The sequence below is a fragment of the Cupressus sempervirens genome, chromosome 5 (genome assembly GCF_028749045.1).
Source record: "Cupressus sempervirens isolate cs-2001-9-10 chromosome 5, ASM2874904v1, whole genome shotgun sequence".
Lineage (NCBI taxonomy): Eukaryota > Viridiplantae > Streptophyta > Pinopsida > Cupressales > Cupressaceae > Cupressus > Cupressus sempervirens.
In genome coordinates this window covers 976,868,555-977,012,733 of record NC_143122.1, presented here as the reverse complement: position 1 = coordinate 977,012,733, position 144,179 = coordinate 976,868,555, and positions in this window count along the sequence as shown.

Here is a 144,179-nt window from a genome sequence, read left to right as displayed (position 1 = left end):
CAAGTGTTGACCAACTTTGAAAATCCTCAAGAAATAAAAGTAAAATTGATTGTAAATTTTGGATTTGATACACATTTATGATCTATTTCTCTTCCAGCTGAAGCAATTTGACTAGTACCTAGTCCAACATGGTTCAAAGTCTACTACAATCCTATAGATCTAATTTGTTTCCTTACAAAAAATATTATTAGCAATTCTTATAGGAATCCATCATTCAAAACATTTTTCCCATTACTACAGCAACAATATCAAATTTATAAAAGTTCTTACTTAATTCATTGAGCTAATAGTAGTGATGAAAAGATATACAACCTAAAGGATTGCATTCAATTGCACACATTTTACTCACACAACATCAAGATGGCTAAGTAACAAAGAGGAGACAAAATTTAGAAAGAACTGGTATGGGCATAGCTCATAATTTAGATTCATTTTCTTTGAAAATTGTATACACTTGCAGTGAACTTAGAATGACCTTAGGAAGAAACATAGAGACCATTCTATATTAATGTATTCCCAGAAACTTACAGAGAAAATACATCATAAAGCTTGCTCAAATTACGTGGACCCAAAACAAACTAAGCATATGACTAAAAGCCTTAGAAATTAGACCATCACATTGCCTTGAAAACTCATTTATATAGGTATGAGTTGCAACAAGAAAAGGGAAAATGTGATTGATAGGTGTCCTTCAAAAATATTCTTACATAAACCTATCACAAGTAAACAAAACTATGAATAATAGAAAGACTGATACATTGAAAATTATTTTGTGGGTCCCTTTTTGTTATTCCACTTGCAAAGACATAAACACTATGATCGGATTCCTTCATCATTCTACCTCCTGGGGGTAGGTGGCCATCAAAGTTGAAAGTGATGAGTCATCTCCAGCTACCTGAGGATTCTCTTTGTCTTTATCATCAACTGCATAGGTGACTTCTATTTTTGCACCTTCTTCTTCCTCACCATCTTCTACATCATCATCTCCTACCATTTACTTTGTAGACATAAATTTATCTTTCCACTCATTATAGGTAGTGTCATCAGGTCAATAAAAACTCAGGACCTCTCTTTGCATAGTTATTAAGGAATTTGCAATTGCCTCTATATCCATAAGATCTTTTTTGATGGTGTTGTAGGACAAATGTACCTTTACCAGCTCTTCATTTTTCATTTCCCATAATAGATGGCCTATTTCATTTATAACTTTATTCATTCTTTCACATAATATCTCATCTAGCTCCTTCTTCCATTCTTCCTTTTCCTTCACTGTCTCAATTGTCTTTAAAGCACAAGGGAATAAATAATTATTTTTTTGCAAAATACTTCAAAAAAAATAGTTAATCTTCTTTCTAAATAATCTTTTTTATCATCAAAACCTTGTAATTTATTTAACAAATCAAAGATCTTTTCTATCTGATGACAGGTCAGCTGGATAATAGATATACACATAGCAATGATATGTTCATTTCTTTTCATCCGCTTTTGTACAATGGGTCTGAATACAGCTTCATTTCCTTTTAACTCATCCCTGATAGCTGCAATCCCTACTAGAAAATCAACAAATTATGGCCATTCAATTCTATCTACTAAATACATGATACCCTACCTCAATTTTTCTTCATATTGATTATCAAGTTCTACATGCAATGCATATAACTTATTTTTCTCCTCTTCAAAATCCTCTATGGTATAGAACTAAGGCCTTTCAAGGGTATCTGGTATCTCAATAATTGGTGTTGACTTAAAAGGCTCAACAAGTGGCTGCGGGGGGTGTGCAATCCTAGGTTTACTAGATTCTCCTAATTTTCTTTTCTCAAGAATCTTCTCCATTTGAGTCACTTTATTTTCCAATAACTGTATTTGCATACCCCTCTCCTCATATGCTCTTAGAACTTCCTCAAACCTAGCATTGAGATGAGAAAATCTATCTTCTTCTTGGCTAGACACCACACTACCAAATTTTAGCATTTATGAGGCCATTCCCATTATTTGTTTACTACCTACCTCACCAGCCCTGAACATTTTCAATGTACTAGTGTGTTCTAGAGTAGAAATCTCATGCATTCTTGTATTGTTCCTTTTTTCCATAGATAAAATAACAAGGGCTTGGTGATCATCACTAAACTTGACTCCTCTGTGAATCTGTAATATCTCTTCCTTAGTCCTTAATTGAACATCCTTTTGTTTTCTTCCTGAATAAAAAACAATGGCATTCACTATATCCCATTCTAGTAGAAGGAGGATTCCTGACTATTTAACTATCTACCTCCTATCCTCAAGTGTAAATTGAGAAAAGTCATCCAAAAATTTAGACTTTACCTCTTCCTTAATAGCAGATTCAAGTTTGTCTAGCCACTTTGCCTTTATATTCTCACAAGTTTTCTCAAAATTTCCCATGTTTAATCTCCACAAAAATTAAGCAAAAGCCTTAGATTTTACAAAATTCTCATCATTAATAAATTTTTCTGAGCCTTGGGAAACTATGGGATCAATCTCCTTACCTTGATAATCAACCACAGTGAGATCTAATGAAGGTGCAGTTAGTTCTTGAGTCTCTCCAATCTCAAAATCTATGGAAGTAACAATTACATCTCCCTCTCCACCAATTTGTCTAAGTTGCTCCCTTAGAGATGTTTCATCATCAATTCTAATTAGGGATTGTCTTAGGGAATATTTCTCCATTTGGGGAGAAGACCCTTGCCCTAATTTTTGTATTTTTGGAGCACTGGCTGCAGATGGGCTTCCTTTGCTTAGTCTCTTCTGAAGAGGAACCTGTTGCACATTGTAGATCATTACATATACCACCCTTTTCTACAAGATGTATTGGCTAGGGGTCACTCCATTTCTACTATTGATCCTCCTTTGCATGTCTACAACCTTGTTTTGATATGTCTCAACATATATGGCTTTCTTCTCATTCATAGTTTCGATAATCACAAAAAAATTATTCATTAATGCTTGCATCTTGGCTCCCCAATATTTTTTATCTTTTAGTGGATCATAATGGGGGTCAAAAGAATTAATAAATTCTAGGGTCTTGTTGAATACTATCTAGTTCTCCTTTCTTAATTCTTGCTCTTGCAAAGTAAAACCATTCCTAATCACTTCCTCTAGATAGTAAACTTGTTGCACCATGCAGGAAGCTTTCACCCTCTCTCTTAAGAGGTCATAAAATCTTTTAGGATCAATAAATCGGGCATGAGATTCTGCCATGTTATACCTATCTAAGAACAAATTTAGGTGCTTAAATCCTTTCCTCACAAAGACAAAATCATGCACCACAGTAACAATTGGAAAAAAGGTACCCTTCTTAGGCAACTCCCTCTCATCTATAGTGCCTATTTTCCATAACAGCTCAGCTATTCCTATCTTCAAGGGCACAAGAAATGGTAGCACATGTGGCTTTCCCAAAAAACCATATACTCTTATTACTATTGAAACATTATAATGGAGTATATTCCCCCAATTATGACTAACCAATAACCCTTGTGCATGGTGTTTAGGTCTAACCAACTCTAACAGTGCTTATGGAATTCTAGGGTTGTCCCCTCTCAAAAGTAATCTAGGATTTGATGAAAAGTATCTATCAAACCTCACATATCTGGCATTTGTAGCCTCTGAAGCCATATCCACACTCCATAATTGCACTAGATTCTTCTCTCCATCCCTAGTTATTTCCAACTCCATACCCTTAGAGAAAAAGGTAAATCCCTTGTACAAGCATACATACATAAGCAATGAGTACCAAAAAAATAGTTTGTCCACTTTTCCCATGCTATCCCCACAAAATGATTATGAATTTCCTTCGCAAGAAAAGTAGCAAAATCTAGAATAGTGCTCATCCTAAATTGAAGAGTTTGAGCCATAACAAGGAAAATTGAGCCTAGGATTTGATCAGCTTCATCCATCCCAAAAATTTTGCAAAGAGAAAAATATAATGCTTGAACCCTAAGGTTAAAATGTCTTCTCAGTAATGGCTCTGGGGTGCTGGCAGTAATCACAAACAAAGTACCAGTTTTAGTAACATGTTCTTTTAGTAATCATACTTTTCTTGAAGGTAATATATATCAATGATTTCATGCAAGGTGTGGTTAGGGTTGACGTTGAAAACCTCATTAATCAATTCAAGGCAAACCCAAAAAAGATTCACTCTAGCATGAGTCTTTACCCACCCTGTAATTGGATCATGTTTTTTGGCTAAATCCATCAATAAATCACTATCAAAGAAAATTGTGGGGACTGTTAATTTCCCAATATCAAACTCCTAGACATTGCTCATAGGGGTATCTAGTTTTCATTCTAAAAACCATTTCTTTAACAACTCAAACCCCCCTATGGAAACCTAGTCATCTCTTACCCAATTTTTTTTGTCTTAGAAACCATTTGCTATAGTTACCCTAGGGTATTTGGAATGAGTTCCCTTCCCTTAGTCATTTCATGTACTGATAAAGGGAATTGTTTAAGAAAATCATCATGTGCAGAACATTTTAGATAATCTATTTGTCTAGTACATTCTTTCTGGGGAGGCATTTTGAATAAATCCTAGAATTTTTATAACAACAGATAATTTATTTTCAAGGAGTCTCAGAGTACTTACCCACTAAAATTTTCAGTTCTGCACTGTGTGATTTCCTCTACAACTTAGTGGATCACTAGATAAGGTTTTTGTGCCCTGGCTCTAAAAATTTTGTATGCTCTGAGATTCTTTCTGCACTTTGTTGATTCATTAATGGTGAGATCATAGTTTTATTCATCCATTGAAATCACATGAATGAGCTCTACACCATATTTACTCTTAGTAATGGTTACCTCCAAATTGCTCCTTAATTTGAATCCTATCCATAGATTTTCACTAGATTGGTCGACTTTAATTTAAAAATCAATGAGCTTTATGTCTTTAAAAACATGTCCACATGTCACATTGTCACTTACCTACATTCCTTAAGTTTCTTGCACCTTAGAATTCTGGGGAAGAGCCACTCATTGATTAAGATAAGATAAAAAATCATATAGGTTTACAATTGAACAAACTCCAGTTAGCTACATTGACCAATAAGAAGCCTTTATATGAGTTTTTTGCCTCCTCACAACTTCCACGCTAGCAATTCTTGTATCTTTTTTGAGTTAGTAGGTTCTTGATGTCATTCTTTCCATGTGTCAAGCTATCACATTCTTGCTTTCCTTATTGGATGAGCATCTTCAAATTGTTGGCTTGTGCTAGTCGTCAATATTTAAAGATCAACAGTGACACTGCTTGGATCCTACAAGCTTTCTGAGATAGGGATAGTGACATCATCATGGACATGTTCTTGCATTGTGCATATGTACATTCCTTAAGTTTCTTTTAGGTTCTTAATATGAGTTTGGGCCCATTGTTGATCAAGATAACTTCAATGGTGTGAAAAACTCTACACTTTATGATCATAGCATCCACTTGGGCCAATGGAATGAATCTTCTCAACCCTCATGCTCTGACCTATTTGACTACTACATTAATTGCTAATATTTCCTAGATAACATGGTGTGACTTAGTGTTCTTCCATAATTTTGGTCCCACTATGACATGTGGCACAAAGGTGCATACCTGCATTCCTTATTGAACAAGTAGTTTCATAATGTGGGCTTGCACTAACCCTCAATCTTTTCAAGATCTATGGTTGATAAAGCTTTGATCTCGTCTGGCTACAAACTTCTTCAGTGGCACAACTTGTAGTACATATCAGCAATCATCTTATAGCTTGGCACACCATAGCATACATTAGAGATTTTTGACCCCACCTTTCTATGTGTCAAGAAACTACTTGCCCACACTCCTTATTGAATGAGTAGAGTAGCTTGAAAATGCGGGCTTGCGCTAGCATTTGATCTCACATAGATCAATGGGTATAGAATCATGTGTCTCATAATACCACATCAACTAAACTAGAGAATAAAATACTACCCCCCAATCCAACTCATTTGACAACTACCATAGAAGACACCTCAATAGCATTCTAAGGAAAGGAGAGGTCATGATGTCAGATCCTGCTATGTGTCCACTTTATGCTTGCTTACTTTACTTATCTCTCATGCATCTTCTTAATGTAGGAAATCAATAGCCCTTGATCTAACCAAGATCAATGGTCAATAAATCTTAGCCATAAAGTGAGACCTTTGTTAATATATTAACCAATCACATTGCAAGAATTCTAGAATGTACATGAAAGGTACTGACAATTCTGTAAAGGTTCTAGCAATTTATGACAAAATACAATCTTTGTAGCACACTAAGACTTAAAAGGGCAAGGGCTTCATGCCATCAAAGAATGGGCCTACATTATTTAAAAACCTTGCATCTCAAAATTGTGGGAATGTGATACCCGTTGATCTGAACAAGATCAACGATCATATAAAATTTGTATCACAAGGGGTTTTTCTTAATAAAGTGATCGAGCAATTTGCAGGCAAAGCATGACCACCTAAGGTTTAAACAAGACTTTAATGAAGTCATGCTTATGCAAGCCCCTCCTTAGGAAAAGTAATATGCCTTAAAAGAATTTTTTGAAATATTATTTTTGAGAGTTTTCAAGACTAAGGTAAAATGTACTAAGGCATTAGGTTTTTCACATTTAGGGTTTTTCAACTGATTTCTCTGATGAAAAACCTTAAGAAATTGATAAAATTCCAATGACACAGAGACCAAGACATGAACTAGGGCAATCTAAGAATTTTGAAAAATACAATGAGAAAACCCTAAATTGCATGATATAATGACCACAAATGATTTTTCACTAATTTTTTCAAAATTTTCTCTTTACTATGAAAAATCAGACCAACACCACCTTTCAATGCACCATGAATTCCTCATTTTCTAATCTAAAGGATAATATCATCATCATCTACTTGGATGATCTAATAGTATTCTCTAAGAAAAGAGAAAATCATTTAAGGAACATGGAGAAGATGTTGAAAAGATGTAGGGAACATGTAATTTTACTCAATCCCAAGAAATTAGTATTGTATGTTATAGAAGGTAAACTATTGGGTCACATATTGTCCTAGGAAGGAATTTGGATTGTCCCAAACCATCTTAGATCCATCCAATAACTGAATTTTCTGGGAAGAAAATTTGGATTCAAATCCTTCATCAAACATGTGAACTTTCTAAGATTCTTCATCCCTGATTTCTCCAAAATCACCAAGTACAGTGTTGATATGATAAAAGGAAGTTAGAGGTTCATGTGGAATGACTCCATAAGAGTTTCTTTTAATTAAATTAAGGACTCCATGGCAAAAGAAAACTTGTTGGTTCATCTAAATTACACCAAGGAGTTCATATTATACTGTTATGCCTCAACTCATATGTTGTCTGCAATACTCATGCAAGAGAACAAGGAAGGTATCCAAGAAACAATTTCCTTCATGAGTACCCCCTTTAATAAGAATAATATGATATATTATAAAATGGAAAAGCATGCACATGTAGTGGTAAGAGCTCTCAAAAACTTTAGATTCTATGTACTGCACTCTCGCTCTATTTTCTTTGTAACTGATTTAGTTGTCAAGAGCATATTGACTTAACAAGAGATAGGCTACAAAATTAGAGGTTCATGCATAGCTAAGGTTCAATAATATGACATCAACCTAGAACCTACCAATTTGGTGAGAGGAAATGGCTTGTGCAAGATGATAGCATAAAATCAAGACTCTAGCCAAGAGGATGAATTAGCATGGGCACTAATGGTTAGTCTTCAAGATCCCTAGTTCTCAAACATTGCCTACTTTCTAACTTATGGAGATTTCCCTAGAGTAGTAACATACAAGAAAAGTTGAGACCTAAAAATCAAATCAACTAAGTGTGTCATATATGATGATCAATAGTACAAAAGGGAAATAGATGGAACTTTTTTGAGGTGTGTGGATACACCCCAACAAGAAATGTTGCTTCATAGCTTCCAATATGAGGCGTATAGTGGCTATTTTTCATCAACAATCACAACATATGAGATTTTGAGGCAATGAAACTACTAGCTTGGCATGTTCAAGGATGCTTACAAGTGGGTGGCCAAGTGCAAAAGGTGCAAAATGTTCTGTAGGAAGCCTCGATTAGTTTCTCTACCTCTAAAGCTAGTTGTAATTGAAGGCCCATTTCAACAGTGGGAAATTGATTTTATTGGACTAATCAGTCCACACTCATCTATTGGTCACTTATATGTCATCATTTCTATAGAATACTTCACCAAATGGGTGGAAGCCAAGCCAACTAAGAAGACTACTTCTAAGGTATTCTATGAATTCATTAAAGAGAACATCTTGATAAGGTTTGGAGTTCCAAAAAAACTTGTCATGGAGAATGCTTCCTATTTTCCTTCTACAAAAATTATAGAATTATTCTATTACAATAGTATTCACCTAAGTAATTCATTAAATTACTTTCCTCAAGGAAATGGTCAAGTGGAATCAAGAAATAAGAACTTTATCAATATCATGAAGAAATCGGTCTCTAAGAACTAGTATAACTCACACAAGATATTATACAATGTGCTCTTAGCAGAAAAAGTTACATCCAAGAAGGCAATTGAGATTTCCCCATTTGAGCTAGTTTATGAAGTTGAAGCTAGTCTTTCTCTTTCACTTGAGCTGTCCATTTGCATACTTCAGCAAGTCATCAAGGATCCAATATTCCAAGATGAATTAGAGAAGCACATTATTTTTCTGACTAAGTTGGAAGAAGAATGCAAAAGCATGACTGATCATATCATAAAACATCAAAAGTGTGTGAAAATACTCTTCAATAATAAGGAAAGACCAAGGAAGTTCATGGAAGGTGACCTTGTTCTGCTATGGGATAGAAGACACAATCCCAAAGGCATGCATAACGAGTTTGAAAGGGCCCTTTCAAGATTATGCAAGAAAATCAGAACAATTTCTTCATTTTGGCATATCCTTTCATAGAGTTACTTCAATTTTATTACAATGGCTAGAATCTAAAGTTATATCAAGTTCAAAATTGAAAGTAGGTATCTGCTACAGTTAGTGTTAGTTTAAGTAGGCTTGTTTGCATCTTTTCATGCTTTGTTTTTCTCCTTTCCTGGATTAGTTTTCTTTTTATTGTTGTTGCATGCTTAGTTTAGTTTCCCACTATAGTTTATCACTCTAGCTAAGTGAAACCAAAGATTTTGGGTCCCTTCTCATACATTTTTCAATGCCTAAGTCTCTAGTTAGAGATAGTTATTGCCAAGTTTTAGTCTTCCCTTTTTAAATATTAAGGCTGTTGGTTAAAGTGAGTGTGTTTTGAGTGAGATGTGTCTAAGTTTGGTTTAGGTCACTTACTTCTCATCTTTCTTGAAGTACTCTATTGTCTTTTTTTTGTAGATATCCCTTTGCATTACCTTTACCTAATCTTTCTAAGAGGATTTCATGTTTTTTTGATGTGCATGGGGATTAGGTGATTTAGGTATGGTTGGGGTGTGATATTGCATGCTCCTGATTAGAAGTAAGTGTTCTACATTTTATTCTCTAATATCTTTCCTAATATTTCATATCCTTCAGATTTTGAGTTGTCAAGCTAACTTTCCCCTTGTGCAAACTACATCAAGTGTGAATCTAAAGTGTAAAGCCATGATAGTGAGTAATAAGATGAGAATATGATTTTTTCTATACCCAAAGGCCTATGAAGCTGTCTATAGATGCTAGGGTGAGTCTCATTCATATTTGTGGAGTTAAGATCAAGTATTACTAGGGAAAATGGGTTCATGGTTTTTCTGCTATGAGTTCATGGAAATGATGTAATTTCATTCTATTTCTAAGGTAGTATAAACTTGAGCTTAATATCATTTCAAATGATCAAATAAATGTGAACACAATGTTGAATGAAATATTTAAAGGCTCATAACCAAAAATCAACATTTAACTGTGAGACCATTAGATTGAAGTATAAGGTTGAATGTTGTTTTCTATGCTTCACTTTGGGAAATGATGCTGAGAAAGGAGTTTTATTCCCCAAGGAAACATAAGTGGATACTTTTATGGGGGCTTTGAGAATAGAAAGTTAAGTTACTCTAAAATGAAAATATCTTTTAGAGATTCCCAAAAGATACTTTTAGAGAAGTAAGTGTTGGAGATGTGAACTTGTTATGAAGGAAATACAGTATTAAGCCCTCAGGTAGAAAGTGGGAGAACAAAATGTGCAATATTGTAAAAGGATTACTCCTTGTGCTCAAATTTCAAATAAAAGTTAAATGGCTTTGCAGAAAGGATAAGTATGTCTTTCTCTCTTGTATATGTTAAATATCATCATGTGTATCTACATTCCAAATTTTGAAGAAAAGTAAGGCACTTCATGTAAAGATAATTATTTTTTGTGTTTAATGACTTTATTTGTATCACTTTACTTTAAGTAAAGTAAGAGTGCTTATAGGAACTTAATATTTTATGTGAAAATGAATGGAAAGTTTAAATAGTCATTACTCATTGAGTTAAATGTAAATCTAGCCATTATAATCATTGGATGAACTTAATGTCATTCATTTGGTTCCAATCTTATAATTCCTAAAGCTATTTCATTAGAATTGAAAGAAATTGGTTTCTACAAGTATATTTAATGATTATTTATCTAGAATTGCATCTTGAGCAATCGTAGTGAATGTCAATCACAGCTACTAGTTATGATAGATTAATTTCCTTGGAGAGTGAGTTAAAATATTATATAGATACATCCTTCAAGTTCTATGAGTTGTGTGATCTACATAGGTGGCTGAATTCCCAATGCTACACCCAATTACTCTGTAACTCAAGGAGAGCATATTGGTAGAAGTAATTGGCTTTGCAATAGTAGTTCATGCACTTGAGATAGTGAAGGAATGCATAAAGAGATACAACCTAGAAATGAAGTAAGTTTTACTTCTAGACTAGTCCACTCTCTTATCAATTAACAAGGTGTTGATGCAGTCAGCAACTGGTTCTAGACTTCCCATTCAAAGAAGAGAAAAATGTTGAAGACTTTGTTTGGCACAAATCTGAAGTGAGAGATTGTTTATATCCTTGCACTTCTCTTTAGACTAAAAGGAAGAGAGGATATTTTGAAGTTCATCAAGCACCACTTTTTCATAGTATAAGTAATATGTGCTAAAATATGAAGATCAATTACACATAGATCATCTATGATGAGCTTGTCTTATGGTTTCAGTTGTCCAAAGGATTCAAGTAGTTGTACATGTCCTCTTATTTGATATATGTTTTGGCAACCCACTTCTTGTGGCCTAGACTTCCTAGCATTCCAAATTATGATGAGCACACCAAATATCTAGAGTACAAGGTAGGTCCATTCATGATGTGTAAAAAATTCCTAGAGGTGAACATCATATGCTCAAATGTGAAGAAGATTATAGCAATTCCATCTCCTATAGTGGTAGCCTCATATTCATGTACCTCTAGATCAAATTCTTGCAATCTTGTGAAGAGTTTTGATGACAGGATAAAATTGCTAGATTATGAGGTGCTCAAGACTCAATATGATCCAATGACTTTTTTTAGGGTTCATCTAAAGTTGGGATATGCTTATAGGCATGTCCTAGATATTGAATATTTTTGGGTTAGGTGCCTCAATGAATACCAAAATCAAGAGAGACTTTGGTCAAGACTAACTATTGATGAAATAAATTTTTATAACAAATCTATTGATGTCTCTAACCTTGCAGATGATGGAGCCTACATACACTCCACATCTTATGAGAAGATCAAGAATAAACTATTTTTCTCTATCCCACTAGTGGATCCAATCATTGACACCATGAAGGTTCTCATGTAGGGTATAATCAAAAGAATAGACAAATGGGCAGAGTGTACTTGAGAGAGAAAGAAGATGACTGGGAGCACTAGTTCTATAGTTGGAGTATTAGTTGGAACCACCCATTTAGCTTTAGCTATAATCACAATAGCCACTACAACAACATCTATAGGGCTATCACAATCTATTGGCCAAGGAGGAGACCAACCTCTAGAAAAGAATCTGCCACTCACCCATACCTACAAAACTAGCCCTCTTCCAAACATTAGGAAGACTATATAGAAGGAAGATGACAAGGATAAGGGGAATGAACAAGAAAAGTTAGTGGCTAAGACATCATCCCCTATTCAAGTCATCAACTTGGATGGTAATAATAGGAAGCATCTTAGCAAGAGGATAATCTTGCCCTTTTGGTAACCAAAGTTTATGCCTTCTCTCTTGCATCTCAAAGAAAGCCAACTCTATTAATCCCAAGGAAACTTTTGATCTCATAGCACTACAATTTTCTATCAATGTGGTCTCTATAGAGTCTTAGCTCAAGGAGACCATTGATAGGAAGAAGAGGAGATAGAAGGATGTAACCCAATCAAAGGACTTGATCACACAAGTCACCTCCTCACAGCCATCAAAGAAAACAAAGAATAAAAAGACCATTATAGAACTCACTACAAAATTAATGATTTTCCACATGCTAGTTGAGACTTCTGAGCCTTAGAAAGAAGGAGATTTTCACGAGCTCTCAAAATATGAATTTCAAATCACAACATTGGATATTGGTATTCTAGCTCATGACTCCATGGTTAACATGTCAAAGTCAATTGATGAGAATACTAAGGACAAGCTAGAAGAGCTAAGAGAATACAAGGATATATTGAAGGCCTCAAAGATAAAGCTAATGGATTACATAAAGTTTTCACTCAAAAGTAATTATTCAAATCAACTTGACCCAAATGTAGAGGAGAACAAGAACTTACTACTCAAACTATAGAAAGAGAGACAATTCAAGTAAGTAGGTCAAGCATGGGTGGATTAGATAAAGTCTCAGGATCCCCTACTAGTTGAGAATCTAGGAAGCATGGTATTGGATTCTCACAAGCTTAGAGAGGCAGCTTCAAATCATCAAATAGCCATACAAAAGGTAGCAGACAAGATGACAAAGAAATTGGCTCTTCTATAGGAAGTGATTGACATGAATACTAATGTAGCCATTGCTCATGGGATTCTAAAGACTAGCCAAGAGTCACTATTCCATTGGAATAAATCCTTGGAGTTTTTTATAGAAAGCTCTATGAGATCTACAAGTGAGCTCAATGATGTGCACAACCTAGTGCAAAAGACCATTGAAAGTTGTTTCGGTATCTAAAGATCTTGCACATATAGTCCTTCATTTCAACTAATGGAAAGCTTGTGGAAATTGAGAGAATGAAGTCCAAGTTCCTAACATTTTTTTATGAAGCATTGGATCCCTCAACTTCCAAGTGTCCAAGATTCAAGAACTCTTAGTAGAAGATGTATTCATACAAAGAGAAAGGTAGAAGTTCTAATCAAGGGTGGCTAGAATTGATGAATTGACAAAAATGCATGACTATTGGATGATCCAAGCTAACAATAACCTCATTCCAGGTGTTGAGGAGCTAGATGAAGTAACCAAAGCCATGAAATATTATAGAGATAAGTTACTTCTAAGAAGGCATGATGTTCTTATTCTTTTTCTTCCACCCCTCTTTATTTTGTCTCCATTCATGCAATTTTTTTGGTCTTTGTAATAGAAAATGATTCATGCTTGTCCTATTCTTAGATTATGCCATTCAAAGATGCTCTACAAAGGTAATCATACAATGTAACCAACTATTTTGAGAAGAGCTATAAAAGTAATCTCTGATGAATTTAATAATATTGGAAAAATTTACTTTAGGCATACCCTTTTAGCTAGGACTGCTTTTTGTGACTCTAAGTTCATTTTAAGTTTTTTTGCTCATTTAGTTTATACTAGAGTATATGGAATGAATGTGTTAATATTGAAAGTTGACTAAAATTGAATGAAATTGGATTTGTTTTCTTTGTTTCAATTAGTATTTACTCAAATGCATACAAGAGAAAATTATTGAAATTGTGATACATTTCTATGATAATACAAGTGCTATAAACATATCTAAGAACCTTGTGATGCATACAAAGACAAAGCACATTTTAATCAAGTATCATTACTTGGGAGATTTGGTTCAAGAAAAAGAAGTGAAAATAGAATATTTGAATATAAATGAATAGAGAACTGATATGTTCATAGAGGCTTTACCTATGGGTGCTCATGATTATATAAGAGGTAAACTAGGGGTGATACCTCTATCAAAGCTACTTAAGAAGAAAGAATAGTACCTTGCATCAATTGAGTTGAATGCCATATTTTAAAAATTGATGTAGTGGATCTTACTTTAGGAGATGCCTAAAGTAATTAAGGAGGTGGAACATAAGATTAATCATAGGCATGGTGATGGAGGGAGAACCTAAATTGATAATATTTGCATGTTGAGATGACAAGTCTTTGGCATTATTGTCAAAGAGGGAGATAGACAAAGAGATATACATATGTGGGGAGATAGATAGATATATCTACATGGATAATCTTAACCAAAAGAAAGAAGTCAGATATATGGAGATATAAGATATCCTGATAAGGGAGATATAAGAGAGATACATTGAAGGAGATTGACAAAGCTCATATTACCCTATACAAAGGAAGGAAACATACTGATAGAAGGAGAAATTTCAATGTGAGGAATTACTTTTCATTTTGGTATTGTTTTTGGTATTGGTTTTTCATCAATACTAAAGAGGGAGATTATTGAAAAGAGATTGTTTGATGTGTGGAATCTAGAACAATTATTATTTTTTCAATGATGTCAAACTTGCTACTTGCTAGTAAGATAATTGCTTTTTGGTCTAAATGCTATCATTTTTTTGATTGATGAAGAAGATTTTAAAAGAGAGGATAACAATAGTACCTAGAGAAAGGTTGAGTTATATGGTGTATAAAAGGAGAACTAAGACCAAGTAGGACATGGATGATATGATTTATTGTTTATCTAGTTAAGGCTGAAATAGAAGGATACACTAGCTAAGTCTAGAAGAAGGAAAACAAAATGTGTCTACTAAGCTTGACAAAGTGATCAATAGGAGATAAGCAATGTTAGTTCAAGCCAAATAGAAAATTAGTTAGTGAAAGAAAAGTGAAGAAGCAATATGTAATAAGTAAATTTAGTATGTGTTGAGTAATAGTAAAAAGATAGTATGCGTTGAGTAAATTGGAGTGGATTTTAAGTAACCCAGTGTGTGTCAAGCATCAGAAGCAATTTATTGTCAAGTTACATCAATAAGATTTTGATCGAAGATTATCTGAATTAGAGCTAAAAAAATTAATTCCTTGAATTTTGCAAAGCGTGTGGAAGATAAGTATGATGAGTAGGAGACACAAAATTCAAGATAAACTATTTTGAGGAAAATTCAAAGAGGATTGTAGAAGAAGTTTCTAGAGGGAACATAATGGAAAGAGGAAGGATTCGATAAATCTAACTTGACCCTATAATGAATGATTGTGGTTAAATGAAAAGATTCCTAAAATTTATTTATAATAGGATAAAAGGAAAGAAGTAACAATTTCCATGTGCAAGAACCTAAGGAAGACAAGTAGTCTAGGGTGTTACTTCATATTGTGGCTAGATAGAAGAGTTTGCAATTAGCATACAAAGCAAGAAGGCTTAAGGGGATGAATTCTTGAAGGGTGAACAAGTTGAAAGAGATGAAGAGTATGAATGCTAAGTAGAATGGAGGACTGAACCAAAGATCTGTAATCTAAAAGTGAGTTGTGATTTTTTATCAAATCAAATCCTATTGTTACTTTCTAAAAATTGTATTAGTTTAGATAAATCATTTGGATTAAGGTTGACCTAACATTTATTTGTAAATCATTTAATCAGTGGAATTCTAATGGAATTTTCTAAAGTCCTCTAACAAGGCTCACTCCTAATAGGGTGATTCAAATCCTTTAACCAAGTCACATTTAATAGTGTCTATTGTAACCTTTAATAGGTTTGGCCTTTCACTAAGCATCACTTAAGAAGAGTAAAAATTGGTAGCTTGTTACTAGTGCTTTTTCCCAAATTGGGTTTCCACATAAAATCCTTATGTAAAAATGTGTGATTGATTTTGTGATGTTTAATGTTTACATTTTTGCAAAGTTATTTTGACCTATGATAGTCACCTACTAAGTTATGGAATTATTGGATGCATGTATCATAAGGATATATGGATATGAATTCATTAAGTGTTGAAAAGTTTTGTCTAGACATTTGGAATTTGGATAACTTCTTCATCTCCCTCCCCGCCGCCACCCCCGCCGCCCCCGCCCCCCCCTCCACCCACCCCACCCAAGTTATTCTAAAGTATTCCAACATTAAGTTGCATTAATTTCCATTTGCATATTTCATTTAATTTCACTTAGTTTCATAAGATTTAACCCATTTAATTTTTTATCAAATTACATAAACATCATTTCATTGAATTGCATCCAATTCATTGTATTTCATTCTATTGCATTACATATATTACATTCATTGACTTAACTTTCATATCATTCATTCAAATGATTAAATTATACTTGTGTTTAAGGTTCCTTTAGTTGCATTTTACATTAATTGAATCTTAATTGAATCTAGTTGCATTAAAATCATTTTTATCTCATTTTTAAGCCACATTTAGGTACATATTATTGCACACTCATTTCCTTAGTCAAATTATTTGTCATTAACATTCCTACTATGCTTAGTTCATTAGAATTTATTAATTAGGTTCATTCTTAACCATCTCTTAGGTAAATAAATAACATGTAATAAATACATCATCATAACATCTCAAATGGACATCTTATAATCAGGTAATAATACATGATCTATATCACATATCATATACATAGAAAACCATTATATGGACCACATTTCACATCATAACTAAACATCACATAATATATCCCTTCATAACACATCACACATAATGAATATATCACATAGAGCCATCAAGGCATCATATCCTATAGGAACACATAAAAAACATTCATCTCAAATCATATAGAAAGCATCACATCTTGCGGTCACACATGTTAGTACTATATATATCATTTAAGAATCACATAACAATCATTAACATCATAAAAATAAAGCACCATATTATCCATAAAAAATACATCATATCCCACCCAATCAATGCACATCATATATAATGAATATCTTGTAGTGAATAAAAGAATACATCCAACCCATGAAAGGATAAGTGTCCATCAATGTCCATAAGTGCATATAAATACATCATTCATGAATCAAATATACATATAATACATAAATCTACTCATCTATCTCTTTGATGGTTTTCTGATAGGGACCTGTAGGTAGTGTTGATGCTGCAACTAGATCTATCCCTAGGGAAACCTATGTGGGACCTAGTGGTTGTAATAGAATCATTTATACCCTGATGACCCTTTCATATGGCCTCTCCAAAATAGTCCAACCCCCACCTAGCATAATGAATATCTTGGATTCTCTAGGCTTGATCACTCATGTCTCATCCCTTCCCCCTGAGCTCCCTCTTGTCCTCCTATGGAACTTGATCTCTCTACCTCTTCTATCTGCACTAACCCATCTATCAAGATTTTCCTACCCTAAAATGGCTACTATTAGCAACCTCCATCCATATCCCTATGATAGAAACTCTTGATCAAGAGGATCTCCTATAGTGTTATATCTAATCTATTTGGACAATAACATAATATCAAACTTGTTAAATTTTAATCCTCTCTCATAGATCTGACACCTTATGTTGTAAGGGTGTAATCTCATCAATGTCTTCCTCAGACCTACCACCTTGAACTATTACCTAAGACCTCATCATAGCTACCTCCACAAGAATATCCTCTCTCTCCATCTATAACCCATCCTTATTTTCTTGCATTCGATCAATTCCTCCCTATAATCAATCTCACTCTAACTTAAACTAGTCATGTTCTATCATCATCCAATCTATGTCCACCTAAATTTTGTCCCTCTCTACCTATATATCTTGTAATAATCAACTCATAGAATCATGAGTTAGATGTGGAGATGCCATTCATGCTTCCATCTCACTATCCTGGCCAACATTTAATGATCCTCCACCACCTAATCATTCACATGAATATATGTATTAGGTGGTTCCTATAAACCATAATCTTTATCCAACTCTATGTAATCCCCTTTCCCTTTCCCTTACCTCTATTCTCCTCACCCCTCATTTATCAATGAGCCTTTCCTAGGTGGCTCATGGACCAAAGAATCCCTTTGCCTCACTACCTACATGACATATCTACCCTACCTCACTAGTACCACTACCTCTCTAATCCTCTTTACTACCCATAATACCTATACCCTTCGCATCACTTAAGGTTTCTAATGTAGCAACAACCACCCCTCCTCTTCCTCTCCTATCCCAATTCACAAGTTGTAGATCCTTCCATACTGCTATTAGCTCATCCCTTTGTAATTGTGGTCCAAATTGTGGAGTCCTCTCTAAAGTAACTCATTGATACCAAACCTTCACAACAAGAGCATCATGAGGCTACCTAAATCAATGCATGACCTAATCTAGGAAGTATTAATATACTATATACTCTTATAGCCCAAATATAAACCCATATTTGGTCCTTTATGGAATTTCTTTTTGCTCGTTTTCCAAGGCCTAAGCCCCATGTACAACCTCCAGGTAATGCCAACTAAATTTACCCTCAAATACTCAATATCCTCTTTATGATGATATGTCAAGGGTTCTGCCCACCTATACACTGCATGCTCCTCTATGTGCCTCTCTTTTCTCTCTACCAACCTAAGAACAAAAATGTACTCCTACGCCCACACCTATAGAAATGAGGAAAATCCTATGCTTATCCATTGATCTCCCCATCAATGGTACATAATCTAATGCATGTATCTATTAATTAAGCCAACATAAGAGTGACCCATGTTGTTAGGATTCTAGCATCTATAGTTTGAACTATCATAGGAATCAAAGCCAAGGTGACACTGATACCTCCTATATCTAGGGAAATATACCCTAATACCAAGTGGCATACATAGAAATAGACTCACCTCTAAGTTGCACCATCTAAGTGTTGATCTAACACAAACTACCCCTACTAAATTAGATATAGAACAACTAGTCCCACTAACATCTATACCACCTATTATGATGTCACATCTGTAGTATCCATTATTGATGTCCCTATGAATGATAATTGAAAGACCCTATAAATATCCCTCAATGCCACTATCCTCTCCCTTATCGAGGGATGGAATATAGACATCTAATTGTAGCACTACTTGTACAAAATTGTCACCATCACCATATATTTCCACCTATAGGGAATCTACATCAAGTACTATAACTTGACCATGTTGATTTTCCCAATCTACATCCCCAAAAAGGTCAACTTCTCTCAAAACCATAGTATGCCACTCCCATAATGATGGCAAATCTATAGACTTCTGCATCCAAAAAACTAAAAAATGTTAGCCTTAGATTTAGTTGTTAATTATCCTTACTAAATACCCCCAAACCTTATAGTTACCTATTCCACCTATCTCCAATCCATCCTACCCTTGTTAATCCCCTTACCCTGACTAAAAATTTGTGTTTAGCCTCCCTGTCTGTGATTCCACTAGTTAGGGACTATGAACCTACTAACATTCCTAAACCCTATATTAATATCATTATAGGATTGCATTTCTAATCCTACTCCATATCATCTATTGACCCTTCGTTTATTTTTAACTTGCCCCTTTATCTTGTTAGCTCTATGTGATTGTGTTCCCACATTTTGGAAACACATTCTCACTGAGTGGATTAGCAACCCCATGCTGCAATATCACTTTCCAACCAAAGATTCTTATCAATCAAGGATGATTCATTATCCCTAAAATCATCCTTGACCCTACCCATTTACCCCCTACACATGTCTTTTTTTGTGGAATTACAATCTTCCTGATCTCATTGGAATTCTTGCCAGACTCAAGCTTAGAGAGAGACACTTTTTCAAGACAATAAATGAAATAAAACAAAAAGTAGAAACAAAATATCAAAAAATTTAGGTTTATCACTTTTTACACCACATTTCATACCTATACATGGTTCACCATGTCTTCCTGATACTCTGGTCACTTTTGTCCAACTATCTTTGTGGTAAAATCCAAAGCTTAAAATAGAAATAACTTATTAAGTAGTATGAAATCATTTCCCCCTCTTCTAGCCCTCATGACCCTTACATAAGACCCCTTTTGAGACTATCCTTTTCTCCCTTCCCCTTTCTATTTTTTTATCCTAGTTTCAATTTTAACCCTCTTTTAGCTTCTATACAAATTTTCCTTTTCACCTTAGTTTTCTTACTTTTTGAGATTTCATTGGGTCATGGTTTCTCTCCTTATCACCTTCTTAAGATGGCATCACCAAATCTAGTCTCTCTTCTCTCCTTTTAAATCTAGGAATACTTTATTTCTTTCAAATTATTTTTCACATCATCTATCTTCAAACTTCTTAAAAATAATGTTGTCCCAATACTATATCAAAGAGGGGCAAAATGAAGACACCATAATTTGATTACATAATTATGTAAACTAGTTTAGTCATTTTCTAAGATATTATTAATTAAGTATTTAATATTTTATTATTTTATGTTATCCTCTAGTTAATCAATTTAATTAATTGATTATAGTCCAATTAATAATCAAATGAAAACTAATAGTTTGATTTATTAATTAAATCCTTATTTTCTATTAAATTGAATAATTGCAAAATCCTATTTTATTTAAGTCCGTTTTCTTCCTTTTGATTAAATAATTCAATTAATCAAGTCCTCAAACCTTAGCATAAACCTTAATCTACTCACCCATTTGCCCATACTAACTCATCTTAATTAACTAATTAAACCTAATTAACTAAGAAATCCACTTGCATTCTTCTAACAAGCCCACTTGTGATGAAGGAATAATCCAAGACAAAAATGAACAAAATAGGAAAGGAAGAGTATTATTATTATAAATGATATGCTATTATGTTTAGTACAACAAAAGTACACTCTAGGACATGCTCTATGGGATTACAATATTATCAAATTCTAGAGAAAACCCTTCTCATTGTACCTTCTCCCAAACTCCACCAAAAACTACCTTTACAATACCAAAATGTCCTTAAGTAAACCAAATTAGGTTTAGGGTTAAGAATTCATATTAAAATATTCCATTTGACATCCACTACCAAAACATAAGGCTCTGGAAAATACATCAAAAGTTAGTGTAAAATTAGAAGAATCCATAAATGGTAGTCCAACTTTTGAGAGGCATAACTTTTGATTTGGGACTCTAAATGATTTATCGTTTACATTTCTAGAAATCTCTCCAAGCTCTCTATAGTCCTATAGACCAGCTTAGCTTATCCCACAAATTTCAGGCCCATATGAGTTCATTTAGTGCCTCAAATTTGACTTTGAAGCACTCTTAAGAGGTCTCCAGGAAACTTAAAACTACAATAACTTTCATGCTGTAAATCCTTTTGACCTGATTCTTTTTCTAGAGTGCTTTAAATTACAATTATAATCATCCCTCCAACTTACACCCTCTAACTCATCATAATTATGGTTCAATTACAAAATAACCTATTTCCTACATTGGCACATATTCCAAGGTTCTCAAAAACTCCAACTTAGAAAACTAGTAGTGGAATTATAAGAGTTGGAAATTTTTAATCGACCCAAATGGGCATCTAGAAATGAAAAAACATTAAATAGAAACTAACTCTAAACATATTTTTACGTGACACAGAATTGCCCTTACACCACTGGATGCTCCTGCATCAACTTGCATCCTAATGAGCCACTTATTTATACCTAATAACCCTTTAATCACTATTAGAAATAAGAAATAATGAGAGGGGGGAAGGGGTGAATTAGTATTCACAAACTCTTTCCCAATTATAGTTATCATTATCAATCTTATAACTTGCATAAATGAATAAAATTAATGTGCTAAACAAAAAACACAACCATAAGGGAATGAAACACATAACACCATATTTTGTTAACTAGGGAAACCCTAGCCAAGGCAAAAATTAGTGGTGATGACACCTAGAAAATTATCCACTAAACAAAAGTACCTTGTGAAAGATATTTACCATGTTATGAGTTGGTAATACAATTATGGAAATTATGCAAGTTGAGCTTGCTTCCCAAACATGCATTATACAATGATATACATTATACAGAATAGTAGATACAAAAACCTCTTTACAATTGTTGATATCTTCAATATTTGATATGACCTTTGTATTTTGTTGTATCAACTTCACATATTTTTCCTTTTACCACTAGTAGAATTATAGTAAATAAATGAATACATGACTAGAACATTTAGTCACAAGACTAAAAGTTGTAGTCACATGACTAAAAATGATCGAATTCCAGTAATGTTTTACAATTTATAAGTATAAGGGACTAAATAAATGACTAATTCCATAATTGGTTAAAATCACAAGGTTAGACAAAGATATGTAGCTAAATAAATATTGAAATAATTGGTCACTAATAATTAGTCAAGCAAAAGAATGACTAATTGAATAATCAATTATATTTTTGTATCATAATTATACATTATTCTCACTTTTTGATAAATTTGATCAATTGTTGATAAAGTTTTTGTTCTATCTATACATCATTATTAGTTAACTTCCTTGAATTTCCTCTTGACTGATATTAAACTAGAAGTGAACTCAAAATCACCCCAATCTACACTCAAACTTTTCAAAATCTACTATGAACCCTTGAAGAAAATAAAAACCCTCTATACACTCAAATGAGAACTCCAAGTCTATCTTTTCATATCAAGAAGATTAATTATCAATTAAATATTCTATAATTTGAACATATAATTTCTATTAATTACATTACTTTCATGCAACAATAGTCTTAAAATATAGTATTATTTTATTATCATTATATTTAATATATTGTATCATTGGTAAGTAGTGAGAATCACTACTTAATAAATACTAAAACTTGAAATAGAATGATTTAATGATAAAAATAATAGATATTTATGAATACAATTACATTTATTAGTAATATAAATAATATTTCCAAAAAAATAAGTTAAACATAAATTCATTTAAAAATTTGTTCATATTATATATATGACCTATGAGGATTCACTTGTTAAAATATATCAAAACTTGTAAGGGAGATGGTGCATTTCATCTCTAACTATATTTGGAGGAGATGATGTATATTGGCATTTGTATCTATGTTTTCAAGCTAGCCTTAACAATCACCTCAACCTCACCAATTCCCTTGCCCTTTATTATTTCTACAAGATAGAAGAGAACTCTTAGATTATCATTATTAAGGCCTTACACAACTTTATTATAAAAATTAACATTTACATTCTTTAATTTTTTTTAATGCCTTAGTATCATCTCCATGGGACAAATATTTTAGAGATTTTCTTCTGTTTTCATTCATGCTAGACTAAAATAGGAACCCATCTTCTATTTGATAAGAGTAAATTGATGTGTACTTAGAAAAAGTAAAATAATTTCCTTCAAAATCTTAATTGTTTGATCACCATCTTCCTTGAAACCAAGATACACCCACCTACCTATCCATGATCTATCTACATCTCTAGTTCTAATCAAAATTTAACATAAAAACTAGCACTTGCACCAAAAGGAGGTGCAATGGTTACACCAACAATAATATATACTTTATGATATGTTATAGAAAAAAAAAACAAGAAAAATGATATCTAAACAAAACATTGAGGTCTCATACTACAAAAGTAACTTTCTAGTAGTTGGTAAAAGTTACAATTGATTTTTTTTTATGAAGGGTACACAATACACATATTGACTGGGTCATGGCATTACTAAAGTGGGCTATGATACCTACACCATCATTAAATTATTATTTCCCTTGTCATTAAATTTGTAAATTTTGTTAAATTATGAAACTTGAAATGTTAATTTGAATTTATATACAAACTCATATATTATTAACATTTTTAACAAAATAAAAATATATATTTTATTATTTATAAAAATTAAAAACATTAATAAATATTTATATACTTTATCAAGATAATTGTCAAAAACATTTACAATTAAAGTTCATATATAATAAAATTTATCTTTTCTATTTTATATTTGTTGATCATGAGCTAGAAAAACTTGAGATATACATTATATCATCTCACAAATAACAATATACAACCAAAGATAAACAAAATACACTAATAAACATCAATATTAATAATAACAGTTATAAACATTATAATCTTAAATATAATCAGATCCAAAACATAAATATAATCAATTGATCCTTACAAATATAAATAATCATAATATGTAATATAAAATAATAATGATTAGGATAATGCCTTGTTATTTTTGGCATCAAGATTTAAACTTCTTGAGCAACTATTACCAAATATTAATCATTATGATTTTAAGAATTTTCTTAGGGCAGAATTCACGTAGGACCAAGGAACTCAAACACAAGCACAACTGTAGACAAGAAAGAGAGAGTATGATCAGAATGATGATATATTCATTCAATATGCCATATGAAAGTAAACTAAGAGTGCCTATATATAAAGGCCTCTGGAGAGCTTCTAGAATGCATAGAAGTTAGCAACATGATAAGTCATACAACCAAGCACATGTCCACTAGATATGGGTTATCCTCCATTGAGCACAGAAGTAAGTATGATGATGAGAGGATAAGTCTAAAATGGTGTATCATGCAAATTGGTGTTGTAGACAACATGTGCTAAAAAGGGAGTGCGAATAACTATGTTGTTAACATGACAACTCATGAGAGTACACAAACTTCTAAGTGTCTCAAAAAATAAAATAATAAAATAATGGATTATATAATAAAATAATGCATGAACCTAAGTAAACTTAAGTAAAGTGTAAACAATAAATATTTATTTACACCAACACCCCACCTTAAGTACAACTTAGGGGAATGTCCTTAAGATTACAAAATCTAGGATGTAATGCATGATGGGTCCCAACTACTAGGCCATGTTAGGTACCCATGTACATAATGAAATGCAATCTCTCATAAAGCGGAGAAAGAGGGAAAACCTCATGGGAAAAACCCTCCCCCAAAAAGAGAGATGAAAAGAAACATGATGTATGGATGGATGGAGTAATCAAGATCCCCCCATTACAACATACATCTAGTATATAAATAAGAGAAAAATGAGAAGAGGAAGAGAGACAAGATAGGATCCACCACCACCCTCCCCCTCGCCCCACCAAAGAAGAATGCCTACCAGTGACTGCTTCGGTGAAGAAGTTGATCCATGACTGTAGAATGGTGTTCCTCCCCTTAGGAAGAAACAAGGCCAAGGGTACAAATGAGATGCTTCTAATGTGCATGGAAAGAATCCCATTTATAAGTGATGTCTCTAAAACCTGCTTAATTGGCTAAAGAACCTATCTCAAAGAACTATATGTCTCCTTAGCTGATCAAGAACCCTTCTACAACAACTTATCATAAGTATCCACAATCACTTTGACATGTAACGATCAATCATGTAGATAATGAACAAGAGGGTCAAATAGAGCCCTTATGACAATTGAAGAAGGTGTTGTTGCATCAAGAAGAAGAGGCAAATTATCAATACTATCCCCCAAATCTGTCATTGATGCTAGACCTGGAAGATTGGATGTACCTTGTTGTGTTGGACCTATAACTATGGCTATATATGCATGTGGACTGGACTAATGTCATGACCTCTTGCTACAACCATCCATAGAACCCCACATGTCTAAATCTATTGAAGCACTATCACTGGTGTCACTATCAGCTTCCACATAGTATGATGTGCAAAGAGGATTAGAGGACATGCTTGGTGAACTTTCCTCAAAGTGTACATCATTCTCCACAAAGATCTGATCGGTCTTTGGATCCAATAGTCTGTATGCCTTCACACTATCTTTATAACCAATAAAAGTACAAGGCTAAGGTGACTATGCCTTGCATTCACTGGAAGATATGTTTGCCCATGCAGGACAATCGAAGACTCTAAAGTGTGTCACAATAGGTTTTATGCCACACCATGCCTCAAAAGGAGTCTTTCCATCTAAGGCTAGATGAGGAGACATATTAAGAATGTGAGTGGCACTACAAATTGCTTCAACTTCAAGTGATGGATCTAGAGACTTGGCTTGTATCATGCAACTTGCTATAGACTTAAGAGTGTGGATCCTTAGTGTTGTGACATCTTTCTTATGCAAAGTAAATGCTGGCAGATTCTGAAGATCAATTCCCTCAAGTTTTCAAAAGTCTATAAGTCTTCTATTCACATATCTTCTTTCATTATCCATCCATAGAACTTTGATGTCTTTCCTTCATTTCTATTAGACATGAGTCTTGAAGGCTAGAAAATTGTCCAACACTTCATTCTTATGATGAAGAAAGTAGACCCAAGTGTACCTTGAAAAGTCATCAATGAAGGCAAGTATGTAGTGACCCCAGTTGACTATTATTACCACAAAAGAACCAACTAATACCATGTGAACTATTTGAAGAACAACTAGTGCTCTTGAAGACTTCTCTTTATGTAACTTCTCCTCTAGATGCATATTCAATTAACTTGTTGAACATTCACCTATGAAAAAGTTGATTTTGGGTAGACCTTTGACCATTCTATGTGTACAAATTTGTTGAAGGTAGGAGAAGGCAAGATGACCAAACCACTCATGCCATAGTTTGATGTTTGAATTTGATTGAGATAACAAGACCTATGAAGGAGACTTGGGAACAAAATGGGAGAAAGAGTATAACCTTTTGTCATGACTAACTTTCCCCATTGAAACCAATGAGTCATCTTTAAGACTATACACCTGTAATAAGTCTAGAAAGAACTCAACTGTATGTCCATCTTTGTGGTGAGTGATTTGGTATATTGAAAGGAGATTCAAACTTAGGTTTGGAACATAGAGAATATCTTAAAACTCTCCATTTTCCATATCCACATTTCCTTTCCCTTAAACTTTCATTTTAATATCATCTCCCATGAAGATGTGTGGTACCTTTGGCTGCTTCATTGAAGAAAAAACCTCCTTTGAGGAACCCATATGATATGAGGCAACTGAGTCAAGAATGCATTCCTTTGAAGAATTTGAATTTACCATGAGTGCATTCCCTTTGCCCTTTGAATATGAAGAAGACCATTTTTCCTTGTAAGCATTAGGTAATGGAACATTCTATTTCTTAATGATGTTGGTTAACTCATCAATCTTTTTATGATAACACTCATGTTCTTCATGACCCATTTTCTTGCAATAAGCATACTTTTTCTTCTCCTTATTATTGTCCCCCTTCTTGTTGGAATTTGAGGAAGAATTTCCTTGTTGATTGGATTGTGGTGTTATCTTTTGTACATCCTGTAATTTTTTCTTCTTGCACTTCTTATTCTTACCCTTTCCTTTATTTGAAGATTGTCCAGCTAAATTTTGAGAACCCTCATTATTGGCCACCAATTCTTTAGACTTAGGTGAATTGAGAATCCCCATTGATTTCAACTTCTTTTCTTCTATATCCAATAGATCAACATATTCATAAAAAGAGACTTTCTTATAGGTAGACCCTAATGTAGTCTTTGATGTGTTATAAGAAGAAACAAATGTGGAATACTCTGATGGCAGCTTGTTATGAATAAGATAGTTCATTCTATCATCTTTAATAAGATTTCCACAATCAGTAAGCTTTTTCCTTAGTTCATTCACCTTAATGATGAAATCCTATACAAAATCAAATGACTTAGGATCTAAAGAGACAAGCTCATCTTCAATTTTGAAAACATCCTCTTCAAACACTTTACCATATAGGTTTTTGAGGGTATCCCAAGCTTCCTTGGATGTAGAAGACTTCTTAATTTGATACATGATCTTGTCATCAACCCCCAAACATATATCACCTTGGGCTTTCCTATACATTGCCACCCAGGCTGAAATATCACTTGTTGATACATTATCACCTACTGGTTTAGGAAGAGTACCATCTACATATTGAGAAACTCCATTATGCATTAAATGATACCACATTTTGATGAACCATATAGCATATAAATGTGGAGTTAATTTTGGAGACTTAAAATTTCCCATAATGTAGAAAATGAATGAAAATTGTAGAAAAGAACGAATACAATACCAAGAACACCCCCCCACCATTTTCACTAAATCAAGAAACCCCCCCAAAATAGATTCTTTTGGCACTTTATAAGTAGTGCGATTACAATGGCCACTTGCCAATTTTGGCCTTCATAGACTTCTAATTTTTCTTTTTACAACCTCTTGAAAGATTAGAAATCTAGAACTTTACAATGTACAATAATTTGAAGTAATATAGAGAAAGAAATGCCCTATTTCTAAAAGTGACACTTTTCTTCACACAACCCTACAATCTGACTAGAGATCTAAAAAGTAGATGAAAAATAATGCACTTTCAAAAAAGTGGAACCTATTTTCATGTATAGATAGGCCCATATGGACCATTTGAAGTTGAAAAATACAAGATTGGACAAGTATAGTCACCAAAAGATGCAAATTCTGACAAATCAATGCACCAAAACTAGAAAAGAGCCACACCATTGAAAATTATAGAAAATTCTACCCAATTTCAAAAAAATTGCACCTAATTTGGAGTCTAGATGACTGAGTTATGGCCTCCCAAAGTTGGACTACAAAATCAAAAATCAATTTGGAGAGGGGTTGGATCAAAAAAAGATAGGGTTAAATTTGAAGGTCATATGGTTGTTGTAGCAATTTTAATTTTCCCTAGAATGATGGTTAGATGGATGTCAAGTTTAGCATCACAAAATGATGATGTCAGCAAACGTCAAGCCTGTGATGATGTCAACTATACAAAATTGTATGACCATACTATATGGACTATACAGATAGGGATGATGTGTCTAGCTATCATGGCATACAAAATGCTAACTGTGCAGGCATGTAGATGATAACTTTTGCTAATTGGGCACTGATGTGTTAGTCCTACATGGAGGGCACTAACATGTAACTTTGTGAGATTGTTCGCACATGGGGTGATAGTTGTTTATATGATTTCACTAGCATGGTGTTAACTTGGGAACTGAGTGATGTGGGGAAATCAAATAATGCTGTGTGGGTGGCTGTGATGCAACCGCCAAGATTTTTTGACATTATTAGAGGATAGAGTTCCTAATGCCAAAAAATGGAGCAGCTGTTAGAGTGTGTATGAAACAACACTAGAGGTCTTCACACAGGGACTAGATCTTTCATAGTGATTGTTGAAAATTTTTTCTCTACCAACTAGAGTTTGGTTTAGTATTCACTAGGATTAGAATTTGTTATGCCAAAAAACTACATCGGGAAACAAGTTATGATGCCAGGAAATAGTTTATGGGTAGCTAGTTTCACATATAAAATCCCACATTCATGGGATGGGAGAATTCGAAGGAGTTTTCAAACACTCTGCCAAATACGTAATAGTAAATGAACTACTATTAGAGGATAAGCAGGCCACTTGATAGTTTTTATGTGGTGGTTGCAGGTTGGTAGAATCTATCGGTAAAAGGCTTAGCCAAATTTCCTTGTGCTAAAGCCAAATTTTTGATCCACTTAATTTAGTAGGATTTTTCTAAAATAATTAATGCCCAGTGATTATGATGCCACGATGGAATATTCACCCAAATTTGAAGGGCTAGGGTGTGATAGCCTAGTTCTGCAAAAAAAAATCTTTGACAGCCTGACTAGGTAGAAAAATTCTTCAAAAATAAAATTCAAAAAAAGAAATGTAGAGAATGAAAATAAAATTCAAATCTAAAATAAATTCACAGATCGAATTAGATAATACCCGATTTGCAAATCGATGCCTTCTAGTGCTAGTTTGCAAAATTATTTTGCCTCACTTTCAACTTTAGCCCATCATAGGAAAATTTATAGTCAATCTTCATCAAATCAACATTCCTAATGCAATGGTGAGGTCAGATCTATTCTAGATGCTCCCAATTTCTATAGATTTTTTGGATTCGGGTCGAGGTGTTGAAGCATGAACAATCTCGAATTACTATGTGTAGAGAATCTCCTCGAGCTCTGATACCATGTAAGAATTTGTCTTAGGGTAGAATTCACCCAAGACCAAGGAACTCAAACACAAGCACAATTGTAGACTAGAAAGAGAGAGTCTAACCAAAATGATGATATATTCATTCAATATTCCATATGAAAGTACATTAGGAGTGCCTATATATAAAGGCCTTTGGAGAGCTTCTAGAATGCATAGAAGTCAGAAACATGATAAGTCATACAATTACACACATGTCCACTAGATATGGATTGTCCTCCATTAAGCATGGAAGTAAGTGTGATGATGAGAGGATAAGCCTACAATGGTGTATCATGCAAATTAGTGTTGTAGACAATATGTGCTGAAAAGGGAGTGCGAATAACTGTGTTGTCAACATGACAACTCAGTGAATGATGCAAACTCCATTGTTGTAGACACCATGTACTGAATTAGAGTTGCATACTTTTGTGTTGTCAACATGACAAATCATGAGAGTACACAAACTCCTAAGTGTCTCACAAAATAAAATAATAAAATAATTCATTAACCTAAGTAAACTTAAGTAAAGTGTAAATAGTAAGTACTTATTTACACCAACAAAGATCAAGAATAAAACACAAAATTAAGGTTATTATTAGGATACATAAAGATTAATTTATGTTATAATATCTAGGTTTCTCATGAAATCAATGTTATTAATGTATAGTAAGACACATCTATTCATTTATGGATTTCTCTCAAAAGTTGTAGAGTGCAAAGTAGAATAACCACTCACCCAAAAAAAATAGTACATTTAAATACATGAATGGACCAATCAACAATTAAGAAAGATAAAAAAATGGTCAACTATTAGTACATGTATTATCTATGATTAATGCATGTGTTATCAACTATTAACACATGTGTTATCATTTTTAAAAGTTTTTAAAAGTAGTAATTTAGGAGAACTATAAGAATATGATATGGATCATTAGACCCAAGTACTAAATATCTTCACCTTATAAATATTTTATATCTCAATGAAGAATATAAATTATTAAGATTCAATTTAAGAACTCATTCTTTCATTTATACTATATTTTAAAAAACTCAACTGCATTAAAATTGTCTGTGTTGGTTGATAAAACCTCCCATGGATCATATTACACATCCTTGTCTTCCCTTTCATCCCTAAAATAATAGGGGTTCTATCCTCAACTTCAACCCATAAACTATACTTTTCCTATCTTTTCCCCCTCAATTAACAAGAGGTTGAGCCACGAGGTGATGCTTGGACAAGTGCTTAGAAATATGAAAAGAGACTGCAAATTTAGTGAATAATTTTAAGTACAAGAAAGGAAGTATCATATTGTCTAGTCCTCTTATGCACATCAATGAAATAGGACTCAATCACTATGGTCCCCTCAAAGCTTTTATATTTATGTAGATTTTGATGATTGTAGGATATGAGCTGAGAGATATTCAAACAAATACTTTTGGTAGGTTTAAATAAAAACTAAACCTTTACTAGCATCTTCCTAGGGCCAAAATGGGAGCTATAGATCAAGGTGTGGACATCCAATGAATCATAATTTAAAGTGGATTTCTATGAAATATTATAATTATGAATACCTTAAAATAAATTTATGAAAAATGTGGAAGCATACACAAGACATGTGATCTATTTGACAAAAAGTTTGAAATAAATGTGGTATCATTGAATACTATAGCTAATCGATATCATGATTTGGATTTGTGGAAAGATCCTTAATAACATTGAAGAAAATGTGAATAGCCTTCTTAAAGCTAGATTCTACAACCTCTCCCAACTTCTTACCAACTTGTGCTAGAGTGGGAGATAGAGAGAAAGGTATGGACATTAATCAATGGATAATCATAAGTGAATTGTTTATAAATGTACAAGCATTTAATTCTATCTCTATTTTGAGTTAGTGGGTGATCCCAAAATAATGGGTTCCACTTTTTGACCAATTTCGACATTGAAATCAATATTTTTTAAACAAACCTCACATTCTAGTGACTATATCTCTAAAACTATGAATAATTTCAAGATGACACAAACTAGTGATTTATAGTATTTTGTTCCTACTTTGTAAAGAGTACATATTTTTCTTCTCCTTTGAAAAGTGGTACATATGAAAAATCAATATTTTTAAAGAGTGATAGTTTGTTTGACACAAATAACATTTTTTCTAAAAATGATAATGAGGTAATTCTTTTGGTGCTGGATTTTAAAAATAAATATCCAAAGCATGCATTTGTTTTGATTCAATTTGGTTGAATATTGTATAGTTTATGAAGTTTTGAAGTGACATCAATTGTAATTCAAACATACGTTCATTTTGACACAAATAATTTGAACTCAATTTATCATAAATTATTTTTAAAAAAATAGAAGTCTATCTTAGCAACGTATTTCCTAGATATTTTTCAATAAATTTTTGACCTAATTTATGAATTCTCCTGAGCGTCAAAGTCAATTAATGTTCAACTATTAATGAACCTATAATGAGTTAAACTTAAATTTGAAAGTCATACTTATTGGTCAAATAAATAGTATTGACAAATGAGTGTCAACACACTTAAACATTTTCATTGTGTATGCTGAGTACACAATAGATGCTGAGCCAATATTTTAATAGGTGTCAAATCATAGCTAGTGTTAAGAAGATTACAGTATAGCATGTGCTGAGTGATCTAGGAATTGTTCATGTGTCAAGTAACTAAATCATTCATATGCCAAGCAACTCAGAACAACATATGCCGAGTGATACTGGATACAACATGTGTTGAAACATAGTTGATACGGAGCAATCTAGAAATAGTATGTATCAAGCATCAATAATACTTCATGTGCCAAGCAACATAGGATTAACATAAGAGTTTGTACTTGCACAAACTAAGATGTAAACCATTTTTGGAGCTGACTTAGAGAAATTTTGAAGGAGAAAAAGGATAAGGACGAGTCATTTGCATTCCCTATGGAATTTGCATGCAACCAATTAGAATAATGCAAAGTATGAGCAGGAATTTGAGATTCAATTTGGATCATAGATCCATACCTAACCCTAAGTCTTTGCATTATTTATAAAGAGGATGAATGCACTACTAGAATATAGCATAAGGAACATTATAGTGTAATTTTAGTGTGAAGCGAAAAAGACTTAGTGAAAGGGTTAGCATTTATCCAATTGATCAGAAAAAAATAGAGGACATATTCAGAAGATCAAATCAAGCAAGGATCAGAAGAGAAAGAGCAAATCAAGTGCATAAACCCAGCAATTCAAGATTGCATTCAATCAGGTCAAATGTTCTCATGCTCTCACAATTGTATTGGAAGTTGAAATCCTATGGTGATAGGTTAGCTTAACAGCTAGGTAGGAGAGGCTTTGGAGAAGGTTAAGAAAATCCTATGTATTAGGTGGGTTTAATAGCCTTATGTTAATCCTTTAACAAGGTGACACTTCATGTAAAGTGTTTGTAAATCCTTTCAACATGTCACTAATGACATAATGTAAAGCCTTTAATAGGGAAGGCCTTTAATAGGGCAAACCATCAGAAGTGGTTGAACTCATTGCTACAGTAATTTTTGTGGGTGTCATCCCCACCCTAGTTTTACCTTCTTATTCATGGAGGGTTTCTGGGTCACCAAAATCTCTTGTGTTATGTGTTGATGCATGCTCTCATTTTATATTTGTTTACTTTGATACATATTAATTTCAATTATATGTTATTAAGGGCTTGAAAGAATAATAATTGGTTACTTCTTATTCACCCACCCCTCTTAGAAGTACTCTTCCCATTTGAATATTCCAAAAATTGGTATAAGAGCTTTGGTTCTCATAAGGAGAAGCCTAACAGCTTGGCAAAAAAGGTCAGAAGATGGAAGTCTTCAAATTAGGGAAGATCATTGATAATTAGGTGATTGATGTGCAACTAGCCCTACACAAAGTAGAGGAAGCAAGGGAAGAACTGAGAAAATCTTTAAAAAGAAGAAATGAGATAGCCATAGCTAAAAATGACATACACTACAAGGAGATTGACACCACACACATATTTTACAATGAAGAATCCTAGGAATTTGATGCAGCAATAGTAGAATTAATGGAGAAAAATAGAGCATCAGGATGAAGAAAAAAGATTACTCAAGCTAGAACAAGAATCACAAGCTATATTGATTTGTGAAGTAACTAAACAAAAGAAAAGAGTTGTTGAAGACAAGGCCATGATAGAACATGACAAGAGAAATCTCATCAATAGACTAGAAGAGAAGACAATTGAATTTGAAAAGATTTCAAATATGCAATTAGACACCTTGAGCTAGATGATGAATGGTCATCATGAGCTAAACATGAAGGATATTGAGATCTCCACCTTGAAGATACAAAATGAGCAATTGCAGAATGAATTGAAGAGAGAAAAGGAAATAGCAGAAAGTTACAATAAACCAAATGAGGCTATCAAGTACTTTGAGCAATTGCTAAAATCACCAAGGGAAAGTAATGACACTATAGGACTTGGATACAACTCTAAATAAGGAGAATCATCCAAAACTATAGAACAAAGAAGAAACAAAGGACATTTAGCACAAGACTACAGAACCAAGACCATGAGAACACCAAGATTTGAAGCCCACTACTACAACTAGAAAAAATATGGACATAAAGCATTTGAATGCAGATCAAAGCCTATGTGGACACCTAATCAACTTTCAAGAGGAATGAATCATGCACATCACTACAATTGGGATTACAACACTAGGTATAGCTATCACTATTTCCAAGAGTATGGACACATTCTTAAAAATTGCATAAGGACACATTTTAAGGGAAATTATAGCAGATGGTTAAATCAAACTACTTGTTTTAGTTTCTTAAAGACTAGTCATATCAGCATGAACTGTCCAACAAAGGTCAAAGCACACAAGACTAAAGTTAATAAGGGTAAAGAAAAAGTTAATACAAAACACATCAAGGAAGATATGAAGAAGACATGGTAGAAGAAAGGTGAATAAAGCACATCAAATGGAGAGATCACTTCACCCAAGAGGTCAAGTAATCACACCTTATTAAATTAAGCACTAGAAAGGCACATGGGGCTAATACATATAAAGATGTATTATACATCAGCCCAAAAGAACATTGGAATTGTTGGCATTAAGTTATTATTTCCATTAGTGACAACACTTATCTATATCAGTATAGCTACCAAGCTCAGCACTTAGTTTCCTACATTAACTGAGCTTTGCAGTTCACACAGAGCATTTCAATGTTAATTTAGCTTCGCAGTTCACACCGAGCATTCCAGTGTTAACCAAGCTTCATAGTTCACACTGATTATTCCAATGTTATTCAAGATTCATAGTTCACACCAAGCATTCCAGTGTTAATTGAGCTTCGCAGTTCACACCGAGCATTCTAGTGTTCACCGAGCTTCACAGTGTTTATTGAGTGATGGAAGTGTAATGTTTACCGAGTGATGGAAGTGTAATGTTTACCAAGTAATGGAAGTATAGTGTTTACTAAGTGAAATCAAGGTAAATGAAGGATCCAATTTTTATCAAGTGACACTACATCTACCAAGTCAACTATGGTTACCGAGTTCAAAACTATGTCAAGTGATTAGTATGGACCAAACCTTCACTTCTACCAAGTGCATGATGATGCTGAGTAATGCAATGGATGCTGAGTATCAGAAGGTCACCGAGTTAGTTCAGTGAACTCGAGTTATTTACTGTTGGGCCAAATTAGTAATGTTTTGTTCACTTGTGCTATGGACGACCTTGTAATTGTAATTATTGGAATGGTATATATGTAATGTATTATATCATTTACAATGAATGTATCAAGATAGACATGTAATTTTTTTAGAAGAATGAAAGAAAATCAGCAGAAGAGTAGAGTATTCAGCAAGGTCTACAAGGAGTAGTCAAGATTCATCAGTCACAAGAGGTGATCTATACTTCAAGGATCTAATCAAAAAATCAAGTTTGTAAGTAGATATACTATTTCATCCTAATAGGTGAATCAGTTTTGTAAATCCTTTAACAAGGTAGACTTAACAATCTTTGTATAAATCTCCTAACAGAGTGCATACTTTAGTGTATGTTTATAAATACTCTAACAAGGTGGACCTAGCAGTCCTTTTTGCTACTAACAGGGCAGATCACTAGAAGTGGTCAATGTAAGCCTTAACAGGCCAACTTCATATTGCACTAATGAAGTTTTGTGGGTCTCATCCCCACCCCAGTTTTACTTTCTATTTAGAAGGTTTTTGGGTAACCAAATCACTATGTACATGTGTTATAATTCTTTGTTCTCTCATACATGCAGTAGATCAGATGAATGAATTAAGAATAGTATATATGGTTAAAGTGCTAAATTGTTTTTAAAATTTTGAAGTTACTGATTCACCCCTCCCCTCTCAGTAACCTATCATATCTTGAATATTTCCAACAATTGGTATTAGAGCTTTTTGGTTCTTAGGAAAAAGCTTGATAGCTTAAGCAAAGATCAAGGACAATGGAGATATTTAGACTTGACAAAGCTATTGAAAATTAAAAGCTAGATCTAGAAATGGCCATGGCTCAACTCAAAGAAGAAAAGGATCATATTTCTCAATCCTTGAAGAGAAGGAAGGAACTTGCAAGACAAATGAATGACAATCAGTATGTTGAAGTGTGATGTCCCCAGAGTGGGCCCCTAACGGAAGGTGATGTAGGTCTGTCCGTGTGGTTTGTCGCTAGCACATGTCCGGGGTCCTCGCCAGCGAGGCTCTCCAGGGTTGCCCCCTTAACGCGAGGAGGTGTCGTTTACTAATAGTCTGGGCTTTTGGTACAATGGTTACTACATTGGTGTCAGAGCCTAGTTCCTGCCATCTTGAGGGTTTGAGGAGTCATATGCAGCCACAGAAAATTGGACCACACAGGTACCATACTCGTAGGAGAGCTCTGATTGAAAGAGAACAGTTACAGGAAATAGGAAATATGGAAGAGAGGCATGATGGTAGTCCACCTAGAAATAGGAGGAATAATGATGATCAGGATACCAGAGAATTCTACCGTGCTATGGTTACAGGGCAGCAACAGATGGCACATGCATTACAGGCACTCACTACTATGGTAGAAAGGATGAACCCACCTGTTAGAAAAAATGGGGAGCCAGGAGAACAAGGAGATAACAGGAGTGCTACAAGTAATCAAAGACCACAACGGACCCATTCTAGAATAGCTGATAGGCCTACATGCCCTACATTTGTTCCGGAGGAGCCAGAAGAAGCTCCGGTAGAGGAGGTGACAGGAGACCCCATATTCGCAGATGCACTCATGGCTGCAAATGATGAATGGGAATTATTAGCTCCATAGGTTTGGGAGAGGATGACCTTTGAACGCTTTGTAAATCAGAGGAGAGAGCATTACAGGTCACTCAAACAAGATAGGAGGCCTAGAGGTCAAAATAGTGAGCTAAAGAGGGCTACAGGCAAGCTTACTATGCCTACATTTGATGGGAGTGGTAAAATGACAGCTCAAGCTTGGATTCATAAGCTTGACACATTTTTGGCACTAAGGCCAATGACAGAGATTGAAGCTATCAAATATGCCACCTTGCATTTGGAGGGAATAGCACATGATTGGTGGTACCATGGTATGGTAACACTTCAGCATAACCAAGTGACAGAATACCAGGACTTCGTGGATAGGTTGGTTGAAAGATTTGACAAAAAAGATCCAGAGATTTACTTCCGGGACTTAGCACAGCTGAAACAAATAGGCAACTTGGAGTATTTCATTGGTGAATTTCAGCGGTTGGCGGTCATGGTGCCAAACATTTCAGAGCATAGATTGATAGTTCTTTTCTTTGAGGGCCTATCCGAACCACTGAGAGGTTGGATAAAGGCATTTGATCCTATTTCTTTACAGGAAGCGATGAAAAAGGCAAGAAGTATGGAACATGCAGTCCCAACAAACAAATTTCAGTCCAAAGGAGCATCTTCTAGTAAGGATAACAAACCATTTTATAAAAAACCAGAGAGGACTGATTTTAAAAATGATTCTAAATATAAAACTCCAGCACCTTTTGATAGGGAAACATTAAACGATTTGAGGAAGAAAAAATTATGTTTCTACTGTAAGGGACCCTTTGATGCAAACCATGATTGTCCTCTTAGGCCAAAGGGAAAAGCTAACAGAGTTATGTGGGCATACTATGAGGAATCAGAATCAAATAATTCAAATCAGTAGTCTGATATAGAGGAAATAGATGGTGAAAAAGAGGAAGACAAGGCTGAAAATTTCTCTAAAATGGAGTCCAAGGATGGGGAAGGAGATGGGAAACTTAGGGAAGCTCGTCTCACTAGTATTAAGCAAGAAGGGTCATTTTGGATGAGAGGAGTACTTGCTGGACAGCGAGTCATAACCTTGGTTGATACAGGTGCCACTCATAATTTCATTGATGCTAGGATGGTGGAGAAGTGTGGCATACAAACAGAGGATTTTGGGGGAATTAGAGTGAGGGTAGCGGATGGCTATGTCCTCAAATGTGATCATAGGATCACTTGACTCCCATTGAAAGTTAATAATTATGACTTTAAGGCAGATTTTTATGTTGTACCTATGGGAGATACAGATATAGTTCTTGGGATGAGTTGGTTGCACGATATTGGTGAGTTCACTCTTAACCTCAAGGAGATGGAGATGAGGTTTAAAGTGAATGGGAAGACACATATTCTTAAAGCAATCAGGGACAGTGATCTTAGGATGGTCTCTTTTCGTAGAATGGCTAGATTGATTCGACATGATCAGGTAGAGTTGGCAGCAGAGTGCATGTTGATGCCATCACAGGAGGGACAGCATAAGATTGAATATCCTCCTGATATTCAGGAGCTTAGAGTTAAACACTCTAAGGTGTTCAGTGACATTCCACCAGGTAGACCACCAGACAGAGGTATTGAGCATATCATTGAGTTAGAGGAGGGGGCTAAGCCCATCATGATTACACCCTACAGGCATTCGAAGAGGTTGAAGGATGAAATTGAGAAAACCATAAAGGAGTTACTTGCTATGGGCCACATTAGACCAAGTAAGTCTCCTTTTGCTTCTTCAGTGGTGTTAGTAAAGAAGAAGGATGGGACATTGAGGATGTGCATTGATTACAGAGTGCTTAATAGGAAGATGATTAAAAATAGATACCCCATTCCTAGGATTGGTGAGTTGATAGATGAGCTTCATGGAGCTTGCTTCTTCTCAAAGATAGATTTGAGATCAAGTTATCACCAGATCAGAGTTAGAGAGCAGGATATTGAGAAGACAGCCTTTAGATGTCATTGTGGCCATTTTGAGTTTGTAGTTATGCCATTTGGGCTAACTAACACACCTGCTACTTTTCAGGCAACAATGAATAGGGTTTTCCATCCTCAGTTGAGGAGATTTGTACTTGTCTTCTTCGATGATATCTTGGTATATAGTAGATCTTGGGAGGAGCACTTGGTTCACCTGGACATGGTGCTGGGTATATTGGACAGAGAATCCTTGTATGCAAAGGAGTCGAAGTGTGATTTGGGCATGACAGAGTTGTTGTACTTGGGTCACATCATCAGTGCAGAGGGCATGTGCATGGATCCTAAAAAGATTCGTGCCATTATGGTGTGGCCTTCACCGGTGAACCTTACACAGTTAAGGGTCTTTCTAGGACTATGTGGTTTCTACAGAAGGTTTGTGGATGGATATTCCAGGCATGCGGCACCCTTGATAGATTTGATGAGAAAGGGAGCTTTTAAATGTTTTAAGCTATTTTTGGGGTTTTGAGTTGATGAAAAGAAAATACAAATATTGAAAACTAATCTACCTCAAATAATAACTCAAATCTGATCAAATTCATTTATTCAGATGGCTCCTAATGTTTGTACAATACTTATTGCTGGAGGCATACATTAAAAACATCATCATTAATAGTTGAAAAAAACCTAATTTTTGTCTCCGATACGCAACCATGCTGCTGGTTGCTTCCTCCTTGGGAAGCGCCTATCAAAAACCGCAATATTAAATCTCCGATTCACTGTAGCGCTGTACTGTTCATAGCACTGTAGCTGCTGTTATAACCCCTTCCAACCTGTAACAGATTCATCCAAATTCTTTCCTACTAAACACAATATTGACTCCAGAATGAAGTCAACTCACAGGCAAAATTCAAGTGATATTTCACACCCTCAAATTGCATCAACTTTGAAGATACTATGTTCTCCATAGTCTGAATTCTTCTTAAACTTGTAGAAACCCTTGTTGCCACAACTTCAAGAAATTTCACAAGGCAAAGTTTTTAAGCAATTCTCATAACCTGCCCTTGAAGGAAGACAAGGTTTGTTTATAAGGACTCCTCAACTCCAGAATGAGTCTCCACGCTCAATGTGGGATAAAAGATATAATAATAACATAAAAAATGTTATTACATTAAAACTTAGAAAAACCCTTTTAATTTTTCCATAAGCTTGGACCCACAATTAATTGAAACGATGGCCCCTTTTATGATATCATGACCCTCACTTAAGTTATATACTATAACTTAACAATATAGGCTCAAAACCAATAATGTTTATTTTAACTAAATAAACATTAATATCTCGATTATTACTCAACATTTTTTAATGTCATTTGGACTGGGAGCTAACATGATAGAACTACATATGACCATACCCCTTTTCTAAAAATAGCAGGGGTCTATCTTTATAACTCCAAACTGCTAAAAATAGCCTAACCAAGCCAAACTCAAAGGAAAACTCATCATAAACAAACTCTGGCAACCCAGAAGAGTACTCTGCTCTGGTCCTTGGAGGATCTCCACACCAAGGTGACCCTCTATCCAATCTTATTAGCCTACGAGGGTCTCTGATAGGCTAATCACTAGCTAAAGTGATGTCTCTAGCTAGAAGGGGACATCACATGAAGAAAATATTGAAGACCTTTTACCATCAAGCAGTTCAGATGAAGCTAATGAGGCAATTAAGGAACTCCTAGCAAAGAATGGTTCTCTGCAGGAAGAAGTAAGAAAGCTTAAAAGAGAATAAAAAATCCAATCAATCAGGCTATGTGAAGTTTTTTAACAGAGAAACAAGGAAAATGAAGACTTAGAGGCAAGAAATAATCAATTCCTTTAGCATGGAGATCTTATGGGTCAACTATCCAATGCAAATGAAGAAATTATGAATCTGAGATCTGAAAATGAAACCCTAAGCAATGATTTAATCATTGAAAGACAAATCAATGAAAGCTTAAAAAGTGACTTGAGATCTGAAAGAGAAATCAATGAAAGTTTGGAGAATGAATTGATCGATGAAAGGCAAATCAATGAGAGGATGATGAAATCTCAAGCAGACATGACTCAATTAAATCAACAAAGTGAGCAAAATCTTCATAGAGAAAAGAGTAAAGCTGGACTTGGTTATAAGGAAGAAGGTGAAACCTCCAAACAAGGTGCTCAAAGGAATCAAAGACCTACTTGCAATCACTGTGGTAATCAAACAAGTGTTGGAGCAATGAAAAAGGTAAATTTAATGGTAAATGCTACAATTGCAATCAGCATGGTCATAAAGCTAATGAATGCAAGGAGAAACCAAAATTTGAAGGCAATTGTCACAAATGTAAGAAGCATGGTCACAAGGCATTCCAATGCAGATCCAAATCATTCAATCCAGTTGAACAACTAGTTAAACCAATCTTTGGATGGGACTACAATACCTGGTGTAGATGTCATTATTGTGGAGAATATAGACACATTGGCAAATACTGCTCAAGGCATCACTTGAGAAAAAGAGATACAACTATAAGGTGTTATACATGCACTAAACTCGGTCATATAGCTAAAAAATACATGAACATAGGAAGAGTCAAAGATGAAAAGAAAGTTAAAGCTGAAAAAATTTGGAAGCAAATGAGGCAATAGTGGATTCCAAAATCTACCGAGCAAGATAGTTCAAATGATGGCATTGTCACTCAAGAAGTGGGTGACTCAACCATCTCCAGTTAGATCCATAAATAAGGATATGGAATTGCATCTTCTAGTAATATCTTAAGCAGTTCCAAAACAAAAGAAAGAAAAATGATCAAATCAGTATTCCAGATACACAAGGATCAAAGAAAGCATATCTTTTGCTGAGTTGCATCTACCGAGGAAAGTCAATTGAAGACCTTATCGAGCTAGGTCGAGAGTAACTAAAAGTTTTTTTCAATCACCGAGTTGCAGGCTTCTATCAAGCAAGTGAATGACAGCCTATCAAGCACTATGTCATCTTAGCTACCTTCGTACCAAGCATTAATGAAAAAAAATTCATCAAAAGAGCAAAATTTGATTTCATTCTTCATTGCAATTTTAGAGCTAAGAAATTTTTAAGGTGCAATTCAAGCAATTTTGAGTGATTCCAAGTGATTTTCTAGCAAAAGATTTGTTCAAAAAATTTCTACCTTTTACCGAGCATCAATGGCATCTAGGAGCAATAGTGGCACAAAGGCAAAGAAGGGTTTAGAGATGCTAGTAAAGGGTACAGAATGGAAAGCACCCAACTTCAAAATTGTTTTGACCGTTGTAGAATCACTTGACCCCAATGATGCTCAATCTCAAATTCCACCAAAGGTACTCCTTATAAATGATATTCATACCCATTTTAAATGTTTAGTTCAAGAGATTGGAAACCTAGAGATGGATAATGCCCTAGGAGAAATGAGTGTTGATGGCTCTTTGAAACCTGAGCATAAGCATCTTGAAACCAAAGGCTTGACTCATATCTCGCATATGCCAAGAAGCTTCCAAACCAAATGGATTAGGTATATTCTGAGTTGAGTGTACAATAGGAAACTATGGTTAGAGTAGCCAGTGCTAATCACAAAGAAGATAATTCACAAAATCATGGGTCTCCCTATGCTCAACAAAGTGAAGGTTACCAAAACCCTAGGACGAGATGAGTTATAGAAGCAAACCCTAGCTGAATGGGATGGAAGAGGTTTGAAGGTTAGCACTGTATCTAATGTTGAACTAAGATTTGGCACTCATGTAATTTCCCACAAAATCTATAGGTCTAGTTGACTAAACAGTGTGCCCTATGAGGCTGTGGATTTGGCCTTCAAAATTGTAAAGAAGAACCTTGAATTTGACCTGTCTGAACTACTGTTGAAAAAATTAAACAAGAACATGGATAGTTTAAGAACTTCAAAGAACAATCCTTGTAAATTTGGTTCTCTATTGACTTTTTTATTCTTCTATATTCAAAAATTCTTTCCATCTAAAGGAACTGTAGTGTGGAGAAAAGATATTCCTATTCTTTATCAGATAAATGAGTTTGTAGCAAAAATGGGTGAAATTTTTGATAGCATCATGGATAATTATTTATAAGATTTCAAGGAAAGGATTAATAATAGGTTCTAAATTCTACCAAAATTGGTTGAAGACTACAAAGATGATGTATTCTTTATGGATGATTCTGATAAGGTATACATTCAGGCAGTCAAACCTTGAGTTGCATGGGTGAAACCTCTTCCTTATGAGGTTAATATTGATGAGGCTAGGGACATTATTGAAGCAATGGTGAATGAGCCAATAGACCCAAAGAAACAATTTTTTGGAACATATGATGAGGCAAAGGCCAAAATTGAGCTTGAAATCAAGCTACCCCAGGCTATAAGCAAAGGCAAGAAGAAGATAGCTAAATTGAAAACTGCTACCAGCCCTCCTAAGCTTATAGAAGGAAAAGGTGAGGATGAAGAAGATGATGAAGAAGAAGAAGGAGAAGAAGAAAAAGAAGAACATGAATCTAAAGAGGAACCACCAAAGAAGAAAGGTAAGGAAATTATTACCAAACCTAAGAAGAAGCCTACTACAGTATTCTCCAGAAGAACTAGAAAAGGCAAGCAAGAACCTATACTAGTCAGGCCTCCACTCACATTCAAGGAAAGGCTTAAACAATTGCAAGAGGGAGCTAGAATTACAAATTTCAAGGCATTAAAATTTGAAACAAGAACTGATGTTGAGAAAATGCAGATTGAGGAACTAGTACTCAATAAGATGGGTAAATGGAAACAATCCCCAGACCAACTCGACTCTCAAATCTCCAAAGAACTATTGGAGAGATTGCAACTGAGATGGGAGTCATCCAACCAAACAGCTAAAGACATATATGAGAAATCCTTGAGGAATCTTCTACCAAGTCTCACTGGACCAAATATTAAGGCAGCTATGAAGAAACATGAAGGTAAAATGATGATTAGATTTCACACATGTTTGATTTTAATTAAGGACATTGAGCATGTTGTAAATGATGCAACAAACATGTGGAAGAAAATCTATCATCTACAAAAGCCTAGTGAAGATCCAATTGAAATCAAGGATGATGACAACAGTGATAGTGATGATTTTGATAGCACTCCGCCCATCACAATTACTCCAAAAGAGCCGCATGCACTAGTGGAAGAAAAAGAGGAAGAACACAAGGATGAAGAAGCACATGAGGAAGATAAAGATGAAGAGGATCCAATTAAAATTGAAGTATAAGTGATTGCATCCCTTCCTCACTCTCCACCAAAGACTATTGCATCCACTATGGAGACAACTTCTGTAAGTGAAATTGTGAGCACAATAGTTACATCAATTGCTCAGTCTTCACCAACCTCCTCCCAGCTCCAAGTATCTGAAATAAAGGTGCTAAGCACTTCATCTACTAAGTTGTCTGTCACTTCTTTAGCTACCAAGCCAGCCTCCTTAGTTCCTTCACCATCAGTGAGTGTATCAATAAGTTCTACAATTTTGTTTTCATCAGTTCCAATAAGTTCTATAGTTTTTTTTTTCATTAGCATCATCTGTATCCACTTCCACTCCAATCAGCCCATATTCTACTATGGATACTTTACCAAGTACAATACCATTTTATGGAAGTGTTTTTTATTTGGTTATTACTTCTATTGGCATTTAATCCTCAAGTTCTATCCCAATTTTCACTGCTAGCCCTTCTATCTCCACTATTGTGTCTATTCCTAGGGTCAAACTAGTCATCAAAGAAGTCAAACAAAAGCATCCATTAAAACTTTTGATCACTGGAAAGGAAATTGTAGAAGATATTGACTTAGACACAGAAATAGTGATTCCTAATATTGACTATGACAATGCTGCCATTGAAGAGATGAGGTTAGCCAGTCAACTCGTAGAGATGAAAGATACGCAGAAATAGTTAAGATCAAAAAGGGATAAGGAATATACAATAATTGAAAATGCCAAAAATATAATTATAGATACCATAGGTGTTGAAGTAGATTCTACTCAACACATTTTGATTTAGTTAGAAGAGGTTGTATAGAAATTTAATGAGGATTCTTTCAGTCAAGAGAAACTTATTGAGAAAGCTGAAAAGAAATTTGATAATAAGGTGCTAGAGAATATTGCTCAAAAGATAGCAATAAAACAAGTTGAATTGTCAACATTTTTGGGAAATTTTGAAAATTCTTTTAATAATGCAGCATCACTTTTTGCTAAAATTTGTGATGTTTCTAGTTTTACCAAAGAAATAAAGGATAAGTTAAATAAGATTGACATTGATATGCAATCAAGTGCATCCAAGTTGAAGGTGGACTCCTCCTCCACAACCTCCCATCACAGCAAGATCAGATATTTGGTAGATGTATAGGAAAAACTATTGAGAGAGGAAGCTAGGATCTAGTCTACACTCATAGACATCCATAACATGATCCTTCCTATCATGGACACAATGCAAAAACATCTTGTTCATTGAAAAACATTGGTCCAAGATCAAAACTTCTTATTGGCTGATCACTTGATCCAATTATCAACAGAAGTTCAAATTGCTCTCTTCACCTGTCAAATTTTGCAACAGACTTGGGATAGTAATTTTGCAACTATCCTTAAGGTACACAAAGAATTTCTATCTCATTTTGGTGTAGCCATATAAATTGTATATATGCAGTCCTTTGGCATTATTGTCAAAAAGAGGGAGAGATTCAAAGATTCAGCATAATATATGAGGAGAGTTATCACTATAAGTGATAGGGGAAATTAGTACTCATTAGAGTTAGCATCTATACATAAGCATCATTGTATATACATTATAAGTCATCAAGAAGGTATATAGAAATGTATATGCAACAATTCTGCAAAGATCAATTTTGAAAAACCAAAATTCATTGAGTCAGGTAATGTACATATGTTTTGGGTTATAAGTGTTTTGTCACTAATGACAAAGGGGGAGATAATTGGAATTAAGTTATTATTGTCATTGGTGACAACACTTATATATATCAGTATAGCTACTGAGCTCAGCACTCAATTTCCTACATTAATCGAGCTTCACAGTTCACACCGAACATTCCAATGTTCACCAAGCTTCACAGTGTTTAGCGAGTGATGGAAGTGTAACATTTACCGAGTGATGGAAGTGTAACATTTATCAAATAATAGAAGTATAGTGTTTAACAAGTGAAATCAATGTAAATGAAGGATCCAATTTTTATTGAGTGACACTACATCTACCAAGTCACTTGTGGTTACTAAGTTTAGAACTACATCGAGTGATTAGTATGGACTGAGCCTTAACTTCTACCAAGTGCATGATGATGCCGAGTAATGCAATGGATGACAAGTATCGGAAGGTCACCAAATTAGTTTAGTGAACCCGAGTTATTTACTATTGGGCCGAGTCAATAATGTTTTGTTCACTTGTGTTATGGCAAACCTTGCAATTGTAATTATTGGAATGGTATATATGTAATGTATTATATCATTTACAATGAATGTATCAAGATAGACATGTAATTTTTTGAGAAGAATGAAAGAGAATTAGTAGAAGAGCAGAGTATTTAGCAAGGTCTACAAGTAGCAGTAAAGATTCATCAATCACAAGAGGTGATCTATACTTCAAGGATCTAATTAGCAAATCAAGTTTGTAAGTAGATCTATTGTTTCATCCTAACAGATGAATCAATTTTGTAAATCCTTTAACAGTCTTTGTATAAATATCCTAATAGAATGCATACTTTAGTGTATGTTTGTAAATTCCCTAACAAGGTGGACCTAGCAGTCCTTTTTGCTCCTAACAGGGCAGATCACCAGAAGTGGTCAATGTAAGCCTTAACAGGCCAACTTCATACTACAGTAACAAATTTTTATGGGTATCATCCCCACCCTAGTTTTAATTTCTATTTGGAAGGTTTTTGGGTCACCAAATCACTGTGTACATGTGTTATAATTGTTTGTTATCTCATACATGCAGTAGATCATATGAATGAATTAAGAATAGTATATATGGTTAAAGTGCTAAATTGTTTTTAAAGTTTTGAAGTTACTAATTCACCCTCCCCTCTTAGTAACCTATCATATCTTGAATATTTCCAATAAGGAACACTGCAAAGAAGAAATTAGCATAAGTTAAGATGCCAAGATAAAAGTTGGAAAGATGATGCCAAGCTACCTTTGGTTGCTTAGTAAAACTCTAGTACATGCCGAGTTGAAAAGTCTAGTGGATTCTAAGTAAAGAGATGATAGTAGCTACCAAGTGAGTAAAATATAGTTGATGCAGAGTTGGAAAATCCTTTAGAAGTTGAGTGTACAACTGTAAAGCACGAATGCAATAAATGCTAGGTTTCAAGCCTAATAAAAGTGAAAATTGTTCATTTTTCATTCACTCAAACAAAGAGCAAGATGAACAGAGTGATTAAGCAATTTTCCAGTGATGAAAAGGCAATTTACAGCAATTCAATAGCTAACCAACCCCATTTCATTGATTTACCATGTATTTCATTCAAGTATTGAGCTACACAGTTTAAAAATTTGTAAGCAGTAAACCCTAGTTGGGTTAAAGATGGCATCTAGTTCTAAATCTACAAAAGAAAAGGAAGGGCTAGAAATTCAACTAGTTAGCAATGAAGTTAGACAACCAGATTTTAGACCCATCTCTGAAGTTGCTTACAAAAATGATCTCTTTGGTGCCCTATTTGTAATTCCTAATAAATTAGTTATGGTTTTAGATGTACACAAATGCTACAACTGCAAGATAGGAGCCATAAGAGATTTGGAGATTTTTAATGCATTTGATAGGCTCTGTGAAAATGGGAAACTTAAGGAAAAATTCTCCATAGTTGAAAAGAAGGGTCTAACCAAAACCCTAGTTTTCCCTATTATTTTTAAAATAGAATGGATATGCATTGTGCTGAGGAGAATCCATGATGGAGCTTTTTGGCTAGAAACTAGGCCAATAAAGTTCACAAATAAAATTGTACAGAGGGTCACTGGTATCCCAACTCTAGATCGGCCCAAAACTCTAAGGAGTGATAAGAGGGAGACAATTGAGAAAAACACTAGTTCCAAGAGGAACAATAGGGGTATGACCATTGACACCATCAAAGACCCCCTACTAGATTTTGTTGTCAGGATCATATCTCACAAAATTTATCAATCTAGAAGGTTAAATAGTGTACCCTGCATAGTTGTAGATGTTGCCTACAAGCTAGTGAAAAAGGATCACACTTATGATCTTGCAGATTTGATGATGCAAAACATCAATGAAAACTTGAGAGACATAAGGAAATCCAAAGGGGCTCAATGCAAATTTGGTGCAGTATTAATTTTTGCGTTCTTCTATATTATAAAGAATTTCTCTCAATAGGCAAGGTGAGATGGGATCCAAATAAAACTATTGTTGAACACATAAACAAATTCATTGAGTAGATGGGTGAGAATTTTGATGCCCAAATGACTACTTATTTTGAAGATTTCAAACAATCCATGAAATAGAGAATGAAAATTCAAGTCTCATTAGTGGAGCAACATGAAAAGGATATTTTTTTTCTAGTGGATATTGACTATACCTACATACAAGAAGTCATCCCTAAAGTTAGATGGCTTAGACCACTGGGCTATGAACTTGATGTGGATCAGGCTTTAGCAACTATTATAGCTCTACTTGCAAAGGAAAGTGATAAAAGTGAAAAATATGTTGGAACTTGTGACATTGTTAAATCAAGGGTGGTAACAGACCTCAAAGCAATCTCAATAGTAAAGAAGAAGGATAAATTGGTCAAGAAGATCAAAAAGAAATTTGGGGCAGATATTGGAGAGATAGGTACTACAAAAGAAGCAAAAGAAATAAGTGATGATAAAGAAGAAGATGACAATGAAGGAGATGAGCCTAAACAAGAGTCTCTATAGTTGACTCAAGGCTTAGGAGAGGATGAAGAGAAAGGTGCAGAGAAAGAAGAAGTTGAGAAAACATCCATTAAAACCAAGGTCACTAAGAGAAAGGCAAAAGCACCACCTACTCCTCAGTCCAAGCCAAAGAAAGTGGCAAAGTCTATACCCAAGAAGCCTATAACTAGAGCTACTACAAGAGCTACAATACAAAAGGCAAGAGAAGAAGCAACAAGGAAAAATAAATCCACTAAGAAGACTGAAGAAGAGCCAAAGAAAAGAAGAAACTAATTTAGATGAAAAAAAGATGGAATTAGAAGACCATAGTCAGTTTAAAGTGGTAAGTCATCCACCAAAGTCTTCTATTGATAAATTATGTGCTAAGATTAGCAATGGAGACTTGAATGATTTGAAGAATGTAAATTTAAATAAGCTCACAAAGGATGACCAAAATAAAATAGAGAAATATGTCTATAATATAATGGTAGAATATAAGAATACACCTCTTGAACTGGATAGTTCATTGCTAAAGGAATTGTATAAGATTGTAGAGGGAAAATGGCATTTTTGTCTGCAAATTGAGAAAGAAATAAGGGAGTCTACCTTAGCAAGGATGTTTCCTGATTTGACTAAGAGTAAAATAATAAATGCATTCAAAATGCACAATAGTAGATTTACTCCCAAATACAGGGCATTCAGTATTCTACAAAATAAAATTGAAGAGGTTGTGAGAAAAATCACAAAAGTGTGGAAAATTATTTACAATAAAATTGATGATGTATTTGATGAAGAATAAAAGGTAGAAGCAAGTGCTAGAACAAAAGAAATAAAAGAAGCAAGAAGAAATAAGGTAGAGGAGAAGAAAGTAGAAGAGAAGAAAGTGGAGGAAGAAAAGAAGGATGAAGAAGAAAAGGAGGAGGAAATAAGAAAAGAAGAGGAAAAGGAGATAGGTGAGCAACAAGAATAGAGTGTACAAGACACACAACTACCACCTCCTAGCCCTCCTCATTCTACCATCACACCTATAGAGACAATTAAGATAAAGCATGTCATTGACACTTCTGGTCAAAATATCAATCCATTAACTATAGAGGATCTAGAAAAGATCCTTGACCAATCAACACAAATAGCTAGGCTATGTTCAAGCCCAATATTGGTCAATGTTGATGAACTCCAGAAGACAGTAGTAAAATTAAAGAAAATCAAGGTGCAAACACAAGAACCACCTATGATCACACAATCTATTGGACTTCTACTTCTTCTACCACCATCTCCACCAAAAGAAGTCATAGTTGCACATTAGGAGCTGAGTGTAGCAATAAGGAATGTGAAAGTCAAATTAGTACAGTCATCAAGTACAACCCCAACCAGAATGATAGAAAAAGAGAAACAAACTAAAGAAAAAGAAGAGATAAAAGATAAGGAGGAATCTGCAATACAAAATTTGGTTGAACTACCCAAAACAGGTACTCCTACAAAAACTCTTCAGTAGTTGAGCACTAGAACTCTAGAATTGCAAACTAGAACACCAAACTTGAGCTCCACTAGGGTAGCCAAGACAATTCATTATGGAATTCCTGAGCTTGATGAAGAAATAAATATACCCTATTATGAATCTAGTACTCTCACTAAGGAAAAGATGAATGAAATTCAGAGTGCATTGGATAGAAGAAGGAGACAAGAGGCACTTAGAAGGGACTACAAATATAGGTAAGCATTGAATAAAATCAAAGACATATTCATGGATGCCTTCAGCCTACAGTCTCCAGATGAATCAAGACCAATTATAGAGCAACTATTAGATATAGTTGATCAGGTAACAAATGAGGACCATGACACCAATGCTAAACTAATGGAATGGTCAGAGAATAAATTCCAAGGTAAGGTCAGTGAGAAGATATAAAATACTATCATTTTGGGACAAGTTGACCTAGCTAAGAAAATAGATAGAGTCAAAATTGTACTAGGGAATATATTCTCCCTTTACAATAAACTATAAGATTTTTCAAACTTCACACATGAGACTAGCTAGAAAATAATGAGCTTGGAGAGAAATCTAAAGATTTCTAGTCCACAATTCCCAACCAATCCAGCTCAAAGTAAGAAGCATTTTTCTTAGATGCTTGACACTCAAAGGGAACTAGTTGTATTATCAGTAGAGGAGGCTAATATAAAAGCTAAGTTAATGCAAAGTCAATCCTCCATCACCCTTCACTTGGAGATACTTCACAAGGAGAAAATGTATGTAGAGAAAATTCTGAAGAAAGATCCCAATCTTTCTACACATGAAGGACTTGTAGACCTAGCAGTAGAGCTTGCAATCCAACACAAGTCATTGGATACTACATTAAACAATTGGGATGCAACTCTAAAGATACTCCTAGAGGTTAATAGCTCATTTTTGGCTAAACATGGAACTACTCCATAGAACCCTTTGACATCAGTGTAAAAAAGGGGGAGATATATATTATAAAGGAAGAAATAATGGCTAATTATCAAATTTTGACAAATTTTGATCATTCATTCATTTTGAAAATAAAGTGGAATGATTGTATATAGTCACAAAGAGGGAGACAAATAATAAAGAAGTGGAGGAGAGATGTAAAATTTTGCTAATCATATCACATCACATAGATTAGATACAACTTTCAAGCTCAGAATGCAGAAACAAGTCTAAGGATAGAAAGGATCAGTCATATTAGCATAGAATTTTAATTTCAAAGACACAATCAACTTAGGGGAAGTCATAAAGTATATTTCTACTCACAAATTTTCTTTTGAAATTTTTTATGTAAGTTGAGTGAGTAAAGAGTGTACTAAATAAGTTTGGATCATCAATATTTAGTTAAGTGTTTTTGACACTCATGTCAAAGTGGGAGATTTTTGGTCAAATAAATAGTATTGACAAATGAGTGTCAACACACTTAACCATTCTCACTATGTATGTTGAATACACAATAGATTCTGAGCTAGAATTTTAATAGGCGCTGAGTCATAGTTAGTGTCGTGTAGATTATAGTATAGTGCGTGCCAAGTGATCTAGGAATTGTTCATGTGCCAAGTAATAGAATCATTCAGATGCTGAGCAACTCAGAACAACATATGTCGAGTGTTACAGGATACAACAGGTGCCGAGAAAACTAGGAAACATAGTTGATGCCAAGTAATCTAGAAATAGTATGTCTCGAGCACCAGTAATACTTCATGTGCCAAGAAATGCAAGATCAACATAAGAGTTTGTACTTGCACAAACTAAGATGTAAACTATTTTTAGAGCTGACTTAGAGAAATTTTGAAGGAGAAAAGGGATAAGGATGAGCCATTTGCATTCCCTATGGAATCTACATGCAACCAATTAGAATAATGAAAAGTATGAATGGGAATTTGAGATTTAATTTGGATCGTAGATCCATACCTAACCCTAAGTCTTCACATTCTTTATAAGGAGGAAAAATGAACCATTAAAATATAGCATAAGGAAGATTATAGTGTAATTTCAGTGTGAAGAGAAAAAGACTTAGTGAAAGGGTTAGCATTTATCTAGTTGATCGGAATAGAATAGAGGACATATTTAGAAAATTAGATCAAGCAAGGATCAGAAGAGAAAGAGTAGATCAAGTGCCTGAACCCAGCAATTTGAGATTGCCTTCAATTAGGTCAAATGTTCTAATACTCTCTCACAATTGTATTAGAAGTTGAAATCCTATGGTGATAGGTTAGCTTAATAGCTAGGTAGGAGAGCCTTAGGAGAAGGTCAAGAAAATCCTATGTATTAGGTGGGTTTAACAGCCTTATGTTAATTCTTTAATAGGGTGACACTTCATGTGAAGTGTTTGTAAATTCTTTCAATAGGTCACTATTGACACAATCTAAAGCCTTTAATAGGGCAAACCGTCAGAAGTGATTGAACTCATTGCTGTAGTAATTTTTGTGGGTGTCATCTCCACCCCAATTTTACCTTCTTATTCCTAGAGGGTTTTTGGGTCACCAAAATCTTTTGTTTTATGTGTTGATGCATGCTCTCATTTTATGTTTGTTTACTTTGATACATGTTAATTTCAGTTATATGTTATTAAGGGCTAGAAAGGATAACAATCGGTTACTTTTGATTCACCCCCCCTCTTAGAAGTACTCTTCCCATTTGAATATTTTAAAATTAATTAATATTATATGTATTACAATTAGAGTCATTGGAAAGCTTGCTCTGAGTAGCACAAACTGGCATTTTTTTATTTTATAGTAGGAGATCATTCAATCTCAATTTTGGGGGTCAAAAAAGCCAATTTCATTTTTTCAAAAAATAACACCAAAAAATTTTAAATTGACATGTTCATGCAAACACATGTTCAAATGCATGAGAAAAAATAATCCAATAGCCAGAAATTTAATTTACCATGTTTGCATGAACATGTAAAATAATTTTTGTTTGTGTGAACACAAAAAAAATGAAAAAAGCATGTTGTCACCTACAATGAGGATAAAAAATTGATAGTGAAGTTGAATGTTTTAAAGTTACTCCAACATTTTTACAAAGTTATTGCTAATTTATTAAGGCAAGGGAATATTTTTTATTTTTATGGTGTTTTGATTGGAAACAAGAAAGGAAGGAAAAACAAATATGAAAGGAAGAGATCTAATGAAGCAAAAAAAAAAACTTCAAAAGACTATGACATGTTATCATCAAATTAAACAAGGTTTGTAATTATATATATTAAATTTATTTATTTTTATGGTCTTAAATTTAATTATGTATCAATCTTATTTTTTTATATCTAATTTGATTTATTTATAAATTTTTTGTAAACAATCAACAAGGTGAAGAAAATGTTGAAGGAGGCTCAACAGAAGTAGAAGAAGTGTATAAGGGAGAAGGGTCAGGAACACTACCTACAGAATCTCAAATAATGAATGTTGAAGAAGGTTCAAGATCACTCCCTATAGAGGTTCAAATAAAAAATGTTGGAGGAAGGTTAGAATCTTTCCCTGCAAAATCTCAAAAAATGAATCTTGAAGAAGGCTCAAGATCACTTCTTGTAGAAATTCCAATAATAGAAGTCAGAGAAGGGTTGGGATCAAGTGCATGAACTGGTATGGACAAACTCATAAATATTGCCCAATCTGTAAAGAATGGAATTTCTCATAAAAATTAGATCATTTACTTAAAATGGATGTGGATAAATTGAGAACACTTAAAACTACTATTCAACTCTTAAGTTTGTCTAAGAAAAGGTCAATGAATAAGAGGATCAGGTGCATGAACTGGTATGGACAAACTCATAAATATTGCCCAATCTGTAAAGAATGGAATTTCTCATAAAAATTAGATCATTTACTTAAAATGGATGTGGATAAATTGAGAACACTTAAAACTACTATTCAACTCTTAAGTTTGTCTAAGAAAAGGTCAATGAATAAGAAGATCAGAGAAATACTGACTAAATTTGATAACATTGAAACACTTGAACAAACTCAGTTGCTTTCACTTTTTCTTACACAAAAGAAGTTGCAAGAGACATTGAAGTTATTATAAGGTGTAGACACAACATCAAAGAAGAGAAGATTTTCTAACATGCAAACTAATGTGATTGAAACTATTAAACATGGTTTGAGAAACATAGAAAAATAGTCTTGAACTAAAGATAAGTCCATGGACATGAGAAAAGTGATGTTGATGTCTATTGTAAATAAGAATATGACCCAAAATAGACAAATATCCTCAAGTTCATTTGATATGGGTTTTAGTAGGAAAACAATGAGAGAATATGTTAAGAGAAGATTAATTCTAGATGATAGTACTGTGGAAGGCAATTGGGCAATCATGTGTAGAGAACATCATTCTAATAGGATTGATGAGGGATTAAAAAATTTAGCCATATCATTTTGGATTGATAACACGCATCCTTCATCAAACAGTAGAGATGTTATCAAGCATTAGATTGAATCTGGTTAATATGAACATTATACAAAACATTGGTTGGACACAACATAGCATGAGTTATATGTGTCATATTGTAGTGAACATCCTAATGTAAAAAATGGGCAAACATTGTTTGAAAAATTGAAGCCATACTTTGTTAGTTAAAACTAAGTGTTCAAAACATGTTGTCATCATCATATTGAGGCTAATCTCCACTATCAAGTATTTTGAAAGTTTTTAGAAGACACATGATTTTCATGTTTCTCCTCCTAGTAGTAGAAGTGATTTTATATCATCCATTCTATGTGACAAAATAGATGATCCAACTAGTCAAATAAATTGCATCAAAGGATTATGTGAAATGTGTGGTGAATTGGCTCTATTTCCTTTGGAAATTGAAAATATTGATGTAACAAAAAAATTGAATTGCAAAAGCTACAAGTATGTGAAGAATGAAACAAAGTTGGGGAAAGAGACAAAAAGGTTAGAATATGTTGAAGAGTTACCTATTGTAACATTTATGGATAGATTTAAGAATTTGATTTAACCTTGTATTCATCATGCATTTTTTATAAAGTGGCAAGCACAACAATTTCAAACTTTGAGAGATAATTTCCTGCTTGGAATGATTGTATTAGTTGTTGATTTTGTAGAGAACTATTGGTTTGTTCATTAGAAAGCAATTCAATTAGATTGTATCTTTTCTAAGTAGGTCATTATTTTGGTACATGTTTTTTATAGACATACACAATTAGATTTGGATGGTGTTTAGAGTATAGTTGAAGCAGAGGTCATTAAAAAGGAATATCACTTTTATATAAGTAATGATAAAGAACATAACATTCACTATGTAAAATGCTTCTTCAATATGTTCTTTTCTTATTTGAAAGAAAGAGACATAAATGTTGATAAACATTATGTTTGGTTTGATGGATGTGCTACACAGTTCAATTCATCTAGACCATTTTATGCATTATGTAGATAACATCACAATGAGAATATAAAATACATATGCAATTTCTTCGAGAGTGGGCATGGAAAATGTGAACATGATGGTGTTGGAGCTTGCATCAAATGTGCTCTATGAAAGTATCAAATGAATTATCAGGGAGTTCATATAAATGATGCATATGATGTCGTTGAATGGTGTAGGACACATTTTGCATCAGATGAGGTCAGGACATCATCAACAACGAGTCGACATGTTCCATATAGAGTCTTTTGGGAGATAATAGGTATGGATGTGTACATTTGTTTAAATTTTATGCAATTAAGTTTTAAAATTTCATTTTTAAGTTATATATTTCAATTCATTTAAGTTTAAATTTAATTTACAGTCCATCTTTTCAATGTAATGAAATTTCAAGTATTAATAGAAAAAACATGCATGTTTGCAAGAGGATAGAAAAGACAAGTTCCTTACATTTAGTCATGAGTACAGATAATTGCAATTGGACATTGAAGACAAGAGAATACTCATGTTTTTGTGACAATTGCTTTGATGAAGACTATCAAGAATGCATCAATCAAACATGTGGACACACTGGTGCATGAATTTTGGTACCACTTGATGTTACCGATACATTTGATTAAGATGATGAAAATTTTGATGATATTCCATTGATTTTTTATGATTATAATCATATCTCTAGATTGGTAAAAGTGGGTAAGTATCATAAAAAATAATCTCAACTTGTTATTTAATTATCAATGAACTATCTTATATATATTGTACACATGTATGTATACTTCTTTTGTAGGAGATGTCTTTGCAGTGACTACTGAGCTTGGAAATCATGAAGGTCTCAGTTATTATTTAATGTGATGTACCAAAGAGAGGACAAAGTTATATGATCCTAAAGAAAGTGATGAAATTTTTTTCCCCATAGGTATTATACATACATGTGCACGTACATATATGAATTTATATATATCTAGGTAACTTTATATCTATCAAATTTTAAAACATTTAAATTTGTGGTGCAAGTTATATTTTGATATAGGGAACATATTTGAAGTAAGACAAAATAGTCTAATATGGAATATACTTTGTTGATTATCAACTGGGCACCAATGTTTTACAATACAACCACATGGTCGTTACTAAAGGGCTTTGTCTACATCTAGTCAAATTTAAGCGTGTATATCGCAAGTGGAGACTAGACAATGAAGATCATGAGAAGATATTACATGTTATGAGTGTACATCATGGTTGAACTAACCTTTGAGATAGTAGATAATTTGATTTAAATCAAATTTTAAGACCTTTAAATGTAGACAATTAGAAGGGATGGATGTTATATTAATTTAATAATATTATCTTAAAGGTTCTAGATATATTACTTCTTCTTAAAATTTATTTTATAATAATTTGAATTAATTTAAAGTTGTTTTCCTTGATATATAAATTTTAGGACCTTTAAATGTATACACTTTAATAATATTAATTACCATGGATTCAAGTTATTAAGATTATTAATATTTTGTAAAAGTTTTTTTAATATAGTGTATTGGCTTACCTACTAGCATATTTTTATCCACATAAAACAAATATGTATCTTTAGTCCTACTAATGAATAATTAGAATTTATAAATGTGTCATTTTAATAATATTAATTACCATCCTAAACTAACGATTATGTTATCATTTGTTTATTAGAAAACTATATGTTAATGTTAGTTTATTGTTGGGTCATACTCTTAGTTTATTAGTTTATTAATGTGTTTTTAAGTGTATACATTTTAATAATATTAAATTAACATGGATGAATAATAATAACAACTTGATCTAAATAGGCAATACAAGTAAGTTGGAAATTACACAATCATTAGATAGATATGTATCAAAGATAAGTTAATATGTTAGAATTCTTTATCAACTTCTTTTCAAACTATTGAATTTCATCTCATTATGTGTTTTTAATTGTAGGATCATACTCTTAGTTTATTAGTTTATTAATGTTTTTTTAAATGTATACATTTAAATAAAATTAATTACCATAGGTGAATAATAATAGCAACTTGATCTAAATAGTCAATACAAGTATTTATCTTTGGCCCTACTAATTTATTTAACAAATATGTATCTTTAGTCCTACTAATTGATTTAACAAATTTGTATCTTTAGTCCTACTAATTGATTTATCAAATATGTATCTTTAGTCCTACCAATTGATTATTTTACAATGATTACAAATAAATATAATATTTTAAATTTGTAATCTAAATCATTTGAGTTAGTTTAGTAGTTTTAAGCACCTATATTAATTCAATTTGATCACCCTATATTATTATTATTTTTCAAAATTATAAATTAGTTTCATAGATCAGTTTGGAACTTCTTTATATTTAACTATTGAAGTAGGTAAAGAGAAGTTAATTTAATTGTTTTATAATGATCACAAACAAATCTAAAGTTTAAAATCTATTCTAACTCATGAAGAATGTTCTACTAAAATAAAATAAAAATATACATACATGTACGTTGCAAGAATAAACATCTACATCTAATATCTCTACTAAAATGCATACATATGAAAATTGTAAGTCTCAAATAAACATGTATGTAGTAAAATATAAAAGGTCATCTACACGGCATCCAACTACTAAAGTACTAAGTAGTCAAATAAATAGTGAAATATACATCTCATCAAGGTACTGAAATACATGTGTATGTAACTCTCTAGAATATACAAAGTCTCCAATATATAAATATAGATCAAAATATACATAAATCTACTACTAGAGGGACCCCTCAAGATGCATAACAATAGAAGAACCCTCTGATCGTGTCTCATGTATATCCTGTGGCTGAGATGCAACAACTAAGACCTGCAAATATATATAATACCTACACACACACACACACACACACACACATGTGTACATGAATATGAGTGCATATAGTTTGAAACATAAATAACTTTACAAACTATTTAAAACTTGTACCTGAGTACTACTGGGTCTCTTCATAGAATCATCTCTCTAACATACATGCCCTGACCTGACACTAGATGTAATCATGTGGGACCTATGCTTGCATGATTTATTATAACTTTTAAATATCTATCTGAACTAAATTTTTTAATTTCAAATATTTAAATTAAAAAAATATTGTGTGTGTGTGTGTGTGTGTGTGTGTGTGTGTGTGTGTGTGTGTGTGTGTGTGTTTGAGTGTATGTAGTTGGGTCTTAGGAGGTGGAGGATGATCATCAGACTCCATCGTATCATCTATCCATGCACCTCTACTATCAACATCCCATCCTAATACACCAACATCATCTTCTGAAACTCCAACACCTACTGAACTACCCTTAGTGCCACAATCTCTAACTGCTAGTAATGATGAGTGAAGTGGAGTGTGTAACTAGCTGGGTAATAGTGTAGAATCAGTGTTGGGTCATAACAACATGTCCATGTATGATGAAAATCCCATGCTTAGACTAGTATCAATCTTAGATAGCCCTCATAGCTGCTCACCAATATCATCAAGGCCCTTAGCTATGATCCTGACATCTCCAACTCATATGCCTGAGTCATCTATAGAGTGTCATGAGCTTGGTGCAAAATAGTGTGACCTATGTTGTGTGGTGACTATCACTAGTGGGGCTATGCCTGTAGAACTAGAAGGCTCTAATGGCATCTAATGTCATCCATCACCGAGTGAATTGGTATCCGCTATGTATCAAAAATATAAATAATACTCTAAAATAGATCCTCTAAAAACTACAATGCTAAATCCATATGTGTGTGTTGTCTTGAAAGAGCACAAACATCACCTAGTCCTAGTAGTTCAATAGCTCTATATGCCTCATCAGGGAAGGTGCCTAAAGTGCTACTAGATGCCTCTAAAGATGGTCGACCTAAACAACTCCATTGAGTGTGAATATAGAAACCAAGAGAATCAAATGTGATACTAGTAGTCATAGATGCAATGTGTCCAATACTATCAATTGCTCCCCTCTGGGAAGTAATGAAAACTCTATTTGCAATAGGTGCTAGTGCTGGAGTCATTGGAGGAAGTCTCTATCCAACAAACTATCTCACATTTGGAGGTGGCAGGCACTATCCACTATGATACCAGTCATGATCTGTGATCTAACCACACCCTTGTCTATAGTAATCTAGAATATTTAAGTAGTTAACATTGAGTCCCATGCATAGCTTAGCGTACAACTATTGTGCAAAATAAAGAGGTATTTGATCATTATTAGGATAATCACCATGTGTGGTTAAAAATTTAGGATAGATCATACTGGCAATAATAGGATCTTTGCACTGCATCACTCGATAGCCTCTCACCCTGACCTGTATACCCTCATATGATGGAAATAGATCTTTTTTGATGACATATTTGGGGGCCACTCTCTTGACATCATCAAAAGATGCATCTTTTGGAATCTTAGCTCTAAGCTCCTTGGATATGGTAGCTAATACATTAGGGTTAAATTAATGATGAGCTCTAAATCTAGTAGTGAGATCTTGTAAATTCCTACATGTGGTTGCACATAGGTCTCTATATAAACCATCATCGAAGAACAATATAGACTAATCTAATATAATAACCTCCTACTCTGAAAATGCAAATAATGCATCAATATCAATGTGTGGAGGTGGTGTAGTAGGAGCCACACTAGGACCTACACCAAGAGCTACACCAGGAGCCGCATCATGAGTTGCACCAGGAGTTGCATCAGGAGCCACACCAAGAGCTACAACAAGAGCCACATCAAGAGCCACAACATGAGCGACCCCACCACAAGCCCTATGATGATTCACAACACGATACTCACCATGAGTCACAATACTAGCCATACCATGAATGCCACCATGAGTAGCACCATGAACTATAGTAGGAGTCATGGTAGGAGCCACAATAGGAACCATAGTAGGATTCATAGCAGGAGCCATAGTAGGAACCACAGTAGGAGATGTAGTAGGAGCCGCAATATGAGTTGTAATAGGAGGAGTCACAATAGGAGCCTCATCACCCTCAGGATGATGACCAAGCTAATCATGTGAAGTCATATCTACAATGATGGAGCTAATATATATTGTAAATACACATATACATATACATGTAGTCTAGTACACAAATTTTTATTTAAAATATATGTAATTTCGTACATCATCTAATTTGTAACACATCAATATATCATACATGAGAGTTAGAGTTAGACTTAGGGTTTGACTTAGATTAAAGGGTTTAGTTAAGGTTATAGTTACATTAACATTTGAGTTTTTAGTTAGGATTAGATTAGGGTTTCAATTTTTAGTTACCATTAGATTAGGGTTTGAGTTAGGGTTTGGTGAAGATTTGGTTAGGGTTTGATTTCTAGGGTTACGGTTAGATTAGGGTTTGAGTTAGATTAGCATCTAGTTAGGGTTTGATTTCTAGGGTTATGATTAGATTAGGGTTCTATTTAGATTAGGCTTTGAGTTAGATTAGGGTTTGATTTTTTAGTTAGGATTAGATTACGGTTTCAATTTTTAGTTATCATTAGATTAGGGTTTGAGTTAAGGTTTGGTTAAGGTTTGGTTAGGGTTTGATTCCTAGGGTTATGATTAGATTAGGGTTCATGGTTAGGGTTTGATTTAGATTAAGGTTTGAGTTAGATTAGGGTTTGAGTTTTTAGTTAGGATTAGATTAGGGTTTTAGTTTTTAATTATGATTGAATTAGGGTTTGAGTTAGGGTATGGTTAAGGTTGGTTAGGGTTTGATTTCTAGGGTTACGATTACATTATAGTTTGAGTTAGATTATAGGGTTTGATTAGGTTTCATATAAATTAGGGTTTGAGTTTTCAATTAGGATTAGATTAGGGTACAAGTTTTTAGTTATGATTAGATTAGGGTTTGAGTTAGGGCTTGGTTAAGGTTTGGTTAGGGTTTAATTTCTAGGGTTATAGTTAGATTAGGGTTTGAGTTAGATTACAGGGTTTTATTAGGGTTTCATTTAGATTAGGGTTTGAGTTAGATTAGGGTTTGGTTAGGGTTTGATTTCTAGGGCTTGAGTTAGATTAGGGTTTCAATTTTCAATTACATTTAGATTAGGATTTGAGTTAGGGTTTGGTTAAGGTTTGGTTAGGGTTTGATTTCTAGGGTTACCATTAGATTAGGGTTTGAGTTAGATTATAGGGTTTAGTTAGAGTTTCATTTAGATTAGGGTTTGTTAGGGTTTGATTTCTAGGGTTAGGATTAGATTAGGGTTCGTGATTACGATTTGATTTAGATTAGGGTTTGAGTTAGATTTAAGGGTTTGATTACGGTTTCATTTAGATTAGGGTTTGGTTAGGGTTTGATTTATAGGGTTACAGTTAGATTAGGGTTTGAGTTAAATTCTAGGGATTGATTAGGGTTTCATTTAGATTAAGGTTTGAGTTAGATAAGGGTTTGGTTAGGGTTTGATTTCTAAGGTTATGATAAGATTACACTATGAGTTAGATTAGGGTTTGTGTTAGATTAGGATTTCATTTTTTAGTTAGGACTAGATTAGGTTTTGAGTTACAGTTTGAGTTAGATTACAGTTTGATTATGATTTGGTTTAGATTAGGGTTTGAATTAGATTAGGATATATGTTTAGGGTTTGATTTAGGTTAGGGTTTGAGTTAGATTAGGGTTTGGTTAGGGTTATGGTTAGATTAGGGTTAGGGTTAGATTCTACTTGGAACTAAATTTTTCATGTTAGGGTTAGATTATGGTTACGATTCTAGGGTTAGATTAGGGTAACTTTAGTTTGGGTTAGTGTTAAATTAGGGTTTGAGTTTGAGTTAGGGTTAGATTAGGGTTTGAGTTCTATGGTTAGATTAGGTTTAGATTAAGGTTAAAGAGTTTTCAAGTTGGGGTTAGATTAGGGTTAGAGTTTGTGTTAGGGTTTGAAATTAGGGTTAGAATTTGAGTTGAGGTTAGGGTTAGGGTTAGGGTTAAAGGGTTGGAGATAGAGTTCTAATATTTTCTAATTTTCAACACTAATGTTTTTATTTTTTCTAATATTTTGTGATTTTTTTTGAAATATTTTTTAATGTTTTTCTAATTTTGTAATAGTTTTTCTAATATTTTATAATGTGATATACTAATTTATTTTCTTTAATGTTAAATACTAATATTTCCTAATGTTATACTAATTTATTTTCCTAATAATCTAATGTTTTAATATTTTCTAACATTTTTCTAATATTCTAGAATAGTGTTTTTCTAATATTTTCTAATGTTTCTCTAATTTAACACTAGGGTTTTTTCTACTATTTTTCTAATAAAATTAATATTTTTCAAAATTTATTTCCTAATGTTATATTAAATTTTTAATATTTTCTAATGTTTTTCTTTAATATTGTGTAATGATTTTCTAATATATTTTATTTTCTTAGACTAATATTTTTAAAGATGTTTTCTAATGTTTTTCTAATATTTAAATGTAATATTTTGTCTAATTTTTTTCTCTTATTTAAGTAATATTTTTCTAAATTTGGTTTTTCTAATGTTTTTCTAATCAAACTAATATTTCTCTTAATTTATTTTTTCTAATAATTTTATAATAAAACTAATTTTTTCTAATTTTTTTTTCTAATATTCTACACTATTTTTTTTTAACATTTTGTAATGTTTTTCTAATATATTGTAATATTTTTATAAAATTTTCTAGACTAATGTTTTTAAATAGTCTCTAATATTTTTATAATATTCTAGACTATTGTTTTCTAATATTCTAGATTAATTTTTTTTAATATTCTTTAATATTTTTATAATATTCTAGACTATTGTTTTCCTAATATTTATCAAATTAACACTATTTTCCTTCTAAATTTGTTTTCTAATGCTAAATTAATATTTTTTTAATATTCTACACTAATATTTTTTAATATTTACTAATGTATTTTCTAATAACACTCATATAACTAAACAAAACAAAAAGATTATAAATGAAAAATTAATACAATTAACTAACATAAATAAATAATAAAAATATTAAATAAACATGAAAATATGCTTTGAAAGCATAAAAAACATTCAAATAATAACATATAAACATATTACCTCAAATAGCGCAATGACCAAAATCTGGAAGAGAATGATACAAAGTGATGCAGCCCGCTTACTAATCCAACATATTCACTCCAACATCTAGATGAAACTCACCTCACGATAAAAATGAATGATAAAAATGGTAAAATGGGGTTTTAATCTCAAATTCTCCATTAAAATATGTTCTCACAAATATATAGATAACGTATGTTCATGCAAACATACCGTATTTAAACTCAATATGTTCGCACAAAAATATAATTATTTTATGTTCATGGGAACATAAACAGTACGTTCGCACGAACATACATAAAATTCAATATCAGAATTTTTCATCATTTCATGATTTCCTTCATCCCCTAAAAGTGGTTCACAGTATTGTGGGTTTACCCTAGTATATTATTTTTTTGTTTGGGTAATTTTTGTATTATATTCATAGGGATTTTATTTTCACTTGATCACATATGAAATGGTGATGTATACAGTAAATGGACCAATGCTCTAGTAGGAAGATCACATTATTTTTCACAATTTTGACATTATAGCTATTTGTTCTAATTATTTGGTGGAAGAATGAAAAATAGAGAAAACTTTAAGAAACCCCTGTTTGGAAAAAGTATAAAAATTTGGTGAATTGAACATTAGTTTAGGGGGAATAAATTAATATCTATTGGTGAATGTTTCTATTTATGAATAGGGAAAAAATTAATTTTATTGGCAATTTATTCTCAATCATAAAAAATTCTATAAAATCTAGCAAATATTTCATTATTGATGAAAATTATGGACAAAAGTACACATAACTAGAAAACATGGTTTTATTATTATAATTATTAATATATGGATCTTAATTAATTATCAAACTTGAAGTTTATATTAGCCCACTTTTATGATGATAGTTTCCATCAAAATTATTGAATGGTGGTTTGGGGTTAGCACCCCTATTATTTATAACCGTTAGATGATCCTAAATCAATGTTCTAAATCCTATTTTGGGCCATACTTTTATAGGGATACCAAGTTTTAAAGAAAGTCCCAAAAATAAAGACACATGTCCCCAATCAAATTAGTTTTAGGCCAAAGACAAAAAGTATAAAATGTTTCATGGAAACTCTATAGAATATAGAAACATGTCATTTAATCTACATATTTTTACTAAATATTAGTAAATATGACCATCGATTAAATTAAAAATTGATAATTGTAGATGAAAATATTTGATTTACCGCATCAAAAAATTGGATTCCATTGGCAAAGTCATCACTAAAATACAAATACTTCTGTATTATTATAGGTGATTGGCCTAAGAACGGGACCTAATTTTTGTAAAGTATAGGTGACATGGAAAACTAAAAATTCCAAAAATATTAGCCAAATTTGGGGTCCCTAATGAGTGAGATAGCCAATTGGTGAATATTATCCACTAAAGTTAGCCTTGATGAAAAATCCTCGGTGAGGAGTTGTATGAATAATGTTCAAAGAAAATCCAAAGAATATTTACAAAACATTTTACAGGTAACTTTGACTATTTTTGATGATTCTCTCCTACATTACTTATGGTAACTATATTGATAGTCCCTATTCAAAGAAAGTTATATGTTTTTGTTTTGATAACCAAGAAAAATGAAGAATATATTGAATACCTCTTTGTTGGAAATATAAGAGGAGTAACCTAGAGGGGAGGGGTGAATCAGTTGCCACAAAAATAAATCCCAAATCTCGTAGATGTCAATACAAATCAAAATAAAAACTTTGCTAAAACTAAATTACTGTTGATACTCAGTTAACATAGAAGCACTCAGTTAACACTAACAATTTAGTGTCAGTTGAAAAATACTAAAATAACAACTATAACTTGGTAAATACTAAACGTGTGTTAATTAACTTAGTTTCATACACATAAAAAAAATAGCATGAACACAAGAGACACCAAGATTTAACATGGAAACACAATTTGGGAAAAACCACCAATTTCAACTAGTTATTATTTTCAATCTTCTAAAGTGAGCCCTATTAGGAGCCAACCCTGTTAAAGGTTATAAAACAAACTATTAGGTGTGACCCTATTAAAGGAATTAATTACCCTATTATGAGTGGCTTTGTTAGAGGTCTTTAGAAACTTCAATTTAGAAATGCCACCTTGTTAGAGGATTTACAAAGTAGCTATTAGGCTAACTCTATTAAGAGATTTGATTCACTACTACAATGGTTAAAGAGTAAAATTGACTTGACTTGGTTGCTAATGTAACTGTCTTCGCTGATTCAAATATCAATTCTGGCTCGAATACTTGATCCTTCCTGATTAGATTAATCTGTGCAACTCAACAAGGATATTCTTCTTATCCTTCCAATTTTCTTCCTCTAAGAATATTTTTATGTTCTACACACTCTCACATCTTCAATCCTCATCTTGAATTTCTACTTAGATCATATACATTGTTAACTCGGGTTGAATACAACTTAAAAAAATAATCTTCATCTCTTTAGTTAGATAGAACCAACAAACAAATTCATTAAACTCAATATGCCAAAACAAGAAAATCCTTTGTTAGCCAATTTCAACTTGGTAGACACTAACTCTAAAATGGTTTTCCTATGTTAACCAAGTGAGATTAGTTAACACTACAACTTTGTAAACTTCCTTTGGTAACTAAGTGAACTCGGCTAATATTGGCTCCATGCCAACTTTCCTTTGTTGACTGAGTGAGCTTGATTAACACTAAACTTATGTAAACTTCTCTTTAGTGCTTGAGTGAACTCAACAGACACTATCTTCTTAACTTGGTAAACTCTAGAATGCTTCACTTGTATTCATCTCCTAAGTGAGCTCAACAGACACTGACTGGTAAAGATATGATATTTTGTGTCACATCAAAGGCAATATAAAATTTGATCAATTTATTTAAACAATCTTCCTCTTTGGTATTGATGGCAACACAACATATCATAATACAATGAAATTTTAGAGAAAAATAAAAGTATAGATAATATCCTTAGTTTGGTTCTGATTCTCATCCATGAGAACTCCCTCTATCAGTCTAAGATCCCTTTGGTACATCAATCTCTCCCTCTAGAATGACTCTCTAATTATAACTTTGTTGGAAGCATGAATGCTAATGATATTCCTATGGGGGAGTATTGTAGAAATGTAATTAGATCATTATTATGATGATATGTTATATTCATGTCTATATTTGTCATTGATGTCAACATAGTAGTTTTTTGTGGTATCTAACAAAAGAATAGCGATAAAGATCAAGTTGGTACATATAGATTGTAGAGTATTTTAACTAGCAAGGTTTATGGGAGATACTACTAAGTATCTAGTATATGCAAGTAACCTCAAGAGATAAAGATATTAATTCTAGAAGAAACTATGCAATTTTTTGTGAAGACAGTTCTAAGATAGAGCTTACAGAAGCATGTTCTAGTAAACTTGTTATATCTCCTAGTGGAGTTGTTATTCTAAGAAGAAAGGTTAAAGGCATGTAGAAGAAATGTTGGAGATGACATGTTTAATATTTCTCATCATAATATTACACATACAAAAAGTTATTCAAGTTAAGTGATAGATTGATGTTATCACTAAGTATAATGTGTTCTTAATAGGGTCCTATAATAATTAATTGAGAAGGTGTAATAGCTAACTCAAAAAATTGTTTTATGGATTCAATATAAAGGAAGGAAATTTTACTTTGTTATGTATGAACAATTGTATGAAGTAAGAAGAGTGGAATAGAAGAGAAACAAGTAGATATGCGAGGATAAGAAGAGTAGAGAGAAGTTGGAGAAAACTTCATTACTAAAGTTTTATTTTGATATCCAAGGTTTGATATTTGGATCCAAGGTTTGTGATCTGGTCTACAAGGTCTGATAGTGATTGGGTTGGATGACAAGATAGAGGAAAGTTGGGAAAGAGGATAAAGCATAGTAAAAATAATTATTCAAATAGTTGAGAGATCAGTTAGACAATAAAGTTTAGTGGCCTTTCACTAGAAGCTATTTGGAAAGTGGGTCCTTTTGCCTTCTACAACTCATAATAGGGTTGGCACAACTCCTAACAAGGTTGCAATCTCTTAACAAGGATTTAAAGTCTCCTAATAGGGACTCATATGTAATGTATGTGTCTATAAACTTCTAATAGGGTCCATCCTCTAACAAGAAATATATATATATATATATATATATATATATCTGTGTGTGTGTGTGTGTGTGTGTGTGTGTGTGTGTGTGTGTGTATGTATGCATGTAACAATTGGTATCAAAGTAGTAGGTCCTTGAAGATAAATTTTAATAGCTTTGGGAGATTAGTTGTGAGTTATTTTAGAAAAGATAGTCTTGAATTTGATGGAGGATGTTTCGACACCTAGAAGATGGAACTTCTTGGTGAGAGATTAGAATTATGTACATATTTGAGCACTGAGTTTTTGGATAGAGGCACACATAAAGATAGATCAAGATCTAGAGAAGACATGAAGATCAAGGAAGGTATTGATCTCCTTATGAAAAGAGAGCCAGAAGGTAAGGAAGTTTTTTCTTGTTGGACATGTAATGAGTTTGGTCATTTTTCATCTAGATGCCCTAAGAGAGTAAGGAAGACTAGAAAGAGTTCACTTTCTGTTGGTGTTTGAAAATGATGGAGGGTTTTCAATTATCCCAATGAGAATATAACATATCTAGGGGTAGCTAACTCCCATTTTCAACATGCCATTTCAGACACTGGGCCAACTATAGGGCTTGACCCTTCTTCTACTTTAGGCTCTACAAGACCTAGGCAGGTGGAGCTTAGATTCAATTGATACCGTACTAGTGCAAAACATATCCTTAAATCTATTTACTATAGATGAAACCCCTTCTATCTCATAATTACTCATGAAATGACACAGATCTATAGTAGCTAAGTGCAAATCTATGAAATTCATAAGCTAAGTGAGGGCATTCTATTATAGCTCTTCAACATAAAATGTAAAGATGATTTGAATTTTAATTTGATTTTATGTGGGTGGGGAAAGTGGATGGAAACCATGTATAGACAACAACTTAATGACCCTGTAGTTGATTAGTACCTGATCCAATTCATGAATCTCCCTCATGCATTATGGATATCTGATACTTATTCATATATTTAGATATCTGATCTATCCATTCACCTTGTAAATAGACATCAATGTTCAATTTAAATCTCATTCTTACCTGATATCCTCCTCAATAAATCTGCAACCCTATTGATTTCTTTGAAGCATTTACATAATTCCTTGAATTATAAGAAACATTGAAACAATATACAGCCTTAAGGGGCTGCAACTATGACCTAGGCTCTTTGTTCAAAGATCATAAAATGTTACAACTCACTGAGAATGGAGACAATATTTAACATGAAACTCAACCCTTGATGTTATTTGTATTAATATCCTTGAAATAATACATGAAAATGCATAAAATTGACTCACAAAATATCTAATAAACCAAATTGCACAATAATATATGTTGTCAAACAAGAGAGAAAATGTTGGGAATGAGAAATTGATAGGATGGGAAGGGGGTATCACAGCCAAAGAAAAAGCTTCATGGTCTGGAACTAGCACATCCTAGGTCTTCCATTCAGAATTCATCAATTCTAGGGCCAATTCTACTAAGTGTTTTCATTCCAGAGAAAACTTTCCAAAATTCCAACCCTTAGAAAAGAGAAGAAGAAAACATAAATATAAAGGAAATAAAACTTAGATTGAATCTGCAATTGAAAAGTATCCCTTCAGAATTCCTTCCTAAGAAGCTGAAAAAGCCTCTCTCTACCTTCTCTCTATAACTACACATCAAATGCCATCATTTGGCCTCTACAAGGCATAAAGAATCTCAGATATTTTGATTGGAAGAAATAACTAATTTCTGATGTCGAAATTGAACACAAGGTAAAAGTAACAAATTAGTTGAAAGTGTCCTCAAGAATGCAAAATAATCTTTTCCAGCTTATCTTTACCACATTCAGGCTTCAAAAGGTCTTCAAATCTGTTCTTTAACAAACTCTGATGGGTATGAGCAAGATCATGGTCAACCAAACTATGCTTTTAAGTGGCAATAACAATTCAAAAAATCAAGGTTATGTCAACTTGATGTGCAATTTTCTACTTGTTATTAACTTTATATCAAAAATTTGAGAGAACATTTTTTCTAGGAAATTGAATCTAGTTTCTAAACAACTAGGACTTCTCTCAAAAAAATAAAAATTGATTGATCAAAATTTTGAATTTTAATGCAATATTACAAAAAAATTTAGAATAAAAATAAGAAGTAAATGTATGTTTGACCACCTTAATCAAAATCAAATGATAATATTTTTTAATAATATTCTAGATATAAGTAGTTGAGTCATGCCTAGATGTGACACACATTTTTGGTTATTTTTATTCTAAATAAATAATTTATTATTAATTTTTTACTATAATATTTTTGGAATAAAGAAACTCTTGTATTTGACCACCTTAACTAATTCAAAACACTGCAAAATTTAACTTTTCATTTTTTTCCCTTATAGTAGAAGAAACATAGAATGTGATGCATCTTTTGGATTTAAAAAATGTTGTACCATTTGAACGTTATAGTTATTTTTAAAGTAGTGTGTCGGTTAGCACTTTATACGTAACTCCATTAGAAAATAAGTAATAATTACTTACTAAACTCATAATTTGACAAACCTTACATTTATAGAAAGATAAGAACATTCTTAAGAAACCCCTTTCATTTCATCAAATTTTGGTGAAAAAAAAGTCATCAGCTACATGTTTGAAGTAAAAATCACATAAAAACAGGCCAAAAACACGTTTTTACGATGTTTTTAAAGTTGACCATATAGGGATGGTATCAAAAGATATAATAGACCTTATAAAGATAGTTATTGTTTTCATTTAGTATTAGGGTGGGTGGGAAAAAAGTTAGATTAGATTTTGAAATGGTGTGAGGCATTTTAGAACTATATATTTTTCAAATTGCCACTTTTTGGCACACCATGATCCTGCACATACTGTGATGCTTAGTGATCAAATTTGCTTGTTCTACCACCAATGCCCTAGATTTTACAAATTGGCCTATAGTGCAAACTGGTGAGGACCTGTGCAAAATTTGACTTCAAATTTGGAAATTTCATCTTGTTCCAATTCCAATGGTATATTGGAGTGCTCATTTTGGTTAAAATTCTCCCCTGATATGGCCCTCTGAAGTTTCAGGCTCCCATTCATAGTTCCACAAAAAGAAAAAATGAAAATTTTAAAATATTCCATAGTTTTCAAGTATAAAAATTTCAAATTTCAAATCAAATTTTTTATCTTCAAAATGAACCTGCACAGCGATATATATTTTATATTTAAAATCTCACTTTATACCTTTTAGCTAATCAGATAGCTCCACTTGTCCTCATCTTACTGGCTTGTCCTCTAGGTAAGAGCCACTTGTCAAGCTCTGATTAGCTTGTGACCTCATCCTTTGTTGCCATATGTCGTCTCCACCTCTACCCTTGCTATGTTGCCATGTTATCATGTGAGAAACTTCTCTTTGGTGAGATAGCGATGGCCATACAATCCACCACATGGAAACATCTACTTCTTTGGTCTGCAATCAAGCCACATTGTTGCTCAATCATTCTATCAGCTGCCACTTGGCACCACTCGATTTGCTACTCTATATTGAAAGTAGCACCCACATTGATTTATTAACTCCTTGCTAGATTTTGAATTTTTTCGGCAGGTTGCTACCTCGCTAGCCAGAAAACTTGAGGTTTTCCGGCTAGTGACATAGTGACTAGCCAGATTTTGGAACTTTGTTGGTAATTTTCTCGTTTTACATGTGCATTTAAAACTCATTTTATCCTTTTTTGCAACTTGTCACTTTTTTGCTAGGAGGTCCATTGATTGGCCCTAAAAGCTAACCAAATCACCTAACCAGGCCCTGAGATTAAACACACTAATTCTCTGTTCCACATACTTCTACCCTGTCAAATCTCATCTCATGATGAATTTGAGGTCAAAAGATATTGAGCATCAAAGTTGCCTCTTCAAAATTACCTACAAGTAAACATGTTAGAAAGCAATAAATTGGGTTCAGATTTGGCTTTGAAAATTGGGAAAATAGACATTTGGGGAAATGAAACTTGGGGTGTTAGTTCTCTATCATGAGAAAATTATAAATATGCAATTTGGGCTCATGATGAATAATAGGGCGCAAATGGCAAGTAGTCAAAGTAGGCTACTTGGATTTTGCAAATTGAAACAATGTCAGAAAAGCAATTTTTGCAAATGGAATTGACTTGGAAAAGTGTGCAAATAGATTCATCAAGACTTGTAAATTGACACACTTGGAGTATTTTTAGTGGACAACACAATGGTACAATCAATTTGATCTAGGCAATCATGGATCTCAAATTATAACTCGTCAAATAGGGCTTCCTAGAAATTTGCACAATTACACAAAAGCATGAAATAGTAACTGACCAACTTTGAGGGATTCAAACGAACTTGAAACAACTCAAAATCTGAAATGTAGTTCTTGGGTATGGAAACTAGATGCTCTCAAGGTGGTGAATCACAAAACATTTTTGGGTGTGAGATATTCACTTGCAAACAAGGCCTCCTTTTGCTGTTTAACACTAAGGGTAAAATATAGATTTGATAATTGCTCAAAACAGGACTTCATGAAATGGCTCGAAACATCAATTTGACTTCATGGAACAAGTGGACATGCTGAATGGAGGGTGTTAGAAACATTAAACACCTTAGGGGACTCAAAGGTACAACCAGGTACATGCACATTTATAGGCATTCATAGGGATTGATTTGACTCAAAATTTGAAAAAGATGCTCTAAATGAGATCGCAATTTTGAGTGCCAACAATGGCTCTGTCTAGGGATGAATGCCCCTTGTGGGCATGGCAAGATTTCAAATCTCTGGGAGAAGCAGACCATTCCCAACACTTCAAAAGCTCTCTTGAATAACTTTACTAAAAATAGGAAACAACTACCTCCTACTATGTACAAACGATGGCCCCAGGCCACCGAAAAGTTTTAGAACTCCTTACCTCTGTCATACACTTGATTTTCATTTACATATTCTTGAGGTAAATTGAAATTCTCATTCTTCTTTGTCTTACCCAACACATCAACACTTTCCATCATTCCGTTAGGCAAAACAAAAATACTATCATTACTTCCATAGTGCATATAAAAATCAGGCATGCTTTCTTCATCTTGCTCACAATGAAAAAATGAATCAGCGAGATCACAACAACTAACATTAAACTAAAACTAATCACTACTGACCGAATCATGGATTCCGTCAACTGAAAATACTAAAGTTTGATACTCTACTCCATTCAACAAGTTATTTGAGTCAAATTGTAACTCACCTTGTGCCTCTGGGTGTCAAGAGAATGAAAAATCTGATTTCTCCTCATTTGCAACATCAGTACACCATACATTAGACTAAATATATTTTGCATTCTCTTCATATTCCAGAAAATGATTAGATCCCAAATCACAAGAATTATCATGAAATTTCCTTCTAACAACATGTTGATCTATATCAAATTTTCCCTCAAATAACTCACTAGGATAAACCATTTCATTAGTATTACTTTTCTCAACACATGAGCTATCTAAATTTATCTTGGCCTCATGAAAACAAAAAGACAATGAACTAGCAACAGACCTTATCCCTACATCTTCATTCTCAACATAGAAGTCATCATGTGTATTGATATACGAATTACCATCACATACACCTCCCAAACTTGACAGAGCATATTCTAAAACTACATCTTATTCAACATCAAATTTAGGGGAAATGACTTCACCATATGGAAATGAAAAATGTGGCAAAGCACAAGCATCCTTGGATAGATTAGCATACCTTTCAAAATCATGAGCCAACAAATTGGAAATCTCATCAACACTTAGCAAGACTTCATCCCTAGTTTCTTCTCCTTGGCTGTGATTATTATCCAGATGGCTTGACACATTTACAACAACAAACTTATTAGTAATACATTGTGAAAAATCAAAATTCTAATCATACCATAGATCTTCTTCCTTCAACAACACCTCAACAACCGGCATCTTAACACAATCACATTCATCACTAGAAGAAAAACTATTATTGTTATTACACTATTCCTCTTCTTTATATTCATTATCATAAGAAGATGAACCCACATTATGCCTATTATCAAATTGCTGATTACTATCATCTAATTCATAAAATTGAGACTCTTCATCTTTAACATCATTTTCAACAGACTTATTACACTTGTTAACATTAAACTCATTAACCTTCAAATCACTTTCAACCTCCATGATAAAATCTTGGATTTCATAAATCTTATCTAATCTTATCTTGGCTGGCCAATCAATCGAATTTGACATAAAAATTTCTAAGAGTATCACTGGCCATGAAGATGGATTATCTTATTGGAAAGAATGCTTATTGGAAAGAATGTTTCAAATCCTTAATAACATAATTTTGAAATGAGCATGCATGCATATAAACTTTAAGCAATCATAAGAAACAAATATGCATCACCACTTAACACTTAAGATTTGGTAACCCAGAAAGCCTCCAGGAATAAGAAGGTAAAACTGGGGTGGGGATGATACCCACAAAATCATTGCAGTAATAATGTTTAACCACTTTTGATGGTCTACCCTATTAAAGGCCTGCCCTGTCAAAGGCTTCACACTGTATCAATACTGACCTAGTTAAAGGATTTACAAATACTTTACATGAAGTGTCACCCTGTCAAAGGATTTAGTCACCTAGTTAAAGGATCTATAAAAATAGCTACTAAGCTAACCTATCATCATAGGATTTTCTCTCTAATACAATGGTTAAAGAGTATTAGGTGTGATAAACTTGATGGCTTACAATCCTTCGATTGTTGAATACAGGCACTTGATCTGCTCTTCTATGATATTGATCCTTTTTGATCTAATTCTCTTCTCTCTGATATTAGACTTCCTTATACATTTTTTCATGCTCTCTCTCTGATCTCAATCTGATTTCATCTTCCTTATAAAGATACTCCAAGATGTAGGGTTAGGTATGGATCTACGATCCATATTTAATCTCTGATTTTTGCTTATTCCTTACATATCTATTATTGGTTTCATGCCTTCTCCATTTTTCTTATTGGTTGCATGTAGATTGCATAGGAAATATAAATGATTTAATCTTATCACTTAGATCCTTCAAGATTTGTCTTATGTCGGCTATGAAAATGGTTTACATCTAAGTTTGTGAAGTTTCAAACTCATATGTTGATTCTATGTTACTCGGCACTTACTGCTTCCTGATGCTCGACACCTTCTGCAACTTGGCTCTTGTACATACTCCTATCTCGCTCGGCATCCTTTAAGACTCAACACTTGAATGATGCTTGATACTTAGATCATGCTCGACACTTGTACTCACTCGGCACCTGATGTCTTTTCTAACTCAGCTCATGTTGTGGCTTGGCATACATGATGTACTCGGCTCCAATGTAGAATGTAATTAAGTATGTTGGCACTCAATTGTCAAAAACCATTATGAGGTTAACAATCTCCCTCTTTGACATGAGTGACAAAAACACTTAACTGACCTTATGAGTACATGTACTAAACTTACTCGGTATATACAAAGGTTGAAAAATCTTACTCAAAATTGCAAAATGTATGTATAATTCAAAATTTGTGTAACTCCCCCTGAGTTGATTGTGCCAGTATTTGTGCTATCTTGTGCCGTGTATTGACTCATTATCTCCCCCTGTGTATAATATCTATATTTCCCCCCTTTATATCTTTTCTCCCCCTTTTTGACACTTATGTCAAAGGGTCCTAAATAGTAATGCCATGTTTGGCCAAAAATGTTTTGTTTACCTCAAGGAGTATTTGGAGAGCTACATCCCAGTTATTTAAGGCAATATCCAATGACTTTTGTTGGATTGCAAGCTCTGCTGTGAGATCAACAAGTCCTTCATGTGTGGAAATATTGGGATCCTTCTTCAGGATTGTTTCTGCATACAATTGCTCCTTGTGCAATACTTCTAAATGAGGAGTTATGGAGGCTTGAATTTGCATCAGCTTTTCTTTGATAGTGGCCTCTTCTGCAGATAATGCAGCTAATTCCCTCTGAGTGTGTAATGTATGAGAAAATTGCTTTTCACTCTATGTAGGATCTGAGGGTAGTTGCATGCTAGAGAGTTTCAATTTACTCTCAAGATTCAAAATTTTTTGGTTTATTTCATTTGTGAACCTAGAAAAATCACACAATTTACTGTAAAGGGAGAATATGTTCCCTAATACACTTTTTACATTTTCTAATTTCTTGGCTAGGTAAACCTGTCCCAAAATTATGTTATTAGCTATTTTGTAGTTGAATTTTCCCAAAAACTTCTTTTCTAACCATTCCAATAGTTTTGCATTAGTATCATGGTCTTCATTATTTACTTGATCAACTATATCAAATAATTGCTCACGTATTGGCCAATTTGCATCTAGAGGTTGAAGACTATAAGAATCCATGGATATATCTTTTATTTCATTCATTGCCTACTTGTATTTGTAATATCTTCTCATTGCCTCTTGTCTCCTCCTTTTATCCAATGCACTCTGTATTTCATTCATCTTTTCCTCATTGAGAGTGCTTTAATCATAATAGGGTATTTTGATTTCTTCATCAAGCTCAGGAATACCATAATTTATGGTCCTGGCTTCCCTTGTAGAACTTGAGCTTGGTGTATTGGCATATAAAATTATCTTTTTAGTACTCTGCTCATGACTGTATTTGGTGGGAGTTGTTGATTTTGGTAATTCAACCAAAGTTTGTATTGCAGACTCCTCTTTATTTTGGGTTTCTTCCTTCTCCTCTTCTTCTTGCTTGTCTTCTTGTTGTTGGGTTACTGCCACTGGGGATGTACTCACTATCTGAGCTATTGTCCCTTTGATAACCTCTATTGTTTCACTTAGCTCCTAATGAGTTTGAGTTCCTAATCTTGGTGGTGATGGAGGTGGTAGAAATGTAAGTCCAGTAGTTTGAGTGATTTGAGGTGGTTGTTGTGATGGCACCTTGACCTCTTTAAGTTTATCTACTAACTTTTGAAGACTATCCACACTGACCAATATGGTATTTGTACATAATTGTGCTTGTAGATTTGCTTGGTCAAGGATCTTAGTAAGATTCGATGCAGTTAGTGGATTGATATTTTGACAAGTGGTGTCAACAATATCCTTAATCTTTATGATTTCTACAGGTGTGGTAGGTGAGTGAGGCAAGCTAAGAGGTGAAGGATGTGTGTCTTGCACACTTTTCTATTCATCAGTTCCTTTTTCTTCAGCTTTCCTTTCCTACTCTCTTTCTTTCTTTTTTTCCTCTTCTTCAACCTTTTTCTCTTCTTCATTTTTCTCTTCTCTCCTCTTCCTTCTTTCTTCTAGTTTGGCAGCAGCTTCTTCTTTGTATATTTCTTCAATAACATCTTCAAATGTTTTATACAAGTTTTTCCATACTCTTGTTGTTCTCTGCACAAATTCTTCAATTTTGTTTTGCAGGATGGAGAATACCCTATATTTGGGTGTAAACCTTTTATTATGCCTTTTGACTACTTGAGTTACCTACTCTTTTGTCAAATTAGGCAGTAAGTTTTCTAGGGTTGATTCCCTCATTTCTTTCTCCATCATTAGGCAAAAATGCCATCTATCTTCTACAATTTTAGAGAATTCCTTTGGCAATTGTCCATCTAGTTCAAGAGGTGTATACTTGAACTATGCCATAAATGCATAGACTGATTCTTCTATGCTATTTTGTTCCTCTTTACTAAACTTGTTGAAATCAAGCTTTTTAATTTCATTTAGGTCTCCATTCCTAATCTTCTTACATAATATATCAATTGAAGATTTAGGTGGACTTACCTCTTCAATCTGATCTTCTTCATTAGTATCAGGTTGGGCCACATATCTTTTCCTTTTCTTTGGCTCTTCTTGTGCCTTTGTGTTTTTCTTCTTTGTGGCTTCCTCTTTAGCCTTCTGGGTAGAGGCCCTTGTTGAAGCTTTGGTTGTTGGCTTCTTTGGTGTTTGCATAGTAGCTTTCTCTGGTGAGGGCTAAGAGGTAGGAGAGGTCTTTGTTTTCCTTTTAATGACTTTGCCTCTGATAGGTGCTTCCTTGGTTTTTGTTTCCTCGGCACTCTCATCTGTCTCTTCACCTTGTTTTTGAGTCTGTTTAGGTGGCTCTTGTTCTAGCTCACCTTCTTCTTCTCCTTCACTAATCTCTTCTTCTTTACCTACTACACTTGATTCTTCAACACCAAATTTTTTCTTTATTTTCTCTACCAACTTGTCCTTTTTCTTTACTACTGATGTTGTCTTGAGTTTTGTTACAACTCTTGATTTTACAATGTCATATATCCCAAATGCCTAGGCAGATTTGTTCATTTTCTCTATAAGTAAAGCTACGATGGCTGCAAAAGCTTGGTCAACATCAAGCTCATATCCTAATGGTCTAAGCCATCTTGTCCTAGGAAGGACTGCTTGTATGTAAGTGTAATCAATATTAACAAGAAAACATATGTCATTTATATGCTTCTCTACCAGTGAGATTGGTATTCTCATTCTGTTCTTCATTGCATTTTTGAAATCCTCAAAATAGATAGACATTTGATCATCAAAGCTATCTCCCATTTGTGCAATGAAATCATTAATTTGATCAACAATTATTTTATTTTGACTCCAATTGACTTTGCCAAATGAAGGGAATTCCTTCATTACATAGAAGAACATGCAAACCAACACTGAGCCAAATTTTCACTGTGCTCCCTTGGATTTTCTAATAGCTCCAAGATTTTCATTAATTTGTTGCAACAGGAGTTCTGCAAGATCATAAGTGTGGTCTTTCTTTACAAGTTTGTATGCCACATCAATTTCTATGCAGGGTACACTATTTAACCTACTGGATTGGTAGAACTTATGTGATATGATCCTTACAGAAAAATCTAAAAGAGGATCAGTAACAGTATATATGGTCATTCCTCTGTTATTCCACTTTGCACCTGTATTTTTCTCAATTGTTTCCTTCTTTTTGCTCCTCAATTATTTTGGCCAGTCTAGGGTTGGAAAACTAGTAACCTTATGAACCATTTTCTTAGTAATCTTAACTTGCCCTTGTTCTAACCAAAATGATCCATCATGGATTCTACTTAGTATAATGCGTATCCACTCATTTTTTAATACGATTGGGAAAACTAGGGCTTTGGTTAAACCCTTCTTTTCTATGATAGAAAACTCATCTTTCAGAATACCATTTTTGCAGAGTTTGTCATAGGCATTGAAGATTTCCAAATCTCCTATTGCTCCTATTTTACAGTTGTAGCTTTTTCGCACATCCTAAACCATAACGACTTTTTCAGGAATGGCAGATAGGGCACCACCAGGACTTTTTTTGTATGCAACCTCTAGTATTGGTCTAAACTTAGGTTGCTTAACTTCGTTGCTGACAAGTTGAATTTCATGACTCATTTTCTCTTGGGTCATTTTTGAGCTTGTTGCCATTTGTATCCAAACTAGGGTTTTAACAATTTAAAAAAAAAACTTTTCAAACAGTAAAACTCGGCACTTGTGGGAAATACCTAGATAGATACTTTGATCACTTGGGTGGATGTTGATTTGTTGTAAATCACTAGTTGAAAGCTTGAAAATCACTCAGACGTGCTCAAAATAATCGTTCTTCGTTTCAATGACTTAGGAATGAATTGAATTTTGCTTTTAAATGACAGAGGAAACTTTTGCATTTAATGCATTTTAGTACCTACACTTGTCACTTGGCTTCCAAATGTTCTTCAACTCGGCATCCACTCAGCAGCTATGCTAACTCAACATCTACTAACTTTACTGATAACTCAGCATCTAAAGCAGTTTCACTCAGCATCCAAAGATAACTCAACATCATTATTCAAGTTTAGTCTTAGCATCTTATCTTATGCTTAATTCTTCTTTTTAGTGCTTCTTTGTCTTGGAATTGATGTATGATATAACTTTAGATATCAGTCCCATACATCTCCCTTATGTTTATTTTGATGAAGTGTGATCACTTGACCCGTTAGGTGAAGTGATCCCTTTGCTTGATGTACTGAACTCATCTTTCTTCTTCCAAGTCTTGTTCATTTGTCCTCTTATGACATCAATCTTTTCTTTTCCTATGTTGGCATCAGTATTTGGTGCTTTGGACGTTGTTGGATAGTTTTTGCTGATATGACCAGTTTTCAAGCAACTGAAACATGTAGTTTGACTCAACCATCTTTTATAGTTTCCCTTGAAATGTTTTCTTATGCAATTTTGGGGTGTATGTCCATATTCCTAGCAATAGTGACAATTGTACCTGGTATTGTAATCCTAATAGTAGTGACTTTCATTCCCTTTTGTTGGTTGATATGATGTCCACATGGGCTTTGATCTACATTCAAATGCCCTATATCCATATTTCTTGCAGTTATGACAATGTCCATCAAATCTTTGTGTTCTTAGGATTTTGAATCTACAGTCTTGTGTCATATGTCCTTGCATTTTGCACTTATGACAGTAACTCTTGCTTTTATTTGGCTGATTGATTCTTCTACTCCTGCAAATATTAGCAGTATGTCCCTTTTTATTACAATAATGACAAGTGGGTTTAGAATCCTTACCTTTGTCACTTCTTTGCTCAACACTCTTTGATGATTCACCAACCTCAATGCTATTGTATTAAAGTCCTGACGTATCATGAGTTGATCTTGGGAATTTCAACAACTGTTCAAAGTACTTTATGGCTTCGCTTGACTTGTTGAGATTTTTTGCTATCTCCTTTTCTCTATTCAATTCATTCTGTAATTGTTCATTCTGCATCCTCAGAGTAGAGATCTCAATATCTTTCATATTAAGTTCATGATGAAGGTTCATCATTTGAGCAAGTGTATCCATCTGCATGTTTGAAATCCTTGTTAATTCAGTACTCTTTTCTTCCAGTCTATTTGCAAGATTTCTTTTGTCATCTTCCATTATGACTTTGTCCTCAACTGCTCTTTCCTTTTGTTCAGTGATTTCACATAACATTATGGCCTGTGATTCATGTTCCATCTTGAGAGATCTTATCTCATTTGCTTGATCTTTGTTTTTCTACATCAGTTTTGCTATTGCTGCATCAAATTATTTAGTGTCTCCATTGGCAAACACTTGTGTGGTATCAATCTCCTTGTAGTGTATGTCATTTTTAGCTATGGCTATCTCCTTTCTTCTTTTTAAAGATTTTCTTAATTCCACTCTAGCTTCCTCTACCTTTTGTAGAGCGAGATGCACATCTATCACCTAGTTTTCAATGATCTTTCCAAGTTTGAAAACTTCCATCCTTAGATCATTTCCTCCAAGCTATTAGGCTACTCTTTGAGAGAAATAGGGCTCTAAAACCAATTGTTGGATTATCTTATTCGAAAGAATGCTTCTGAGAGGGGGGGGGGGCAATGCATGCATACAAACTTTAAGCAATCATAAGAAACAAATATGCATCACCACTTAACACTTAAGATTTGGTAACCCAGAAACCCTCCATCAATAAGAAGGTAAAACTGGGGTGGGGATGATACCCACAAAATCACTGTAGTAATAATGTTTAACCACTTCTGATGGTTTGCCCTGTTAAAGGCCTGCCCTGTCAAAGGCTTTACACTGTATCAATAGTGACATGGTTAAAGGATTTACAAACACTTTACATGAAGTGTCACCTTGTCAAAGGATTTAGTCACCTAGTTAAAGGATCTATAAAAATAGCTGCTAAGCTAACCTATCATCATAGGATTTTCTCTCTAATACAATGGTTAAAGATTATTAGGTGTGATAAACCTGATGGCTTACAATCCTTTGATTGCTGAATACAGGCACTTGATCTACTCTTTTGTGATCTTGATCCTTTTTCATTTGATTCTCTTCTCTCTGATATTAGACTTCCTTATACATTTTATCATGCTCTCTCTCTGATCTCAATCTGATTTCATCTTCCTTATAAAGATACTCAAAGACTTAGGGTTAGGTATGGATCTATGATCCATATTTAATCTCTAATTTTATCTTATTCCTTGCACATCTATTATTGGTTGCATGCCTTTTCCATTTTTCTTATTGGCTACATGTAGATTGCATAGGAAATATAAATGATTTAATCTTATCACTTAGATCCTTCAAGATTTGTCTTATGTCAGCTATGAAAACAATTTACTTCTGAGTTTGTGAAGTTTCAAACTCATATGCTGATTCTGTGTTACTTGGCACTTACTGCTTCTTGATGCTCGACACCTTCTATAACTCAGCTCCTGTACATGCTCCTATCTTGCTCGGCATCCTTTAAGACTCGGCACCTAAATGATGCTCGGTACTTGGATCATGCTCAGCACCTGTACTCACTCAGCACCTAATCTTCACTCGACACTTGAAGGCTAGTCGGCACCTAATGTCTTTTCTCACTTGGCTCATGTTGTGGCTTGGCATACATGATGTACTTGGCTCCAATGTAGAATGTAATTAAGTGTGTTGGCACTCAATTGTCAAAAAACTTTATGAGGTTAACACAAATCACTTTCAACCTCCATGATAAAATATTTGATTTCGTAAATCTTATCTTATCTTATCTTGGCTAGCCAATCAACCGAATTTGACATAAAATTTTCTAAGAGTATGACTAGCCATGAAGACTCCTTAAGTCTGAAAAACTCATCAAGATTCATAACTACTGATTTGAACTTCATGTAAGTTTGAAATCCATTAAGACCCTTAATATCACCAATCATACTTCTTAACATTAAGACAGTCTTATCATGAATCTTTCTTTTCAATCTAGCAATATTTGCATGAACACTTTTAGGAGTTGGTACATTAATTTTCAGACCTAGACTCAGAATCCATCTCTTGAGATTTTTTAACTTCTACCTTTGTTTCTTAGTGCTGAAACCACTAGATGGAGGCAACGATTTTTACCATTCAACTTTCATGAATAACAAAGACATGAAAACTGAAAATACCTTCAAGTGTTGCTATCTGAAACCTCAGATCTGCTGATTGGCCTGGTGTTGATCTCAATTCCTCACACCATTGATCATATCCTTTGTAGAGCCGCCATCTCCTTGAGGAGAACTAAATGAAATCACAACTGTGGTTCATTTTTTATCATTTCAAAACTTATGACAGTAGATCAAAAACCACTTTAAAACTTATTAGTCAAGAACGTATATATATCTTTCTTCTTGTTCCAAATTTTGACACAACTTTTAGATTTGCCTATTTCAATTGAAAACTATTGAAAGCAATTTTATTTAACTGATCTACACTAGTTCAGAGATCCTTTAGAGTGTTGCCACTCACAATTGTGAGAAAGATTTAAAACATAATTCATAACACTACAAATCTGAATTGAATTGTCACTTTGTAGAACTTTGCAAAACTTTAAACACCTTGAAGAGATAAACCCCTTTAAAACAATTCTGACTCTAAATTTTCAGCAGTACTATGAAAACCACAACTAGTTGAATTGACTGGAAATAAAACTTAGTAACACAATTTCTATTCAACCTCAAAATTACTGCTACAAATGGATAAAAACTTACTAGGGTGCATGAAACTTCAGCAAGGAAACAAGAAAAATCTCTTGCTATATGTTTTCTATATCCAATCTGTTTCATGCCAGAGATTTTAGCTTCTTCTATATGCATTCCCCAGTAGAGTCACCATTTTTTTGGTGACTCAGATGGGCAAAAGCCAATTGAGAGTAGGACTAAAATTTTCAATGAACACTAGAGACTATTTTCCTTTCAACAAAATGGATTGCCATCTTATCTCCCTAATAGAGTCGCCATTTTGTTTGTGACTTGGATGGGAAAAACCCAACTGAGAGTAGGACTAAAATTTTCAATGAACACCAAAGACTCTTGTCCTTTCAACAAAATGGATTTCCATCTTATCTCCCGATCAGATTTGCCATTTTTTTGGTGTTTGAAAATGCTAGAGGGTTTTCAATTATCCCAATGAGAATATGACATATCTAGGCGCAGTTAACTCCCATTTTCAACATGTCATTTTAGATATCGTTTTAGAAATCGGACCAACTATAAGGCTTGACCCTTCTTCTACAAGACATAGGCTAGTGGACCATAGATTCAATTGATACCGTACCAATGCAAAACATATCCTTGAATCTATTTACTGCAGATGAAACCCCTTATATCTCCTAATTACTCATGAAATGACATAGATCTATAGTAGCTAAGTGCAATTCTATGACATTCATAAGTTGAGTGAGGGCATTCTATTATAGCTTTTCAACATAAAATGTAAAGATGATTTGAATTTTGATTTGATTTTATGTGGGTGGGGAAAGTGGATAGCAACCATGTATAGACAACAACTTAATGACCATGTAGCTGATTAGTGCCTGATCCATTGGTCAATTCATGAATCTCCCTCATGCATTTTGGATATCTGATAGTTATTCATATATTCATATATCTGATCTATCCATTCACCTTGTAAATAGACATCAATGTTCAATTTAAATCTCATTCTTACCTGATATGTTCCTCAATAGATCTACAACCGTGTTAATTTCTCTAAAGAATTTACATAATTCCTTGAATTCTAAGCAACATTGAAACAATATATAGCATTAAGGGGCTACAACTATGACCTAGGCTCTTTGTTCAATGATCATAAGATGTTACAACTCATTGAGAATGGAGACAATATTTAACATGAAACTCAACCTTTGTTGTTCTTCATATTAATTTCCTTGAAATAATACATGAAAATGCATAAAATTGACTCACAAAATATCTAATAAACTAGACTACATAATAACATATGTTGTCAAACAAGAGAGAAAATGGCGGGAATGAGAAACTGATTAGATGGGAAGGGGGTATCACAGCCAAAGCAAAAGCTTCATGGTCTAGAACCAGCACATCCCAGGTCTTCCATTCATAATTCATCAATTCCAACGCTAATTCTACTAAGTGTTTTCATTCCAAAGAAAACTTTCCAAAATTCCAACCCTTACAAAAGAGAAGAAGAAATCATAGATAGAAAGGAAACAAAACTCAGATTGAGTCTACAATTGACAAGTGTCCCTTTAGAATTCCTTCCTAAGAAGCTAAAAAAGCCTCTCTCTACCTTCTCTCTATAACTACACATCAAATCCCATCATTTGGCCTCTACAAGGCATAAAGAAACTCAGATGTTTTGATTGGAAGAAATAACTGATTTCTGATGTCGAAATTGAACACAAGGTAAAAGTAACAAATTAGTTGAAAATGGCCTCAAGAATGGAAAATAATCTTTTCTAGCTTATCTTTACCACATCCAGGCTCAAAAGGTCTTCAAATCTACTCTTTAACAAACTCTGATGCTTAATGATCAAATTTTCTTGTTTTGCTACCAATGCCCCAGATTTTACAAATTGGTCTACAGTGCAAACCATTGAGGACCTGTGCAAAAACTGACTTCAAATTCAAAAAGTTCATCTCGTTCCGATTCTAGTGGTATAATGGAGTGCCCATTTTGGTTTAAAATCGCCCCTAATATGGCCCTCTGAAGTTTTAGGCTCCCATTCATAGTTCCACAAAAAGAAAAAATGAAAATCTTAAAATATTCTATAGTTTTCAATGATAGAAATTTAAAATTTGAAATCAAATTTTTTTATCTTCAAAATGAATGCACACAGGGATATATTTTTTATATTTAAAATCTCACTATATACCCTTTAACTAATCAAACAACTCCACTTGTCCTCATCTTACTGGCCTGTCGTCTAGGTAAGCACCACTTGTCAAGATTTGATTAGCTTGTGACCTTATCCTTTGCTGCCACATGTCATCACCACCTCTACCCTTGCTATGTCACCATGTTATCACGTGAGCAACTTCTCTTTGGTGAGAAAGTGATGGCCGCATAATCTGCTACGTGGCAACATCTCCTTCTTTGGTTTGCAATCTGGCCACATCATCACTCAATCATTCTATTAGTTGCCACTTGGCACCACTTGATTTGCTGCTTTAGATTGAAAGTAGGACCCATGTTGATTTATTAACTCCTTGCTAGATTTTGAAGTTTTTCAGCAGGTTGCTACCTCGCTAGCCAAAAAACCTAAGATTTTTTGGCTAGCAACATAGCGACTAGCTGGATTTTGGAAATTTTCTAGCAACTTTCTCATTTTATGTGCACGTTTAACATTTTTGTCTAGCTTCCTTCAACTTTCCAACCATGGGCCCACCCGCATCTAAGGCTTGAAAAGCCTTTTTCTTTGAGACAATAGTCAAGTTGTATGTTATTCTATTTAAACTTTTAAAACATCGACCCATGGAAAATGTGGGATATTGGCTTTGAGTGTTTTCCACATATTTTGAACTGGTCTTCTTAAAAACTCCCCTGCAGCTACTCTGTATGGCATCTATTCTCCTAACATAGGAGCACTTGAACACACTAGCTAGTCTCCTAACTTACAGCTTGGGCCCCTTTTTAAATGCAGAGCATCTTTGTATGCTTATTGCATGAGCTTTCTTTCTTTTTGGCGTAGGCTTCTTGTTGCTTTACTGCATGTTAGGCAAGTGTATTGCTCTCTTTCCACATGTGTGATTTCTCATGGCTTCCTCTCAAGCCACTACTTTCCTTTATCATAGCGTGGAGATCCCTTTTCTAAGACACTCTTTCTAAATGGTTGGCTCCCTTTTTTAGAGTGTTTGAGTGGCTTTTATGCTACATCCTCCAATGCATGAGTCTTTTATTTAAACTTGCCTACCACATACTCTCTAGATTCCTATCATGAGGCTCTACATGAGGCTTTTTATTTAGTGTGGAGACTCCATTCTGCTCCCATCTTGCCTTCTTTTTTTTTTTCTACCACCTCCCCTATTCTGGCATTGACTCCCTTAATTGGCTCTACTCACACTTTGTTCTTGTTTAGTGGATCCTTTTTTTTACTAGCATGAATATCCTCATACTCTAATGCTAGTCTTCTCTCCTCTAACTATGTGTAAATCCCTTCATCATACTACCTTTGACTAGCATGTAGAGCCTTCTTTGTTTGTTATGATGCCTCTATCTTTAATGCAGGCTCTCTTATTCATGTCGTGGGTAGAACTACCTTCAAGATTAGCATGAGTCTTTTATACTCTGGTCTTCCTCTCTTTTGCCCCACATGTTTTTCTTCTCTACATGGTGGGAGCTCCCCTTTTGATGCTCTAGCTTATTTATACAAGCTGACTATTCACCCTTCAATGCATAATTTTTTATTTTACTGTGGATGCTCTATTTTTGCTTGTCTAGATTAAGGTATCCTTATGTTACTAGTATTTTGGTCTTATGGATGCTATCAAACTCAAAGCCATCTCATTTGATCCTTGAATTTATGGGCACTTGGCTCAAGTATTCATTTTTTTAATATTATGCACACACATGATAAAATATCTCCACCTAACAAGAGATCATATAGTTCAATTCCCAAATCATGCTAATGAATTGATTACATTTGGACCACATATTGGTTTTCTAAATAGTATGCCTTTTCTCAACCATCTATACCAAACCTATCATTATACACTTCCCCTTAGAACGTTATAAAAACCTCAATGTTTCTGTCAATCTGATGTAGATTAGTTAGGCTCCAAGTGGGTCCGGCTAAAAAAAAAATCATTTCTAAACAACTAAATTTTCAATCTGATCCATTGAACCCATCATACTGATTAGAAACAAATTCAATCACTAAATAATCAAATAAAACTAATTTTATCCTTTTTTGCAACCTGTCACTTTTGCGCCAGGAGGTTCGTTGACTAGCCCTAAAAGTTGACCAAATCACCTGACTAGGCCCTAAGATTGAACACATTGATTCTCTGCTCCACATACTTCTACCCTGTCAAATCTCATCTCATGAAGAATTCAAGGTCAAAATATATTGACCATCAATGTTGCCTCTTTAGAATTACCTACAAGTAAACACATTAGAAAGCAATAAACTGGGTTCAAATTTGGCTTTGAAAACTGGGCAAATGGAAATTTGGGGAAATGAAAATTGGGGTGTTGGTTCTCTGCCATGAGGACATTATAAATATACAATTTGGGCTCATGAAAAATAATAGGACACAAATGGCAAGCGGTCAAAGTAGGCTACTTGGATTTTGCAGATTGAAACAATGTCAAAAAAGCAATTTTTGCAAATGGAATTGACCTAGAAAAGTTTGCAAATAGACTTGTCAAGACTTGAAAATTGACACACTTGGAGTAGTTTTAGTGGAAAACACAATGTTGCAATCCATTTGATTTGGCAATCATGGATCTCAAGTTATAACTTGTCAAACAAGGCTTCCTAGAAATTTGCACAATTACACAAAACCATGAAACAATAACTGACCAACTTTGAGGGATTCAAAACCAAATCAAACAAACTTGAAATGACTCAAAATATGAAACATAGGTTCTCAAGTATGGAAACTAGATACTTCCAAAGTAGTGAATCACAAAACATTTTTGGGTGTGAGATATTCACTTGCAAAGAAGACCTCCTTTTGTTGTTTGACACTTTGGGTAAAATACAGATTTAATAATTGCTCAAAATAGGACTTCACGAAATGGCTCGAAGCGTCAATTTGACTTCATGGAACAAGTGGACATGCTGAATGGAGGGTGTTAGAAACATTAAACACCTTAGGGGCCTAAAAGGTACAACTAGGTACATGCACATTTATAGGTATTCATAGGGCTTGATTTGACTCAAACTTTGAAAAAGATGCTCAAAATGTGAATGCAATTTTGAGTGCCAACACTTTCTAATGAAGATAAAGAATTTAAAGAAAGTATGGAAATATTCTTGAATGATTGTGATAATGAGATTGAATTGGTTAAGAAAGAGAAAATATTAGAAGAGATAGCCTTCATAACTATTATTAATGATGATGAAGAAGAGGATAATTCTGGAATTATTAGATAGAATGTTGAAATTCTTTTTGACACTAACAATGATTTGTAGAATGAAGGTGAGAAAAGCTAGGAAAAATGTTTGGAACCTGGAATAGAGCTAAGAGTTGAGATAACTATTGGTGTAAATAAGTATTTACTTATTACACTTACTTAAGTTTACCTAGGTTAATGTATTATTTTATTATTATTTTAGGTGAGACACTTAGGAGTTTGTGTACTCTCATGAGTTATGCAACTCTAATTATGCACATGGTGTCTACAACATAGGAGTTCACATCATTCACTGAGTTGTCATGATGACAACATAGTTATTCTTACTCCTTATTTAGCACATGTTGTCTACACCATTGATTTGCATGCTACACCATTGTAGGCTCATCCTCACATTATCGCACTTAATTTGATGCTTAATGGAGGATAACCCATATCTAGTGGACATGTGCTTGGTTGTATGACTTATCATGTTGTTGACTTCTATGCATTCTAGAAGCTCTCTTGAGGCCTTTATATACAGGCACTCCTAGTGTACTCTTAAGCTAGCATATTGAATGAATATAGTCATTCTAATCCTAGTCTATCTATTTTGGTCTACTATGTGCTTGTGTTGAGTTCTTAGTTCTTTGGTGAATTCTGGCCTAAGCCAAATTCTTACATGGTATCAGAGCTCTAAGGGAGATTTTCTACACATAACCATTTGAGATTGTTCATGCTTTAGTACCTCAACCCGAATCCAGAGATCCAAAAAAGTTGGGAGCGTCTAGAGCCACAAAAATTGGGAGCGTCTAGAGCCAAATCTGACCTCACCATTGCATCCGGAGTGTTGATTCAGTGAAGAAGACTATAAATTTTCCTATGCTAGGTGAAAGTTGATCATGAGGCAAAAAAATTTTGCAAATTGAAACTCGGAGGCTCTAATTTGCAGTTCAAGTATGGTCATTCCATTGATCTGATTATTAGTTTTTAGATCTAAATTATTTCATTTCTCTGCATTTTTTCAAATTTCATATTCAGGAAATTTTTCAAAATTATTTTCTAGCACAAATTTTTTTTTTTGCGAAACTAGGCAGTGACACCCCAGCTCAGCTCTCTGTATTTTGGTGAAGGAGTATTTTGTAATTTTATTGCAAGGCTTATTATTTTGTCAACGGGCTTATTATATTTCTCAATACAAATCTAAGTGGACAATTTAAATCTTACACCAACCAAAGGCTCTCAAAGTTCCAGTAGAGTCTCCTCCACCACCAGCCATTTTCTTTTCAAACTGTGGTGTGTCTAATTATTAAACCTACGCAGTGTATACTCCCACATGTGGGACAATTCTCCACAAACCCAACAATTGCAGTAATCTCTAGCGGTCGAGAACATGAAATTGACTATTGCTTTTCATAGAATTTGGCAATGTGATAGTCTTCTCACCACTACAACTATCGCCCACGCGACACATTTTTATCCAATCGTAGCATTACATTATCTCTGCAATAGAAACAGGTGGCAGTTTCACATGCAAGTTGCCCTATTCCAATCAGTAGTGACTCATTGTACAGTTAGTAGCACATCCATACACCACCGTAGTGCACTGTACCACTTACATAGCTGACACATTAGCATACAATTAGTGGGTGCCATAAATTTTTGTATAGTTTGTGCGACATGATGTCATGCTGACATCACCATAGACTAAGGGGATGTTGATATCATCTTTTCATGAGCCTAAATTTGACAGTCATTTGACCATCATTAAAAGCCCAAATTGAACTACTACAATGGCTGTAAGACTGTCAAATTTAACCCTATCATTCACTGATGCAACCCCTCTCTAGATTGATTTTGGTTTTTGTAGTCTAACTTCGAGAGGCCATAACTCAAACATCTAGACTCCAAATTAGGTGCAATTTTTTTTGAAGTTGGGTAGAATTTTCTAATATTTTTAGTAGTGTGGCTCTTTTCTAGTTTTGCTGCACATATTGTTCAAAAATTGATTTTTTGGTGACTATAGCTGCATAATCCTGCATTTTGCAACTTCAAATGCTCCATACGGGCACATTTGGAGTCAAAAATAGGTTCCATTTTTTTTGAAAGTGTATTATTTTTTGTCTACTTTCTAGATCTAGTATCATATTTTAAGGTTGTGTGGACAAAAGTGTCACTTTCAACAATAGGGCGTTTCTTTGCTTTGTAATGCTTCAAAATTGTAGCACATTGTAAAGTTCTAGATTTTTAATCCATTAAGAGGTTGTAACAAACAAAATCAAAAGTCCAAAAAGGCCAAAATTGGCAAGTGGCCCATTGTAATTGCACTACTGATAAAGTGCCCAAAGCATCTATTTTGGAGGGGGTTTCTTGATTTAGTGAAAAGGGGGGGTGTTCTTGGTGTTGTGTTCTCTCTTTTATGCACTTTTATTTCATTTTTTGCATTATGGGAAACTTTAAATTTCCTAAATTAACTCCTCATAACTATGCTATGTGGTCAATCAAAATGTGGTATCACTTAATGCACAATGGAGTTTCACAATATGTAGATGGTACTCTTTCTAAACTAGCAGGTGATAATGTATCAACAAGTGATATTTCAAATTGGGTAGAAATGGATAGGAAAGCCCTAGGTGATATATGTTTGGGGGTAGATGATAAGATCATGTATCAAATCAAGAAGTGTTCTACATCCAAGGAAGCTTGGGATACCCTTGAAAGCCTTTATAGTAAAGTGTCTGAAGAGGATGCTTTCAAAATTGAAGATGAGTTTGTCTCCTTGGATCCTAAGTCATATGACTCCATACAAGATTTCATCATCAAAGTGAATGAACTAAGGACAAAGCTTACTAATTGTGAGAGTTCAATCAAAGATGACAAACTAATCTATCTCATACATAACAAGCTACCCTTGGAGTATTCCACATTTGTATATTCTTTTAACACCTCAAAGACTACCTTAGGGTTTGCCTATAAGAAAGTTACTTTTGATGAATATGCTAAACTATTGGATGATAAAGAAAAGAAGATGAAAGTAATGGGGATTCTCAAATCACCTTAGTCTAAAGCATTGGTGGCCAATAATGAGGGTTCTCAAAATTCAGCTAGACAATCTTCAAATAAAGGAAAGGGTAAGAAGAAATGGAAGAGCAAATTTGAGGATGCAGAAAAGAAAACACCACAATCCAATCAACAAGGAAAGTCCTCAAATTCCAACAAGAAAGGGGACAACAATAAGGAGAAGAAGAAGTGCACTTATTGCAAGAAATTGAGTCATGAAGAGCATGAGTGTTATCTCAAGAAGATTGATGAATTGACCAACATCATGAAGAGGCATAATGTTCCATTGGCTAATGCTTACAAGGAGAAGGGATCTTCTTTAGATTCAAAGAACAAAGGGCAAGCACTCATGGAAAATTCAAACTCTTCAAAGGAATGGATATTTGACTTAGGTGCCTCATATCATATGGGTTCTTCAAAGGAGGTTTTTTCTTCATTGAATCACTCAAAGGTACCACACATCTTCATGGGAGATGATAGAAAAATGGAAGTTGAAGGGAAAGGAAGTGTGGAAATGGAAAATGGAGAGTTTCAAGATGTTCTCTACATTCCAAACCTAATTTCAAATCTCCTCTCAATCTACCAAATCACTCACCTCGGAGATGGACATAGAGTTGAGTTCCTTCTAGACTCAGTAAAAGTGCATAGTCTTAAAGATGATTCCTTGGTTGTAGTGGGGAAAGTGAATCACAAAAAGAGGTTTTACTCTTTCTCTCATTTTGTGCCCAAGTCTCCTTCAAAGGCCTTGTTATCTCAATCAAATTCAACAATGCAATTATGGCATGAGTAGTAGGGTCATCTTGACTACTGCTACCTTTAGCAACTTTGTGCATACCAAATGGTCAAAGGTCTACTTGAAGTCAAATTTTCTAAGGGAGAATGTTCAATAGATTTAGTGGATATACATATAGAGGGGAAGTTATAGAGATTGAAGTCTTCAAGAGCACTAGATGTTCTAAAAATGGTTCACATGGTATTAGTAGGTCCTTTTGTAGTTAGCTAGGGTCACTATATACTTACCTTTGTTGATGATTTTTCAAGGTTCACTTGGGTCTACTTTCTTCATAACAAGAATGAAGTGTTGGATAAGTTTCTAGAATTCAAGACTCATGTAGAGTAGAAATCAAGAAAGGCCATAAAATTACTTCAAATGGACAATGGAAGAATGTATGTGAAAAGAAGACTTATGGAATTTTTTATACTCAAGGGAATTGATCTTCAAACTCTACCAGCATTCAATCCACATAAGACCGATGTTGCAACTTTGAGGATCCAAACTCTTAAGTCTATGGTAAGTTGCATGATTCAAGCCAAGTCTCTAGATCCATAATTAGATGTTGAAGCAATCAGTAGTGCCACTCACATTCTTAATCATTCTCCTTGTTTAGCCTTAGATGGAAAGACTCCTTTTGAGGCATGGTGTGGTAGAAAAACTATTGTGACACACTTCAGAGTCTTCGGTTGTCTTGCATGGGCAAAAAGATCTTCTAGGGGATGCAAGGCACATTCACCTTGGCCTTGTAGCTTCATTGGTTATGAAGATAGTGTGAAGGCATATAGACTTCTAGATCTTGAGACACATCAAATATTTGTGGAGAAGGATGTTTACTTTGAGGAAATTTCACCAAGTTCGTCCTCTACTCCACTTCATACATCATACAATGTGGAAATTGATAGTGACACCAGTGATAGTACTTCAGTAGATTTAGACATGTGGGATTCTATCAACAGTTATAGCGAGAGGTCACTACATCAATTTAGTCCAAATGCATACATAGCCATAGTGATAGGTCCAGAATAGTAGGGTACATTTAATCTTCTAGATATAGGTACAGTGACAAATTTGGGGGATAGTATTGATGATTTACCTCTTCTTCTTGATGCAGAAGTACCTTCTTTAGTTGTCACAAGGGTTCCATCCAACTCTCTTGTTCATTCTCTACATGATCAATCCTCACAAGTTGAAGTGATTGTGGATACTTATGATCAATAGTTGTAGTAGGGTTCTTCATCAGTTGCAAAGACAAACATTTCTTTGAGATAGATTCTTTAGCCAATTGACTAGGTTTTAGAGACATCACTTATCCATTGAATTATTTCCATGTACAGTAGAAGTGTTACATTTATACCCTTGGTATTGTTTCTTCCTAAGGGGAGGAACACCATTATGCAGTCTTGGATCAACTTCTTCATCGAAGAAGTCATTGTTCAACATTCTTCTTTTGGGGCAGGGGGGTTGGCGAGGGGGGAGATCCTATCTTGTCTCTCTTCCTCTTCTCATCATTCTCTTATGTATATACTAGATTTATATCATGATGAGGGGGTCTTGATTACTCCATCCATCCATACATCATTTCATCTCTCTTTTTGGGGGAGGGCTTTTCCCATGAGGTTTTCCCTCTTTCTCCACTTTATGAGAGATTGCATATCATTATGTAAATGGGTACCTAACATGGCCTAGTAGCCGGGACCCATTATGCATTTCATCATAGATATCATAAGCTTAAGGGAATTCCCTTAAGTTGCACTTAAGGGGGGGTGTTGGTGTAAATAAGTATTTAATTATTACACTTACTTAAGTTTACCTAGGTTAATGTATTATTTTATTATTATTTTAGGTGAGACACTTAGGAGTTTGTGTACTCTCATGAGTTATGCAACTCTAATTATGCACAGGGTGTCTACAACACAGGAGTTCATATCATTCACTAAGTTGTCATGATGACAACACAATTATTCACCCTCCTTGTTTAGCAAATGTTGTCCACACCATTTATTTGCATGCTACACCATTGTAGGCTTATCCTCACATCATCACACTTAATTTTGTGCTTAATGGAGGATAACCCATATCTAGTGGACATGTGCCTAGTTGTATGACTTATCATGTTATTGATTTCTATGCATTATAGAAGCTCTCCTAAGGCCTTTATATACAGGCACTCCTAGTGTACTCTTAAACTGGCATATTGAATGAATATTGTCATTCTGATCATACTCTATCTATTTTGGTCTACTATGTGCTTGTGTTGAGTTCTTAGTTCTTGGGTGAATTCTGGCCTATGCCAAAATCTTACAATAACAACTCCTACTACTACTAAGAGTATGACAAAGAATCACCCACTAGAACAGATCATCAATAGCAGAGATAAAGATGCGATGACAAGAAGAAGAATCAATGAAAAACTATGTATGATATCTCAAGTAGAATTAAAGATGCAAATGAGTCAAGTAAAGATGACTATTTGAAGCAAGCTATGAAAGAAGAATTGGATCAAATAGTGAAGAATGAAACATGGGAATTGGTCCCTACATCAATAGACAAGAATCTGATAGGAACAAAATGGGTATTTAGGAACAAGATGAATGAACAAGGTGAAGTTGTAAGGAAAAAAGAAAGATTGGTATGTAAAGGTTAGTCACAACAAGAAGGAATAAATTGTGAAGAAACTTATGGTCCTATGGAAAAAATTGAGGCAATAAGGTTATTTTTAGGCTATGTAAAACATAAGAAATTCAAAGTGTATCAGATGGATGTCAAATCAGCATTTCTGAATGAAGAACTTGGAGAAGAGGTATACATAGAAAAGCCTAATATTTTCCTTTAATAGATGACAAGGATATGGTATGTAGATTAAAGAAAGCATTGTATAACTCAAAACAAGCACCTAGAACCTAGTATGCAAGGTTGGAAAATCATTGACAAAACTTGGATTTAGAAAAGGTATGACATATAGTAATCTATACTGGAAAGAAATAGATGATGGATTGGTGATTATGGTAATATTTGTTGATGATATCATATTTGGAGTTGATGGTGATGAAAGTTACAAGTTTATAGAAGAAATGTAGAAGGAATTTGAAATGATTATGATAGGAGAAATGAAACACTTCCTAGGATTATAGATTATACTAGATAAATAAGGAATATTTATTTCTCAGACTAAGTATTTGAAAGATCTATTGAAAAGGTTTGGTTTGGAAACATGTAAACTAGTTGGAACACCTATGATAACTGGACACAAGCTATCTACAAAGGATGAGACACCTACTACTGAGAAGAAGAAGTATATATCTATGAGTGGAGCATTGCAATATCTAACTCACACAAGGCCATATATAGTGAATATAGTTGGAATTGTTGCAAGATTTCAAGTTGCTCTTAGAGGTGCAAATTATGCAATAATTAAAAGGATATTTAGATATCTGAAGTGAACACCCAAGTTTAGATTGTGGTATGACAAATCTAATCTCATTAGAAGATTATACCGATTCTAATTGGATAGGTAGTATGGATGATAGAAAGAGCACCAGTGGTGAAGCATTTTTTTCTTGGAGGAAGATTGGTCTCTTGGTTAAGAAAAAAGTAGGATTGGATCTCATAGAATAAAGTAGAGGTAGAATATGTTGTAGTAACAAACAATTATAATCAAGTTGTTTGGATGAAGATGTTGAAGGATATAAGGGTAGAATTTAGTGAACCTGTTGTCATACATTGTGATAACACACACACAATTAATATGTCTAAGAATATAGTGTTGCATTCTAAGACTAAGCACATTTCTATCAAATATCACATGTTGAGAGAGAAAGTTGTAGAAGAGGAAATTAGATTGGAGTATGTAAGCACCAAAGAGAAGATTGTAGATATTTTCACCAAGCCTCTTCCCAAAGAAAATTTTGAGTATTTGCAAGGTATGTTAGGGGTTATGCCCCTACCTACATAAGAGTAGATGATGCAAGGGTGCATCAGTTCAATGATATTGAGCATTTTTATTTTTTTGGACTGAATGTTGATGCTCCCTATATGGGGGAGTATCTATGATGGATATATCATCTAGGACTTCTTATAGATGTTGTTTTGAACATCCTCTTTGGACACTTGAGTAGGTCAAATATAGTTATTACAGAGATTGACATGATGAAATGATAGATGGTTTTTGAAACCTTTGACATTGATGTCAATGAGGGAGAGATTACAACATGAAAAACATTTTGATATAGAGGTATATCAATGGGGAGAAGCATGTGAACATAGAAGCTAGTATGATTGATGAAGATAATTTGAAAAGAAAGGATAACAATCTTTAACAATTGGTATTATTGGAAGTAGATGAAATTCACTTATGTTTCCATTAATGCCAAAGGGGGAGATTGATGGAAGAATTAATGTTGATGATATTCCTTTGGGGAGTATTGTAGAAACATTATTAGATCATTATTATGATGATATGTTACATTCACGACCATGTTTGTCATTGATGTCAACATAGCAATTTTTTGTGGTATCTGATAGAAGAACAATGATAAAGATCAAGTTGGTCGAGATAGATCATTGAGTATTTTAACTAGTGATGTTAATGGGAGATACTACTACGTATTGAAGAAGTTATGCAATTTTTGGTAAAGATTTTTTTGAGATAGAGTTTATAGAAGCATGTTCTCATAAACTTGTTATATCTCTTAGAAAAGTTTTTATTTTATGAAGAAAGATTAAAGGCATGTAGAAGACATGTTAGAGATTATATGGTTAAGCTTGCTCATCATAATATTACACATGGAAAGTTATTCAAGTTACAAGGAGACAGATTGATGCTATCACTAAGTATAACTATTACAAGCTAGAGTTGTCATTGCACCAAAAGATTAACTTGTTAATTCAAAATACAAAAACTAGACTTATACAAAATAGGAGGCAGTTAAACCACTTCATGAATTTTGAAGGGGAAGGCTAGTAGTTAGTGCAACAATTCATGCCTTAGTGTTACTTAAGGAGATTTGAACCTATGACCAAGCTCTGATACCACTTGTTACAAGCTAGAGTTGTCATTGCACCAAAAGATCAACTTGTTAATGCCTAATACAACTAATAGACTTATACAACATAGAAGGTGGTTAAACCATGTCATGAATCCCAAAGGGGAAGGCTGGCAGTTAGTCCAACAATAACATGTTCTTAATGAGGTCCTATAATAATTAATTAAGAAGGTGTAACAACTGACTTAGGGAATTGTTTTATGCAATCGGTATAAAGGAAGGACATTTTCCTTTGTTATGTATGAATGATTATATGAAGCATGAAGAGAAAAATAGAAGAGAAAAAAATTGATATGTGAGGATAAGAGCAAAGTGAAGTTGGAGAAAACTTCATTGTCAAGGTTTTATTTTGGGATCTGAGGTATGATATTTGGATCAGAGGTTTATGACTTGGTCTACAAGGTCTAATAGTGATTGGTCTGGTTGACAAGAAAAAGGAAAGAGGATAAATCATAGTAAAAACAATTATTCTACAAGGAAAAATGTTGAGAGATTAGTTGGATAATGATGTTCAATGGTCTTGCCCCAGAAGATATTTGTATAGTGGGTCCTTTTTCCTTCTACAACTCCTAACATGAATTCAAAGTCTCCTAATAGGGACTCATATGTAATGAATGAGTTTATAGAATTCTAAAAAGGTCCATCCTATATCAAGGAATATCTCTCTCTCTCTCTCTCTCTCTCTCTATATATATATATATATATATATATATATATATTCCTACTAGGGCTTTCCCTCTGATCCAGAGTTTACCTAGTTAACAAATCTAGTTTAATTGTGTATGTTCATCTTGTTATGGTTGTTGTTTACATTGATTGAATGGTTAAAATTAATTAAGGTTGATAAATGTTTTAATTGGATAACTGAATCACACCCACCTCTGCTTAGCTATCTTGGTGGACTATTATTTCCAACAAGTTTCTCCCTCTGTCAGAAAACTCTCCCTATTTACTCATCAACAAACTCTTTCTCTTTGACATCTCTCTAACTAAAAAAAATTCTTGATATAGAAAACTCTCCCTTCACAATATTTTTGTGATATGATATCAAACTCTCTCTGCTTACCATCTTAATGCCAAAGACAATATTTACTAGATTATCCATGTACCTAATGTACAGATTCATATTTAATTTTGTATTTCATTACTACATCAACTTGATTGATCCAAAAATATTTTGTCAATGCATTGCTAGATGCTTTTTAGTGAGCTTCTAATAGGGGAATGACCCCTATACCTCTTAGATACAAAAATGAATTATGACATAATGGCTTGGTGAATATGTTTGCAATTTGTTCTTTTGCATTCACATATTCTAATCTCACCTCTTTGTCTTTTACCTATTCTCTCAGAAAATGATACTTTATTGCAATGTTCTTGGTCTTGGTATGCATCATTGGATTCTTTTATATATTAATTGCACTAGTGTTATCATAGAATATAACTATTGAATCCCTAATTTCTACCTTCATACTTGCCAACAGTTTCTTGAACCAAACACTATTGGAATAATTGACCTCTACTGCAACATATTCTACCTCTATTATAGATTAAGAGATGCAATTATGCTTCTTACTTGTCCAAGACACTAGTCTCTTTCCAACAAAGAATGCTCCACCACTAGTTCTCTTCCTTTCATCAATACTTCTCACCCAATCTGCATCAGTAAAGGCTTTCAAATCAAAGTTTCCTCCTTCCTTGTACTATAATCCATAATCTTCAATATCTTTTACATAACTCATCATTCTCTTTATTTCCCCCATGTAATTTTCTTTAGGATTAACTAAAAATATTTCCAACATACCAATTGCTAGTGCAATATCAAGTCTTGTATGAACTACATACTAAAGTTTTCCAATCATGGATTTGTATGTGGTCTAATCTACCTCCTTAGAATCATCATTTTTGGAAATCTTATGTCTAGTATACATAGGTGTTCCAACTAGTCTTGAATCTTTCATTCCAAACTTCTTCATTATTTCCTTGATATATTTTTATTGAGTAATGTAGATGCCATCCTTTTTTTGTCAAATCTACAAGCCAAAAAAGAATTTGATCTCTCCAAACTTTGACATCGCAAATTCCTTACATATTTCTTTAGAAAAATATTTACATAATTCATCATAACTAGTAAATAGTATATCATCTACAAATATTTCTGCCAACAATATTTCCTTCTCTAGTGATGCAAGAGCCTCTTGGGTTTTCTTAGTAGCTACTTTGGAGTTCATGGAAGGAGGATCAATAGTTCTTTTGCATGATATTTAGACTAGTACTTAGTTAAAGAAGAGATTCTTTGTAGTTGTTAGTTAGTCATCTCATGGAAGTTCTTGGTTGAGAGCTTAGTGGATAAATGGACTTGGCAATCCTAGACATGCTTAGTTGTTGAAGGATCTTGACATGGCTTGGGGTTACTCAGTCATCGAAGAAGCTCGACATGCCATGGGATCTCTATATTTTTTGTGAATTTGTTGATGATCAACTTGTTCTTTCTAACACTCAGCTTGGTCTAGGTTCTTATTGGTGCTGAGTTGTCTATGAATCAACTTTTGGCATTTAATTTGTGTTATAGTTGACTTGTGGCTAAACATATATTTAATGTGAGGGATTTAATTTAATTTGTAATGAACTAGGCCAACTTGTGGTTTAGTTTTTTATAAGTAGTGGGTCTTGTAAATTCTTTAGGCATTATCAGGATTCACCTTGGGAAAGAGGATGTGAACTTTGAAGGTCTAGTAGTTGTGGCTTGAGAACTAGAGAACAACTTGGTGGACCTTAGGGTAAAAGTGTAGATTCTTCTTGGTGTTCTAATCTAATTGAGGATGTGGACTAGCTAAGATTGGGTTTATAAGTTGCATTATTCTTTCTAGAGTCCTAGATCTCTTGGTTGTGAGGTGATAGATCATGGTTCTGACTTACAATTGTAGATGAATTATAGATGGAGCAATGAATGCAAAGATAGAAGATTCATCTTGTTGAGGCATGATTTCAGGGAGTTTATGGATTGCAGATTCTTGTTTTAGGACTTGTGGTCTAGTTCTTGATTATTCATTCAAGGTGGTAGGTTGTGATCTGACTTGTGGAAAATTCAAGATTGTCACAAGGAGTGTCAAAGGATTTTTTGCAGATGGTTTGTGAAGATTTGGGGAGATGGATCCAAGAGATTGGACCTTGTGATAATTTTGAATCTCCTAATGCCATGGAAAGGAGTTTTTTTGAGATGTTTTCTCAGTTTGAAGCTAGCTTGGCTGATAGAGTTAAGGATTAGATGAGGAAGGTATTCTATAGATGTTTATGGAGTTGGAGTCTACTAATTCAAAATAAATTTGTCTAGTCAGTTATAAGATTTTTTCATGAAATAAGATGGCATAGCAAGGTCAAGGTGGAAGAGGCTAGTTTTGTTGATCAGTTTGTGGAGTTAGATATAAAACCTATAGAGAAACTTGAGGATGTTGGTGAGGATATTCCTAACTTTTTTGATGTTGAGGTTGAAGTTGATTTCCATGATCAATTACTTGGGTTTGACATGGAGATTATAGAGTACTTGGTCATGAATGATCTAGTTCTTCTTGGTGGTGAGTTATGTGTTGTAGAGCATCTTGTTCTGAGCAATGAGCGGGCTAGTATTGTGAGTTTGGAATATGTTGATGGAGATCTAAATATTAATACTAACATGGATTTTGTCTCTACTACTGTGGATTCACTAATTTTTGTTGTGGATGAGGGCTTTTTGATGAAGCTTTATGTTCAATTTGTTCCTAGGAGTGAGCATACTAATTGGATGGTTGAGATTCTTGTGTTTGATATAATGATGTAGATGTGGATGATGTGTAGATTGGTTTTCTTGCCCCTTTTGGAGTGGAAGCCTTTGGTAAAGACAAAAATGGTTGTTGTTTTGTCTTTGGGCATCAAAGTGTAGTACATAATTTTCTATTTTACTTGGGGACTATGATGCATTATCATCTTGGATTTTCTTGGTGACTACTTTGGAGTTCATGGAAAGAGGATCATTAGTTACTTTGGAGAATGTTTAAACTAGTATTTGGTTGAAGAAGAGGTGCTTGCTAGAGGTTACTCAATCATCTCTTGGCATTTCTTTGTTGAGAGCTCAATAGATAAATGGATGTAGCTATCCTAGACATGCTTGATTATTGAAGGAGCTTAGCATGGCTTGGGGACACTCGATCATCGAACAAGCTCAACATGCACTGGGAGCTCAACATGCTCTATGATCTTTGCATTTCTTGGGATTTTGCTAATGCTTAGCTTGGTCTTTCTAACACTTAGCTTGGTCTTGGTTCCAATTGATGTTGAGTTGTCTATGAGTTGATTTTTGACATTTAATTTGTGTATGGATATTTAATCTATGTTGTAGTCAACTTGTGGCTCAACATATATTTAATGTGAGGGATTTAATTTAGTTTTTAATGAACTAAGCTGATTTGTGGCTTGGTTTGGTATAAGTAGGGGGTGTTTTAGATTCTTTAGGCATTATTAGGACCTATCTTGGAGAAGAGCATGCGACCTTTAAAGGGATAGTAGATGTAGCTTAATAAGTAGAGAATAACTTAGTGGACCTTAGGGTACAAGAGTAGATCCTTATTAGTGTTCTTATCCAATTGAAGATGTGGTCCATTGAGGATGTGGACTAGCTAGAATTGGGTTTGTAAGTTTGATCTTGAGGGATCCTAGAGAACTATTATTATAATTGTTATTTGTTTGTCCATAACCCAAAAGGTCTTATAGCTGGTCTTATTACATGTAATATATTATTTTATGAATAAAGAGTGGTGATTTGATATTAGATCTTCCATTCTTGTTTGTGGCTGTTGTGTTTCAATTGTGTGGTTATTTTTTGGGGGCTATGATATCTCCTTTGGGATTCTCCTACCTTGTGCTATGTCATGTGGTATTAAAGCATAGTTGTTCCTGAGTGTGTATATCAACCACCAAAGTTGAGGTAGTTTGCACTAGGACCTTGGGTTGGAGAAGTTGATATGAGAAGATCCTTATTTGGTGCTTGATTATTCTTTCTAGAGTCCTAGATCTCTTAGTTGTGAAGTGGTAGATCATGGTTTTGACTTGCAATTGCAAAGGAGTTGTAGATGAATTTATGAATGCAAAGATGGAAGGTTGATCTTTTTGAGGCATGATTGCAAGGAGTTTATGGATTGTAGATCTGTGTTCTTAGACTTGTGATTTGGTTCCTAATTGTTCATTCAAGGTGGCAGGTTACGATTTTACATGAAGAAAATTTGAGATTGTCACAAGAAGTGTGGGAAGGATTTTTTGTAGAGGTTTTTTGAAGATCTTGGGAGATGGCTTCAATATGATTGGACCTTTTGATGATTGTGAATCTTTGTGATGTCATGGAAATGAGGGTTTTTGATATGTCTACTTGGTTTGAAGCTAGCTTGTCTAATAGAGTTAAGGATGGGATAAGGAAAGCATTTCATAGATATTTATGGAGTTTTACTCTATCAATTCAAAAGAGATTTTTCTAGTTGGTTAGAAGGCTTTTTCATGAAAGAAGATTGCATAGCAAGGTCATGGTGGAAGAGGTTGGTTTTGGTGATCAATTTGTGGAGTTTGATATAGAACCTATAGAAACGCTTGAGGTTTTTGGTGAGGATATTCCTAACCTTTTTTATGTTGAGGTTGAGGTTAGTTTTTAGGATCATTAGATTGGGTTTGACATGGAAATTTCAAAGCACTTGGTCATGGATGTTCTTGTTGGTGGTGGTGGTGAGTTGTGTGTTGTAGAGAATGTTGTTGTGAGAAATAAGATGGCTAGTGTTGTGAGTTTGCAATATGTTGATAGATATCTGCATATTACTATAGACATAGAGTATTTTTACTACTTCTATAGATTCACTAGTTGTTGTAGATGAGGGCTTACTGATGAAGCTTTATGTTCAGTTTGTTCCTAGGAGTGAGCATGTTGATTGGATGGTTGAGATTCTAGTATTTAACATAATGATGTAGATGTGGATGATGTGAAAATTAGTTTTCTTGTCGCTATTGGAGTGGAAGCCTTTGGTAAAGATGAAAATGGTTTTTGTTCTATCTTTGGGCATCAAAGTGTGGGACACACTTTTCTATTTTACCCTAAGATTCTGATGTAGGAGCATCTTGGGTTTTATTAGTGGCTACTTTGGAGTTCATGGAAAGAGGCTTGGTATTTTCTTTGGAGGATGTTTGAACTAGTAATTGGTTGAAGAAGAGGTGCTTGGTAGAGGTTACTTGATCATCTCTTGATAGTTCTTGGTTGAGAGCTTAGTGGATAAATGGACTTGGTGATCTTGGACATACTCGATTGTAAAAGGAGCTTGGCATGGCTTGTAGGCACTCATTCATTGAAGAAGCTCGACATGCATTAGGACCTCAGCATACTTTAGGAGCTTTATATTATTTGGCAATTTTCTAATGCTCAACTTTTCCTTTCTATTGGTCTTGGTTCCTGTTGGTGCCAAGTTGCTTGTGAGCTGACTTTTGGTATTTAATTTGTGTATGGGTATTTAATTTTTATTTTGGCCAACTTGTGGATCAACATATATTTAATGTGAGGGATTTAATTTAGTTTGTAATGAATTGGATTGACTTATGGCTTAGTTGGGTATAAGTAGGGGGTCTTGTAGATTCTTTAGGCATTATGAGGATCTATTTTGGAGAAGAGGATGTGAACTTTGAAGGCTTAGTAGCTACAACTTGAGAACTAGATAATAACTTGGTGGACCTAAGGGTACAAGTGTAGATTCTTCTTGGTGTTCTTATCTAGTTTTGGATCTAGATTAGGTGGGATTGGGTTTGTAAGTTGGATCTTGCAGGATCTTGGAGAAGTATTATTATAATTTTTGTTTGTTTTGCCCTAATTGTGCATGTAATTGGTTATCTTATGAATAAAGAGTGGTGATTTGGTATTAGATCTTGCATTATTATTTCTTTTTGTTGTGTTTCTACTATGTGGTTGTTTGTTGGGTGATAGGACATCTCCTTTGGTGATTCTCCTTCCTTGTACTAGATCATCTGGTCCTTCTTTTATGTATAGACTATCATTGCCATTTGTCCTTTGAAAATTAATTTTTAAACAAGATAGCTATGTAGTCTTTTAGACCATGCTCTAGGGGCTAGTTTGAGACCATATAATGCATTTTTTAGTTTACAAACCATATCCATTTTTCTAGGTTCTAAAAAAGATTAAGGTTTCTCAATGTAGACTTCTTCTTATAGAATTCTATTCAAGAATGTTAATTTCACATCCATTTGATACACATTGAATCCTTTATGTGCAATATAAGAAAGTATATTCCTAACACCTTCTAATCGTGCAAAAGGAGATTTTTTTTTTCCATAATCAATACCTTCTTCTTGAGAATAACCTTTCCATTATAACTTTGATTTATTTCTTGAAAATTCTCCATCTTCATCCAACTTATTTTTGAATGCCCATTTTGTGCCAATTACATTCTTATCCTTGGCTCGAGAAACAAGAGTTCAAGTTTTGTTCCTCTCTATTTTTTTAATCTCTTCATTCATTACTTCAATCCAAATTTCATTATCCAAAGCATCTTTAATAATTCTAGGTTCAAATTTATTAAGAAAACATGTACCTTTCAATTCATTCCTTATCATTGTACCTTTTCACTTGCCTTCAGTGATTTTCTCAGGTGCATGATGCCTCTTGATATATCTTGAAAGTACAAGTACTTGGGATTTAAAGATTGAATGAATCAGTTCAACTTGGTCAAAATGATCTTCTGAATCATGCTTGGGTCCCACTATTTTTGACTTGGGTCCTTTAGACTGTGACTCAATTTCCACTAGCTAAAACTTGGATTCTTCTAACTATGACTTGGATCCTTTAGACTATAACTCAGGTTGCAGTAGTTGCAACTCAGGTGCTTCTAGAGATTTTAGGGAGTTAGGAGGTAAAGTTTGTTGACTTCTAGTTTAATTTGATTGAACATTAGGCAATGTATCAAGTTCAAAGTAGAGAAAAACTATTGTAGCCTTTAGGTTCTTTATGTTGACATTATAGTCATGTTTGTAATTATTGACACATACTTATTTAGATAGTAAGTATCTACCAAGCTTATTGCATAGTTAACAATGTTAACCAAGTAATTTAGACTCTACCAAGTTCTACAGTTACTACTGAGTATTAGGAACAATATTCAAATGTGCACCAAGCAATTTCTACTAGGTTGGTGATTATCAGTGTAAACTGAGCTTCTTAGTGTTTACTGAGTTTCTTAGTGTAAACTAATTTATACAGTGGTTACCGAGTTCATAATTTTAGTGATGTGGATCTAGTGTTGATCAAACCACTCAGTATCAACCAAGTGATGTATTTTATACCAAGCACATAGTAATAGCATTGACCAAGCTATGTAGTATGAATTAAGTGATTCAATTTATATGTTGAGTTTCACAGTATTCACTGAGTCACTAGTGTAGACTAAGTTTAGACTACTTGGAAGTGATCAGTATGAACCAAGCCTCTACATCTACTAAACTTGTATTGTAGGTAACTTTGTTGAATTTTAAATTGCATTGGTATATATGCAATGTATTGAATCACATCCAAAGTAGTATCATCAAAGTATAAAAGTGAAAAAGTGCAAAATAAAAGGCTGCAATAGTATAAGGAGTAAAAAAGATTTATCTATCATAGTAAGGTGATCATTACACTCAAAGGAATCTCATTCAGCAAATCAAGTTGCAGATTAGAGATTAGCCACTATTTTATCATAATAGGTGGAATAGTTAAATCCTTTCACAAGGTAGACTTAATATTCTTTTGTAAATCTCTTCACTGAGTGTATACTTCAGTCTATGTTTGTAAATCCTTTTGCAAGGTGGACCTAGTAGTCCTTATTGCTCCAAACAAGGCAGATCATCAGAAGTGATCATTGAAAGCCTTAACAAGCCAACTTTATACTATAGTACTAAAGCTTGTGGGTATCGTCCCCACCCTAGTTTTACTTTCTATTTGGAAGGTTTTTTGGTCAGCATATTGTGTGTCAAAGTGTTATAAATGTTTTAAATTCTTTTATTTTTTCATGCATGCAATTAGATTAGAATACACATGAAGGATTAATTGGTAAATAAAGATTAAGTTTTATTAGTTACTGATTCACCCCTCCCCTCTCTATAACTTTTCCTACTTATATATTTCCAAAAATTGGTATCAGAGCTTTGTGGTTCTCAGAGAAGAAAAAATAACAACTTGAGAAAAGATCAGAGGTAATGGAGGTATTCAAACTTGACAAGGCTATTGATAATAAAATGATAGATTTGGAATTGGCTATTGGGCAACTCAAGAAAGAAAATTAGCAACTCTTTCAATCCTTTAAAAGAATAAAAAATCTTGTAGTATGTTGGGACTCAAAATTGAAGCCTCGATTTTGAGTACCATTGAAAAATCAAGCCCCATGAACACTTTTTAAGTGCATGTGTACCCAGCTATTCATTTGAGTCCATGAGGTGTTTAATATTTCTAATACATTGCATTCAGTGCATCTATGTGTTCCATGATGATAAATTGTCATTCTAAGTCATTCTATGAAGTCTCATTTTGAGCAATTGTCAATTCTGCATTTTTGCTCGTTTTGAGCAATTGTCAATTTTGCATTTTTGCCTAAGTGTCAAACAATGATAGGAGGTTGTGTTTTCAATTGAATATCTTGCACCCAGTAATGTTTCATAACTTTTTACTTTGGTAGTGTTTATTTTCCATAAAAAAGAGCCTATGTTTCATATTTTGAGTCATTTTGAATCTGTTTGAATAGGTTTTGAATCCCTCAAAGTTGGTCATTTATTGATGTCATTCTGATGTGAATTATTCTAGATTCTAGAAAGCCCTATTTGACTTGTTTTAATAGTTGACCAAAATGATAAAATTCCTTTTTCATTTCCTTTTAGAGGTTATCAAATTGCTATGTTTCAATTTTGAGCTTATGAAAAGTCTGTTTGATTAGTTTTCAAACGTGATTCCAAATGCAATTTGTAACATTTCACTGGTGTAAAGAAATGCAAAGTTGTTAGTACCCCTGTTCATGATGTCATATCTTGAAACCCATGATAGGTGAGATTGAATGGATTGTATGAATATGTTCTCCTCTAAAAATTCTTTAAGTGTGTCAATTTTAGAGTTTTGACAAATCTATCTGCACACTTTCTTAGCTCCATTCCATTTGCAAAAAATGTTTTTTTGCTATTATTTCTAGTCTGCAAATTATGAGTAGTCCACTTTGACTACTCACCAAATGCGTAATTTTATTCATCATGAGTCCAAATTTCAGATTCATACTCTCCTCATGAAAGTGAACAAGTTCCCCAATTTTCATCTCTCCAACTATCATTTTGACCTATTTTTGAAGCCGAATCCAAATGCATTTTATTATTTTGTAACATGTCTTCTTGCAGGCAATTCTGAGAAGGTAACTTTGATAGCAAATATCTGTTGATTGAGAATTCTTCATGAGGTGAGATTTGAAAGGGTAAGATATTGTAGAACACAGAATCTATTTGTATGGTTTTAGAGCCTGATCAGGTGTTTTGATCAGTTTTTAAAGCCAATCAAAGGACCTCCTACCACATAGTTGACAAGTTTGCAGATTAATAATAAAATGAGTTTTAGTTGATTGTTTAGTCATCAAACTTGATTTTATTTAGTATCATATGTTCTATGGATCAGTTTGGCATCTTAGTTGTTTGGAAACAATTTTTTTAAAATTTGGGGCCTGACTAATGGTATCCGACTGACAAGGTATATTAGAGGCTTAAAATATTCTAAAGGATAGGGTTATAATGATTTTAATCATTATAAATTCCAATATGGGTGCTTTTCATTCATGAAGTATATGAAGATGAGAGTATGTAAGGAATTGTGATTTATTTGAGTTTTTTTCCCCTCCCCGGATGACCATTTTAAGTTTTTCAAAACACATTGGAACTTGTGTTCATGGGATGGCTATTTTTCTTGAGATTGTAATTTCAAAGGTGAAAAATTGATTGGTATTAATAAGTGTCCTTCACCAATTAATTTTTGTAAATGCTATATTGACCAACCTTTATATCTCAAGAATTTCCTAGAAAGTTACATTAGTAGAGAACAAGAGTTCACCTGTTCATGTTGAAATTCATAACACACTTTTGGAACCAACTATCCTTGGTGAGGAATAGATTTTATTCTAGAATGATTACTTAAGAGAAATTTTGACACTACATGGATGTAGACAATCCATCATTAATGCTTTCACTCAACTAAATACTAGTCATTGTAACCATTTCAACCTCTATAAACATAGGACAAATACCCCACATAAGATACATAAAGAGAAAAATAAAATGAAGAGAGGAGGATTAGCATTACAACTAAGTTGCCTGGCACATTTTAAAAGTTGTATTATTAAAATTCTCAATGATCAAATGCAGAGGGCTCTTCCAAACTTCTCAAAATGAAAAGTGTTGATGCAGGTGCAAAAGCTCTAAGCCTGCTCTTCCAGTGGTTGTTTGCTTATAACAATAAGAAGTGCTAGTCTAGAGATGATGGAATGAGACTAATGAAACATGATGTTAATCTTGGAAGGAGTTTTTTTTTTTCTGGGATATAAAGAACAAACTTCCTCATAGTATAACACCATTATAGTGGGAGAAAAATTTTGTTTCTATGTATAGCAATGACAATCCTAATTTATTTCTAAGCATGTGTGGATTTGAAGTTTGTATATTGTCTAAAATAAAAATGGCTCAAGAAGCATTCCACAACTTAAAGGATAGAGTCTGGAATTTGCAAAACAAAAAAACTAAAGAGTGCACTACTATTTCTTTCTTATGTATTGATAACAAAGTATCCCATATTGAAAAAGAAAAAAGATAATAGGAAGAGGCCCAATTTGGTGGGTAGGAGGAAGAACATGCATAAAGAATAGAGAGTCAGCTTGGAGAATCTGCAAGCAAAGGGATCTCCATGTATGAAGAGAAGGTGGCCTATCATGAGCAAAGAAGAGGAGCTTACAGAATTGAAGGAGAAGCCACCAATTAAAAAAATTCAGCATGAAGAAGGTCCATGCTAAAAGGAAGATCACCATGACATTCAAAATTCAAGGAACACCCACATCCAATAAAGAAGATGTCATAGGCAAAGAAGCCATTGAAGGCAGGAAAGCAAGAAAATGTAATAAAATGAAGAGACATGGAGAGCAGTATGTTATAGGCTATGGCCTTGGGATTGGATTTTTTGCTCATCAGGGTAACTAGATCAATTAGTGTTGGTTCATGATCCTATATTTGGTTCAATGGGTGTGTTTGCCACTTATGTAATTTGGATTAGATGTTATGCTACCCATGCTACTTTGGTCAATGAAGTTTTATGCTTCCACTTGACCAATATAATCTACTATAGGTTTTTGTAAGATACCAGCAATGGAATATCCAAAATTTGGTTCTAGAAGAAGGAAAGCTAGGACCATGTTTGATGTAGTTATACAGAGCCTTGTTTGTCAACTTTCACTAATACTTTGCTTTTCGATTATCCTACCAATTCTCTTTGGTCAAATACCTATGTGAAAAGCCATGCAAAATTTGTAGTCCCTTTGCATTGAAGTCATGTGTAGGTCTATGGTGTATTAAGAGTGTTTGTGAAGATGGTTTAAATGTTAAAATCCAAAGCAATAGGATTTGATCCTGAGGCTCTTGTGAGAGGTGCTAAAGCTCTATATGAAGTCAACAACTCTTCCCATGCCAAAAAAGTTTTTGAGACCCTATGAAAACAAGAAGAAACCTATCAGATGAAATAGTAGGGGCAAAAACAAACAAAAGCATTTAGTCCCACATTGAGTGGGTGGGGTCTCACTTCATTGTTTAAATACTATTTGACCTATATCACTAAATGTCTTTAAGACATGGCCTTTTTGAAATGCCACAGGATCATGTGGTAGGCTCGACCCATGGAAGACTAGCTAGAGGTGATCACACAATAATTTTGAATCAATGTGCCAGATAAGTATGGAGTTTGGATAAATGAAAACTTGCCAAGTGTCAAGACCAAACACATAGGATGGTGCCACATGGAGGATCAAATGGATGGTGCTTCCCCACTTCCCAAAAGTTCTTAGAGGATAAGTAATGCAAGAAAGCACCTAAGAACCACATGGTAGTGGGCCTAGTTGTGGTTGACGTGGTAGTTAACAACCAGATGCATAGGATTGTACCACATGGTGCATCTAATGGCTGGCACTTCCCTGCTTTAGGAAGTTGCAAGGAGGATAAGAAATGTAGGAATGCACTTGGGTACCATGTGATAGTGCATCCAGGTCAAAGATGAGGTGGTAGTTGACTGGGCAGATAGGTAGGCCAATCAAGTGTTGCCACATGGCAGCCCAGTCAAAGCATGGTTTACCTGAAATTCATGGGTAGTTCCTAAAATCGAAAATGATTCTAAATGTTTTTTAAAAATCCATGTACAAATTTTTTAAATATTTAAAGGGTTTATGCTAAAGTCTAAACTTTAGGGTATTTTAAATTTTCAAATTTTTAAAGTTTGGACTAGAGCCATAGCAGAGGAGCTCATTTTTCAAATTGAGATTCAAGGGGTTTCTGGTAAGTGAACATAGGCATATTATATATCACTGGAATTGAGAGAAGAAAAAATCTCCAATTATGGAGTTTGTTTTCACACAAGAAGTCACTAATTTAGATTAAAGGAAAAAGTGTAAATTTTGTGCCTTCTCAGTGAAATTGATGAAAATTGAAAACATAATTACAGGCTTGATAAAACATGATAAAATGCAGTTAGGGTCAAATTTGGTTACCTTCAATTAGTTTAAACTCAAATTTTTACCAACATTTTGTGAGGCTTTCAAATTTTTGGTAAACATAATGGTTTTCATCATTGAACATGAGATATTTCAAGTCAGTTACAAAATATTGATGAAAACTATATTAGATATGAGAGGTAGAAAGATGAAAAGAGGTTTTCCAACTACAAAGGATGGAATTTCAAGTGGACACATGTTAGATGCACAACAATTTGGGAATTCATCCTCTTCTATATCTTTTTTCTTTCATTCATTGTAGGGGTTCCAAATTTGGAGAGAAAAAGATTAATTGCTGTGATACCAATTGGGGTTCTAGATTTCCACTTTGAAACCATTAGTTCCAAGTCTTGACATGTTTTCACTACTGTGAGACCATTCTATTCAATAATTTCTCTTGTAGTGAGCAACATTAATTTTTATGCAGATAGTTATAATTTATTAGGTGATTTGAGAGTCATTTTGATACATATTTCAGCTATTTGTTTTCAAAGAAAATAAATAAAACATAACAAAGGGTTAACATTCATTTTGAATCTTGTCTCTTGTTCATGAGTTTGTAATTTCTTTTGATTTGTGAACCAAGAGAATAAATTAGGTTGCATTCTATTTAAAAATGCATGTGGATGAAATATTTTACTTGTGGAATGAAGAGCCATGTAATTGCTTGATATCTATCATAGGGTTTGTAGACTTCATGGTGGGATAGGTCAAGTATGAGATTCATTTTGAAGCCAAAATTTATTCACAAGGTGAAAGATAGGTCAGGGATCTTAATGTAGGAGTTATATCAAAGATTTCCATAAGATGTATGGGTGTAATTCATATAATTGCCTAATAGATAAGGCACTGATCAGTTGTAGGATCATTTAGTTTTCTTACTCATATATAGGTCTTGCAGTTATCAACATATTAAATCATCTTTTCCTTTATGTTGAAAGTTATTCAAAGTCTAACCCACACTCAACTTATGAATTGCATTGTCCTGCAATTAGCTATTATAGATCTATGTTATTGCATGATTTTTTAGGAGAGACAAGGGGTTAATCTATTGTTAATAGATTCAAGAATATGTTTAGCACTCGTACTATATAAATTGAATCTAAGGTCCACCACCTAGGTTTTGTAGAGCCTGGAGTAGAAGAAGGGTCTAGCCTTATAGTTGGCCCAGTGTCTGAAAGGATATGTTGAATATGGGAGTCAACTACCCCTAAATGTACCTTATTCTCATGAAGGTAATTTGAAACCATCTTTGTTTCAAAAACACCAAAATAATACAAATCAATGACCAACTCTACATTGAAGAAAGAATTGAATACATCCATTCAAAAAGCAAGTCAAATGAAGCTAATGAAGTAATCAAAGAACTATTAGAAAAGAATGGTACACTTCAAGAAGAATTTAGGAAACTAAAAAGGGAATAAGAAATTTAGTTAGTAAGATTGTGTGAAGTCATGGAAGAGTAAAACAAGATAAAAGAAGAGTTAGAAGGAAAGAATAATGAAATTCAACATCTATCCCTTCAACAAGTAAACTTCATCAATTATCTTACTAATACAAATAAAAAAATCATGAATCTAAGATCAAAGAATGAAAGATTGTAGAATGATATAAACAATGAGAGAAAAACCAATGAGAGGATGATGAAATCTCAAGAAGACATGGATCAACTAAATTAGGAAATCTAATAAGAAAAAAGGGAAAAGTGAAAATTGGATGTATAGAAGAAGGTGAATCATCCAAGCAAGGAGCTCAAAATAATCAAATACCTACTTGCAATCATTGTGGTAAGATAGGCCACACATCAAACAAATGTTGAAGCAATGAGAAATCTAAATTCAATGGAAAATTATATAGTTGTAATCAACATGGTCATGGAGCTAATGAATGCAAAGAGAAATCTAAATTTGAGGGAAAATGTCACAAATGCAAGAAGCATGGGCAAAAATCTTCAGAGTGAAAAACTATTGGCATTATATTGTATTTGTCATTAGTGAAAACACTTATTCAATTTTGTATGTTTACTGAGCTCATCACTTAGTCTATAGTTTATACTGAGCATTCAATGGTTACCTAGTTAGTTCATCACTTAAAAAGTTCACACCGAGCATTCCTAAAGCTATCAAGTGAGTGTACAATTTAGCAGTGTTTACCAAGCTTACAATGTTCACTGAATAGATAGTGGTCACCGAGCCTCACAGTGTCTATCAAGTCATCAGCTTGTGTGATGAGAAGCCAATTTCTACCGAGTGATGGATGTCTAGTGTTTACCGAGTGACAACAAGGTAAATGAAGGATTTAGTATCTATTGAGTCTCCAATGGTTACCAAGTTCCAAGCTACATTGTGTGATTAGTATAGATCGAGCTTCTACTTCTACCAAGTGCATGATGATGCCAAGTAATGCAATGGATTCCAAGTATTAGAAGGTCACCAAGTTAGCTTGAAGAACCTGAGCTTTCTACTATTTGACCAACTTAGTAATATTTTGTTTACTTGTGTTTTAGCTGACCTTGCAATTGAAAATATTAGAATGGTCTATATGTAATGTATTGTATCATTTGCAATGTATGGAAAACAATATCAAGGAATGGATATGTGACTTATTTTGAGAAGAGTGAATGTGAATTAGTAGCAGAATAGAGTATATAACATGGTCATCAAGGAGTAGCAAAGTCATATCAATCACAAAATGGTGATCTATACTTCAAAGATATATTTAGAAATCAAGTTGTAAGTTAGATCTATTGTTTCATCGTAATAGGTGAATCAGTTTTCAAATGCTTAAACAAGGTACACTTAATAGTCTTTGTATAAATCTCCTAATAGAGTGCATAATTCATTCTATATTTGTAAAACCTCAAACAAGGTGGATCTAGTAGTCCAAATTGTTCTTAATGGGGAAAACCATCAAAAGTGGTCAATGTAAGCCCTAATAGGCCAACTTTACATTATAGTAGTGAAGTTTTGTAGGTATCATCCCCACCCTAGTTTTACTTTCTATTTGAAAGGTTTCTGGGTCATCAAAAATAATATGTTCATGTGTTATGAATGTTTATCTTTCTCATGCATACAATAGATTAGATGAATGAATAATTTATATGATTAAGTGCTAAATTAATTTAAAGTTTTGAGGTTACTGATTCACCCCTCCCCTCTCAATAACCAAGCTAGTCTTGATTATTTCCAACAATTGGTATCAAAGCTCTGTGGTTCTTAGGATAAAGTTTGATAGCTTGAGAAAAGATCAAGGACAATGGAAATAATTAGACTTGATAAAGCTATTAATAATCAAAAGCTAGATCTGGAGATGGCCATAACTCAACTCAAGGAAGAAAAAGAGCATCTTTTCCAATCCTTAAAAAGAAGAAAGGAACTTACAAAAGAAATGAATGAACACTAGTATGTTGAAGAAAAGATTGAAGAATTTTTCCCTTCAAGAAGTTTAGATGAAGCAAATAAGGCAATCAAAGAACTCTCAGAAAAGATTGGCTCTCTACAAGAAGAGGTAAGAAAATTGAAAAGAGAATAAGAAATTCAGTCAATAAGAATGTGTGAAATTTTGGAACAATGGAATAAGGAAAGTGAAGACTTGGAGGCAAGAAATAATGCAAATCAAAATAATCCCTTCAGCAAGAAAGTCTTATCAATCAACTCTCCAATGTAAATGAGGAAATCATGAATCTGAGATCTGAAAATGAAAGTTTAAGAAATGACTTAATCACTGAAAGATATATCAATAAAATATTGAAAGCTAATCTAATTTTTGAAAAGCAACCTAGTGAAAGGATGATGAAATCTCAAGTAAACATGGATCAATTGAATCAGCAACATGAGCAAAATCTTTATAGGCAAAAAGGTAAAGCAGGACTTGGTTACAAAGAAAAAGGTGAATCTTCCAAACAAGGTGCCCAAAGGAATCAAAAACCTAATTGCAATCACTATGGTAAGTTTAGTCATACATCAAACAAATGTTGGAGCAATGGAAAAGTAAAATTCAATGGAAAATGCTACAATTGCAGTCAGCATGGTCATAAAGCTAATGAATGCAAGGAAAAACCAAAATTTGAAGGAAAATGTCACAAATGCAAGAAACAAGGTCACAAGGCATCTGAATGTAGATCCAAATCATTCAATCTAGCTGAAAAAATTATGAAAGTGATATTTGGTTGGGATTACAACACTTGGTGTAGATGTCAATATTGTTGAGAATATGGACACATTGGCATAGACTGCATAAGGCGTCACTTGAGAAAGAGGGATTCAATAGTAAGATGTTATACATGCACTAAAATTGGTCATATAGCTAAAAACTACATGAATATAGTAAGAGTTGAAGATGAAAAGAAAGCCAAAGCTGATAACATCAGGAATTAGATGAGACAATAGTGGATTCCTAAATCTACTGAGCAGAAAAATTCAAATGATGACCATGTCAATCAAGAAGTGGGTGACTCCACCATTTCCAATTAGATTCATGAAGGAGGAACTAAAACTATATCTTCAAGCTATATCTCAAGTAGTTCCAAATGGAAGAAATTAGAAGATCCAAATTAGTATTTTAGATACAAAGGGATCACATGAGATCAGGCCTTACTGAGCAAGGTTGGTCACAAACTCAACCGAGCTAGGTCAAGAGTAATGAAAGTTTGTTTGATCATCAAGTCACAAGTTTCTACTAAGCTAGTAAGTGGATGATAGTTTGTCATGCACTACATCATTATGGTACCTAGCATTAATGGTGAATTTTCATCAAAAGGGTAGAATTTGACTTCATTCTTCACTATGACTTCAGAATTCACAGAGCAAAATGATCCTAGATGCATCCAGCCAATTTAGAGAAATTTCTAGCAAAGAATTTGTTTGAAAAAATTCTATCATTTATCGAACAGTGATGGCATCTAAGAGTATTAGTAGTATTAAGGAAAAAAGAGGTTTAGAAATGTTGGTTAAGGGCGTGGAGTGGAAAGCACCAAATTTCAAGCTAGTTCCAGCAGTTGCAAAGGCACTCGACCCAAATGGAGCACAATCTCAAATTCCTTCCAAGGTACTTCTAATTAATGAAATTTGCACTCATTTTAAGTGTTCTATTTAGGAAATTGGAACCCTAGAGATGGATAATTCCTTAGAATAAATGTGTGTTGATGGTTCATTAAAACCCAAGCATAAGCACCTAGAAACTAAAGGTTTGACCCATATCACACACCTGCCAAGGAGTTTTCAGATTAAGTGGATTTGGTACATTCTCAGTCATTTTCATAATGGACAATTATGGTTAGAGAAGCCAATATTAATCACCAAGAAAATGATTCACAAGATTACTAGTCTCCCCATGTTGAAAAAAGAAAAATCTATGAAAACCCTAGGTTGGGATGAGCTCCAAAAGAAAACCCTAGCAGAATGGGATGGTAGAGGTTTAAAAATTAGCATTGTTTCTGATACGGAATTGAGGTTTGGCATTCATGTAATTGCCCACAAGATTTAAAGCTCTAGTCATTTGAACAACATGCCATGTGAAGCAGTGGATTTAGCATTTAAGGTTGTGAAGAAAAACATGGAATTTGACTTGTCAGAGTTACTGTTGAAGTAATTGAACAAGAATATGGACACTATTAGGACATCAAAGAATAACCCTTGTAAATTTGGTTCTTTGTTGACATGTCTTTTCTTTTATGTGCAAAAGTTTTTCCCATCTAAAGTTTCTATTGTATGGAGAAAAGATGTTCCTATTTTGTATCAAATAAATGAGTTCATTACAAAAATGGGTATAAATGTTGATAGTATTATGGATAATTATTTTGAAGATTCCAAGCAAAGGATGAAAAAAAAGTTCAGGATTCCTCCTAAACTTGTTGAGGATTACAAAGATGATGTGTGTTTCATGGTTGACTATGATAAAGTTTACATTCAGGTAATTAAGTCCCAAGTTGCATGGATGAAACCTCTCCCATATGAGGGAAACATTGATGAAACTAGGGATAGTATTGAAGCATTGGTGAATGAACCTATAGATCTTAAGCTACTAGTTTTTGGTACATATGATGAGGCCAAAGGTAGAATTGAGCTTGAAATCAAGCTACCCTAGGCAATTAGCAAAGGAAAGAGGAAGATAGCCAAGATAAAAACTGACACTAGTCCTGTTATGCTTACTAAAGGTAAAGGAGTGGATGATGATGAAGAAGAAGAAGGAGAAGAAGGAGAAGAACAAGAATTTGAAAAGGAGGCAGAGCCAACAAAGAAGAAAGGAAAGGTAATCATTACCAAACCTCCAATGTCCCACACAACTGTTTTCACTAGAAGATCAAAAGGAAAAGGAAAAAGTGAATTTGTGCTCAGAAAGCCCCCACTTACCTTCTAGGAAAGGTTAAAATAGATTGAAGAAGGAGAAAGCATCACAAACTTCAAGGCTCTAAAGCTTGAGACAAGGATTAATGCTGAAAAGATGCAAATTGAAGAATTGGTACTCACCAAAATGGTAAAATGGAAGTATTCCCCAAATTAGATTGCTCCTTAGATTTCAAAACAATTGTTGGCAATATTATAGCCAAGGTGGGAATTAGTTGTATAGATAGCTAAAGATATATATTAATAGTCTTTGAGGAAGCTATTACGAAATCTTATAGATGCAGAAGTCAAGGCAGCCATAAAAGATAATAAAGTTAAAATGATGACTAGATTCCATACATGTTTGATTTTCATTAAAGATATTGAGCATGTTGTTAGAGATGCAACAAACATGTGGAAAAACATCTATCATCTACACAACACTAGTGATGAGCTAGTTGAATTCAAGGATGATGATGGTGATAGTGATGATGAAGAGGATAACACTTCATGTGTTACTTTTAATGTTGAAGACTATTAGGCATTAAAGGTTGATGATATAGAGAAAGAGGAAGAAGTTGAAGAGGAAAAAAAGGAAGAATATGAAGAAGATGATCCAATGAAAATAGCAAAAGAAGTCATTTCTTTCCTTCCTCATTCTCCACCTAAAATTGCTACATCATCAGGGTTGGAGATAGCTTTAGTAGGTATGATTGCAACCACCTCAGATATATCTTCTACATAATCATTAGTTACTACCTCATAGCTCTAGGTATCTACAATGGAAGTGTCAGCCACTTCATCAAATGAGTTGCAACCCTCTTCATCAGCTCTCGAGTAATCTACTTTAGTAGTATGCATAGTTGTCAGTTCTTCAATTGTATCAACTTCTACAACACCATGTATAGTAAGTTTGACATCATGTTCTACAACTCTGATAGCACCTTTTGTTCTAGTTAGCTCTTTAGTTTTAAGTATTCTAGTTTGTACACCACCTATTGGTACTTCATTTTTTGATAGTACATCAGTTTTGGATATAGTTGGCACTTCTTTTAGTTTTCCTTTAGTTGGACCCATTCAAGTTTTTACTATAAGTCTAGCGATTTCTACAATTGTTTCCATTTATAACTCCAAGGAAGTAAGCTTAGAAGTAAAACCAAAGGCTCCTCTAAAACTTTTGCTTACTAGTGAAGCAATTGATGAAGACATTGATTTGGATAAAGAAATTGTTATTCCCAAGTTGGATCTGGACACTACCATAGTTTATGAAATGAGACTAGTCAGTCAACTTTTGGAGCAAAAAGAAAGGTAGAAGCAACTTAGAGATGAGATAGATAGAGAGTTCATTATAATTGAAAATGCTAAAAATATAATAATTGAAGCTATAGGTGTTGATGTTGAATCATCTCAACACATTTTGGTACAGTTGAAAGAAGCTATAAATAAGTTCAATGAAGATACTTCTGGTCAAGAAAAGCTCATTGAGAAGGTAGAAAAGAAGTTTGATAATAAGGTGCTTGAGAACATTGCTTAACGCATTGCCATTAACCAAGTAGAGTTATCTTCAATTTTGAGAAATCTTGAACAATCTTTTACCAATGAAACATCACTTTTTGGAAAAATTTGTGATGTCACTGAGTATACCAAGGGTATAAAGGAGAAATTAAGCAAGATTGATGTAGATATGAAGGCAGGCACTTAGAGGCTACAACTTGACCCTAGTTAAAGCTCATCACATCACATGAAGGTAAATTTTTTGTCAAAAATGTAGGTAGAATTACTAAGAGAGGAAGCCAGGATCAGGTCTACACTAATTGATATAGAAAATATGATCCTTCTAGTTATGGACACAATGTAGAAATACATTGCATATTCAAAAACATTGGTCTAGGATAACAATTTGTCCATAGCAGATCATATGATTGAAATTTCTATAGAAGTTCAAGTGGAACTCTCCACATGCAAAATTTTGCAAGACAATTGGGATAAGACATTGGCTCTTATTCTCAAGGTACACTCTAAATTTCTCACATTTTGGTGTCTCTATTTGAATATTTTGCATCTCTTTGGCATTATTGTCAAAAAGGGGGAGTAAGAGATAGTAAGAGACATGGGAGTAAGAAATGAAAAGAGGTTTATAGAGAAAATAAGCAAGAAAATAGATTGATATGTGTATAGAGAAAGCTATGCATATACTATGCCATATGTATGGGGGAGATATGTCAGATATGTAAGATATGTATATACAATAGCTTTACAAAGATCAATTTTGAAAAATCAAAAATCAATATGTCAGTGTACATAAGTTTTGGCTCATAAGTATTTTTGTCACTAATGCCAAAGAGGAAGATTATTGGCATTATGTTGTATTTTTCATTAGTGACAACACTTATTCAATTTTGTATGTTTACCAAGCTCATCACTTAGTCTATAGTTTATACCAAGCATTCAGTGGTTACCTAGTAAGTTCATCACTTAAGTAGTTCACACCGAGCATTCCTGAAGCTACCAAGTGAGCATGCAGTTCAACAATGTTTACTGAGCTTACAGTCTTCACCAAATAGATAGTGGTCACCAAGCCTCACAGTGTCTACCAAGTCATTAGTTTGTGTGATGAGAAGCCAGTTTCTACTAAGTGATGGATGTGTAGTGTTTACTAAGTGACAACAAGGTAAATGAAAGATTTAGTATCTATCAAGTAACACTATATCTACTGAGTCTCCAATGTTTACTGAGTTCCAAGCTACATTTTGTGATTAGTATGTATCGAGCTTCTACTTGTACCAAGTGCATGATGATGTTGAGTAATGCAGTGGACGTTGAGTATCAGAAGGTCACCAAGTCAACTTGAAGAACCTAAGTTTTCTATTGTTTGGCTGACCTAGTAATATTTTGTATACTTGTGTTTTAGTTGATCTTGCAATTAAAAATATTGGAATGGTATATATGTAATGCATTGTATCATTTACAATGCATGGAAAATAATATCAAGGAATATGTGACTCATTTTGAGAAGAGTGAATGTGAATTAGCAGTAGAATAGAGTATACAACAAGGTCGTCAAGGAGTAGCAAAGTCATATTAGTCACAAAAAGGTGATCTATACTTCAAAGATCTATTCAGTAATCAAATTGTAAGTTAGATCTACTATTTCATCCTGATAGGTGAATCAATTTTTAAATCCTTTAACAAGGTAAACTTAATAGTCTTTGCATAAATCTCCTAACAGAGCGCATACTTCATTTTATATTTGTAAAACCTCTAACAAGGTGGATCTAGTGGTCCAAATTGTTCTTAATAGGGCAGATCATCAGAAGTGGTCAATGTAAGCCCTAATAGGCCAACTTTATACTGTAGTAGTGAAGTTTTGTGGGTATCATCCCCACCCTAGTTTTACTTTCTATTTGGAAGGTTTATGGGTCACCAAAATATTGTGTTCATGTGTTATGAATGTTTATCTTTCTCATGCATGTAGTAGATTACATGAATGAATAATTTATATGGTTGAGTATTGAATTAATTTAAAGTTTTGAAGTTACTAATTCACCCCTCCCCTTTCAGTAACCAAGCTAGTCTTGATTATTTCCAACAAAAACTAAGATATTGAATCCGGCAGAAAAAATTATAAAATCTATATTTGGTTGGGACTACAACACTTGGTTTATATGTCACTACTATGGATAATTTGGACACATTGGAATAAATTGTGTAAAACATCACATGAGGACAAGAGACACCACTAGAAGATGTTTCATTTGTATAGAACTTGGTCATCTTGCCAAGAATATTATGAATACTAGAATAATTAAAGACGAAAAGAAAGCTAAAGCTAATAACATCAGAAATTAGATGAGACAATAGCGGATTCCAAAATCTTCTCAAAATGCAAGTCTAGGCAATGAAGCACATGTCACTCAAGAATTTGGTGACTCAAGCACTTCCACTTGGTCTCCCTCAAGGAGAACTATAACTAGGACTATAAAGTAGTCATATTACATCAGTTCTAGTAATCTTGAGGAAAAGATCCATATCAAAATTCAAGATGCAAAGGGATCACCAAGCATCTAAATAATTTTGGACCTTATCAATTGAGGTTAGGAGTAACTTAGTGTTATATGGAGACTGAGTCATGAATGTTCCTACTAAGAATTTAATTCAAGCTAAGTGGAAGATAATTTTTTACAAACAAAGAAATTGTACTAGGCATTTATGGTGATTAAAAGATGAAATTTGTTAAAAGGGAAAAATTGAATTCACTTGTCATGGTGAATTTTCAAGAGCTATTTGTGTAGAGAAATTTTGGTGCATCCAAATGATCTGTACAAATTACTATTAAAGATTTCCATGTTTATGCAAGCCCTAATGATCAATGGCTTTATCTAGAAACAAGACAAAGAAAGGGTTAGAGATGTTGGTTCAAGTTATTGAATGGAAGACACTTGATTTCAAGCTCAGTACAACTGTTGTAGAAATCCTCAATCCCAATAGAGTACAATCTCATATTCCACCAAAATTGCTTCTAATAAACAATATTTTTTTCACATTTTTGATGCTCTATCTAAGACATAAGAACCCTATAAATGGATGAAACTTTGGATAATCTATGAGTAAATGGTGTGTCAAAACTAGAGCATCAAAACCTAGAAGTGAAGGGTTTGACTCACATTCCACACATGCCCCAAGATTTTTAGATTAAGTGGATACCATGTATCCTTAGATGTATGCATAACTATTAGTTACAATTGCAACAACCTATTGTGATAAAAAAGAAAATGATCCATCGAATCATAGGACTTCCAATGCTAACCAAGGCAGAAATGACTAAAACCCTAAGTTAGGTAGAATTGGAAAAGAAAACCCTTTTTGAATGGGATGGAAGGGGTATGAAGATCAGTTGTATCATTAATATAGAATTGAAGTTTGGGATACTTGTGATTTCACATAATATATATAGCTCCATTCATCTAAACAATGTATCTTGTGAAGTTGTGGATCTCGTGTTTAAAGTGGTCAAGGACAATATGACATTTGACCTTTTTGAATTGATGTTGAATCAATTCAACAAAAATATGGAGAGCTTAATAAATTCAAATATAACCCTTGTAAGTTCAGTTCACTCTTAACCTATTTATTTTTCTTTTTGTAAAAGTTTTTCCCATCAAAAGGTACAATTATGTGGAGAATATGTACCTATTCTCTATCAAATAAATGAATATATACGAGAAATGGGAGAAAATTATGTAAGTATAATGGAGAAATATTTTGATGCATTTAAAGATAAGATGAATAGTACATTTAGGATACCTAAGAAACTTGTAGAAGACTACAAAGGTGATATTGATTTCATGGTTGATAGTGATAAATTGTATATTCAAGTAGTCAGACCCAAAATTGTATGGGTCAAACCTCTAGGTTATGAAGCTAATATAGATGAAACAAAGGATATTATTGAAGCATTACTAAATGATCTAGTTGATCCAAAAGCTACATATTTTGGCACATATGGGGAAGCTAAAGTAGGAATTGAACTAGAGATAAAACTTCCTCAGGTGGTCAATAAAGGGAAGAAAAGAATAAAAAAGTTGAAACAAACAAGCTCTACTCTCCTATTGACTAAAGATAAAGGAGATGATATAGAAGAAGATGATGCAAAAGATGAAGAAAAATTAGAAGAAGAAGAGCCAACAAATAAGAAAGATAAGGTTATTATAACCAAATTTACAAAGGCATCTATTGCAATGTTTACAAGGAGGACATCCAGAAAAAAATTGAAGTTGGGTGAAGAAGCAGAGGATATACTTTTCAAAAAGCCTCCACCCACCTTTTAGGAAAGATTGAAAGAAATTGATTTAGGAGCCACATAAAAAACTTCAAATCATTGAGATATGAAATTAGAAATGTAGAGGAGAAGCAACAAGTTGAAGACATGATTTTGTCAAAGCTAGGAAAATGGAAATACTCTCCAGATTCACAAAGAATTAATGAAGAAAACTAAGCCAAGATGGGAGCATGCAAATAAAACTACAAAAGATATTTATGAGCAGACTCTAAGGCAACTCATGCTGAGTCTAAGTGATAAATAAGTCAAAGAACCCATAAAAAAGAATGAGGAGACAATTACTTTGAGATTTAACACTTGTTTGATATTGGTAAATGAAATTAAACATGTAGTAAGGAATACCACCAACACATGGAAAAACATTTATAATCTTCACAAATAGAGTGATTTTGTTGTTAATGTTAGTGACTAGGATGAAGATGATGGGGAACATGACAAGGAAGAGGAAATTGATAATGAAGAGGTAACACATTATGACAATATAGATGATGAGGAACATGAATAGGAAGCCACTTAGGAAGATCTCCTCGAGGTTTAGAACATTGAGGAAATTGACCTTGAGAATATTGCAGTAGCGGTCATAGCCTTACTTCCTCATTCTCTGAGTGAAGTATTGAAGACATCAAGCTCAAAGAAGGCTACTAAAAAATTGGTTGTGTCAAACATTGTAGGTTCAAGCACTCAACCAATATTTGCATCTATTTAGCTCAATATTTCATTGACAGAAGTGACGAACACTTCATCTACCGAGTAGTCAGTACTTCATCCTCCATCAAATTTGGTCACTTAGCAGCAAGGTATTCTCTCAATAATCTCAATATCAAATTTTTATGCCAATCCTTCTATTTATACCATTTTTTCTATTCCAATCATGCAAATAATAAGTACTAAGACAATTGAGATCAAGCCTCAACCAAATACAAAAAAATCAGCAAAGGCAAAGAAAATGAAGAAGACATCGATCTTGATGAGGATATAGTTATCTTGAATTGGGATATTTCCAATATAAATTCTGATTAAATGTATATAGTAGGAGAGATACTATATAAGAAAGCCAAGAAACACTGGTTTAGAGAGGAAATAAATAAAGAATTTCAAGTTTTTGAAGATGCAAAGAATATTCTTGTACAAGCACTTAGTGCTAAATTTGACACTTCTCAGCCAATTTTGGCTCAATTAGCAGAAGTGGTCCAAAAATCCAACAAAGATTTGAATGGACAAGAGAAATGATTGCAAAGAGAAAATTTGAAAATAAAGTATTGGAGCTAGTAGAACAAAATATTTCCATACATCAAGTTGACTTGTCTACTATTCTATGCTCTTTGGAAACCTCTACCAACAATGTAACTTATTTATTTAGTAAACTCTATGACACATCAATTTTCAGTAAGGAAATTAAAGGAAAACTTTCCAAGATTGATGAAGAGCTGAAGGCAAGTGCACAATAGGTGCAACTTGACTCGAGCTACAATTATGCTCACTATACAAAGATAAGATTTCTAACTGATATACAAGAAGAATTGCTAAGGGAAGAATCTTATAGATATACAAGGCATGATTCTCCCTAACATGGATACATTGCAAAAACATATTGTACATGCAAAAATCCAAATCCATGATAAGAAATTCTCCATTTCTGATTACATGATAGAATTATCAGTAGAAGTGTAGATTACATTGCACATAAGAAAGGTGTTGCAAGAAAATTGGGACAAGACAATGGCACTAATTCTTAAGGTACATTCTGATTTCTTGTCACATTTTGGCATTGATATATAGAATACACCTTTGGAATTTATGTCAAAAAGTGGGAGAAGATGTATATAACATGTAAAGCATATTGTAAACGGAGAGAATATATATAAGGAAGAAAAGATGAGAAGCTATATATAATGTATAAAGTATATTGAATATATATGTATGGGGGAGAAGCATCATATTATATATATGTAGAGATATTTAGATAAACATCTCTTACAAAAGAAACTTTGAAAAATCTCAAAAATAGAGTACTCTACTATGTTGAAGACACAAGATGGAGAATAATGATTGTTTTTGGAACTTTTGAGCATTCAGTTTTGATTGATAAGTGTTATTGTCACTAATACCAAAGGGGGAGATTGTTGATATTGTAGTCAAGTCTATTATTAGTGACACACACTTATTTAGATAGTAAGTATCTACCAAGATTATTGTATAGTTAATAGTGTTAACCAAGTAATTGAAACTCTACTAAGTTCTATAGTTACTTTTGAGTATTAGGAACAATATTCAATTTGTGCTGAACAGTTTCTACTAGGTTGGTGATTATCAGTGTAAATTGAGCTTCTTAGTGTTTATTGAGTTTCTCAGTGCAAATTAAGTTATACGGTAGTTACCAAGTTCATAGTTTTAGTGATTTGAATCTAGTGTTGACTGAGCCACTTAGTTTCCACCAAGTGATTTAGTTTATACCAAGCTCATAGTAATAGCATTGACCAAGCTATGTAGTGTGAATCAAGTGATTCAGTTTATATGTCAAGTTTCATAGTATTCACCATGTCACTAGTGCAAATCAAGTTCATACTACTTGGAAGTGATCAATATGATCTAAGCCTCTACATCTACCAAAAGCATGATGATGCCAAGCATTGACAAGGATTTCAAGTGTCAAAACCTTGCCGAGTTAGTCTTTAGAACTTGAGCTCTTTCAATTGGGCCAACTTTGTGTATTTTTTGTAAACTTGTATTATAGATAACTTTGTTGAATTGTAAATTGGTTGGTATATATGTAATGTATTGAATCACATCCAAAGTAGTATCATAAAAGTATTAAAGTGCAAAAGTGTGAAGCAAAAGGCTACAACAGTATAAGGAGTAGAAAAGATTTATCTATTTCAGCAAGTTGATCATTACACTTAAAAGAATCTCACTTAGCAAATCAAGTTATATATTAGATATTAGCTACGAGTTCACCCTAACAAGTGGAATAGTTAAATCCTTTCAAAAAGTAGACTCAACATTCTTTCAAATCTCTTTACCGAGTGCATACTTCATTGTATGCCTGTAATTCCTTTTGCAAGGTGGACCTAGTAGTTCTTATTGATCCTAATAGGGAAGATCATTAGAAGTGATCATTGTAAGCCTTAATAGGAAAACTTTATATTTTAGTACTAAAGCTTGTGGGTATCATCCCCACCCTAGTTTTACTTTCTATTTGGAAGGTTTTTGGGTCACCATATTGTGTGTCAAAGTGTTATGAATGTTTTAAATGCTTTTAGTTTTTCATGCATGTAGTTAGATCATGATACACATGAAGGATTAATTGGTAAATAAAGATTAAGTGTTATTGGTTACTGATTCAACCCTCCCCTCTTAGTAACTTAGCCTATGGTATATATTTCCAACACTTTGTTTCTCTCTTATTTACTCTTTTCTACAAACTCATCAATCTTCACATGTGCACTTTCTATGATCTTATGAGTAGTTAGATTCAAACATTTGTACATTTTTCTTCTACTGGAGTATCCTAGAAATAGTCATTCATCACTCTTGACATAAAATTTACCTTTCCTAGTCTCCTTCAAGATATAACATTTTTTGCCAAATACTTTGAAGTAACTTACATTGGGTTTATAGCCATACCATAGTTCATAAGGAGTCTGATTTGAGTCTTTCTTCAATTGTACTCTATTTAAGGTATCAACTAATGTACTGATTGGTGTTGGAAATATGTTTAGATAAATGTCTTGATGGTTGTCATTCATGGAAACATACATTCAACATTTCATTTATGCATTTAGAGTTAGAAAATTGCCTAAGTGTTAAACAATTTACAACAACATAGTGAACATATATTAAGTGTATAGATGACTCATTGAGAGTTAGCTCATGCACAATTGAGGGAAGCTTCATTACACTATCATTGTGATGTGTACCAGTGCATATATATGTTTATAGAATTTACAATGTGAGATATGGTTAGAATACTAGTGCAGGCATTTAACAATGTAGAATAGAGCATAACAAAGAATTGGATTGTATGGCCCTGGAAATTATTTTGGTTACGAAATAATTTCTAAGTTATGATGAGATGAATTTTTGGATATTATTACATAAGTTATTTTATATTATGTCAAGTGTGTGAACACATGAAGGCCGACTAAGCATAGTTTTGTAATTATGCAAGGTATAAGTAAAGATCTTATCTTGCAAAGATAAGTGTGCTATCCATGATAGATGAGAAAGTGTTATATGATGTCAAAAATTGTATAGAGATGTTGAAATAATTTTAATTCTTATGTGATGTGAACTCTAATGTATGATAAAAAAAAGTGTGAAGTACAACAGACAACAAGTATTGTATGTATATCTATTCTTATGAAGAAATGAATTGTATAATTGCATGTTAGGGCAGTGGGTTCTTCTTGTATATATTGCATTTTTCCTACCAACTCCTAACATGGTTGAGGCTTCTAACAAGGCCTAATCTCCTAACAAGGATTCAAGACACTATATGTACTTGATAGACTCCTAACATAGTCAATATCCTTAACAAGATCCTATTGTTTAGTGAGTCATCTGGTGGACATCATCCCCACTAGGGTTTTTCCTTTGTTAGGGTTTCCCTAGTCAAAAAATAATGGTGTTATGAGTTATCTATGTACATGGTCATATTTAATGTTCAACATTTTTGGTTTACTTTCATATGCAAGCCATAAAGTAATTAACAATATTCAATTGTGAACAAAATTTTGTAGAATATTGATTCATCCCCCCCACCTCTCAATATTAGTTATTTCTAACAATTGGTATGAAAGCACAATTACTTTGAAGATGTTTAGCATCTTAAGTAAGATCCCTAAAGATATAGAATAGTTGAAGAAAAACCTAGAAGAAACTCTTGATTAGATTGACCTTCTTACTGAAGAAAGAGATAACCTAAAAGATAGATATGAAGATGTGAAATTTTTTATTTGAAAGTTAAAAGACAAGATTGGTGATTTAGAATTTGGCAAAAAATTAATTGTGCAGACTAGTGATAATGATGAAGTAGGAGATCTTCAGAAGGAAAATGAGATCTTAAAACATAAACTGAAAATTATTGAACTTAAGTTGAGTCCTAAGACAAATAGTAGCAAGAATGAACCAGAACTAAAAACTAATTATGTAGTTCTTAGGCACTAGTTAAGTCAAGTTATAATTGAACTAGATACTATTGGGCGTTCATTTTGCATGAGGTCAACGGCAGGAATCCATAGTGTAATTCCTCTCTTGAAAAGCAAATCTTTTTAAGGATCCACTCCAAGGTCCATTGTTTGTCTTGCGACGTACCAAAATTCACTTAGTAGAAGATAAATGTGAATGTTCACGAGGAGGCCTTTGCTGGTTCCAAAACTCTTTTACCTTGGAATCAAGTAAAATCTATTTGCTGTCTCAAAATATCACACCAAAAGAACAATGTTTTTGTATTTTCTATTTTTTCAATGAATGCAACTCTAACAATGCAGCTAGTATGAGGTCCTATTCTAATAGGGGGGTTAGCAAAGAAAATAATGAAATTGAAAGCAAATAACATGAAATAATCAAATAACTTGAAATTGAAATTCCTAAATGGACATAAGCTACAGAACACAACATGCTGCGAGTTAAACCTTCGAAGAAATCAGTAGGAAACCAATAAAAATAGGAGCAGCGCTTCCTAGAATCCACTTACGCAATTGTCGATGAGAATATTTAAAAAATTGAATGATGTTTCACTCTTCATCAAATCAAAAGGCCACGAAAAGTGTGCTCATGTGAGACAAAAGGCTATGTAGACACAATCGGGTGATCTCTTCTCAAGCTTGTTACGTCAACGAAATTCATATATCTGTAGGAAACACTAGAACTAAAAGATCGCACAACTAGAAACAATGCAATAAACCTTTGGCTCAATCACAATATCATGAATAAAATCCACAAAATAATGACACATTTAGGCAAGAATAACTACACTCCAAATGCGAGCACCAAAAGCATAACTTTATTGCATAATAACGGCAGCCCTTTTTTACATTTTACAAAGGGGTATTTATAAGAAATTGTCTCCTCAATTTGTTTTGAGAGTGAGAGATATCTTAATGTAATAAAAATGCCTTTAAAACATTAAAAAAAACTAAATATATACAAACTGGTAATCTAACTAGTGCTTGGAGGGACTCCATCCATATTTTATTCATTAATTGGATGCATGAGCCCTTTACATGTTAAAAACAATGAAAGCATGAGAAATAAAATAGGAGGAAGCCATCAGTCAAAGTAGAAGTGCATGGAGACACCAAAAATAGAAGCTGGCCCTTCACTTGATGTGTGTCGAAGTTATCTTGCCATCAAAATGTGTTTCCAATGCATGGAAAGTGCTATTTTTGGAACTGGTAGTTGACTGTCGGCGCACTTCTGAATTGCGGAGCCTCATGAAAATGCGGAGCTGTGGACTTGTGGACCTGCAAAGCTATGGACCTATGGACCTGTGAAGCTACAGAGCTGGGGACCTCAACTGAGTCAAAAACCTCAAAAACTTTCTAAGTGTCAAAATTGAAATTCTGGCATCTGGGTTTTGTTCATCTTCATCCTAAAGATATATTTGGATATTTGCTCTTGAATTTCTCTATAATCTTAGTAATTTTAGTGGCATCGAGAAGATCCAAAGCCTCATACTTATCTTTTACCTTCTGTTTGTAGTTGTCCACCTCAATCCGAGTTTATGCAAAATCCCTAAGTTTGGTATCCAACTCTAACAATGCTTCTTCTTTCCTAAAGGCTTGTCTGATATCTTCATCACTGGATGCTTCCTCTAAAGTTTTTCTAAAGTTTTCCACAACTACCTCAACTGGTAAAAGCTTCTCCCATTCTTCATCTTCAAAAATATCCAAGCATGCATCACTATATAGCTTTTTTGCTTCCAAAATTTGATCTCGAGCTTGGTCCTTGAGCCTATGTATCTCATCAGGCAATGTTTCCATCACTTTATTTCCCTCTGCAGTCTTTTCTATCCAATCATCTATCATGTCTAGTTCTTCACCAGTATATACATCAATCAAAATGCGGTACCTTTGTCCTTTTATGGCCTATAGAATTTGAAAATCCTTGCCCCAAACTCATACCTCATCCATAATGCTGAAGTCCTACCTCAAAATTGCCATGATCTTATCAACGTTGTCTTGTGTAGCATGCAATAATTTTAGACTTCTTGTAATTATAGTGATACCCCTATCCTCAAGGTTGTCTCGCCAATCCTGACAAGCTCTCAAAAATGGATTGAGCTATACACCTTCCCCTTCTTTCAGAATGGTAGTGAAAGTCTCCTTGAGGCATTCAGAGTCAAGAGGACCAATAACTTCAGCTAGATATCCTTTCAAGATCTCAACTTGCCTTCAAAGTGCTCTGATTTCAATCTTATCACGTTCCATGTGGTTAAGAACCTCTTTGACTCCCATAGTCATCATTTGTCAAGAAGTATCCCATGTAGGTTTCCCTAATGTGATATCCTTTACCTCATAGTCCTGAAGGCTGACAGCTTCTTCATCTATACCTTTCGGGGGATGAGTCACTTGTGCAAATAGGTCCTGATTCTGAGTAGTGGTAATGAATGCAAATGGTGTTGCATCTTGTAATGGAGAGTTAGGCTTGCTCAAAATCTCTACAATGTCACAGATATCATCCTCTGAATCAAGGAATTGATGCTTAGCACTTCTCATTATTTCCTTCCGGAACCATCTTGGGATATGTCTTTCTCCAACCTTAGCTCTAGATGATGAAGGGATGTTTTCAGCTACCTCCTTCCTTTTGTCATTTTTGCTTGGGGTTTCCTGTTGTGAGGGTTCTTCTTCTGTAGTCTCAGTTTTTGTAGATCTCGTAGTTTGATCCTCAACTTCCTAAGAAGGTTGTTATATACATTCCATTACATGTGCCTCTTTTGATGGCTCACTAGTAACCCTTGGTTTTTGTTCTCCTTGTAATGATGATTCCTTCTGAACATGTTCTTCTGAACTTGGAGGTGGAGGTGTCACTAAAACCCTATCTACCATCATAGACTGAGGTGAAGATGGGGGCATTGGATGAGGACCTTGTGTCTCAGATGGCATCTGCATCCCATCTTGCTGTTGAGATTCACCTGTAGGAGTATCTCTAATCTTATCTCCAACAAATTATGTACCCACTGGCATGGAATCAAAATTTGGAATGGAGAGAATATTATCACCTAGCTCTCCTTACTCATTCACCCATCATTGTACTTCATCTTTCGACGAAGAGAGCTCTACTATTTTAGCTTGGGTGGGTGGTGGGATATTTGTGACATTCTTCTTTCTTTCCAATTCTGTAGCTTTTGCAAGTCAGGTTCTCTCTTGTAGAGGCACTTGTTCGTCCTCCCCATCTGACTCTATTTCATCCTCATCTAATTCCTCAGGAATAGTTTCAGGAATAGAGGGATTAGGCACTAATCTTTTATGAACTCTCTACCTCTTGTTCATTCTAACCTTGACCCTCCTTTTCTTCTATGGAACCATAGGAGAAGCAAGCTCTTGATGCATCGGAGGAATGGATGTCTCTAGAATCTCTCCCTCCCCTTGCTAGCTTGAAAAAATAGGAGGCAATGGAAAATCAACCTAGAAATGAGAAATCCCAGAGTCGTGGGGGTTCTGGGGAGTAGATTCATGTTGCTGCAAAGGGACTTGTTCTTCAACATGCTCTATATGGATCCTCTAAGGAGAGGCTCTCTTCCTCTTTTCTTTCTTCTTCTCTGGTGGATGGTAATATCCCACTGGACGATCAAGCTGGTAGACCATTTCTGGCCTGATAGGAGATTGGAGCACAAAGATAGGAACTGTGACTTTCATCCCCTTTACCTTTTCTAGGCCAGCATGTATATGGAATATCACTGTATCCAAAATTGGATCAAGCAAAAAGGGTTTCTTGATCCAACTCTTTGTCAGTCTGATGACATGTCTTGCTCGATGATTAATATCATCCCCTTCCTCTCTATCAATTTTTGCATTCAAAATTGGCCTCTTGCCAACTTTATCTATATTAAATAAGGGATCTAATAGCTCCTGTGAATCTTGTATCCTTATCTCATCTGGGATGGTCAAATGGAGAGCCTTCTCTACTAAATACAAAGTCATTCTACAATAGTCCCTGATATGAACATCATAGTCATTTGTGGCATTCATCCAATGATATTCAATAGCATCCTTGTGGTATAATTCTTTTCCTGCCAAATTTTCCACTTTACCAACACTATCAAAGAACGATCGGGGAGAGTTATATTCCTCAAGTGGATAGTTCTCCCATTCCCATTCGAAGGTCAGGATATCTTGCTTTCTCTTTACTTGGTATGCCCCTATTACAAAAGTCCAATCCCAACAAGGCCTTCATTGTTTCTTGATCCTCTCATAGGCTGACTCAATCTGCTGAGAAATTTTCATCAGAATCAACTTATCACTTGGGTACCTTGGGAGCTTCTTTGGATAGATAGATGCACCACTGACCCGAATGTATGTGAATGTCTGGAACTGGATAAAATATACACCGAGACCTATGATTTGTGCCATGGCCTCATTAGACAATCTCTTTCCATAGTCACCTTTGATGAATCAAATGATGGTGAAGATAAAGGCATCATTCACAATCTGATACTCTTTGCTTTGCGACGAGAGCTTTTTCTTAACTAGCTGAGGATAAACTATTTAAGGCCATGCGTTAGGATCCTGCATACTACCCTTTTTGTACAACCCGAGATAGTTGATGGCCCTTGCTGCAAGTAGATAAATCACATAAGATGTCATATAGAACTTCTTCTTGTCCTTTACTGTCCGCAACTGATTACACAAGTTCTCACTAAGTGTGGTAGCCCAATCTAGTGGCATCTTTACATGTTTGATGGTTTCAATGAAGTTAACCATGAATGGAGCGAGATGACCTGCTGCCGGCAGTCCCATAACTCTACTCAAGAGAATGATTGAATATCCAATGTCATCCCTCATATATCCTCGAGCCATATCTACTTTGCTGATTTTCTTTCCTCGAGATGGCTTCTCAATGATGTATGAGGAATATATAATGTCCATGGCCTCCTGGTGATGATTCTTATGCCACCTCTCAGCTACTTCATATGAAACCCTGATAAAATGATCAGCTCTGGGTAAGTGAAAGATTCTCTCGATATTATTAGGTCGTAGATCCAAGACTACTTCCCCAATGACACTCTTTACCACCCTTTCCTCGAGAACAAAATATCGAGATAAGGTCATGATCAATTCAGCTGACTAAACAACCTCAGGATGTGATGCTGCATTTACCAATCCAGACCGTATTAAGGTGGATCTCAAAGAAGATCTTTCAGTTGGGTTGTTACAAACCCTCAAAAATTCTCCCAAGTCTATGTGTCCATGTTCTATGTCTTTGATCTCAGAGTGTTCATCGTGTAATCATGACTTCGGGGTTACGCCTTGAAACTTGTATATGACTGGCTTTGCTATTGATCCAGATGTGGATGCCATTTTATTGTATTACTTGCATGTCGCAAAAAGAAAAATAATTAATTACTGGATACATAAAACACATTAAAAAAAATGATACTCAAAAACCAATTTTATTTTACTTATGATTTTATTATTATTATTTATTATTATTATTATTTTTTTAAAAATTTTTTTGGCTTTCTAAATTTTTATTTATTTTTGACTCAAATAATCTAAGTAATAAACTAATTTTCTTCTCTCGATTCTCGAAATGAGAGTCAGGAGTCGAAAAAAAGTTAGGGGGTCCCCATTTCGGACTTAGAATGGGGCATGTGTTGTGAATACCACAACAGATACTATCAAGATTGAACATGCTAAGTTAGAGAAATATAACATGATCAATAGATATTTCATTAGAGACCTTATGACAAGATAGGACTTGGATGTCTAATTGGAGAGAAATCAACCAAGAAAGTAGAAATCAGAAGAGAACCTAATCCAATTATTGAATCACCTAAGGAATCTAATATGAGTAAGGTAGAATCAACCACATCTACTAAATTATCGAAGGAAGTTGAGTTAATTAATTTGTTAGCTAAATCTCATGAACATAAGAAAATAGAGAAAGTTGATAAACCTAAGTAAGATGAACCAGTCAAGGAAGTAAGACATGAGTTTAGAGGTAGATGCTTCATATGTAATAAAGTTGGAAAAATGAAAAGAGATTGCATAGGTAAGTATTTTAAACCCATTAATAATTTCTACTATTAAAATTATCATGGTTAAGGAAATAAGGTAGTAGAATGTAAGAAACCTAAGTTTGATGGTAATAGTGAAAATAGTAGAATGTTTATGAATACTAACTCTATAGGTAATGAAAGAGGAAGGTCACATAATAGATCCAATAATGGGGAGGCATCTAATGGAGAGAAGAACTAGTTTGTGTGTTATAAGTGTAACAATCCTAGAAACATTGCAAATAATTGCAAAACACCTGAGAATCATAATGGAACTAATCAAAGGAGAAATGCACCTTTATGTTAGTTATGTAATAACTTTGGACATGCAACATTATATTGTAGAATGGCCAAAAGGGACATTAACTAAAATTTGAATAACAGAAGGAGCAACAACAAAACTGATAGAAGGAATGTTAATGGTAATGATAGTAGTCAAAAGGAAGCAATTAAATAACATGTTGATGAATTGAGGGAAGCAGTTTTGACAGCTAAAGATCTAGAAAGTTCTTATACAATTTTGGAGGAACAATTTTTTGATGCACTTGATAAGACATTGAAGTCACAGATTGTTTGTGACTCATCCTACTTGAATTAAGTAATTTTAGTTGTGGTAGGTCATTAGTTGGCTAGAACTCATGTTAGAGAGAGATTTGGAAGTTGCATAGTTAACAGGAGGCTAAGGACATAGAGAGAAGGCTATGGTCAAATGCACAAGTCTTGATATGATCATAGTGTGCAATAATTGAGAAATCAAATTTACTGGTTTATAGAGACAATATTTGAAGCTATGGTAGTTATGCATTTAATGTGCAATGAAATTTGAAATGATTTAAGGATTGCAAGAAAAATTTTATGTACCATTTGTTCATGCAAAGTATCTTAAGTGAATTAAGGAGTGATTTAACTATGAATTGAAGTGTGAAGTGAATTTTGAGAAAAAGAAAGTTATAGAGCCCCTAAATCATATTTTTAGGATAATTTGTGAAGCTGGAATCTATTTTTTTCTAGCATCTTCAATTACAGTTCAAATGGAAAGTCGGGATGTGTATGAAGTAAGTAAAATACCATGATATGAGTTTAAGAAACATCCATTTATTTCTTTATTGGATGATCCATTGGGTGTATTATCACAAGTTTAGAAAAATATGTTGCATGTTGAGGATATAAGAAGCTATATTCATTGTGAGATTGAGAGCATAGGTGATGAAGAGATTTATGAGGACTTGGGAAAGATGTGTAACAATGACTTATCCTTGAAGTCTGAGTATGCACACCAAAAGAATTTGAATCTAGTGAAGTATATGTTTTATACAAAGTTTGACAATCATGATTAGACCCAAATCATTTTGAGAAGGGTACATGATGTTATGTTTTGGCTAGGAGATGAGAAAATTTTTATTAACGATGACCTAATTCACAAGGTCACAGGATTTAGTAATGAAGGTTGCAATCCTATTAATGATAAAAATTGTTAGGAAGATGGTTGAAAGAAACCTAAATATGAAGTTTGACAGAAGAAACATGAATTTAGATTCCATTTAGGATAGAGGAGTAGAGTTGTTAACCAAGATATTAGGGTGTGAGTTGAACCACGGATCAAGGGTTAACTCTATACCAACTAGATTTTTGCATGTAGCTTTTGTAATGGCTATGAAAGAAAGAAAGTTCAATTTGTGTGACATTATTAGATTGCAACTATTGGACAAAATTGTAAAGATGAAGAAGAAAAAGAATGTAGTTTTTGGATTTGAGTCCTTGTTGACTCTTATATTATTTTATGCTACAAGGAAGTTTCCTAGATTGATAAGTTGGCATAGTTGTGAGTGCACAATGAATTTGATGACTCAATGATACAAATCTAAACTAGAAAATGTCAGAGATGATGAAGTTGATAGAATAATAAAGAACTTCCATTCTGAGATGAAATAGAGGTATAGGGTACCTCCCTCTATGGTAGAGAAGTACAAGGAAGAGATATGCTTCATGTTGGAAATTAACACCACCTACATGTAAGTGGTAATTCTCAAAGTTTAATTTATAGAGGCTATGGGATATGAGATGAGTAAAGATCTCATAGAAGGGTATGCATAGATTATTTTTGAGTCTAAGAAGGATACAAAGTGCCCTAGATGGGATACATATGAGGAAAAGATGAGAATAGTTAATTCAAAACTATACAACAAAGAAAGTGAAAAAAATGTTGAAAAAGAGATAGATTCCATTATTAAGGAATTAGGGATGGCAAGGGAAGAATTTAATGAGATTAAAGGTATTTCTCTAGAGATGAAGGCTAGTGGACAAATTGAAGTGTTGGAAATAACTCCCATTGTAGTTGTAGGACCGGGTGCGATAGAAGCACAACCATGTGTGCAAGTCCCAATTGCACCATATGCACTAATTGCGTCAATGCAACCAATCAAATCAAGGAGTGATCAACATAGAATTTAGCTAGAGGTTGAATCATTGATTACACAAAGGATATTAAAGAGATTAGTGAAGGTGAAGAAGGAACCTACACCAACAACCAAGAAAAGGGTCAACTAGGCCACCAGTAGACCTTGAAACAAAAGAAAGACAATGTAAGTCAATGATTTAAAGGAATTAGAGGATGAAACTATAGATAGACTAGTAGTCCAAAATGTGCAATAAGGAATATTAGCAACTGGAAAGAAAGCATGGAAGCCAAAGTTAGAAAATCTTTACATGCAAATTATTAATGATGATTTTTTAATATATTTGAATAAATATTATGATTTGTATAGTAATACGGATAGAAGGAAGTTAGAAAATGCCATTATAAGGAACATGATTTTGAGAAATAAAATATTTGAGAATATATAGAATAAAATACTAGAAGATCTATATAATAGGCTTGTAAATAGGAAAAGAATAATTTCAAAGGAAGATATGAATTTGAGGATCACATTGATAAAAAAAACTATGTGATGTTGATTCTAAGGAGGAACTAGATAGAATTTTGAATGGTATTCAGCCCTTGTTGAGGAACAAGAGAAGAGTAATTCTTCTAATGGGAGGAAACTATGAAGATTTTAGTAAAGAAACCAAGGAGGCAATTGTGAAGGATATGACTATAGTTTTTAAGGTGAGTGTGCAGTCTAAACCTAAGAGTCTAGTATATGTACAAGTACATACACCTTCTAGGGAAGAGGAAGAAGTAGAGGAAACACATCAAGAACCCTCACCACCTCATATTGTTATGAGTACTAATTCAAAGGATGTGAGTAGTATGCACATAACTGTGGATACAAAGGAGACTCCTTTTGAAACATTTGGCCAATCCATTGTTGGCCATATTACTGGTTACTCTAGCTCCAATGATGAGGAAGAAGAAAAGAAGAAAGAGGTGGAGGGAATAAAGAAGGAAAGGATACAAAGAGAAAAGGAAGAGAATAAAATGAAAGAAGAGGAAGAAAGGAAGAAAGAAGAAGAAAGTAGAAGAGGAAAAGAAAAAGAGAGAAGAAGAAGATAAGAAGAAAGCTATGGAGGAAGTAAGGAAAGAAGCTAAGAGGTTACCTAAAGAGAAGAGGAGTGTAGAACTAAAAGTAGGTCTACTCTTTCTTGTATTAGCTACAGTGAAAAAAATAATAGCATCAGCAACTAGTCCATCAATGGTAGCAGTAGAAACATCATATGATGAAGATCGGAAAGGCTTGATGAGCACATTGAGTAAATTGTTTGAGAAAACAAATTAGTAAAGTTTTTAGAGAAGACATTAGTGTAAGTCTTGGACAAAATGTATATGAAAATTACTATAACTATAGCTATTCTAGGCTTGTAGTTGAAGGCCATGGATTTGGTGAAAACCTTTGATAAGGAATTCACAACATTAGTAGAATTAGCTTTAGCACAAGCTTAGGAAAAACATGATGCAACACTATTTAACATAGTGTACACCAATGTGCAAAATGATTTGAAGGAACTTGATGGAAACATCAAGGAATTGAGAAAAAATATTGATGAAGGGAAAAGACTATATGGACAGAGAGCATAGTCATACAATTACCTTACAAACTTTGAGATTTAGATTAAAGGTAAGTTAATTGAACTTAAAATGTTTTTTGTCAAGTTACAACTCCCAGAATCTAGAACTAAAGACTATGGAGCATAAGTGGAGAAGATACATGATATGATTAGTAACTTGGAATCTAATAAAGAAAAAGAAGCAAGGAGATTCTCTAGTCTTAGAGAGATTTTTTCATCAAAATTTGGCATTTTGCATAGGCAACTTGAGGAATGTCTTACAGTTAAGGCTTCCTATGACAAGTTTTGCTATACTGACTTGAGTGTAGTTGAAGTAGCATTCTATGCACTTAACACACTAATCAATATCTCAGATATAGTAAAGGAAAACTAGAAGAAAGATATATAAAAAAACTAAAGGTTGTATATGCATATTCTTTATCTAGATTAATAGGCTAATTAACAACAGAACACCCAAAGTTTTGTGGATACAATTTTTGTCACCTTTATCATTAATGTCAAAGGGGGAGTATTATGTAGAAGGAAAATTGTATATGTGTATATTTATATGTAAGGGGGAGCTTGCGTATGTATCAATGTAAAGGAGTGATAAGGAATGTAATGATACTTCAAAACATGAATAAAAGTGATTTGTTTTGAAGGCAATTATGTGTAGTTACTTTTATTTGTTTTTGTTGTGTATGACATCATTTTGGGATTTAGCCAATTTTTCCAAATGTTTCTATAAATGCCAAAGTGGGATATTGTTTGAAATATGGTTAGATAGATGAATTGATAGTTTTCGTTTATGGAAATGTACATTTAGCATTTCATTTATGCATTTAAAGTTAGAAAATTGTCTAAGTGTTAGACAGTTTGTAGCAGCACAATGAATAGATGTTAAGTGTGAAAATGAATCATTTAGAGTTATCTCATGCATGGTTAAGGGAATCTTCATTATATTATCATGATGATGTGTACCAATGAAAAATGTGTATGGACTATATGATGCAAGATATGGTTAAAATACTAGTGTGGGTATTTGACAGTGCAAAACTGAGCATAGAAGAGAATTGGATTGTACAGCCTTAGGAATTACTTTTGTTATAGAATAATTACCAAGTTATGATGAGTTGACATTTTTGATATTATTCCATAAGTTATTTTGTATTTTATCAACCGTGTGAACACGTGAAGGCCAACTAAGCATAGTTTTGTAATTATACAAGGTATAAGTGAAGATCTTATCTTGCAAAGATAAGTGTGCTATCAATGATAGATGAGAAAGTTTTATATTATTAAATCTATTGTATGGAGAGCTTGAAATAATTTTGAGCCTTATGTTATGAAAATTTTGATGTATGACTAGAAAAAATGTGAAAGTATAGTAGACAACAAGTATTGTATGTATATCTATTCTTATGAAGAAATGAATTGTATGGTTGTATGTTAGGGAAGTGGATTCTTCTTGCATACATTATATTTTTTCTACCAACTCTTAATAGGGTTGAAGAAAATCCTAACAAGTTTGAGGCTTCTAACAAGGCCTAGTCTCCTAATAGGGACTAGAGACACTATATGTTCTTCATAGACTCCTAACAAAGTCCTTAATAGGATCCTATTGTTTAGTAAATCATCTAGTGGTAATCATCCCCACTAGGGTTTTCCCTTGGCCAAGGTTTCCCTAGTTAATAAATAATGGTGTTATGATTTATCTATGTGCATTGTTAAATTTATTGTTTAATATTGTTGGTTTACTTTCATATGCAAGTCATAAAATAATTATCAATATTCAATTTTGAGAAAAAGTTTGTAGAATTGTCTATTTCTAACAATTGCTTCCTTCCAGTATTTGATTACAATGTTCTTCTCTATCATTAGGGTTCTTGCACAATCCATTATAGATCTATTCCTTCTTTCTACTATACCATTTTTCTAAGGCATACCTTGGGCTGATACTTGTGTTTTGATTCCTTTTATAGTGTAGAGTTCATTGAATTCATTTGAGGTGAATTCACCTCCTCTATCTAACCTTAAACATTTTAGTTTCTTTCTAATAAAGTCTAGCTAGATACCACTTGAACTTTTGAAAGGCTTTAGACTTATCTTTCAAATACATTGCTATCATCATCTGAGAATAATCATCAACGAAAAAAATGAAATACTTACCTCTACTATAATTATCTATACTAATAGGCCCACAAAGGTCTGTATGGACCAGCTCCAAGACTTCTTCCAAATGATAGTTTTTTCTTTTGAAACTTGTCTTTCCCATCTTTCCAATTTGACAATTTTTGTGCATGCCCATATCAAGTTTCCTTAAACTAGGAATACCTCTCACTCTTTTTTTTTTGCTTATTTTTATTAGGTTATCAAAATTCACATCAGCCAATATTTTATGCCATAACCAAATTTTTTCTACTTGAGATATGAAACATGAACTTTCACTTAGATCTAGGTAGAATAGACTATCTTTTTATTATTATTTCCAAACCCTACTAGATCTCCTTTTCCATCCTGTAGCTTGGCCTTCCCATTTTTCCAAATCCAATGTTGTTGAACTATGCCAAACTCAATATATTATTCTTTATTCCTTCAACCTACTAGGCATTGTCACATTTGAGTTCATTGGTTATAGAAATACACCCTTTCCCTTTTATACAACAAGGTTAATTTTTTCCAAATCTAACACTTCCACCATCATAGTGTTCCATGTGTTCAAACATTTTTTATCATTAGTCATATGGTGAGAACAACCACTATCAATAATCCATGTATCATTTTTACTAACATGGTAAATAAGTTTCATCTTATCATCTTCATCGTTTGATTCATCTTTTATAGCAATATAAACAATTTCATCATTGTCATTACTATCAAAATATTTAGCCATGAAACATGACTTCTTACCTTTATCCTTGTATTCTTTGTAGTTTTTGAAATCATTCTTGCCTTTGTACTTGTGACTCTTATTTTCTTCTTTTCCTTCTTTGTTTGCAAACCTTGCAGCAATGTGACCATTAACTTCTTCACAAGAAAAATAGATTATAGGAATTTTACCTTTGTACTTTCCTTTTCCTTTGTGATATCTTCTTGCAAGTAGGTCTTCAGTAATTTCAAGATCACTATCAAAACTATCTTCTTCTTTACTTTGAAATTATTTTCCTTTAGATTTTCTACCTTTATTTTTTAATGAAATCCTAGCTTGAAATGTGGACTCAATGATTCTTAAGTTAGGAACATAATTTTCATAGTTATCTAACTCAAAGGCTATCAACCTTCCCACTCATGCATCCAAAGTTATGTCATTCTCAAGATCACATCTCATTTCCTGAATAGATGAAACTCTAATTGCATAGATAGAAAGAAGAGTTCTAAGAACCTTGCTGACCACTATTACATCATTAATTTTCCCTCCAGAGGCTCTAATTGAAGTAACACTTTCTTTGATTCTTTCATTGTATATTGCATTATTTTCATCCTCTCATCTTCATCTGATCAAATTGACCTCTTAATCTTTCTTCCTTGGCTCTCCTCACATTGTCATCTCTTCTATAGATATCTTTCAACTTGACCAATATTTCATGAGTAGCATCACAATATTTTATTTCATCAAATTCAACATAATCAAGAGTAGATGCAATGTCAATCATCATTATGTTATGATTCTTCTTTTTAGCAATTTCTTCCATAGTTAAAGTTCCAATAGGTTCCTTATACTTTGTGTTCAAATATTTTAGACCTAAATCATTGATGGTTGGAAAGTGTAGCTTCATAAGTTCCTTCCATACCTCAAAGTCATCTTTGTTCAAATGTGACTCTCTCTTATGTAAGATATCTTGATCTTTATGTCAGGTCCTTGAAACCTTCTCTACAAGCACCAAAACCTCTAATACCAATTATTGGAAATACAAGAGGGGTAACTAAGAGGGGAAGGGTGAATTAGTTACCACAAAAATAAATCCTAGATACCTTAGATGTTCATGCAAATCAAAACTAAAACTCTGCTAAAACTAAATTACTATTGATACTTGGTTAACACAAAAGCACTTGGTTAACACTAACAATTTATTGTCACTCGGCAAAAACTAAAATAATAACTATAACTTGGTAAATAATGAACATGTAGATCTTAAGATATTAAGTGTGATTAATCTTATTCAACTTAGTTGCATACACATAAAGGATATAACATAAACACAAGAAATACTTGAATATTTAATGTGGAAACCCAATTTGGGAAAAAATAACCAATTGTAGCTAGTTACTATTTTTCACACTTCTGAAGTGGGCCCTATTAGAAGAAAACACTATTAAAGGTTACAAAACACACTGTTAGGTGTGATCCTATTAAATAATTTAGTCACCTTTTTAGGAGTGTCCTTGTTAGAGGTCTTTAGACACTTCAATCTAGAACTATCACCTTGTTAGAGGATTTAAAAAATAGTTGTTAGGATAACTCTATTAAGAGATTTGATTCACTAATACAATGGTTAGAGAGTAACAATGACTTGACCTAATTGTTGATGCAACTTATTTTTCTGATTTAGATCTCAATTCTAGCTTGAATACTCAATCCTTCCTGATCAGATTAATCTTTGTAGCTCAACAAGGATATTCTTCTTATCCTTCCAATTTTCTTCCTCTAAGCATCTTCTTATTAATGATTTTAAGTTGTATTTAGATCACCTTGAATACAACTTAAAATCATTAATATTCATCTCCTTGATCACCTAGAACTAACAAACAAATTAATTAAACTCAATATGGAAAAATAATAAAATCCTTTGTTAGCTAACCTAGCTCAGTAGACACTAACTCTTGAAATGATTTTCCTCTGTTAAGGAAGTGAGCTTGGTTAACACTGAAACATCCTAAACTTCCTTTGTAACTAAGTGAGATTGGTTAACACTGGTTCCATGCCAACTTTCCTTTATTGACTAAGTGAGCTTGGTTAACACTGAACTTCTATAAAATTCTCTTTGGTGCCTGAGTGACCTTGGTAGATACAATCTTCTAAACTTGGTAAACTCAAGAATGCTCAGTAGATACTAGAAACTATCTTTATTTCCCAAGTGAGCTCGATAGATACTAACTAGT